The sequence below is a fragment of the Pseudophryne corroboree genome, chromosome 3 (assembly GCF_028390025.1).
Source record: "Pseudophryne corroboree isolate aPseCor3 chromosome 3, aPseCor3.hap2, whole genome shotgun sequence".
Classification (NCBI taxonomy): Eukaryota; Metazoa; Chordata; class Amphibia; order Anura; family Myobatrachidae; genus Pseudophryne; species Pseudophryne corroboree.
In genome coordinates this window covers 771,788,597-771,932,775 of record NC_086446.1, presented here as the reverse complement: position 1 = coordinate 771,932,775, position 144,179 = coordinate 771,788,597, and the positions used below count along the sequence as shown (strand labels likewise).

General features: G+C 47.7%; 1 protein-coding gene across 1 annotated transcript; it reads right to left on the bottom strand.

The window, feature by feature from the left end:
- Nucleotides 1–62,331: 62,331 nt before the first annotated feature.
- LOC135056854 (solute carrier family 2, facilitated glucose transporter member 3-like) lies at nt 62,332–109,855 on the bottom strand. Its single transcript, XM_063962525.1, has 10 exons — nt 109,732–109,855; nt 101,352–101,450; nt 77,393–77,553; nt 75,648–75,888; nt 72,575–72,737; nt 71,852–72,039; nt 71,482–71,586; nt 66,761–66,862; nt 64,086–64,289; nt 62,332–63,745 (listed from the first exon to the last, which is right to left on the bottom strand). The coding sequence occupies exons 1-10, from the start codon at nt 109,744–109,746 to the stop codon at nt 63,536–63,538; spliced, it is 1,488 nt and encodes a 495-aa protein (XP_063818595.1). The 5' UTR covers nt 109,747–109,855; the 3' UTR covers nt 62,332–63,535.
- Between the last annotated feature and the right edge of the window lie 34,324 nt (nt 109,856–144,179).

The following is a 144,179-nucleotide window of genomic DNA, read 5'->3' as shown; positions in this document are numbered from 1 at the left end:
AATATGTGACTTCTATATGTAAATAGCTGTAAATAAATAACGTTTACAGCGGAACCCTCACTGTTTGTCCTCCGGTATATTTATTTTGTTTTATCCTACATTAAAACACCAGCCATGATCATTAGCTTGCACCTGACAATTGGCTCGTGTGGTGGGGACACCTAAGTCGCTTCCTATTGGGGTGTATGGTGGCATTCTCTGGTGGTTTAACTTGCAGTCACCTGGCTGAATGATGGAAAGATGTGTAGTGGGGGGGGGGGGGGGGTCACAGAGAGTGGTACCACCCATTCTTCTACCTTTACTTACCACTTCACCATTCATTATCACCATCTTTCGCACTCTGCTTTCCCATTTACTCTCACACTACCTGTCGTATGTTTCTATGACAACCTGTGCACAATAATTCTCTTGTTTATTTCTTGTTAACAGACTAACATCCATCCGCGTACTGGAAGTCTTTCACGCCTGATCCTGTGCCTAAGGGTAAGTAACAGGAGTGTAATGGTTAGCATTACTGCCTCACAGCACTGAGGTCATGGGTTCAATTCCCACCATAGCCCTATCTGTGTGGAGTTTGTATGTTCTCCCCAAGCTTGCGTGGGTTTCCTCCGGGTATTCCGGTTTCCTTCCACAATCCAAAAATATACTGGTAGGTTAATTGGGTCCCAACAAAATTTACCCTAGTGTATATGTTGTAGGGAATATAGATTGTAAGCTCACCTGGGGCAGGGACTGATGTGAATGGTCAAACTTTCTCTGTAAAGCGCTGTGGAATATGTGTGCGCTATATAAATAACTGGTATTAAATAATAAATAAATGATAATAAAATGTTTCCTCCACTGTTCATTTTATCACAAATAAGTTTCCAGCTTGGGGCTTCCAGACAATTTACTGTACCAATATTTCTCGTTGCTCTGCTGAAACTATTTAATGAGAACTGCAGGTCAAATCCTGGCTCCTCCATTACCCTTCATTTATTCATGGCAGCAAAAAAACTATTTGTTGTTGAGAGAGTCCTGGACTTCATATACCACACATATAGATTACAATGGGGATCATTCCGAGTTGTTCGCTCGTTATTTTTTTCCGCTACGGAGCGATTAGTCGCAAACTGCGCATGCGCAATGTACGCAGCGCGCCTGCGACAAGTAAATTAGCGCAAAAGTTTGGTATTGGTATTTTACTCACGGCCTAACAAAGTTTCTCTAACGTCCTAGTGGATGCTGGGGACTCCGTAAGGACCATGGGGATAGACGGGCTCCGCAGGAGACATGGGCACTTTAAGAAAGAATTTAGGTTGTGGTGTGCTCTGGCTCCTCCCTCTATGCCCCTCCTCCAGACCCCAGTTTGATACTGTGCCCAGACGAGCGGGGTGCTTTTCAGTGAGCTCTCCTGAGTTTGCTGAGAGAAGGTATTTTGTTAGGTTTTTTATTTTCAGGGAGCTCTGCTGGCAACAGACTCCCTGCATCGTGGAACAGAGGGGAGAGAAGCAGCCCTACTCTCTGAAGCTAGGTCCTGCTTCTTAGGCTACTGGACACCATTAGCTCCAGAGGGATCGTACGCAGGATCTCACCCTCGCCGTCCGATCCCAGAGCCGCGCCGCCGTCCCCCTCGCAGAGCCAGAAGACAGAAGCCGGGTGAGTATGAGAAGCAAGAAGACTTCAAATCGGCGGCAGAAGACTCCGTTCTTCACTGAGGTAACGCACAGCACTGCAGCTGTGCGCCATTGCTCCCACACACCTCACATACTCCGGTCACTGTAAGGGTGCAGGGCGCAGGGGGGGGTGGCGCCCTGGGCAGCAATTGGGACCTCTTTTGGCAAAAGTTTAACATATAAACAGTTGGGCACTGTATATATGCATGAGCCCCCGCCAAAAATTGTACATTTAAGCGGGACTGAAGCCCGCCGCTGAGGGGGCGGGGCTTCTTCCTCAGCACTCACCAGCGCCATTTTTTCTCCACAGCTCCGCTGAGAGTAAGCTCCCCAGGCTCTCCCCTGCAGATACATGGTAGAAGAGGGTAAAAAGAGAGGGGGGGGCACATAATTAGGCTCAAAAATCAATATAAACAGCAGCTACTGGGTTAACATTAAGTTACTGTGTTATTCCTGGGTTTATAGCGCTGGGGTGTGTGCTGGCATACTCTCTCTCTGTCTCTCCAAAGGGCCTTGTGGGGGAACTGTCTTCAAAAAGGGCATTCCCTTTGTGTGTGGTGTGTCGGTACGCTTGTGTCGACATGTTTGACGAGGAAGGCTATGTAGAAGCAGAGCGGGAGCAAATGAATGTGGTGTCTCCGCCGACGGCGCCGACACCTGATTGGATGGATATGTGGAAGGTTTTAAATGATAATGTTAATTCCTTACATAAAAGGTTAGAAAAAGCTGAAGCATTAGGACAGTCCGGGGTCTCAACCCGTGCCTGATCCTATGTCGCAGAGGCCGTCAGGGTCTCAGAAGCGGCCACTATCCCAAATTGTTGACACAGATACCGACATGGATTCTGACTCGTGTCGATTACGATGATGCAAAGTTACAGCCTAAATTGGCTAAATCCATCCGTTATATGATTATAGCAATTAAGGATGTGTTGCACATCACAGAGGAAACCCCAGTCCCTGACAAGAGGGTACATATGTAAACACAGGAATAGTAATTGAAGATCAATTGTACTCCAAATCAGTATCTTTCCCGCAGACGGAGTACAATAGCCTTTAATTACACTGAGCTTTTGAGACTCAATAAGGAGGGCCAACACCTGTGTTTACAAATGGGGCTGGATTTGTATACAGGAGAATGAGGGCTGAGATGTCATTGTCTCAACTGAAAGTGGACATCATGAATATAGAACAAAACCCAGACAGGATTCTGTTTTGTATTCGCCAAACAATAGCTTCTCACTAGACAGGAATGTGTTGGTCATCACCCATTGTGTTACATAACCAAGGCCACTGATGCAGCTGGCTCACATGCTGGGAGGGACACACACTTCCTGTGGTTGACACACCCCCACAGCTGGAATGCAGGTATGATATACCCACTGGAGATCACAGGGCTGACTGACACTCAGAACTAAGCTAGCATCAAGCAGCATGGCGGCTACATCCCCAGGACAGAATTCCTTCCCAAAGGCTAAGTATAGAATCACATGGCTATAGAAGGAAATATAGACATATTGCTTTCTGGTTTAAATAGGATATTGTAACTTGGCTGTGATGATTGTTGGGTGTTAGTGTTGGTGCCCTGTGGAATCTGTGATGGTAGCTGGGATCTTGTTAATCATAAATACCACCATGCAGTACTTTTGAATATGTGCTGGTAGCAATGGCAGGCTGATACTTGTGAGTACCTGGTGGTCTGGTCTTGTGATAACTCATATGCTCTGGTTATAGAGATACTGTGTTTGCTTGAAATTGTGAAAGGTGATTTAGATTGTTTGGAATTGTAAAATCAGAACATATGCATTGTTTTGAGGCTTGGACATTTTGGAATAAAATGGAGTCTAGCTTCTGCCCCATGCGGCATTGTAGGGACGATTGTGTAGCTGGGTGTTGTGTATATAGGGACAGGCAGCATGGGTAAGCTCAAGTACTTTCTAAACAAAGATTCTCAGCATTGATTAACTGCGCAGCGATTGTTCCTCACATGTGTAAGCTTCGCTGCAACCATATTGTCTTTTAATGTTATTGTGAGCCAATCTCTCTCAAATCTCTCTCTCTCTCTTGTCTTCTCATCTTCTCTTATTTCTCCTTAAACTTAACTGTATTGTATTGTAGTGTGTTTCCTGTATAGTTATCTGGTTAGGTGGTTTATGTTATACTGTAGTGTATCATTTGTACTGTGATTCCTTTTTGCAAGTATATTAGTTATAATACATAGTTAATAGGCTTTGGAACCTAAACCAGTATCTGTGTATTTTCTATAGTGTTAAGTGTTCACTTGAGCGTCGGTGACGCTCAAGCAGCTTTGTAGTTAGTCAGGTTACACAAGGTTGCACTTACACCCTGTACTCACATTAAGGTATTCAGTGTATTTCATTGGTATAAGGTTTTAACATAAAGGTATAGTGTTGTGAGCGTCTGCATCGCTGGTGACCTCCTCGTGGTCTCGAGCGTAGGCTACGCTACAGCGAATCATTCCCCTAGACATAACCAATAACGTGTCCTGTGATCACTGGGCCGTGAGCGAACGTGACGCTTGAGCGTCTCGCCTACGGCTTAGCGATCGTTACGCAGATAGCGTACCCATACGGTATTTCTTAAGCAAACAGCGTACAGTGTTCTTAGCTTCATAAAGGGTTGTTTATACGACAAGGGAATTTGGCATTGTCAATTGGGAACTCGTCCTATACTTCTCACATCTGCACTAGGTAGATCAGCAGACATTATCCCCCAGCAAAGGGTGGGAGATTGTCTCATAGTGCTGGCGGGATAAGCGTCTGCTTCGCTTAGATAAAGAGTGCTGAAGGAACCCGGTAACCGGAAGTAAGAACAAAACGCTTGTGTCTTTTTAAAACTGTTTATTTTTCTTTTGTCTTGCGTACGCACGCATATATCTGCATTTCTGTTTCATTTTCGTATATCACTATTCCTGTTTGCCAATTTTATAGTTGATAGAAAGTGCTAAAAAGAGATTTGCTGTTATTTCATAGTAGAGGTAATAGTTAAAGTATAGAACAACACACGGTTTGTCTGAGATACAAGGCAGTCAGTGTGGATTGCGGTAGATGATCAGGGATCATTTACATTGATAAAAATATATTGTGTTACGGTGGATCCTTTGCATTGCGTACACGTGTCGCTAACAAAGACTAGCGTACGCAATCCAAAAGGCAGACGCACGCAGTGTACATTACGCAACGTAGCGTCCGGTTACGCCCACGTAGCTCAAGTTGTGATAAAGTGAAGTAACGCAAAGGCGATAATTAACGCACAGCGGTAGATAACGCGAAGCGGTAAATAACGCAAATCTATTTTTGGAAAATCTGAAATTTAGTTTAACAGATCCTGCTCCTAATTGGTAACACTTTTGGCCTAAAGACAATTTCTGCGCAGAAATAGATATAGAAACAAAAGTGTACATGTGTTGAGTGAGTGTGTTTTGTATACAAAAGTTTATATAACTGTAAGGTGGAACCAAAAGGAAAGCCGAGTACTCGTCAAGGGACATACGTGTAAGTGACATATACGGTGGCTAGGGAGGCATCCCTGGTTAAATAATATTTGAGCATTAGAGTATAGCGGACCATAAGGTAACAAGACCAGGAGGTCATAAGGTAACAGACCAGGAGGTCATAAGGTAACAGACCAGGAGGTCATAAGGTAACAGACCAGGAGGTCATAAGGTAACAGGTAAAATAGACAAAGAGGTCCGCTATAAAAGTCCAGTGGCACAACGCCTGGGGTGTTGGTGCAGAACCCATATAGGCCATACAAGCTCTTGCTGAAGGAATCGCGGCCGGAAACATCGATTCCATTGATCTTTCAGTACATGACAAGTAGTGCTCGTGTACTGAACGATTGGACCGCACGTAATTGTGTGCAGTAGTTAGTAATCTGACCTAATACCATTAGAGTAAAGTGGTCACAAACGCTATTTGTACATTCTGACGTGATTTGTGTAATTTTTTATTTTTGGAAGGGAAGTTCGCTGGTCACTCAGGAACTATCCAACAACCGATACTTGCTGGGGAACGCGCCCCAGTAAATAAAGGTTCACAGGGGCCCTGGGTTGGGTACAGCAGCTCTGGTTACAGTGATTGCAGCACAGGCCAACGTGGGCGAGAAGTAAGTGGGGTACTTGATAAACCACCACCGCCGGCCTGCCCAAGGACATCTTGGTTTGTTTGTAAGGGTTCGCTGAAAACCTTGAGATAAAGATCCAAGGAGGAATAAGCAACGCCTGCAGATTATGGGGGCCATTTGTTCAGGTAGGGGGCGATCAACCTCGGTTCGGGTTGATTCAGAGAACCGACCAGTTGGGTCGGCACGATATGTAATGTGTGAAAAATACGGTAGTCACACAGAGGTTTTATGTGATGAATGGGAGAGAATGACTGTACAAGACAGGGACAAATTCCCAAGAATAGGTAGCTTCAGTCCAGTAGTGTTACAAAATTTAAGGAGGAGGATAAGTCTCATTGAACCAACGAAGAGACAAAATAAACATTATGAATATTTACAGTTATGGCAACAGGAAAGTGAATTACAAAAAGAGTCTATTGACTTTTCTGACTCTTATCTTGAGAGGAGAGACAGTGGCATCAGGAGAGGGGTTGATTGCGGAGAGAAAGACACAAGGGTGAACAATAAAAACGCTCTTAGCAACTGTAATATAGATTATAAGAATAAGTGTAATAAATGTAACCATGATTATTGTAATACTGTTGAATGTACAACTATTAACCTGTGCAAGCTGCACCCCATGTCAAACCTCCCTCAGGAATACAAACAAGAAAGTGAGCCCAGAACGATGTCGGCACCTCTTCCAGAAGCCATCCTACAAGACATCCAGGTGGACACGACCAAATTGGTAAAGGCAATAATCAAACCCCCTAACGGAGGGTCAGGTGAGGTCGTGTCCACAGGTACGTACAATGTTTTATATCACGCACAAACAAATGTACCCCATATTATAAGACCAAAACAAGGTGATGTAATTGAGTTTAGTCCTGTCAGGGTGATCACAGTCCCCAATGGGAAGACTGACGATCAGGGAACCATTCCCGTCAAGGACAGTGCAATGCGCCATCCCTGGTCCCGGACAGAATTGAGATCAATCATGTCTGATTACCCAGATCCTAGGAAAGATCTAACTGTATGATCAAAGATTCACAGAAGGTATATCAACTCCCTAGACAACGACATAATCATGGTATCCAAGGAATCAGGTAGGTACAGGGAAAGCGGTTGATGGTGATGAGCATCCAAGCGTTTGAGGAGGCATCAAATCAACCAAAACCCCAGGCCATTGGCACATGGAGGAACTTAAGGATTTGTGATCTGTGCAAAAGAGAAGGGCATTGTGCTAGCAACTGTAATAACCCACATAAAGTTAGACCCCCTAGACCAAGAAATGAGCAAAATTACAATACACACCATTATAATCAAGGATCACATAGGCAGGAAAGGTGATTATTAGGAATGGAGGCAAGCCTGAAGTAACGGTTAATGAAGTGGGAGGTCATTCACTAAAGACACAGGAATGACCAGGTGAAAAGTTGTAAATGTATTTGTGAAAAATGTTTTTCTCTCCCTCTCTCTATCCCCATCTCTGACTAGTAGTGGTAAGAATTCACACATTGCATACCCACTTGGTCCTTGCAGAAGTCTACCAAACCCCAGCATGACCTCCGCCACAATGTATTTCTGGCCAGATACAGACAGTGGAGTAATGCAGGTGCTGGTGGGGAGGGACTGCTCAAGGAGACCAGTAGACACATAGATATGACAGCCTAATAAGTCTGACAATGTTTTTCTAATGCTAACAATGTTTTCTTACAATGTTTAAAAATGCTTTGTTTCTCTTTTCTTATTGATGGTTATTGTCGAGTTATGTAATGTATATATGCACATGAATTGTTCTCTATCTCTTTTGTTTTTTTTTATTTTCTCTCTCTTCTCACTCATGTTTCCATGGTTTAAAGATGCTATGTCACCCCTCAGTTGGACCAATGGTAATGCCAGATTTTTGCTCCTTACAGAAAGATCGTCGGTTAGGAAGGAATATTGCATCACCAGAATGATCGTTTTTGAAGACTGAGAGACAACACCTTTGAGAGGACAGCAGAACAAGAAGAACAACAAGACGAGAGAACTTATTATCGTAACGAGTTCTCTCCCCCTCAAACTGATTTTCTTATACCCCATTTACAAATTTCTTCTTTTCTCCTCCTGTAAGATGGACTTGCCCCAAGAGACTGTGATATGGATTTTTCCCGTTAACCATGATGTTGACCAGAGCAGTCTGTTTCGGTGAGAGTACCAGTGAGGTCGAGAAAGGATCCAGAAAGGTCCTGATGACTGAGACGGAGGTGTAAATTTCCAATAGCAACCCAATCACCAAGCAAAGGCGAGTACCGGGCACGATCTAACAACCATGTTATTTGTAAACAACTGTGAAGGAATGTTAGTTCAAAAAGAAAGTTGTATCTGTAGGCTCTGTAACAAAGAAATGCCAATCCAGTTTTAATATCCATATGGACCGGCATCCATTGAGTGACTATCACTCTCTAGTGGGTAACGTGTTAAACCAAACAGATTGTTGGGTATGCTCTCAAGTACCTCAGGGTCACAGTAAATCAGGGCTAGTACCATTTCCTTTAACGTTAGGGGAGGTACTTGAGCTAAATGGTGGGAGACCGGTGGACCGGAGGTTTAACATCTCCAGCCCTCCTAGTTTGAAGCTCCACCAATACCATGTGGATAGGTCCCTCATATGTTTTAACATCTCCAATCCCAGAAAACCGGGAAATTGGGAAGTGTCATGGAGCAACCTTACCATGACCTTTTCACACAGAGCAGATAGAATGCCTACAGATACAGAGCTGGTACGCCACATAGCCAGTAGAGGAAAATCTTTCCGGTATCGATATACCTTAGGAAATAGGATTACTAGAGTTGGAGAGGTATCACCAGGATACTGTGCACATATCGTACAAACTGATACGTGCATTAGGCAGATGGAAGAATTAGGGTCAGGAGATTTCACCTGGAAGGTTTGTAACATGGTCATGTCCTTCTCCGTCCCTTATGTTCTCCCCGATGATGCATATTTCATATGCGGGAGAAAGGCGTACAAGTGGCTTGCCCCAAACTCTGAAGGATTGTGTTATATTGGAAAAGTATTGCCTGAAGTGATGACTGTTACACATGACAAAATGAAGGACATACACCGTGGTGCCCAAGCTCCTTATACTCACACTCATTACGAGCACCGAGTTAAAAGACAACTGTCAGAAAGATTAGAGCATCCGGCCTCTGATCTTATCCATGAATCCACCGGGATTCAGGTTCTGGTAGCGTTAGATTTCACTCGTACCGCTCGGGGAGTGATGAATTATAGATACATTTCCGCACTCGCCAATTTGTTAGATAATATCACTGAAATGTATGATGACACGTTTAGATACACTGGAAGAGAACTTCAAGCTTATAAAACAGAACTAGTTCAGCATAGGATGGTTCTTAATTATCTTACAGCAGTAACAGGCGGATATTGTGTTACATTGGCAACACAGTACGGCATAAAGTGTTGCACGTATATCACAAATAGCACCGAGGATCCGGTAGAGGTCATAGACCAAAAGATGGACGATATTCTGCAATTAAAGTGGGAATTTCGTCGAAAACACAATCTCACCCTTGCTGCTGTAGGTAATGAGCTGACTGGTTGGGTGTCATGGTTGAACCCGCGAAATTGGTTCTCCGGTTTGGGAGAATGGGCTCAAGGAGTCATAATGGATGTTGGAAAGTTTCTACTTTGTATCTTGGGTGTCGTTATATCGTTTGGATTGATATTTAGATGCGGGCAGGCTTTAATGAGGTGCAAACAAAGTACAAAAGTGATGAGCTTGAGGAGCGAGGAAACTGTAATTAACCTGGATTTGATTTATGACCCAATGATAGAAACCAGAATGTGATGAAAAATGCGATTATACGGTCCGTTTCTTTCACCTGTTTTTCTGCTTTTCTCCAAGATGCAAAGACCCCCTTGGACGTGGAAGTTGACGAGACGCTATACAGACAACAGACAAGCACCAAAGATGAAGTTTTGACAACCTATGATATGGACACTTGATGAACTTTGCCATGGATCCCCAGTTTCCCTAGTACTTTTAAACTCACGCTAGCCCAACATTTTTTGTAAATCTGATGGCTCAGACAAAGCTATTTGCTCATGCCTAAGGAGCAATACAGCGCAAAGAAGACGACTCTCAACAGATACCGAACACAACCTCAACGACAGATGTACATTTCCCTGACATAGAATATCATTGCATTCTCCATAAGTGTTCTTTATCTTCATCTCTACAACCCTCAGGTAATAACACACATAGTCGACAGGGAATACAGGCACAGATATCAGCAACCACATACCTCCCCCATTCATGTATCATCAACTAAAATGTGCATCCCCATTTTGTTACAACCATAGCCGAAATGAGCTCGGTAGAGTTTGACAGCCCATCCACAGACCCTTAGTACGGGATAAGAAGGAATTCAAATGTATACTTCGCAATACCTCGAAGCTTGATTTACCACACGTACGGCACGATGATACATGACCCTCCAAACATGGACTCATACACACATGCTTCTACTCTCTCACTAGGTCATACCCTTTTCACACCTACTCCTCTCTTCTTCCTTACCCCACCATGGAAATCAATTAACCCCTGACTTACATTTTTCTCCTTAAACGTTTTGTGGCAGTTATTATTGACTGCCAAAGGGTGGACTGTCGAAGTCAGAAAAATGTCTCTATGCACGTTGCCATATTTGCACCGCACACTGGTCCGTGCTGCGCATGCGTGCGCTCTCCCGTGGAGGCGCATACCCGCAATAGCGTGCACTCGCAGGCGCGGTATGCGTAATTACGGTAGAGTTTACGTAGTCGTAGCGTGCGACCCATTCGTTACAACTGTTCACAATTAATGTAGTTTATAGATCATGGTCCCTTTGATAGATTCTGAAAGTTTGGTTAAAATAGAATGTCCCTGAGCTGAGGAGTCCCTCTTTGCATCGTACGAAGGGTCTAACAGGAATCATACAGCAGTGTTTGGTACCCATCGGAAGAGTATTTAATTAGCAATATTCCGGTGTTGGTTTGGAGCGTATTAATTGCTCGTGCGAATAGTTATGGACATAAGAAGTTATGTCCATTTATTTATTATTATTTGTTCTTACTTAGTCACGCATCTGAACAGTTGGAGACAGGCATCAGTAGGTCTCAAATGTCTCTTTGACCTCAGAGATCCCCCAAACAATAGTTTGCATGTTAAGAGGGCCTCATATCTACACATGCATAAGGTAAACACAGGAATAGTAATTGAAGATCAATTGTACTCCAAATCAGTATCTTTCCCGCAGACGGAGTACAATAGCCTTTAATTACACTGAGCTTTTGAGACTCAATAAGGAGGGCCAACACCTGTGTTTACAAATGGGGCTGGATTTGTATACAGGAGAATGAGGGCTGAGATGTCATTGTCTCAACTGAAAGTGGACATCATGAATATAGAACAAAACCCAGACAGGATTCTGTTTTGTATTCGCCAAACAATAGCTTCTCACTAGACAGGAATGTGTTGGTCATCACCCATTGTGTTACATAACCAAGGCCACTGATGCAGCTGGCTCACATGCTGGGAGGGACACACACTTCCTGTGGTTGACACACCCCCACAGCTGGAATGCAGGTATGATATACCCACTGGAGATCACAGGGCTGACTGACACTCAGAACTAAGCTAGCATCAAGCAGCATGGCGGCTACATCCCCAGGACAGAATTCCTTCCCAAAGGCTAAGTATAGAATCACATGGCTATAGAAGGAAATATAGACATATTGCTTTCTGGTTTAAATAGGATATTGTAACTTGGCTGTGATGATTGTTGGGTGTTAGTGTTGGTGCCCTGTGGCATCTGTGATGGTAGCTGGGATCTTGTTAATCATAAATACCACCATGCAGTACTTTTGAATATGTGCTGGTAGCAATGGCAGGCTGATACTTGTGAGTACCTGGTGGTCTGGTCTTGTGATAACTCATATGCTCTGGTTATAGAGATACTGTGTTTGCTTGAAATTGTGAAAGGTGATTTAGATTGTTTGGAATTGTAAAATCAGAACATATGCATTGTTTTGAGGCTTGGACATTTTGGAATAAAATGGAGTCTAGCTTCTGCCCCATGCGGCATTGTAGGGACGATTGTGTAGCTGGGTGTTGTGTATATAGGGACAGGCAGCATGGGTAAGCTCAAGTACTTTCTAAACAAAGATTCTCAGCATTGATTAACTGCGCAGCGATTGTTCCTCACATGTGTAAGCTTCGCTGCAACCATATTGTCTTTTAATGTTATTGTGAGCCAATCTCTCTCAAATCTCTCTCTCTCTCTTGTCTTCTCATCTTCTCTTATTTCTCCTTAAACTTAACTGTATTGTATTGTAGTGTGTTTCCTGTATAGTTATCTGGTTAGGTGGTTTATGTTATACTGTAGTGTATCATTTGTACTGTGATTCCTTTTTGCAAGTATATTAGTTATAATACATAGTTAATAGGCTTTGGAACCTAAACCAGTATCTGTGTATTTTCTATAGTGTTAAGTGTTCACTTGAGCGTCGGTGACGCTCAAGCAGCTTTGTAGTTAGTCAGGTTACACAAGGTTGCACTTACACCCTGTACTCACATTAAGGTATTCAGTGTATTTCATTGGTATAAGGTTTTAACATAAAGGTATAGTGTTGTGAGCGTCTGCATCGCTGGTGACCTCCTCGTGGTCTCGAGCGTAGGCTACGCTACAGCGAATCATTCCCCTAGACATAACCAATAACGTGTCCTGTGATCACTGGGCCGTGAGCGAACGTGACGCTTGAGCGTCTCGCCTACGGCTTAGCGATCGTTACGCAGATAGCGTACCCATACGGTATTTCTTAAGCAAACAGCGTACAGTGTTCTTAGCTTCATAAAGGGTTGTTTATACGACAAGGGAATTTGGCATTGTCACCAAGAAGGTAGCCTTGCCGTCACAGGATACGGCTACCCTCAAAGATGCTGCGGATCGCAAACAGGAGGTTACCCTGAAGTCCATTTATACATATTCGGGTAGCTTGCTGAGGCCGGCGATCGCGTCGGCCTGGGTGTGTAGTGCTGTAGCAGCATGGACGGATACCTTATCTGAGGAAATTGATACCTTAGACAAGGATACTATATTCCAGCGCTAGTTTTATCAAGTGTATTCTCTATAATTCAACAAGAAATGTTACATGACACCAAGGTTATTTCAAAGTAAGTGTAAACTTTATTTCCCTAGCATAAAGCAAGGCATAAGAAGTGAACCATATAGGTTCCTTGTTTCTATCAATAAGATCAAAAGAACAATAATAACTAATAAAATAGGGGTCGGTGGTTCCTAATACCGGTATACACAACAATCACATACAACAAAAAACATATATAATTTTTTTTTTATAGTTTAAAAAATTTTTTGTATAAAAAACCAGTGATACACTTGGTGAGCGTTTTACTCACTGGACAAGTATTAGTAATCCTCAAAAATAGCAGTGATCAGTCTTAGGATATGGTAGAAAAGTGCTATTGTAGAATCACCAAAAATTGTCCCATCAGGTTTCCCAGATGAAACCAGCCAAAAAATAACACAGTCCTTTTGGTAAGGAAGTAGATAGGTCACTCCCAATTGGATAACCAGGTGTTCAATCCTTAGTTTAAGTGAAGGTGAAGTTCAAACCACTTACTTCAATTTTATAAGAGGTATATGAACGGGTGTCTGCCGGCAGACTGTAGCTGGTTGCTCCGCGATCAACTAGTTTCGCCTGTCTCCGCAGGCTTCCTCAGGATGGCTGAGCATATCCATTACCCCGTTCTTTATACTTCCCTAGTGCGTCCGTCGTCATGGTAACAAGGTCTTCCTGCACGCTCTGTGTCTGTTCCGTCGCACCGGTCGTCATGGTGACCCGACTCCCCTCATGCGTCCATCGTCATGATCACAGGGTCTTCCTGCACGCTCAGCGTCTGCTCCGTCGCGCCGGTCGTCATGGTAACCCGACTTCCGTCTACGTCACCAACGTGTAGATTCCAGTAGTCATAGTAACCAGGACCGCTCGTATCTCGCGATACTGTCCTCTTCTCCAGCTGTTATGCCCATTTCTCTGACGTCCTAGTGGATGCTGGGACTCCGTAAGGACCATGGGGAATAGCGGCTCCGCAGGGGACAGGGCACAAAATAAAAGCTTACGGATCAGGTGGTGTGCACTGGCTCCTCCCCCTATGACCCTCCTCCAAGCCTCAGTTAGATTTTTGTGCCCGGCCGAGAAGGGTGCAATCTAGGTGGCTCTCCTGAGCTGCTTAGAATAAAAGTTTAGTTTAGGTTTTTTTATTTTCAGTGAGTCCTGCTGGCAACAGGCTCACTGCATCGTGGGACTAAGGGGAGAAGAAACGGACTCACCTGAGTGCAGAGTGGATCGGGTTTCTTAGGCTACTGGACATTAGCTCCAGAGGGACGATCACAGGTTCAGCCTGGATGGGTCACCGGAGCCGCGCCGCCGTCCCCCTTACAGAGCCAGAAAAGACGAAGAGGTCCGGTGAAATCGGCGGCAGAAGACATCCTGTCTTCAGTCTAAGGTAGCGCACAGCACCGCAGCTGTGCGCCATTGCTCTCAGCACACTTCACACTCCGGTCACTGAGGGTGCAGGGCGCTGGGGGGGAGCGCCCTGAGACGCAATATAACAGTATATACCTTAGGTGGCAAAAAGAATACATCACATATAGCTCCTGGGCTATATGGATGTATTTTAATCCCCTGCCATTTTTACACAAAAAAGCGGGAGATAAGGACGTCGTGAAGGGGCGGAGCCTATATCCTCAGCACACAAGCGCCATTTTCCCTCACAGCTCCGCTGGAAGGACGGCTCCCTGACTCTCCCCTGCAGTCCTGCTTCAGAATCAGGGTAAAAAAGAGTAGGGGGGGCATTTTTGGCAGCAAATAACGATAATAACAGCAGCTATAAGGGAATAACACTTATATAAGGTTATCCCTGTATATATATATAGCGCTGGGTGTGTGCTGGCAGACTCTCCCTCTGTCTCTCCAAAGGGCTAAGTGGGGTCCTGTCCTCTATCAGAGCATTCCCGGTGTGTGTGTTGTGTGTCGGTACGCGTGTGTCGACATGTATGAGGAGGAAAATGGTGTGGAGGCGGAGCAGTTGCCTGTGTTGGTGATGTCACCCCCTAGGGAGTCGACACCTGACTGGATGATTGTATTTAAACAATTAAGTGATAATGTCAGCAATTTGCAAAAAACTGTTGACGACATGAGACAGCCGGCAAATCAATTAGTGCCTGTCCAGGCGTCTCAGACACCGTCAGGGGCGCTAAAACGCCCGTTACCTCAGTGGGTCGACACAGACCCTGACACAGATACTGAGTCTAGTGTCGACGGTGACGAGACAAACGTAATGTCCAGTAGGGCCACACGTTACATGATCACGGCAATGAAAGAGGCATTGAACCTTTCTGACACTACAAGTACCACAAAGAAGGGTATTATGTGGGGTGAGAAAAAACTACCAATAGTTTTTCCTGAGTCAGAGGAAATAAATGAGGTGTGTGAAAAAGCGTGGGTTTCCCCCGATAAAAAACAGCTAATTTCTAAAAAATTATTAGCATTATATCCCTTCCCGCCAGAGGTTAGGGCGCATTGGGAAACACCCCCTAGGGTAGATAAGGCGCTCACACGTTTATCTAAACAAGTAGCGTTACCGTCTCCTGATACGGCCACCCTCAAAGAACCAGCTGATAGAAGGCTGGAAAATATCCTAAAAAGTATATACACACATACTGGTGTTATACTGCGACCAGCAATCGCCTCAGCCTGGATGTGCAGTGCTGGAGTCGCATGGTCGGATTCCCTGACTGAGAATATTGATACCCTGGATAGGGACAATATTTTGTTAACTATAGAACATTTAAAGGATGCATTACTATATATGCGTGATGCACAGAGGGATATTTGCACCCTGGCATCAAGAGTAAGTGCTATGTCCATCTCTGCCAGAAGAGCGTTATGGACGCGACAGTGGTCAGGGGATGCGGATTCCAAACGGCACATGGAAGTATTGCCGTATAATGGGGAGGAGTTATTTGGGGCTGGTCTATCGGACCTGGTGGCCACGGCAACGGCTGGAAAATCCACCTTTTTACCCCAGGTCACTCCACATCAGCAGAAAAAGACACCGTCTTTTCAAACTCAGTCCTTTCGTTCCCATAAGTACAAGCGAGCAAAAGGCCACTCTTTTCTGCCCCGGGGCAGAGGAAGAGGAAAAAGACTGCACCATGCAGCCGCTTCACAGGAGCAGAAGCCCTCCCCTGCTTCTGCCAAGTCTTCAGCATGACGCTGGGGCTTTACAAGCAGACTCAGATATGGTGGGGGCCCGTCTCAAGAATTTCAACGCACAGTGGGCTCACTCGCAAGTGGATCCCTGGATTCTACAGGTAGTATCGCAAGGGTACAAACTGGAATTCGAGGCGTTTCCCCCTCGTCGGTTCCTGAAGTCTGCTTTACCAAAGTCTCCCTCCGACAGGGAGGCAGTTTTGGAAGCCATTCACAAGCTGTATTCCCAGCAGGTGATAATCAAGGTACCCCTCCTGCAACAAGGAAAGGGGTATTATTCCACGCTGTTTGTGGTACCGAAGCCGGACGGCTCGGTGAGACCAATTTTAAATCTGAAATCCTTGAACACTTACATAAAAAGGTTCAAATTCAAGATGGAGTCACTCAGAGCAGTGATAGCGAACCTGGAAGAAGGGGACTATATGGTGTCTCTGGACATCAAAGATGCTTATCTCCACGTCCCAATATACCCTTCTCACCAAGGGTACCTCAGGTTTGTAGTACAAAACTGTCATTATCAGTTTCAGACGCTGCCGTTTGGATTGTCCACGGCACCTCGGGTCTTTACCAAGGTAATGGCCGAAATGATGATTCTTCTACGAAGAAAAGGCATTTTAATTATCCCTTACTTGGACGATCTCCTGATAAGGGCAAGATCCAGGGAACAGTTAGAAGTCGGAGTAGCACTATCTCAGGTAGTGTTACGTCAGCACGGGTGGATTCTAAATATTCCAAAATCGCAGCTGATTCCAACGACACGTCTACTGTTCCTAGGAATGATTCTGGACACAGTCCAGAAGAAGGTGTTTCTCCCGGAGGAGAAGGCCAGGGAGTTATCCGAGCTAGTCAGGAACCTCCTAAAACCAGGCCAGGTCTCAGTGCATCAGTGCACGAGGGTCCTGGGAAAAATGGTGGCTTCTTACGAAGCGATTCCATTTGGAAGATTCCATGCAAGAACATTTCAGTGGGATCTACTGGACAAATGGTCCGGATCGCATCTGCAGATGCATCAGCGGATAACCCTGTCGCCAAGGACAAGGGTGTCTCTCCTGTGGTGGCTGCAGAGTGCTCATCTACTAGAGGGCCGCAGATTTGGCATTCAGGATTGGATCCTGGTAACCACGGATGCCAGCCTGAGAGGCTGGGGAGCAGTCACACAGGGAAGGAATTTCCAGGGCTTGTGGTCAAGCATGGAAACATCTCTTCATATAAACATTCTGGAACTAAGGGCCATTTACAATGCCCTAAGTCAAGCAAAACCTCTGCTTCAGGGTCAGGCGGTGTTGATCCAATCGGACAACATCACGTCAGTCGCCCACGTAAACAGACAGGGCGGCACGAGAAGCAGGAGGGCAATGGCAGAAGCTGCAAGGATTCTTCGCTGGGCGGAAAATCATGTGATAGCACTGTCAGCAGTGTTCATTCCGGGAGTGGACAACTGGGAAGCAGACTTCCTCAGCAGACACGACCTTCACCCGGGAGAGTGGGGACTTCACCCAGAAGTCTTCCACCTGATTGTAAACCGTTGGGAAAAACCAAAGGTGGACATGATGGCGTCACGTCTAAACAAAAAACTGGACAGATATTGCGCCTGGTCAAGGGACCCTCAGGCAATAGCAGTGGACGCTCTGGTAACGCCGTGGGTGTACCAGTCAGTGTATGTGTTCCCTCCTCTGCCTCTCATACCAAAAGTACTGAGAATCATAAGAAGGAGAGGAGTAAGAACTATACTCGTGGTCCCGGATTGGCCAAGAAGGACTTGGTACCCGGAACTTCAAGAGATGCTCACGGACGAACCGTGGCCTCTACCTCTAAGACAGGACCTGCTACTGCAGGGGCCTTGTCTGTTTCAAGACTTACCGCGGCTGCGTTTGACGGCATGGCGGTTGAGGGAAAAAGGCATTCCAGAAGAAGTCATTCCTACTCTGGTCAAAGCCAGGAAGGACGTAACCGCAAAACATTATCACCGCATTTGGCGTAAATATGTTGCGTGGTGTGAGGCCAAGAGGGCCCCTACAGAGGAATTTCAACTGGGTCGTTTCCTTCATTTCCTGCAAACAGGACTGTCTATGGGCCTAAAATTAGGGTCCATTAAGGTTCAAATTTCGGCCCTGTCGATTTTCTTCCAAAAAGAACTGGCTTCAGTACCTGAAGTTCAGACATTTGTAAAAGGGGTGCTGCACATACAGCCTCCTTTTGTGCCTCCAGTGGCACCTTGGGATCTCAATGTGGTGTTGAGTTTTCTAAAGTCACATTGGTTTGAACCACTTTCCACTGTGGACTTAAAATATCTCACATGGAAGGTGTCGATGCTGTTAGCCTTGGCTTCAGCCAGGCGTGTGTCAGAATTGGCGGCTTTATCATATAAAAGCCCTTACTTAATTTTTCATTCTGACAGGGCGGAATTGAGGACTCGTCCTCAATTTCTACCTAAGGTGGTTTCTGCATTTCACATGAACCAACCTATTGTGGTACCTGCGGCTACCAGGGACTTAGAGGACTCTAAGTTGCTTGACGTTGTCAGGGCCTTGAAAATATATGTTTCCAGGACGGCTGGAGTCAGAAAATCTGACTCGCTGTTTATCCTGTATGCACCCAACAAACTGGGTGCTCCTGCTTCTAAGCAGACGATTGCTCGTTGGATTTGTAGTACAATTCAGCTTGCACATTCTGTGGCAGGATTGCCACAGCCAAAATCAGTAAAAGCCCATTCCACAAGGAAAGTGGGCTCATCTTGGGCGGCTGCCCGAGGGGTCTCGGCTTTACAACTTTGCCGAGCAGCTACTTGGTCAGGGGCAAACACGTTTGCTAAATTCTACAAATTTGATACCCTGGCTGAGGAGGACCTGGAGTTCTCTCATTCGGTGCTGCAGAGTCATCCGCACTCTCCCGCCCGTTTGGGAGCTTTGGTATAATCCCCATGGTCCTTACGGAGTCCCAGCATCCACTAGGACGTCAGAGAAAATAAGATTTTACTTACCGATAAATCTATTTCTCATAGTCCGTAGTGGATGCTGGGCGCCCATCCCTAGTGCGGATTGTCTGCAATACTTGTATATAGTTATTGTTACAAAAATTCGGGTTATTATTGTTGTGAGCCATCTTTTCAGAGGCTCCCTTGCGTTTATCATACTGTTAACTGGGTTCAGATCACAAGTTGTACGGTGTGATTGGTGTGGCTGGTATGAGTCTTACCCGGGATTCAATATCCTTCCTTATTATGTACGCTCGTCCGGGCACAGTATCCTAACTGAGGCTTGGAGGAGGGTCATAGGGGGAGGAGCCAGTGCACACCACCTGATCCTTAAGCTTTTATTTTGTGCCCTGTCTCCTGCGGAGCCGCTATTCCCCATGGTCCTTACGGAGTCCCAGCATCCACTACGGACTATGAGAAATAGATTTATCGGTAAGTAAAATCTTATTTTCTGGCTTTCACACTCCAAGTCAGACATTATAGTAGCAAAACACTTCCGCCTTTTCCGACCACGATTATTAATAGACGTTGCCTAGGTAACTATAGATAATTCCTCCTTGTTAGATATCGGTTTAGAGGTCAGGATATCCTGTTTATTAGTGGATTGTATGAAAAACCATATTTTTTTTTTATATATAAGTTTAAAAACACGGATCTTTATATAAAAAAAAAAAAAACTCACAAAGGGGACATAAACAAACAAAACAAACACAGAACAAGAACACAGTGCCCCGCCATGGAGGGAGCAAACCCAGATAGTCAGAGTTCTATTACCCCCCCAATTCACTCAGCGTGTATCCTAGCTTGACGGGCAAACAGATCCTTTTATTTACAATAAATAAACCTCATTCTTTTAAGAAGGGGGAAAGATCCCAATCTATATTAAGGCCCTTAGGTATCAAAGTTTCTAATTCAAAGATGGTTCTCGCTTCTTCTTTCAAGAGTGCATTGTTCCAATCCCCTCCTCTCCAAGATCTATGTACCAACTTTATTCCAATAAATTCTAGAGCCGTAGGATCACTGTTGTGTACCTTAGTAAAATGTACAGGGATATTGTGGTTATCTTTATTTGTTCGGATATTATTTAAATGCTCATTAATCCTTGTGTTAAGACAACGGTAGGTTTTCCCCACGTATTGTAACCCACAGGGGCATATTAACAGATAAACCACCCCTTTCGAGATGCACGTGATTTTATCTTTTATTGCATATTCTTTCCCTGTACTGTTCGACTTGTATTTATCAATACGTTTTGTAGAAATTTTCTTAGTTTTTCTACACAAAGGAAAGAAACCGTTCTGGAAGATAGAAATCGAATAGTTGAGGAGGAGGAGCTTGATGAAACAGAAGCTTTTCTAGATGCTTTTTTAGAACTGGCTCAACAACAACAAAACAACACTTCACAAGACCTCGGAGCAATTCCAAAGAGGACTCCAGACTTAAGTATGAAAAGAAGAAGACGACGGAAAAGAAGTTCATCATCCGAAAACGAGGAAAACGTGGGGGAACAAAAAACCGGACAAACGAAAAAACAAAGGAAAAACAACAAAAAAACCCTGCGCAGGGGTTATTCAACTTAAGTAACCACAAACTAACTCCCTTTGAGGTTAAAGTCCTCAAGAAAGGCTTGAAATTTGCCCCCACAAATACCCTTAATAAGTTTGATACGATTGTGGATCTCCAGAAATTTGTTAGGAGTATCACATTGAAGAAATTCTTTAAACGTAAAGAACGGGAAAAAATAGTTGAAATAACAACCGAACCTAACCCCTTCAAACACTCAGGTTTGAAAGGGAAATCTACATTCTATCCCTCGCACCTCAAAGGCCATCTGCTCAATACGTTCCAGAAATTGGTAGAAGAAGATATAAAAAGAATCCCAGGGAGGGTGGGAACATCAGAGAAATGGAATTTGAGTATAAAAGAAAAAGAAGCCCTGAAAAGTTTGAAACAAAATGACAAAATTGTGATTAAAGAAGCTGATAAAGGGGGGGGGGGATTGTCATTTTGGATAAAGAGAAATACGATGAAGAATGTATGAGGCTGTTGATGGATACTTCCACTTACCAACCACTACGACAGAATCCAATGGAAGACTACAAGAAGGAGCTAGAAAAAACTTTAAAAGAGGGATTAATAAAAGGAATCCTTACTAAGGACGAATTTAAGTATATATATCCTGAACATCCCAAGGTGGCAGTGTTTTACCATTTACCCAAAATCCACAAGGACAAAGATACCCCTCCGGGTAGGCCAATCGTTACAGGGGTTCAGTCACTAACCTCACATCTATCATGCTACATCAATGTCTTCTTGAAAAAGTTGGTTATCACACAGCAGAGCTTCATTAAGGACACAATACAAATTCTGGATATACTAAATAAGGTGGTATGGGAAGAAGGTTTCCTGTTAGCTACATGTGACGTTAAGTCGTTATATACCTCTATTCGACATGATCAAGGAATGGAGAATGTTAGGAAAATCATTACCAAGGAGTCCGGGATGGAGAATGACCAGATTAATTTTATTATGGAGGGTATCAAGTTTACATTAGAACACAATTTCTTTTGGTATGGGGGTAACTATTACAAACAAATTCAAGGGACTGCTATGGGCACTAACTTTGCACCTTCATATGCTAATCTCTTCCTCGCTCAATGGGAAAACGAGTTTATATGGGCTAATAACGAATATCTTCAGAATCTTACCCTATGGGCAAGATATATAGATGATGTGATCATCATCTGGAATGGGACGAAAGAAAACTTCGAACAATTCATCACTAAGATAAATGATAACCTATATAATCTAGAATTCACAAGCGAGGTGAGTGATGAAAGCATCAACTTTCTGGATCTAAATATCTTTATTGAGGGAAATAAGATTGAAACAAGAACTTACAGAAAGGAGGTAGATTGCAATAGCTTCCTAAACTTCAGGAGTAACCACCACCCAAAGTGGTTATCGAATGTCCCGAAAGGACAGATGAAAAGACTTCGAAGAAATTGCTCCAAAAGACGGGACTATGAGATACAGGTTAAAGACCTGATGGAACAATTTGAAGAGAAAAATTACAGAAGGAGTGACCTCGAGAAAAGCAAGGATGAAGTGGGAGAAGAGGCCAGAACGAACCTCCTTCAGTATAAAGAGAAAAGCAAAGGGAAACAACAAGACGTTATCTTCCTGACGGGCTTCTCAAGTCAACGGAGACTTCTCGAAGAAAGTATATATAAACATTGGCACATCCTTACCACTGATGATGACCTCAGAGAAATTCTGCCCGTGAAACCAAAAATAATATACAAAAGAGCACCCAACCTAAAGACAAACCTGGTTAGGAGCTACTGTAAGAATGACAGGAAAGGAGGGGACACTTGGCTAAAAGAAACAGAGTCTGGATTCTATAGGTGTAATAACTGTGTAGTGTGTAGAAAAACTAAGAACATTTCTACAAAACGTATTGATAAATACAAGTCGAACAGTACAGGGAAAGAATATGCAATAAAAGATAAAATCACGTGCATCTCGAAAGGGGTGGTTTATCTGTTAATATGCCCCTGTGGGTTACAATACGTGGGGAAAACCTACCGTTGTCTTAACACAAGGATTAATGAGCATTTAAATAATATCCGAACAAATAAAGATAACCACAATATCCCTGTACATTTTACTAAGGTACACAACAGTGATCCTACGGCTCTAGAATTTATTGGAATAAAGTTGGTACATAGATCTTGGAGAGGAGGGGATTGGAACAATGCACTCTTGAAAGAAGAAGCGAGAACCATCTTTGAATTAGAAACTTTGATACCTAAGGGCCTTAATATAGATTGGGATCTTTCCCCCTTCTTAAAAGAATGAGGTTTATTTATTGTAAATAAAAGGATCTGTTTGCCCGTCAAGCTAGGATACACGTTGAGTGAATTGGGGGGGGTAATAGAACTCTGACTATCTGGGTTTGCTCCCTCCATGGCGGGGCACTGTGTTCTTGTTCTGTGTTTGTTTTGTTTGTTTATGTCCCCTTTGTGAGTTTTTTTTTTTTATATAAAGATCCGTGTTTTTAAACTTATATATAAAAAAAAAAATATGGTTTTTCATACAATCCACTAATAAACAGGATATCCTGACCTCTAAACCGATATCTAACAAGGAGGAATTATCTATAGTTACCTAGGCAACGTCTATTAATAATCGTGGTCGGAAAAGGCGGAAGTGTTTTGCTACTATAATGTCTGACTTGGAGTGTGAAAGCCAGAAATGGGCATAACAGCTGGAGAAGAGGACAGTATCGCGAGATACGAGCGGTCCTGGTTACTATGACTACTGGAATCTACACGTTGGTGACGTAGACGGAAGTCGGGTTACCATGACGACCGGCGCGACGGAGCAGACGCTGAGCGTGCAGGAAGACCCTGTGATCATGACGATGGACGCATGAGGGGAGTCGGGTCACCATGACGACCGGTGCGACGGAACAGACACAGAGCGTGCAGGAAGACCTGGTTACCATGACGACGGACGCACTAGGGAAGTATAAAGAACGGGGTAATGGATATGCTCAGCCATCCTGAGGAAGCCTGCGGAGACAGGCGAAACTAGTCGATCGTGGAGCAACCAGCTACAGTCTGCCGGCAGACACCCGTTCATATACCTCTTATAAAATTGAAGTAAGTGGTTTGAACTTCACCTTCACTTAAACTAAGGATTGAACACCTGGTTATTCAATTGGGAGTGACCTATCTACTTCCTTACCAAAAGGACTGTGTTATTTTTTGGCTGGTTTCATCAGGGAAACCTGATGGGACAATTTTTGGTGATTCTACAATAGCACTTTTCTACCATATCCTAAGACTGATCACTGCTATTTTTGAGGATTACTAATACTTGTCCAGTGAGTAAAACGCTCACCAAGTGTATCACTGGTTTTTTATACAATTTTTTTTTTAAACTATAAAAAAAAATGTATATATGTTTTTTGTTGTATGTGATTGTTGTGTATACCGGTATTAGGAACCACCGACCCCTATTTTATTAGTTATTATTGTTCTTTTGATCTTATTGATAGAAACAAGGAACCTATATGGTTCACTTCTTATGCCTTGCTTTATGCTAGGGAAATAAAGTTTACACTTACTTTGAAATAACCTTGGTGTCATGTAACATTTCTTGTTGAATTATAGAGAATACACTTGATAAAACTAGTGCTGGGAGACATCTCTTTTTGTCCTTTGTATTAGCTGTGAGGGTAGTGGAAATCCTAATTTCTCCCATATAGCAGCTTTGTATATCGAGTGAGGCTTACAAGCGCAGTCCTCTATCCCCCTTTTTTTAAGGATACTATATTGTTGACCTTGGGGCATATTAAAGACGCTGTCCTATATATGAGAGATGCTCAAGGAGACATTAGTCTACTGGGTTCTAGAATAAATGCTATGTCAATTTCTGCCAGAAGGGTCCTGTGGACTCGGCAATGGACAGGTGATGCTGACTCAAAAAGGCATATGGAGGTTTTACCTTACAAGGGTGAGGAATTGTTTGGGGAGGGTCTCTCGGACCTGGTCTCCACAGCTACTGCTGGAAAGTCAAATTTTTTGCCATATGTTTCCTCACAGCCTAAGAGAGCACCGTATTATCAAATGCAGTCCTTTCGATCACAGAAAAACAAGAAAGTCCGAGGTGCGTCCTTTCTTGCCAGAGGCAGGGGCAGAGGAAAGAAGCTGCACAACACAGCTAGTTCCCAGGAACAGAAGTCCTCCCCGGCTTCCACAAAATCCACCGCATGACGCTGGGGCTCCACAGGCGGAGCTAGGCCCGGTGGGGGCACGTCTTCGAAATTTCAGCCACGAGTGGGTTCACTCCCAGTTGGATCCTTGGGCAATAGATATTGTGTCTCAGGGATACAAGCTGGAATTCGAAGAGATACCCCCTCACCGATACCTCAGATCGGCCCTGCCAGCTTCCCCCCACAAGAGGGAAATAGTGTTAACTGCAATTCACAAATTGTTTCTTCAACAGGTGGTGGTCGAGGTTCCCCTCCTTCAACAAGGAAGGGGTTATTATTCGACCATGTTTGTAGTCCCGAAACCGGACGGTTCGGTCAGACCCATATTGAATTTAAAATCCCTGAACATGTACCTGAAAAGGTTCAAGTTCAAGATGGAATCGCTGAGAGCGGTCATCGCAAGCCTGGAAGGGGGGGATTTTATGGTGTCTCTGGACATAAAGGATGCATACCTTCATGTCCCCATTTATCCACCTCATCAGGCGTACCTCAGATTTGTGGTACAGGATTGTCATTACCAATTTCAGACGTTGCCGTTTGGTCTCTCCACGGCTCCGAGAATATTTACCAAGGTAATGGCAGAAATTATGGTGCTCCTGCAGAAGCAAGGGGTCACAATTATCCCATACTTGGATGATCTCCTCATAAAAGCGAGATCAAGAGAGCAGTTGCTGATCAGCGTAGCACTTTCTCTGGAAGTGTTACGGCAACACGGCTGGATTCTAAATATTCCAAAGTCGCAGTTGGTTCCTACGACTCGTCTGCCTTTCCTAGGCATGATTCTAGACACAGACCAGAAAAGGGTTTATCTCCCGATAGAGAAAGCTCAGGAACTCATGACACTGGTCACGAACCTATTAAAACCAAAACAGGTGTCAGTGCATCACTGCACTCGAGTCCTGGGAAAGATGGTGGCATCATACGAGGCCTTTCCCTTCGGCAGGTTCCATGCGAGGACCTTTCAATGGGACTTACTGGACAAGTGGTCCGGATCACATCTTCAGATGCATCGGTTAATCACCATATCCCCCAGGGCCAGGGTGTCTCTCCTGTGGTGGCTGCAGAGTGCTCACCTTCTCGAGGACCGCAGATTCGGCATTCAGGACTGGGTCCTGGTGACCACGGATGCAAGCCTCCGAGGGTGGGGAGCAGTTACACAGGAAAGAAATTTCCAAGGTCTGTGGTCAAGTCAGGAGACTTGCCTTCACATTAACATCCTGGAACTAAGGGCCATATACAACGCCCTACGTCAAGCGGAGACCCTGCTTTGCGACCAACCGGTTCTGATTCAGTCAGACAACGTCACAGCAGTGGCTCATGTAAACCGACAAGGCGGCACAAGGAGCAGGGTGGCAATGACGGAAGCCACCAGAATTCTTCGCTGGGCGAAAAATCACGTAAGCGCACTGTCAGCAGTGTTCATCCCGGGAGTGGACAACTGGGAAGCAGACTTCCTCAGCAGACACGACCTCCACCCGGGAGAGTGGGGACTTCATCAGGAAGTCTTCGCACAGATTGCAAGTCGGTGGGAACTGCCACAGGTGGACATGATGGCATCCCGCCTCAACAAAAAACTACAGAGGTATTGCGCCAGGTCAAGAGACCCTCAGGCGATAGCTGTAGACGCCCTGGTGACACCGTGGGTGTCCCAGTCGGTCTATGTATTTCCTCCTCTTCCTCTTGTACCCGAGGTGCTGAGGATAATAAGAAAAAGAGGAGTGAGAACAATACTCATTGTTCCGGATTGGCCACGAAGGACTTGGTATCCAGATCTGCAAGAAATGCTCACAGAGGACCCGTGGCCTCTTCCTCTAAGACAGGACTTGTTGCAACAGGGGCCCTGTCTGTTCCAAGACTTACCGCGGCTGCGTTTGACGGCATGGCGGTTGAACGCCGGATCCTAGCAGAGAAAGGCATTCCGGATGAGGTCATTCCTATGCTGATAAAGGCTAGGAAGGATGTGACAGCTCAACATTATCACCGTATATGGTGAAAATATGTTGCTTGGTGTGAGGCCAGGAATGCCCCTACGTAGGAATTCCAGCTGGGCCGTTTCCTTCACTTCCTACAGTCAGGAGTGAATTTGGGCCTAAAATTGGGTTCCATTAAGGTCCAGATTTCGGCCCTATCCATTTTCTTTCAAAAGAAGTTGACTTCTCTACCTGAAGTTCAGACGTTTGTAAAGGGAGTGCTGCATATTCAGCCCCCTTTTGTGCCTCCAGTGGCACCTTGGGATCTTAACGTGGTGTTGAGTTTCCTGAAATCCCACTGGTTTGAACCACTCAAAACGGTGGAGTTGAAATATCTCACGTGGAAGGTGGTCATGCTATTAGCCTTGGCTTCGGCTAGGCGTGTGTCAGAGTTGGCGGCTTTGTCACATAAAAGCCCCTATCTGGTTTTCCATGCGGATAGAGCAGAATTGCGGACCCGTCCACAATTTCTGCCGAAAGTGGTTTCATCCTTTCATATAAACCAACCTATTGTGGCGCCTGTGGCTAATACTGACTTGGAGGATTCCGAGTTGCTTGATGTGGTCAGGGCTTTGAAGGTTTATGTAGCCAGAACGGCTAGGGTCAGGAAAACAGAGTCTTTGTTTGTCCTGTATGCTTCCAACAAGCTTGGTGCTCCTGCTTCAAAGCAAACTATTGCTCGCTGGATCTGTAACACGATTCAGCAGGCTCATTCTGCGGCTGGATTGCCGCTGCCAAAATCAGTTAAGGCCCATTCCACTAGGAAGGTGGGCTCTTCTTGGGCGGCTGCCCGAGGGGTCTCGGCATTACAGCTTTGCCGAGCAGCTACTTGGTCAGGTTCAAACACTTTTGCAAAGTTCTACAAGTTTGATACCCTGGCTGAGGAGGACCTTGTGTTTGCTCAATCAGTGCTGCAGAGTCATCCGCACTCTCCCGCCCGTTTGGGAGCTTTGGTATAATCCCCATGGTCCTTACAGAGTCCCCAGCATCCACTAGGACGTTAGAGAAAATAAGATTTTACTTACCGGTAAATCTATTTCTCGTAGTCCGTAGTGGATGCTGGGCGCCCGTCCCAAGTGCGGAATTCTTCTGCAATACTTGTATATAGTTATTGCTTCAATAAGGGTTAGGTTATGGTTGCATCAGGGTTGACCTGATGCTCTGTTGTTGTTCATACTGTTAACTGGGTAAGTTTATCACAAGTTATACGGTGTGATTGGTGTGGCTGGTATGAATCTTGCCCTGGATTACCAAAATCCTTTCCTTGTACTGTCAGCTCTTCTGGGCACAGTTTCTCTAACTGGGGTCTGGAGGAGGGGCATAGAGGGAGGAGCCAGAGCACACCAGAACCTAAATTCTTTCTTAAAGTGCCCATGTCTCCTGCGGAGCCCGTCTATCCCCATGGTCCTTACGGAGTCCCCAGCATCCACTACGGACTACGAGAAATAGATTTACCGGTAAGTAAAATCTTATTTTTTTCATCGTTCTGCTGATCGTAGTGTGATTGACAGGAAGTGGGTGTTTCTGGGCGGAAACTGGCCGTTTTCTGGGAGTGTGCGGAAAAACGCAGGCGTTTCAGGGAAAAACGCGGGAGTGTCTGGAGAAACGGGGGAGTGGCTGAGCGTGTGTGTGACGTCAAACCAGGAATGAAACTGACTGAACTGATCGTTATTTGTGAGTAGGTCTGGAGCTACTCAGTAAATGCTAAGAAATTTCTATTCGCAATTCTGCTAATCTTTCGTTCGCAATTCTGCTAAGCTAAGATTCACTCCCAGAGGGCGGCGACTTAGCGTGTGCAATGCTGCTAAAATCAGCTAGCGAGCGAACAACTCGGAATCACCCCCAATATCTGGTAATACAGAGGGTATACAGTCCAGAAGAAAAGTCTTGGCAACCCTCAGGAAACTTTCAAGCTTGTAGATTGACCATGAGTTTTAGCCATCTCCTGAATTACTCAGAGGACATTCTGGAAAGAGGTGACTACTATCACATACCTCCCAACATTTCTTCTTTCTAAAGGGGGACACATGCTCCCGAAAAAGGGGTGTGGCCTAAGGAAACGGGGCTATCGGTAGGACCCACAATCGTGAGCCACGCCCCATTTTTGTCACTGAGGGGGCATGCCCAGCGCTCTGTGAGCCGCTGGCATGCCCCCTCTCCCTCTGACTTCAGTGAATAGACGCTGCTCTGCTAAGTAGGGCAGCGACAGACAGAGCCTCCCAACTGCCCCCCCCCCCACCGCGGGGCACTGCGGCCGGCGGGTGGGACAGCGGGACAGTCCCCAAAAAACGGGACTGTCCCGCGAAAATCGGGACAGTTGGGAGGTATGCTATCAGGGCTCCTGCTTCTGGATACTGCTGCTCTGCTGATTGAGCTATTTGGACTGTTGACCAGCTCCTCACCTTGTCCTGTGATTAACTCAGACTGTTGGGGTTTTTTTTTTTAGAATGTTCTAGTTCCATATCTGTGACTTCTTATTTAAACCAGGTTCTGGCCCTTCCTCCTTGCCTGATTACTCTGCTTCAGCCAGTCATTGTATTTGCTGCTGCATTCTTCTTTCCAGAATCCTCAACCTTTATACTGTCACTGACTCATCCTCAAGGTTGCCTCTGCTTCATCCCTTTGCATTGATCTTTTTGACTGTATCCCAAACCTGGCTGTCTCAACCAGTCTAGAGTCCAGCAAGCCTGTACAATATGTGTCTGTCTTCCTGCTGCGGGGTACACTGGGCTCCACAAGGAATAGACATAGGGGTGTAGAGTAGGTTCTTGAGCCGAGGCACCAACAGGCTCAAAGCTTTGACTGTTCCCAGAATGCACAGCGCCGCCTCCTCTATAACCCCGCCTCCCTGCACAGGAGCTCAGTTTTGTAGTTGGTGCTGCAGTAAGCAGGCACATAACAGAGGGGCTGCTCCAGGCAGACCTAAGAAGAGCTTTTTATGAAGAAAAAAGTGAAGTCTTCAAGGGCAGCAGCGGTGGTAAATGTCAGAAGACATTCACTGCTGCAGCTCCAGCTCTCCCCAGCAGAGCTGTACACTCCCAAGCCCTGGTTGCCGGGTAACTACATCAGGAGGCTCCGGTTTTCTTCACGTCAGGCACACACGACTTTGGCTCTCCGGGATCGCGTGGCCGTGCTTCGGGAGGTGGTGAGTGGGTCCCGCTCGCGGGACCCGGTCTTTATTGCGATCCGGCGTGGTCAGTGGGAGGTGGGCCGTGCGCGCTGGCGGTGGACACTGTTGCAGTACAGGCGATCCCACTAGATCACCAGGGCATGGGTGCAGGTCAGGTTTTCTCTCTAAACCATTTTCAGTAGCCCATGGTACCCGGTGGTTTTGCCAGCAGGGGGATAAGGCTTAGACCTGAAGCTCCTCCCCCAGCCCCAGGGCGCCATTTCCAGCAAATGTTCCCGCCCTGGAGCTGCATATCTGTCTCTCCCTCACTCCCTGTCAGTGTCTGGGCGCCATTATCCCTCAGCTTCACTGTTCCTGGGACTGCTTGGGCAAATCCTCCTGTGTAAAGCTGCCTGGTTGTCAGTGCTGTGACTTTACAAGACACTTAAGTATTCTACCTGCCTTTTTAGACAGTGCTAGTTAAGAAAGAGTGCATTTAGTCAGGGTTTTCTAGTACAATTACCCTGTGATATACATCCAGTTCTTACTGTGTAGTGTTAGATCTATTGACTATATAGCTATATATATATATATATATATATATATAAAAGCTAGTCCAGTGCAGTATTATTGTTAGTAATAACCTCTGCATTGTACAAACTGTGACTATCTGTGTGTGCATTTGATAGCTGAGTGGTGTCCATTTCGTGTCTTTCACTCAACTTGCTATCCCTATATTCTATAACCTGAGGGGGCTTGGTGCGTCAGGTTTTATCTGATATAGGATTTTCACAAAGATATACTTTAATACGTATTTTTCTCTGTATTTAGTCACCATATCTCTCCTTTATCTCTGCTAGTGCTGACTACACTGCGCAGGGGTTTGGGTAAGAGGTATTGTGCTGCTGCCAATTGTACTGTGTTACCTGATACTGCAAGTTATATCATGTCTGCTTCTGAGGGTAACGGTTCTGGGGCTGAACACACTGCCGCTGTTGCTGAAGCCACAGATCACTATGAGGGGAATATAGCAGCTGTGGGCTCTGGTTCTGGGGGCTCCTTGCCCCCCAGTGGGACTGTGGCAACGGAGGTACATAATGACCCACCGTGGGCTGCTTTTTCCACGCTTCTCCATACGCTAGTTCATAAACTAACACCCCCTATGGGTCCCCCAATGCCGGTATAACCTTATGTGGTCCCTGCAGCTAACCCGCCGTGGGCGGACGATTTATCTGCTCAATTGAAGAAGTTGAACCAGTCCCTGACTACAAGAAATTCTGACCATCGCTCACCTAAGTCCAAGAGGTCCTCTAAGCGAGCGCTTGTCTCCTCACAATCCACTGCTGTCACTGACACCTCGTCTGATGAAGACGGCACTTACACTGACCCCACAGGTTCTGACTCAGATACTGCTGATGGGGAGGGTAGTTCACATGTGGATGTTCCTGATCTTTTGGAGGCTATTAAGGTAATTCTACAGATTACGGATGATCCAGAGTCATCAGGCCCTCCTAAGAAACCAGATAGGTTCAAGCGTCAGAAGGTGGTTAAACAAGTTTTACCTCACTCTGGTCACCTAGTGGATATACGTCAGGAACCCTGGGAAAACCCGGGTACGAAGTTTGTGCCTCAAAAGAAGATGCTGGCTCGCTATCCCCTCGCGCCAGAGCTGTCTAAGAATTGGGAAACGCCTCCTCCAGTAGACTCACATGTGGCTAAGATGGTGGTTTCCTCAGCTCTACCTGTCACTACTGTCACGTCTCTAAAAGAGCCTACGGATAAACGTGTGGAGGGTTGTCTTAAAGCGATCTACACCCTCACGGGTGCTGCACAAACGCCCACTATTGCAGCAACATGGGCTGCAGAGGCTATTGAAGCATGGGCCTTGGAGTTAGAAGCTGAAATCTCTTCTGACCATGCTAGACAATGCTTGTCATATATTGTCACAGCTTCTCGCTATATTAAAGAGGCGGCTTCTAATGCCGGTATCCTAGCAGCCAAGGCCTCTACTACGTCAGTCCTGGCTCGCCGGATATTGTCGCTGAGATCCTGGTCTGTGGATCTGGACTCTAGAAAAACCCTGGAGGTACTCCCTTTCAGGGGAGATATTCTGTTTGGGGAGGACTTAAATAAGATAGTGGCTGACTTGGCTACTGCCAAAACTGCCTGTCTGCCAAGTACCCCTCCTTCTGTGTCGAAGGCTAAAGGTACTTCCTTTCGCCCCTTTCGTCCTTCAGGTAAAGCAAAAGGTCAGGGGTACAACAAGCAGGCCCGCACTTCCAAACCTGGTAAGCCAAAGCCAAAAAGAGCCTGGGCGGCCCGTCAGCCAGCTTCCAAGGCCGATAAGCCTGCCGCATGACGGGGCGGGCCTCCCCCTGGGGGATCCCAGGGTGGGGGGCCGGCTTCTAGGGTATACCCAGGAATGGTTGAAGACCACTTCAGATGCCTGGGTACGGGAAGTCGTCACAAGAGGTTATGCCATAGCCTTCAAAAACCGACCCCCTCATCGATTTTGCCAGACAGACGTCCCGTTGGACCAGACAAAGGCAAACACTCTGCAATCGGTGATACAGACCCTCCTGGATACAGGAGTCGTAGTACAGGTGCCTCTTGCGCAGAGGGGCCGGGGGTACTATTCTCCGCTGTTTCTAGTCCCGAAACCGAATGGGTCCTCCCGGCCCATTCTCAACCTCAAGGCATTGAACAGGTTTGTGAAGGTTTCCAAGTTCCGTATGGAAACCCTTCGCTCTATAGTTCTGGCCTTGGAACCTGGGGACTACATGGTCTCCCTGGACATACAGGATGCTTACCTGCATATTCCTATAGCAGCGTCACATCAGCAATACGTGAGGTTTGCTATTGGCAACCTCCATTACCAGTTTCGGGCGTTACCTTTTGGTTTAACAACGGCTTCGTGAGTCTTCACAAAAGTTATGGCGGTGATGATGGTGGTACTCCGCCGTCAAGGGGTCAGGATACTGCCGTATCTGGACGACTTGTTAATCCTGGCAAATTCCCCAGAACTTCTCCTGCGTCATCTGGATATGACGGTCCGGTTTCTACAAGGCCATAGGTGGCTATTGGACACTCACAACCAGAGGTTGTTCTTGTGTCAGGAGAAAGTCCTGAAGCTTCAGGACAGGAAGGTATCAGCATTCAACATGGTGGAGTATGCTCAATTCCATTCTCGTCCCTTCCAGAGGCTGATTCTAGCCAAGTGGGACGGCCTGCCTCACCGGATCAGGTCTCAAATTATCTCATTGACTCCGGAGGTCCGTCTGTCGCTGCTCTGGTGGCTCCGGGACCAACAATTGTGCAGGGGCCGTCCCTTTTGGATATCCAACTGGGTCCTGTTGACGACAGATGCCAGTCTAAGAGGTTGGGGTACGGTGCTGGAGCAACACTCCCTTCAGGGTCGGTGGACCAAGAAGGAGTCCCTCCTCTCAATCAACATTCTGGAATTGCGGGCGGTCTTCAATGCATTGAACCTAGCCCAGCATTTAATTCAGAACCGTCCTGTTCAAGTGCAGTCGGACAACGCCACCACAGTGGCTTACATAAATCATCAAGGCGGCACTCGAAGCCGTTTGGCAATGAAGGAAGTCTCACGGATTCTACATTGGGCAGAACGCCATCTACTGGCCATATCGGCAATATTCATTCCGGGAGTCCTGAATTGGGAAGCGGACTTTCTCAGTCGTCAGGACGTACATGCCGGCGAGTGGGGCCTCCATCCAGAAGTGTTTCAACTCCTAGTGGAAAAGTGGGGCCTTCCAGACGTGGATCTGATGGCGTCTCGACACAATCACAAGGTTCCGGTCTTCGGAGCAAGGACAAGGGATCCTCAAGCAGCATTCGTGGATGCGCTGGCGGTACCGTGGAGGTTTCGTCTGCCGTACGTGCTCCCTCCGGTGTCACTCCTGCCCAGGGTAATTCGGAAGTTCAAGCAAGAAAAAGGAATTCTGCTTCTCATAGCTCCAGCGTGGCCCAGACGGCACTGGTTCTCAGACCTGCAAGGCCTATTGTCAGAGCGTCCAATGCTACTTCCACAACGCCCAGACCTCCTCGTTCAGGGCCCCTGTGTCTACCAGGACCTAGCCCGGCTGTCTTTGACGGCATGGCTCTTGAAGCTGCCGTCTTAAGGGCTAAAGGGTTTTCTCAGGCGGTCATTCAAACTGTGTTGTGGGCCCGGAAACCAGCTTCGGCTCAGATTAACTATAGGGTCTGGCATTCTTACTTTGTTTGGTGCGCATCTAACGATTATGACGCTTCCAAGTTTAGTATAGCCAAGTTGTTGGCTTTTCTTCAGCAGGGCCTGGACTTAGGCCTGCGTCTGGCCTCCCTCAAGGTTCAAATATCTGCCTTGTCGGTGTGGTTTCAGAGAAAAATTGCGACTTTACCTGATGTGCATACCTTTACTCAGGGCGTGTTGCGTATCTAGCCTCCCTATGTTCTGCTTGTGGCTCCTTGGGACTTGTCGGTGGTTTTGGAGGCGTTACAAGAGTCTCCGTTTGAACCTCTTGGTTCAGCTGAGCTTAAGTGGCTTTCCCTTAAGGTGGTGTTTCTGCTGGATTTTGCTTCAGCTAGAAGAGTGTCGGAGTTGGGTGCTTTGTCCTGTAGTTCCCCATATCTGATTTTTCACTGTGACCGGGCGGTTCTTTGAACTCGTCCCGGATATTTACCTAAGGTGGTATCTTCGTTCCACCTTAATCAGGAGATTGTGGTTCCGGCCCTGGTCTCTCCTGACTTGTCTCCCAAAGAGCGGTCTTTGGATGTGGTATGGGCTCTCCGTATCTATGTGAAGGGAACTGCTTCTATTAGGAAATCTGATTCTCTCTTTGTGCTGTTTGGATTTCACAAACGTGGCTGGCCTGCTCACAAGCAAACTTTGGCCAGATGGATTAGAATGGTGATTGCACATGCTTATGTGAGGGCTGGTCTGTCAGCTCCTGCTCACATTACGGCCCATTCTACTCGGTCTGTTGGACCTTCTTGGGCGGCCCGCCGTGGTGCGACCCTTGAACAATTGTGCAAGGCGGCTACGTGGTCCTCTGTGAACACGTTTATAAGGTTCTATGCCTTTTGATACTGCCGCTTCCCAGGATGCTTCCTTTGGACGCCGGGTTCTTGTGCCCGCTACAGTGCGTCCCCTCCCATAAGGAACTGCTTTAGGACATCCCCTATGTTTATTCCTTGTGGAGCCCAGTGTACCCCGCAGCAGAAAACGAGTTTTATGGTAAGAACTTACCTTTGTTAAAACTCTTTCTGCGAGGTACACTGGGCTCCACAAGGCGCCCACCCTGACGCACTTAGCTTCTTTGGGTTGGTATGGCATTAGCCGCTGACACTTCTCCTGTCGTGAGAGTGTGGTGTTTGTGGCTACTAACCGTTGTCGTCTCTTTTCCTGCTACTGCATTGGGCTGGTTAACTAAAAACTGAGCTCCTGTGCAGAGAAGTGGGGTTATAGAGCAGGCGGCGCTGTGCATTCTGGGAACAGTCAAAGCTTTGAGCCTGTTGGTGCCTCGGATCAAGATCCTACTCTACACCCCTATGTCTATTCCTTGTGGAGCCCAGTGTACCTCGCAGAAAGAGTTTTAACAAAGGTAAGTTCTTACCATAAAACTCGTTTTCTTTTCCCTTAGTGGACTCTGACTCTAGTCCCTAGTCTGTTACAGTAGGTATAATTACAATAAAATCTTTAAAGCACAAATACCTACATATATTTATATACTGTATGTTCTGCTTTTAATAAACACTACATGAATTAAGTCATTGTATTTTAACTTTATATGGGAATCCTTGTACTGTTAAAACTTCAACATTGGTGAGATAAGATAAATAAATGCTTTTATTTTCCAGTCCATCATTTAGACTAGCTTGGACAATTCAGAAATAGTCTGAAACAGACTATGATTTGTCCTTTATTTTGTTGGAATGTATATGCAATATCTATCATAATGTAAGCTATGTGTAATGTTAATGGCATGTATAGGTAATGTTTTGTGCTTAGAGTACTACTGCCATCTACTGTTTAAAGTGATTATTGTATACTAATAATATCTACTATAATCAAACTCAGTGCTGGCATGCCATCATTGTATGTAATTTGTATGTGTCATGATACACTTTACCCCTTGGACAAATCAAAACTGTATCAACACATATTGCATGCACATATTTTTAAATCTAGAACCACTTATTTATGGTATACTATTAGCATTATTTTTATTAAAAGGGCTATATGATTTTTAATAGTAATGTTCCTCTTATCAGGATAGAGTCAGTATGCCAAACCTTTGACTCAGACACCTCAGTTTTATTACTGTCCAACTCTGACCCTGGCTTCTTCATGAATGACAAATGTATATCATGTGTATTAATTAGTAACATAATGTTTGTATTGTATTAAAATGGTAGCACAAGGCATTTTCATCATCACCATGTAAGTCATCAGGCTTACTCATTTTAATTGAACCTAAAATATATTTTAATAACATTTCTGAACTAGAAAACCTTGTCAGCATTCCAATGAGAGTAAATATGCAACAAACTAGGTATTTAATACAAATAAATAAAAAGGGTTTTAACAGAAAAATGGTGTAAGGGAACTCCCACACTATTGTGTGAGACCACTACAGCCGGTGAGAGGATCTTCTGCCAATAACAGCTCCCCCCTGTTCTCTTAGTGCACCACGTGCACGCCGGTACTTAGGTTGCTGCCTGGACTTAAACCTCTGGGGCTTACACAGTATGCTAGAGATAAAAGGATATTATGCTGGAAAAAGACTGAGGAAGAGTATGGACACCACAGGCACACAGAGGGTAAAGTTAGAACTGGACCGGGGTCTCAACGAGGGCAGATGAGGCACAGTGAGATGATACACAAGCACAGTGCAGGTGGTATATCTTGCAAGCTGAGACAAGGAAACACTGAGGAGTCAGACAAGGGGTTACACACACTGGAAAAGGATGTAGGTGCAGTATGTACTATAGGCAGGTACTTGACTAAAGTCAGGCAGGGAATCCAGCAGAGTATCCACAGGATGAGTACTGGGTCTAGGCACCTGAACATGGACCAGCAGTTTATACCTAAGCACAAACTATAACCAGCAAGGTAAAGCTGGACTGACTGTCTTATAAGCAGGGTGCACCAATGAAGAGAGCCAGACTGGGAGTGTCAAAGTAATTACAAATTCAATGCAGCTGCAGCGCTTCAAATACATCAAAAGGCACTCATTTGCTAGGCAACAGTGTACCCAGCATTCCTCCCAGCCGACCGGCGCCCTGGTTGCTTAGCAACCAGCGGGGATCGCCAGGCGGAAGTACTAGGACGTCCCGGTCACCAAGCAACGACTGGGACTCAGGGAGACGAGCAGCTGCGGCTCGTAACACATGGGATATACCAACAGTAAAGAATATATACATTAAGACAAACAGAATATTTGATCATTTTAACAGGCTGGCCTCTACTTACAAACCTTTGATTACTACATTGTTTATTGTATTTTCCTTCTGCCATTTTTAGCCTTTATTTTCTGTAAGATATGATCACGCATAAGACCGTTCTGGAGGAGTACCTGGCAAATGGGGAATGATGCGTCATAGACATTGTACATTCATGTGGTCACAGATATTTATGTAATAATACGTTTTAATTTTCAAGCTGGAGTCGCAGTTGGTGCATTTCCACCGCCTCCGACTCCACCCAAAATTGTCTCCGATTCTGACTCCAAAAGAAGAATGTTGAATGGGTTGTCCAATGTTTTCTAAATATAAATTAATGGCCCAATTATATTTCGTAATAAACCTTTATTACATTTTTATTGGTTTGTAATTTATGGTTTAGACTTGCACCAGTTCTGTGACGTAAAACATCCAGATCTAAGGCATCAATTTAATATTTTGTTTAATTAACAAATTTCAAGTTAGATTATCTTTCCAAAAAATACTTAAAAAAATACCTCAGCCAGAACATCAAAGTCACTATTCCAGGGGTGATTTCTGTGTATGTTCATAAATTGGTTATTCTGGATATTTTTGTAAAAAAAAGCAAAAAATAAAATAAAAACTATATTGGCTAATAACATGTAAATGATCTTCGTGTTTCAGTCCCCCCCCCCCCAAAAAAAAAGTTTTCGTTAATAGTTTACAGACCTTAACTATATCGTGAGCATGCAAATGAAATATATTATACTCTTCCAAAGATTTCTCATCATCTGCCTATATCAGCCAAATACAGATGTGTCCTCTTTCATCTTCACACATAACGCTTGAGTGTCATGTGACTCGGTAGCTCAGATTGTCTTTCTCCCCCCCCCCCCCCCCCCCCCCCCCCGCGGAAATGCATCTTAGTCGCAAAGTAATGTAATAGGATGCACAATCCGCTTCTGCTGATTAAAATGATATGCAGCATACCTATATTCTGTGTGTGACTGTATCTGCATACAAAATGCTTTGCTGCAGTGTTTCCTGGAAAACGCTGTAACGTGGCATTTTGGATGCAGATACAGATGCAATTACACACAGAATATAGGCATGCCACAAATAATTTTAATCAGCAGGATCTGCTTGTGCGTCCTAATGCATTACTTTGCAACTAAGACGCATCTTTGCGGAAAAAAAGACACTCAGCGTTACCCACGGCATGACGTGACTTAAAGGGCTGTTTAGTGTGACTGTAGCAAGGATGTAAGAGGTGTCGAAGTAGAAAATATTTCAGAATACACATCACGTACAAACTACACACAGTTGGCCTCCATGCGTGTACTTGTTCTGTCGTGCGTGCGCATACTCGCAGGTTGCGTATAATTGCTCCCGCGGTCCTGCGTATTAGCGCGTGGTATGAGTAATTACGGTAGTATTTGTAATTGCATGGAAAAGCCATAAAAACACATCACATATTTAATCCACATAGGGCACAATGTACACATAGCCCACATACACCGCACCAGCGATTTACAGTTGCTTAAAGGGTATGATAACAAAGGGATTCACCTTTACAGGATAGGAGGGGACAGAATTAGGTTAGGAGGTGGTGTTTGGTATCCAGCTGTAGGGTATTTTAAGAGCAATATTCCGGTGTTAGTTTGCAGAAGATCGCACGCTCCTGTGTATAGTTATGCGCAGGAGCAGAATATTAATATCAACTGTATTTACTGTACTCCTGATATTCGGCGGGAACCCAGTGGAGAACATCTGCAAGTGCACCTGGACCAGACATCGCCCACCTAAACCGACCTATAACCTCTCCTGTACTGTAAATGACCATCCCAGTGTCCAATAGACAAAGAGATTACAGCTTCCATTGTGTTAGGTTTTGGACAAATGTATAAAAAGACAGCTGCAGGCCTGGTCATACACAATCTCTGAAGATCATCTACCTTGGTGATTGAGGACCGGACCGGAAAGCGCAGGCGAACAAACGTATGTACCATTGACTGTAGCCTTTTTCTCTTATTGTATTATTCTTGTAACCCCCTGTTAGTAAAATAACCGTTGGTGAGTTGGACCCCAACATAGTTTTGAAATACAGTTGGTGTCGTGTCCCATTTCCTTGCTAAGGTTTAAAGCGTATTTACAGCCACTCGGGCTGCTGCATTGTGCTAACAGCGTGTAGGCCTGTGTGTGCAAACTGTGTAGATACTAGTGATGAGCGGGTTCGGTTCGTCGGAATCCGAACCCCCCCTGAACTTCACCCATTTTACACGGTTCCGAGGCAGATTCGAATCTTCTCACCTTGCTCGGTTAACCCGAGCGCGCCCGAACGTCATCATCCCGCTGTCGGATTCTCGCGAGATTCGGATTCTATATAAGGAGCCGCGCGTCGCCGCCATTTTTCACTCGTGCATTGGAAATGATAGTGAGAGGACGTGGCTGGCGTCCTCTCAGTTTTATTCAGGTGGCTGCAAATATCTGTGCTCACTGCTTTATTGTGGGGACTGGGGACCAGCTGTATTATATAGGAGGAGTACAGTGCAGAGTTTTGCTGACCAGTGACCACCAGTATTATACATTGTCTGCCTGAAAAACGCTCCATATCTGTGCTCAGTGTGCTGCATATATCTGTGCTCACACTGCTTTATTGTGGGGACTCGGGACCAGCAGTATTATATAGGAGGAGTACAGTGCAGAGTTTTGCTGACCAGTGACCACCAGTATTATACGTTCTCTGCCTGAAAAACGCTCCATATCTGTGCTCAGTGTGCTGCATATATCTGTGCTCACACTGCTTTATTGTGGGGACTGGGGACCAGCAGTATTATATAGGAGGAGTACAGTGCAGAGTTTTGCTGACCAGTGACTACCAGTATTATACGTTCTCTGCCTGAAAAACGCTCCATATCTGTGCTCAGTGTGCTGCATATATCTGTGCTCACACTGCTTTATTGTGGGGACTGGGGACAAGCAGTATTATATAGGAGGAGTTTAGTGCAGAGTTTTGCTGACCAGTGACCACCAGTATTATACGTTCTCTGCCTGAAAAACGCTCCATATCTGTGCTCAGTGTGCTGCATATATTTGTGCTCACACTGCTTTTTTGTGGGGAATGGGGACCAGCAGTATTATATAGGAGGAGTACAGTGCAGAGTTTTGCTGACCAGTGACCACCAGTATTATACGTTCTCTGCCTGAAAAATGCTCCATATCTGTGCTCAGTGTGCTGCATATATCTGTGCTCACACTGCTTTATTGTGGGGACTGGGAAACAGCAGTATTATATAGGAGGAGTACAGTGCAGAGTTTTGCTGACCAGTGACCACCAGTATTATACGTTCTCTGCCTGAAAAACGCTCCATATCTGTGCTGCATTGTAGTATATAGTAGGAGTACAGTGCATAATTTTGCTGACCACCAGTATATAATATATTGCAGTACGGTACAGAAGGCCACTGCTCTACCTACCTCTGTGTCGTCAAGTATACTATCCATCCATACATGTGGTGCATTTCAGTTTTGCACAGTTTGCTGACCACCAGTATATAATATATAGCAGTACGGTACAGAAGGCCACTGCTCTACCTACCTCTGTGTCGTCAAGTATACTATCCATCCATACCTGTGGTGCATTTCAGTTCTGCACAGTTTGCTGACCACCAGTATATAGTATATAGCAGTACGGTACAGTAGGCCACTGCTCTACATACCTCTGTGTCGTCAAGTATACTATCCATCCATACCTGTGGTGCATTTCAGTTGTGCGCAGTATATATAGTAGTAGGCCATTGCTATTGATACTGGCATATAATTCCACACATTAAAAAATGGAGAACAAAAATGTGGAGGGTAAAATAGGGAAAGATCAAGATCCACTTCCACCTCGTGCTGAAGCTGCTGCCACTAGTCATGGCCGAGACGATGAAATGCCATCAATGTCGTCTGCCAAGGCCGATGCCCAATGTCATAGTAGAGAGCATGTAAAATCCAAAAAACTAAAGTTCAGTAAAATGACCCAAAAATCAAAATTAAAGCGTCTGAGGAGAAGTGTAAACTTGCCAATATGCCATTTACGACACGGAGTGGCAAGGAACGGCTGAGGCCGTGGCCAATGTTTATGGCTAGTGGTTCAGATTCACATGAGGATGGAAGCACTCATCCTCTCGCTAGAAAACTGCAGTGCCACTCCTAGATGGGCCAGGTGTTTGTGTCGGCCACTTGGGTTGCTTAGCTTAGTCACACAGCTACCTCATTGCGCCTCTTTTTTTCTTTGCATAATGTGCAGTTTGGGGACTATTTTTTTGAAGTGCCATCCTGCCTGACACTGCAGTGCCACTCCTAGATGGGCCAGGTGTTTGTGTCGGCCACTTGTGTCGCTTAGATTAGCCATCCAGCGACCTTGGTGCACCTCTTTTTTTCTTTGCATCATGTGCTGTTTGGGGACTATTTTTTTGAAGTGCTATCCTGCCTGACACTGCAGTGCCACTCCTAGATGGGCCAGGTGTTTGTGTCGGCCACTTGTGTCGCTTAGCTTAGCCACCCAGCGACCTTGGTGCACCTCTTTTTTTCTTTGCATCATGTGCTGTTTGGGGACTATTTTTTAAATCTGCCATCCTGTCTGACACTGCAGTGCCACTCCTAGATGGGCCAGGTGTTTGTGTCGGCCACTTGGGTTGCTTAGCTTAGTCACACATCTACCTCATTGCGCCTCTTTTTTTCTTTGCATCATATGCTGTTTGGGGACTATTTTTTTTAAGTGCCATCCTGCCTGACACTGCAGTGCCACTCCTAGATGGGCCAGGTGTTTGTGTCGGCCACGTGTGTCGCTTAGCTTAGCCATCCAGCAACCTTGGTGCACCTCTTTTTTTCTTTGCATCATGTGCTATTTGGGGACTATTTTTTTGAAGTGCCATCCTGCCTCACACTGCAGTGCCACTCCTAGATGGGCCAGGTGTTTGTGTCGGCCACTTGGGTCGCTTAGCTTAGTCATCCAGCGACCTCAGTGCAAATTTTAGGACTAAAAATAATATTGTGAGGTGTGAGGTGTTCAGAATAGACTGAAAATGAGTGTAAATTATGGTTATTGAGGTTAATAATACTATGGGATCAAAATGACCCCCAAATTCTATGATTTAAGCCGTTTTTGAGTTTTTTTTGTAAAAAAAACACCCGAATCCAAAACACACCCGAATCCGAAAAAACATTTTCAGGGAGGTTTTGCCAAAACGCGTCCGAATCCAAAACACGGCCGCGGAACCGAATCCAAAACCAAAACCCGAAATATTTCCGGTGCATATCACTGGTAGTTACTACGCCCATTCGGCGTAGGTACACAGAGTGTGCACACGGTACGATCTTGTGTACGTAAGGAGCGTAAACAGTACGAAGGTGAAAGGTTAAATACAGTGGCCGCAGCGGCTTGAATTTTGGTGAAATAAGGTATAGCTTTCTGTCCTGTAAAATAATCAGCATTCACAGAGGACACATCTATATTGTTGATCAACGATAATGAAGCCTGAAGTCACCATATTGGTTATTACCACAAATACTACCATAGATCCAAAAACCAAGAAGGACATTTGCATATCTTGGTGCCATGGTGCTCCCATTGCTACACCTGTATGCTAGATATAAAAGTATCCTTATATTTGAAAATAATTAGAATATGTTCCAGCCCTCGGCTGATCAGTGCAGTGTTAGTGCCTCCTTGGGTGCAGGCCACAATAAGGCCCCCCTCTCTCCCAGAGACCACCAGCTCCGTGCTGCAAAGCACTGGTTCTCTTTCTGACCCCTATGGGTTGTAGCGAGCAGGACATTTACTAAGATTCAGACCCCGAGAATGGTAACATTGCTACCCTAGCATCTCTGGAAATTGTACTAAAAAGTGAAAGCTTTGTACCATGAAGACATAGGGCCTGCTTCGGATTTGGAAGGAAGGCAGAAAAACCACTTTGTGTCTAGAACAAACCATGGGACAATGCAAGGGGAGGAAATACATTTATATTGTTTCTGTGCAGGGTAAATACTGGCTGCTTTTGCATGTAGCCCACAAATGTTAAACAGCTTTATTTTTACACTGCAGTTTAGATCTCAGTTTGAACACAAACCACCCAAATCTAACTCTCTCTCTGCACATGTTACATCTGTCCCACCTGCACTGCAGCATGATTTTACCCTTCGTGTGTGTGTGTGTGTGTGTGTGTGTGTGTGTGTGTGTGTGTGTGTGTGTCTATATGTGTATACGGATGTGTCCTCTTACACGGAGCATCTTTACATTATATTGTGCAGGTGCCTGGCATAACTGGGACACTCCAAGAGGAATTGAGTACCTTGTTGTCGTATCGTAGATACAGCAAAAAAAGCCACTCACAGTGTACCAGAGTAGTTGCACTGTGACTTTACCCACATAAGAACTGGTTTTACACACGTGCAAAGTCTCAGATGAGGCGCGGCAGTACTTGGCATTAGTAAAAAGCCGCGTCTGCTAGCATCAGAGCCATATTTAGACTCAGGGGTCTATGTACTAAGCAAATTAATGGAGAGAGACAGATAAAAAACACTCTTCCAGGAGCACTCTTATGCTGGGCAATCACTATACAATTATCTGGCAGATCATCTGTGGTTGGAATGAATATCTAGTAATGGATAAGAGCTAATGACACTCGTTCATTTGCTCCCAAACACTGGAAAATGGACAAAACCTGTCGCTCAGACAAATTGGTTAAATAACGGATTGGCCGTCGTTCTGGAAACAGGGTCGCATCGCCCCCTTTTTCCGGGAGTTGCAAGGCCAAGGACTGCGTGGCAAGACGCAGTTTCTTTGGCCTCGGAAGCCACACTGCGACTGCAAGGCTTGGAAAGCTTAGACTTGGGGGCGTGGCCTGGCTGTTGAAGAGAGAGGGCACGGATCCTGTGAGCTCTCCCCTATCTGGCGTTACCCCCTGCCTTCTAAATACACGGGACGCCTGATTACCTCTTGTCACACCCCTGTTGCCTCCTGGTCCGGCGTGCGCCACGGAATCAGAGAGCAGCCACCGGAGCTCCCGTGGATTGCGGCCTGCTGTCGACCCCGGACCAGGACCTCGATTTCCGCTCCTGCCCGGCCAGATCCCCCCGCTGCGGCGGACTGAAGCCGTGAATCCCTGCCTCGCCCGCTGCTGACCCAGCTACCGCTGGACTGCCTAGGGAGAGGCTGACCTGAGACTGCCGCGACCTGCAGCGCAGACGGCACTAGGACGCCCGGTGGCCATTTTACACCCTGCAACTATACTCCTAGCCTGCCCTGGGGACTTGCCCATTAATCTCTTAAAAGCGGAGAATATATTGTGTTATATTGTGTGGCACAGGGGTTAAAGTGAGCCGGAACTGCGTTCCGTCAGTTCCACCAGGAGACGGAACGCAGTTCCGCCTCCCCCAGCTCACCTAACCCGATGTCCCGGGCGGCGCTGCAGGGAGATGCCAGGCGCCCGCTGAGATCGCGTTACCAGCGGGCGCCCGTCTCCCTCTCCGCAGCGGCAGCCGGAGGCAGGAGCTCAGTACTGAGCTCCGGCTTCCGGCTCTGTCAGTGCGCGCTATGGGAGAGACGTCATGACGTCTCTCTCATAGTGCAGAGGAGCGGGCGGCGAGAGAGGACTGCGGCGGGAGCGGGGCTAGGTAAGTATAGTTCTTTCCCTCCCTCCCTCCTTCCTATATGTGTACCACAGGCGTTTCTACTGGGGGCCTTTACTACTGGGGCAAACTACAGAGGGGCAAACTACTGGGGGGCTCTAGTACTGGGGGAAAACTACTGGGGGGCTCTAGTACTGGGGGAAAACTACTGGGGGGCTTTACTGCTGGGGCAAACTACTGGGGGGCTCTAGTACTCGGGGCAAACTACTGGGGCAAACTACAGAGGGGCAAACTACTGGGGGGCTCTAGTACTGGGGGCAAACTACTGGGGGCCTTTACTACTGGGGCAAACTACAGAGGGGCAAACTACTGGGGGGCTCTAGTACTGGGGGCAAACTACTGGGGGGCTTTACTGCTGGGGCAAACTACTGGGGGCAAACTACTGGGGGCATTACTACAAGGGGGCAAACTACTGGCAGCATTACTACTGGGGGCTAAACTACAAGGGGGCATAATTACAGGAGCTAAACTACTGGGGGTATAACTACAAGGGGGCAAACTACTGGGGACATTACTAACTTTGGCAAACTACATGGGGGCTAAACTACAGGGGCTAAACAACTGGGGGCACAACTGCAGGGGGCATTACCACTGGGGGCTAAACTACATGGGGCAAACTACATGAGGGCAAAACTACTGGGGGCATTACCACTCAGAGGCTAAACTAGAGGGGGGGGGGAGTAAATTGCTGGGGTCATAACTGCAGGGGCATTACCAGTATGGGCATGACTACTGGGGCTAAACTACAGGGGCTAAACGACTAGGGGCAATACTACACAGGGGCATTACCATTAAGGGCATTACTGATGGGGTGCACAGCTAATGAGGGCATTGTAATGGGGGCACTTCATAAGGGGCAATACTGTTGGGGGCATTGCATAAGGGGCACTACTACTGTGGGCATTGTATAAGGGATGCTACTGCTGGGGGCATTACTGTATGGGCCGACAAAGAAGCTGCGTTCCCGGTCCTCCCTCCGTCGCTCCGCCCCTACCATCGCCGCCGCACTGGAAGCCCAGGTTCCAGACTCCCAGCTGCAGCGGATCTGGGACCAGGCCGGCTTTATTATCCCTGCCGCTGCATCGAGCTTCTGTGACCGCGGCACTACTAGTTCAAATCTGTCGCTGATTGGCTGCCGGTCCGCAGCAGTTTTGAAATATTAGCGCCGTGGTCACAGGAGCTCGATGCGGCGGCAGGGATAATAAAGCCAGCCTGGTTCCAGATCCATTGCAGCCGCCCTCAGCCTCTTCTGCCGCCCCGCCCTCGGACCTCTGCGCACCCACAGCCTCCTCCTCCGCACTATCTCCGAGGCCCACAGCCTCCTCCACGTCACGCCTACCACAGCCTACTCATCCACAGCACCGCAGACCACCGCCGCTGCTAAACAGGTAATCTAACCTGCTGCCTTTCTCTCTCCCTAGTCCCTACTGTATTCCTCTGCTGTCACTTTCCATGTCCCTGCTGTCACTTTCCATGTCCCTGCTGTCACTCTCCCTGTCACTCTATAATGTGAATTTCGGCTCATTCTCTGTGCTATAATGTGAATTTTGGCTCATTCTGTGTGCTATAATGTGAATTTCGGCTCATACCGTGTGCTATAATGTGAATTTCGGCTCATACTGTGTGGTGTAATGTGAATTTCGGCTCATACTGTGTGGTGTAATGTGAATTTCGGCTCATACCGTGTGGTGTAATGTGAATTTGGCTCATACTGTGTGGTGTAATGTGAATTTGGCTCATACTGTGTGGTGTAATATGAATGTGGCTCATACTGTGTGGTATAAATGTGAATTTCGGCTCATACTGTGAGCTATAATGTGAAAGGGGTCCTACTATTGTGGTGCATAATGTGTATAAGGGGTATATGGTGTGGTAAACTACACTGAAGGGCACGCCCCCTTTTGCGTGGCCACGCCCCCTCTCAGGAGTGCGCGCGCCTTTGGCGCGCACATAATTGCACCCTTCACTTTTCCATACCCCCACTTCAAAATTTCCACTTGGGTACTACTACTGGGGGCATTATTACTATTGTGTGACCACGCCCCTTTCTTTTTGAGACCACACCCCCTTTTTGCTGCGCGCGCCTACGGCGCGCGCAATACCTTTATTTCATGGGCGCCGTGGGGTGGGGGGTGAGTTCCACCACCTCTCTAGGACCACTTTAAGCACTGGTGTGGCACCTGCCCTCCACTAACAGTTGTTTTTTTTTTAATCTTTATCTCTGCCCTCCATTACTAATGCTGGTGACTCTCCCTCTACCACACACTGATAGGAGAAGTGCTCCATCTTGTGGCGGCCTGAGTTGTGACACTGCACTGGGACGATTTCTCTAATCAACTTTTGAGGGGAAAAATGGGGGGAAAAAAGACGCTTTACTTTGTGTCCTTTTATATACCTTGCAGTCCTTATCCATGAGGATTAGTGTATTTTGTATTATGTGGAGGCCCGGGCCTGGGTTTTGATTGTCCTCATGCCGCAATTGCAATGATGACGTTGGCTTGAGCCACGTGGGGGCCAGTTCGCAACGACGACTATCTGCATCATATGACACATTCACTGCGCACCATATCATCCTGATCTAGACCAATAATACGGTATTATCTTGGCCGGCTCTATGGTGAGAAACAAAAAATCTAAAACTAAGCTGGAAGGGACCCCGAAAAATCCCAGGAGATCAACTTCTGACCTTCGCCAGTTTCTTCATTCCCCAACTTACTCCTGACCCCGCTCTTCGAGGCTCTACACCTAACGCCATATCTCCCTACATCTCTTCAGGAAACATGTCTAACTCTGGAGGCACTCCCTCTACACCGGACTCTTTTCCCAATAAGGAGATTAGTGAGATACTTTTACATATCAAGTCGCCGCCTACAAAGCAAGATTTCCAATCTCTGGAGAATCGTCTTCTCACAACCATTAGGCAAGAGGTTGCCACTATCCAATCTGATATGGTGTTATGAGCCACGGCTGTGGCTCATTCCTGTTTTGCAGTTTTGTTCTGTATTTCATGTTATACAGATGTGTCCACTATTACCTTTCTGAAAAGAGTGCCATGGTAGTAAATTTGGCAAGACATATATTCCTTGTGTTTTTGTGCCGTCATATTGTGCCGTGACAATTCGTGACAATTCATAGTTTCACCACTGGGTGGCCAGTGCATCACGTAACATAGCTTTGCACTAATATTGCTGTTAAATAGACACTGTAATCAATATGGCCAGCTTTAAAGTCTAATTGCTAATTGTGTAGGTGTGAAAATCTCAGTGTGAGAGGCCTTTGAAGTAGACTCCTTGGGGGGTACAGATTTTATCCTGGCTGGGGGATGTTACTATCAGTGAAGTGCGGTGGGCACATCCCTGCTTACTATACAGTATGTTGCTCAAAGCACAGAGGTGAATGAAGTCTAAAGTGAAATTAAATAATAAGTTAATAAAAACCTTAGTGCTATAGAGTAAAAGAACATATTATAAGATTTTGCAATGATAAAATATTTCCAAATAAAGGGCCTCATTACGAGTTGATCAGACGAAGCTGCATTTTGCAGTCCGTGCGACCAACTAACCTCCGCCTATGGGGGTTGTTTTTTTTCCCATACCAAGGTTTTGATCACTTGTGCAGGCCTGTTATGGTAAAAAATGTTGTGCAGTTTCTAAGTAGTTCTGGACTTAGGGGGTCTTTACGACCCAATCGCAGCGTGTCGTCGTTCGCACAGCTGCAATCGGGTCCCTACTGCACATGCGCGACGGCCGCTATGCGCACGCACGGCTGTCGCCGGGAAACGACGCTGGAACCGAAAAAAGCGATTGCTGCAACGATCGCACGAAGATTGACAGGCGGAGGGGGTTCCTTGGCATCAACTCACCGTTTGCAGCCGTTTTCGGGGAGTGGTAAGAAAAACGCAGGCGTGGTGAGAGAAATGCAGGCATGTCCAGAACGGGTGTTTGACGTCAGAGCCAGGACCAAACAGGCTGAAAACGATGCAGCAGGTAAGTAAGTCACTGGCACCCCTGCGATGAGGATACCGCCGGCACTGCCCACACTGCCGTCAACCCTGCACTGGGGATGCCTGCAGCACTCCTGCGCTGAGGACACCTCCTGCACTGCCAACACTGCCGGCACTTTTGCACCTAGGACACTTGCGGCACTCCCACACTGCCGACACCCCTGACTGCTGACACTGCTGGCACCCCTGCGCTGGGATACTGCCAGCACTCGTGCACTGAAGACACCTCTCGCACCGAGGACACTTCTGGCACTTCCACACTGCCGACACCCTGAATTCCTGTACTAAGGACACCTCCAGTACTCCCGCACTGCCGGCACCCCTGCACTGAGGACACCGCTGGCACTTCCCGCACTGCTGACACTCCTGCACTGGGTATACTGCCATCATTCCTGCACTGAGGACACCTGCACTGCCGACACTGCCGGCACCCCTGCACAGAGAACACTACCGGCACTCACACACTGCCGGAACCCATGAACTCCTGCAATGAGGACACCGCCCGCACTGCCGGCACTCCTGCAATGAGGACACCTTTTGCACTGCTGACACGCCTGCCCTGCCGGCACACCTATTGCTAGCACTCATGGACTGAGGACACCTCCCGCACTGCCGGCACTTCTGCACCGAGGACACTTCCGGCACCCCCATACTGCCGGCACCCCTGAACTCCTGCAAAGAGGATACCTCCCGCACTGCCGACACTGCTGGCACACCTGCACTGGGGATACTGCCAGCACTCCTAGACTGAGGACACCTCCCGCACTGCTGGCACCCCTGCACCGAGGACACTTCCTGACTCCCACACTGCCGACACTGCCAGCACCCCTGAACTCATGCACTGAGGACACCTCCCACACTGCTGGAACCCCTGCACTGAAGACACTTCTGGCACTCCCAAACTGCCGACACCCCTGAACTCTTGCACTAAGGACACCTCCAGTACTCCCGCACTGCCAACACTGCCGGCACCCCTGCACTGAGGACACCACCGGCACTGCCTGCACTGCTGACACTCCTGCACTGAGGATACTGCCAGAATTCCTGCACTAAGGACACCTCCTGCACTGCCGACACTGCCGGCACCCCTGCACTGAGGACACCGCTGGCACTTCCCGCACTGCTGACACTACTGCACTGGGTATACTGCCATCATTCCTGCACTGAGGACACCTCCTGCACTGCCGACACTGCCGACACCCCTGCACAGAGAACACTACCGGCACTCCCACACTGCCGGAACCCATGAACTCCTGCAATGAGGACACCGCCCGCACTGCCGGCACTCCTGCAATGAGGACACCTTTTGCACTGCCAACACCCCTGCCCTGCCGGCACACCTATTGCTAGCACTCATGGACTGAGGACACCTCCCGCACTGCCGGCACTTCTGCACCGAGGACACTTCCGGCACCCCCACACTGCCGGCACCCCTGAACTCCTGCAAAGAGGATACCTCCCGCACTGCCGACACTGCTGGCACACCTGCACTGGGGATACTGCCAGCACTCCTAGACTGAGGACACCTCCCGCACTGCTGGCAACCCTGCACCGAGGACACTTCTGGCACTCCCACACTGCCGACACTGCCAGCACCACTGAACTCATGCACTGAGGACACCTCCCACACTGCTGGAACCCCTGCACTGAAGACACTTCTGGCACTCCCAAACTGCCAACACCCCTGAACTCTTGCACTAAGGACACCTCCAGTACTCCCGCACTGCCGACACTGCCGGCACCCCTGCACTGAGGACACCACCGGCACTGCCTGCACTGCTGACACTCCTGCACTGGGGATACTGCCAGAATTCCTGCACTAAGGACACCTCCTGCACTGCCGACACTGCCGGCACCCCTGCACCGAGGACACTTCCGGCACTCCCACACTGCCGGCACCCCTGAACTCCTGCAATGAGGACACCGCCCGCACTGCCAGCACTCCTGCAATGAGGACACCTCCCGCACTGCCGACACCCCCGGCCTGCCGGCACACCTATTGCTAGCACTCATGGACTGAGGACACCTCCCGCACTGCTGGCACTTCTGCACCGAGGACACTTCCGGCACCCCCACACTGCCGGCACCCCTGAACTCCTGCAATGAGGACACCTCCCGCACTGCCGACGCTGCCAGCACACCTGCACAGAGAACACTTCCGGCACTACCACACTGCCAGCACCCCTGAACTACTGCAATGAGGACACCGCCCGCACTGCCGGTACTCCTGCATTAAGGCACCTTTTGCATTGCCGACACCCCTGCCCTGCCGGCACACCTATTGCTAGCACTCATGGACTGAGGACACCTCCCGCACTGCCGGCACTTCTGCACCGAGGAAACTTCCGGCACCCCCACACTGCCGGCACCCCTGAACTCCTGCAATGAGGACACCTCCCGCACTGCCGTCACTGCCAGCACACCTGCACAGAGAACACTTCCGGCACTACCACACTGCCAGCACCCCTGAACTACTGCAATGAGGACACCGCCCGCACTGCTGGCACTCCTGCAATGAGGACACCTTTCACACTGCTGACACCCCCGCCCTGCCGGCACATCTATTGCTAGCACTCCTGCACTGAAGACACCTCCCACACTGTCAACACTGCTGGCACCCCTGCACCAAGGACACTTCTGGCACTCCCACACAGCCGACCCCCTGACCTGTAATAATTATGTAGACCATTTATTTTCTGTGCTGCCAGTGATTATAGAAAGAAATGGACAAGCCAGCTGCATGTAATTGGAATTGGTCATATTGTCGACAATAAGGTCAACAGTCGTTAGGTCGACCAATATTGGTCGACAGGCCATATGTCGACACATAAAAAAAGACAGTACGCAAACGAATAATGCATAGAATTTGCATAAAGGGCCCTTTACCTATCGTACTCATCATTTCTGCAAATGCTAAAAATATCAAAATTAGACTACCTACTTAAATTAATTTGTTATATTTTATCTGCAACATGTACTTCACCCTAGTATTACATTTGTTATGCAATCTTTAAAATTGTTTTTTAAAAAAGTAGTCACCTCTGCAACACTGTATACTGTAATTGTGTATGGATTGTACAAAGCATCCAAGTGTTTGCATTCATTTTCATCATTACAGTATATTTATACTCTTTATTTGGAATTATTTTATCATTGCAAAGTGTTATAATATGTTCCATTACTTTGTAGCACTATTAGGTTTTAATTAACTTATTCTTTAATGTCACTTTAGACTTCATTCACCTCTGTGTTCTGAGTAACAAATAACTTCAATTTTTGCATTAATAAACTGAGGCTCTGAATTGCTAAAAGTTCACTGTTCATTTCAAATTCCAGGACAGCAGCCCTTCCCCCACCCAGAATACATGTTACTGTGCTGTATCTCTATCCCCCAAGGAATGTACTTCAAAGGCCTCTCACACTGAGATTTTCACACCTACACAATTAGGAATTGGACTCTAAAGCTGGCCATACTGTACATCAGAACGACCTACATACGATCACACACACATAGCAATTTGGGCTGCTTTTCTAAGTGATTTGACGAGTCACTTAGAAATTCAGCACAAATCGCTATGTGTGTATGGATTATAGCGATAGTGATGCGCGTACCCACTTGCTTGAAAGATCTAGTCATCACCCATGTTTTCTCTATTGCGAACACGGGCAGTGACAGATCGCTCAGCACACATCGCTGGTGCAGCTCTGTGTGCTGAGTGATCTTGCTGAGCCTGTATGATCACCGATATCACTGGGCAGAAAATCACTCAGCGCATACACACTGAGACATTTTCCCCCTGCCCAGCGATGTCAGTGGGAGTGAATGGTTTTCCATAGCAGGACTCCTCCTGCTGAGGTGTCCTCAGTGCAGGAGTGCTGGCAGTATCCCCAGTGCAGGGGTGCTGGCAGTGTCGGCAGTGCAGGAGGTGTCCTTCTTGCAGGAGTTCAGGGGTGCTGGCAGTGTGGGCAGTGCCGGCGGTGTCCTCAGTGCAGGGGTGCCGGCAGTGTTGGAGGTGCGGGAGTACTGTAGGTGTCTTTAGTGCAGGAGTTCAGGGGTGTCGGCAGTGTGGGAGTGCCAGAAGTGTCCTCGGTGCATGGGTGCCATCAGTGTTGACAGTGAGGGAGGTGTCCTCAGTGCAGGAGTTCAGGGGTGCTGGCAGTGTCTGCAGTGCAGGAGGTGTCCTCCTTGCAGTAGTTATGGGGTGTTGGCAGTGCCGGCGGTGTCCTCAGTGCAAGGGTGCCGGCAGTGTCGACAGTGCAGGAGTACTGGAGGTGTCCTTAGTGCAGGAGTTCAGGGGTGTCGGCAGTGTGGGAGTGCCAGACGTGTCCTTGGTGCAGTGGGGCCAGCATTGTTGACAGTGTGGGAGGTGTCCTCAGTGCAGGAGTTCAGGGGTGCCAGCAGTGTCTGCAGTGCAGGAGGTGTCCTCATTGCAGGAGTTCAGGCGTGCTGGCAGTGCAGGCGGTGTCCTCAGTGCATGGGGTTCCGGCAGTGTTGGCGGTGTCCTCATTGCAGGGGTGCCGGCAGTGTTGACAGTGCGGGAGTACGGGAGGTGTCCTTATTGCAGGAGTTCAGGGGTCCCGGCAGTGTCGGCAGTGCGGGAGTACTGGAGGTGTCCTTGGTGCAGGAGTTCAGAGGTGTCGGCAGTGTTGGAGTGCCAGACATGTCCTCGGGGCAGGAATGCCAGCAGTGGGAGGTGTCCTCAGTGCAGGAGTTTAGGGGTGCTGGCAGTGCGGGCAGTGTCCTCAGTGCAGGGGTGCCAGCAATGTCGGCAGTGCGGGAGTACTGGAGGTGTCCTTAGTGCAGGAGTTCAGGGGTATCGGCAGTGTGGGAGTTCCAGAAGTGTCCTCGGTGCAGGAGTTCAGGGGTGCCGGCAGTGTCGGCAGTGTGGGAGGTGTCCTCCTTGCAGTAGTTATGGGGTGCTGGCAGTGCGGGAGTGCCAGAAGTGTCCTCAGTACCATCAACCAAGTGCAAGGAGGCCATCTCCCGCACTACCGACACTCCTGCACTGGGGATAGTGCCAGCCCTCCTGCACTGATTACACCACCTGCACCTCTGCACCGAGGACACAACTGGCACTCCCACATGTATTGGAGATATTTTAATACTTCACAATTAGCTGCCGCTGCTGATATTCCCGTGTGCCTGATGGATAAATTGCCCTGCACATATGGATGTCCATGTTGCTGCCCACGGTGCTGTTGGAGGCTAGAGGTGGGAGGAGAAGCCACCGGCATCCGTGATTCTGCTGACCGGAAGTCGGACCCGGTCACATGCTCGTTGTCAGGGGTTACATGCTCGTTGCCAGGGGTTACATATGCTTGTTGCCATAGGGGTTACAGGGATCCGGACTGAAAGTCGACAGTAACTAGGTCAGCAATGTCTAGGTCGACCACTATTGGTCGACAGTAACTAGGTCGACAGGTTGTCTAGGTCGACAGGGTCTTTATGTCGACATGTTCTTGGTCGACAGGTCAAAAGGTCGACATGAGTTTTTCACAATGTTTTTCTTTTTTTGAACCTTTTCATACTTAATGATCCACGTGGACTACGATTGGAACGGTAATCTGTGCCGAGCGAAGCGAAGGCACCATGCCCGAAGCATGGCCAGCGAAGCGAGCCATGCGAGGGGCCGCGGTGCACTAATTGGGGTTCCCGGTCACTCTACGAAGAAAACGACACCAAAATAACATTAAAAACTCATATCGACCTTTTGACCTGTCGACCTAGAACATGTCGACCTAAAGACCCTGTCGACCTAGACACCCTGTCAACCTAGTTACTGTCGACCAATAGTGGTCGACCTAGTTACTGTCGACTTTCAATACCACACCCGCTTAGTACCAGGGGGCTACATGCTCATTCTGGGTAGCGCTGGGTAATGGTCTAGTAATACCCCTGGCATCTGTCTCCTAGAAGGGCTGTCTTCATGCTGTCTGCATGGAATCTGCAGCTTCCAGTAGTAGGTAGAGCCTAAGCATCTATTGTGCAGGCGCTGCCCCCCCCCCCCCCCCCCAGGACTCGTCCATCCAGGCTGCAGCCTTATGGCTGATCAGGCCCTGGGTCTCATTTTTCTTCACCCACTTGTATGGCAGACAGAGCACCCAGTGACTTATTATGGAGCACAGCCCAAGCACTGGACTGATTTGTGGCAGATAGGTGCAGCACCCACTTGTATGGCAGACAGAGCACCCGGTTACTTATTATGGCAGCATAGCCCAAGCACTGGACTGATTTGTAGCAGACAGGCACAGCACCCACTTGTATGGCAGCCAGAGCACCCAGTGACTTATTATGGCAACACAGCCTCAGCACTGGACCGATTTGTGTTAGACAGATGCAGCACCCACTTGTATGGCAGACAGTGTCGATCTTCAGACCGGATCCCAGTGAAATATATGCGGTATTGAAATACCAAAAATTCTCTCTACTCGCACCTTAACCACCAAACAATTGCAAAAAATGACAAGTATCAATAGTGCCTTTTAGTTAGTATCATAATTTCCATATCGAATCTCTGTGTGGAGTTTGTATGAACTCTCCATCAGCACATTATCAATCATAAGAGAAAAGATTTTTTCAAACATATAGGCAACATTGAGCCAGGTACATGTTGGAAGTTAGTATGAGAGATGTATTGGAAAAATATTAATACTTCACAATTAGCTGCTGCAGCTGATATTCCCGTGTGCATGATGGATAAATTGCCCTGCACATATGGCTCATGGGGGTCATTCTGACCTGATCGCTGCTGCTGACCAGCCGCTGCGGGCCGTGTAGCGATGGGTAGCTCCCGGCCAGCACGCTAAAGCTGCTCTGGCCGGGAGCTACTCCTGAAGTACAAAAACATCGCCGCTGTGCAATGCTTTTGCACTTCTGTGGGGAGGGGGGGGGGGGGGGCGGAACTGACCTGCGGGGTGGACTAGCCCTGTGCTGGGCATCCCCCCGCATGTCTCTGTTCCTGATCGTAGCCCTGCAAAATTTTGCAGGACTACGATCAACTCGGAATGACCCCCCATAGCTGCAATTTTGTTAGCAGATGGCCAAAACCATGGGGTCATGCAGACCTGATCGCAAGCTAGGTTTTTTCGCTGCGCTGCGATCAGGACATAACTGCGCATGCGTGTGCACCGCAATACGCATGTGCGTCGCACGGGTACAAAGTGGATCGTTGCTGAGCAATGGATTTAATGAAGAATCCATTCGCACAGACAATCGCAAGGAGATTGACTGGAAGAAAACATTTGTGGATGTCAACTGACCGTTTTCTGGGAGTGTTTGGAAAAACGCAGGTGTGTCCATGCATTTGCAGGGTGGGTGTCTGACGTAAATTCGGGGCAATCACTTTGGCCTGTTCGTGTCCGGAATTGACGTCAGACACCTGCCCTGCAAATGCTTGGACACGCCTGCGTTTTTCCAAACACTCCCAGAAAACGTTCAGTTGCCACCCACAAATGCCCTCTTCCTGTCAATCTCCTTGCGATCTGCTGTGCGAATCAATTCTTCGTTAAATCCATCGCTCAGCAACAATCCGCTTTGTACCCGTACGACGCGCATGCGCATTGCGGTGCATACGCATGTGCAGTTTCGACCTGATCGCACCGCTGCGAAAAAACCTAGCATGCGATCATTTTGGATTGAATTGGTTTTGCCCATTTGCAAATAAAATGCTGCTAGGATCAGGTCAGAACTACTCCCCCTAGAATCTCTCTATCAGACTTTCTGCTTACTCAGTTTCTGAAAATGCCACCTGCTGTCTGAAAAGTGGTACTGCACTATATTTCAGACGAGATACACATGGCTCGCTGTGTATATCTTGAGAGGAAAGCTAATCTCGTGCCATGAACGGCAGGCCATGATACTTTTTTCAGAAAGGTAATAGTGGACACATCTGTACTTCTGTTTATGTTCCCCGTGGGTGTCATGGGGTGCTCGGAGCTCACCCTTAAGGAGGGGATACTGTTATGAACCACAGGTAGTGGTTCATTCCTATTTTATGTTTATAAAGTTGTCTTGCATGCCAGGATTTCCCGTTGCTCTGTTTTAGAATACTCTTGTCTGCTGCCGCTGGTGAGTCTGTGTAATTGCAGCTTGTTCCCATGTGTTCAGCCTCACCTGGCTGCTAATTGCATCTTGTTAGTTTAGAGTCATGCACAGGGCAGCTGCATGGGATTATTAATTAGGCCTCTCTGTTATATGCTGGCTGTTTGCAATTCACAGATGCTGGTGATATTCCTTGGTTTGCAGTCTGCTTGAAGTTTGAGCTGGTTCCTGTGTCAGTCCCTGTGTCGATTCCTGTGTCTGATCCCGTGTCCTGCTGTGAGGCGTTCCTGCCCTGAGTTCCAGTGGCTTTGCCTGTCCCTGGTCAAGTCTTCTGGCTTCCTGGTGTCCACCAGTCTGTCGTTTGGGATTCTGCCTGTCCTCCAGTTCTGAGAGTCAGTGTCGGCAGCATTAGAAGTTCCTGTCCGTTTGCCAGTATTCGTACCGGTTCCGTGAGTAGCGGCTCTCCCGCGTCCGTTGGCCTAGGCCGCTGTATTCCATTATTGTTTCTGTCCCTGGTGTTTTGCAGAGGGTTCTGCTTGTGCTGTCACCGCCGGTACACAAAGGTATTGTGTCGGCGTGTGATCAGCATTTCCTTTGTTGTTCTTTTTCCTTTGGCGGTTTCTCCGCACATACTTTAGGTTTTTAGTTAGCTTGTAGCCCCTGGCCTGTTTGCTTAGTTAGAGGTCCTCTTGTTATCATTCTGCCTCGGATTTCCCTTTGTCTCTCATTAAGACCGGGGGGCACCGGAGTTGGGCAGACATAATCCGCCCTTCAAACGTGGCTGCCAAGGGCTCAAGAAACCATAGTCTCGCAAGGGATTTCCGATAGCACGGGTGAGACAACAGAGTTAGGGCGCCAGGGGCAATTCCCTTTCCATTCCCCTTTCCCAGCGTTACGTCCTGGTGCTCTGGACTCACTTCATGAACATCTCCCTTGTTCTGAGCACCAGGAACCTAACATATGGCCCAATTGGCCGACCGCACGGATTCCCTGGAGGAACATGAGTCTATGACGATCGATGCTCTCTCTCGCTTCAAAGAAGTCATCTCCCACCAAATGCTAGAAATACACTCTCTCAAGTCCCGCCTCGAGGATTTGGATAATCGCGGGAGACGGAACAATGGGCCTAATTCTGAGTTGATCGCAGCATCAAATTTGTTAGCAGTTGGGCAAAACCATGTGCACTGCAGGGGGGCAGATATAACATGTGCAGAGAGAGTTAGATTTGGGTGGGGTGTGTTCAAACTTAAATCTAAATTGCAGTGTAAAAATAAAGCAGCCAGTATTTACCCTGCACAGAAATAAAATAACCAACCCAAATCTAACTCTCTCTGCACATGTTACATCTGCCCCCCCTGCAGTGCACATGGTTTTGTCCAGTTGCTAACAAACTTGCTGCTGCGATCAACTCAGAATTACCCCCAATATTAGGGTCAGAGGCCTCCCTGAAGATATTCAACCGACCAGCCTAGTCGACGTCCTCACAAAGATCTTCGGCGAGCTACTAGGCCTAAACACCGATTCTGATATTCTCTTTGATAGAGCTCACCGAGCACTGCACCCCAAAGGCCTTCCTACGGAAAAACCCCGAGACGTGATCTATAGACTCCACTACTACACGCAAAAGGAAGACATTGTGCGGAAGACACGCCAGCTCGATGGCGTTGTCTTCAATGGGGTCAAGATTAAAATATTTCCTGATTTGGCTTGGTCTACCCTCCAACAACACGGGGCATTGAAACCACTCACTGATATCTTGCGCAAATCAGACTTAAAGTACCGCTGGGGATACCCTTTTTCATTACCACTTACGCACAACGGCAAAACTTTCACTCTCCAAAAACCGGCCGATTTGCCCACCTTCCTCTCCTCGATCGGTCTCCAACCAATTGAGCTCCCTGACTGGGAATCGTTCCATAGCCAATTAGAGCTCCCACAACTTCCCTCCAAAGATGACCTTTGGCAACAACCCTCCACCTCGAGGAGAAGGCACAAATCCCCATTACAGTCCCAACCTGCGGAAGTGCCTTGAATTTCCTTCATAAGACTGATCGTTGCTGGAATATTACCCGCTCTCGTTCTATGGCATAGCTTATTATATGCTTTTTTGATTGTTACACTTTAGTTCATGGTTTGCTAGAGATGTATATAGCCGTCTTATAGAGGCTCAACTTCTCCTGCTGTTTATATACGTTATTGGTTTAACACAATTACCGCTGTTTGTGTCGGGAGTTTCCCCTACACTAGGAACCCTGTTTAGTATCTGTTCATTCTCAATGTTTTCTAAGTTAACTTAATTTGTTGTCGGGGTTTCTGGCCCCCTTTTACCCCCTATACGCTGCATTTCCGATTTTATTGGACCAGGGGTTGGTTGGAAACCACTCTTGGCTCAATTGCAGTCTATCTTCCATTACCACTTGTTTTAGGTTTTTGTCTTTTTGATTTATATTTCCAATGCACTACGTCTGAGTTGCTATTTCTTACTCTTCCCCTTCCTCTTCTCTTTCTCATCCTGGGAACCGGTGGACCGAACCTTTCTCTTGTACGTCCTCGTATATGTTCACACCCATGACAGGCAACATCAATTTGAAGATCGCTACTTTTAATGTTGAAGGACTAAATATTCCTGAGAAGAGGTCGAAATTACTCAAATGTCTCAGAGACGATAAGGTAGACATTGCCCTTTTACAGGAGACACACTTTAGATCTGGGCACGTCCCCTCACTCAAGTGCCATTACTATCCACACATTTTTATGTCAAATAACTCTTCTGGGAAAACCTTGGGAGTGGCTATCCTAATAGCCAGACATCTCCCTATTACAAATGTCTCTTCACATAAACTAGTGGAAGGGAGGGGATTGTTAGTCAATTGTAAAATTTATAACCAACCCTACTCTTTCTTAAATGTATATGTCCCTAATACAAAACAGCCGTCCTTCATTTCCTCTATACTTGAGTCCGCTGAGCCCCTTTTAGAAGGAGTAGTAGTGGTGGGGGGCGACCTAAATTGGCATTTAGACCCGACAAAAGACACCTCCAACAGCTCCTCATGTAGAGCTGGGAAGGACTATGGAAGGTTGAGGCATACCCTTCTAGATTTTCATCTTATGGATGTATGGAGACTTTCCCACCCAACAGACCTAGACTACACTTACTTCTCCTATGCACACCAATCCTACTCTAGGATAGACTATCTTTTCTTGAATCACCACTACTTACATCTCCTATCGGATGTTTCTATAGGACCTACAACTTGGTCCGACAATGCTCCCGTTTATCTGCAGCTTTCCCTCCATCAATCTCCGAAGACACAGTGGACGGGACGTTTTAATGACACACTCCTACAAGTCTCCTATTGCAAAACTCAACTAGAATCGGCTATAGATAACTATATCGAAATTAATGATGTAGGAGACACTTCTAAATTATCAGTGTGGGAAGCCCACAAATGTATACTACGGGGTACATGTATACAACTGGGCTCATTTTTGAAAAAAACAAAAAACACACAAAAAAGCAGACCTTGCCAAAATTAAATCATTAGAAACGTCCCACAAACTATCTAGATCTCCCACTTATTGTGTTGAACTAGAGGAAGCTTGTGCTTCTCTTAATAGCCTTCTCCGTGATCAGCTTAAATTTTCATATAGCAAATGCCGGAGTCGTCATTATCAATGGGGCAATAAGCATGGGAGGCATTTGGCTAGGGCCCTCCGCGAACAGAGAGCCACCACCTTCAATCACACTATCAAAGACGAGCTTGGTCAAACGCATAATAACACACCCGCAATAGCCGAATCATTTAAGTCATACTATTCTAAACTATACAATCACTCCAGTAATGCTGGCTCACTGACTTTAGAACCTCCCAGTGCGGCGGTCACAAATTACCTAAAGTTGTTTGGAAAGCTTAAACTTACTCAGCCTGCCGTCGCAGGCGGGATAGGCACAAAGCGGGGAGGCTTAGGGTTAGGTTGCAGCATTTCAAGTGCCGGGAATCCGATACCATCCGTTGCATTGATGGGAGAGGGATTTTTTTGAACTTGCAGATAACAGTTAAAACTGTTTATTCCAACTTTTTACAAACTTACTAAACAATTTCTATACAGACATTTCCTGTACCCCAAATGCTGGAGAGTCTTTGATGAAAAACACTTGCTGGCTATCATTTTCCACCATTAATAAAAAAGTAAAAAAATGAATCTATTTGACAACGTTTGAAAACCTCCAGTGCTTTCCGTATGCCCACTGACAACCTTCTATATAGTCCTGCAATCTCAGTGTCTGCTTTGTTGCGGTCCAGGATGGTTCTCCCACTTTTTCACACACTTCTCCCAGGTCACATTTTAAAGAAAATTTGAGTACCCTAACCCCCGTACCGCGAATTGGCATCTCTAATTGAATGTCACATTTCCTGGGGGTGCACATTTGTGCGATATGTGTGAGTTTCATAAAACAAACTTGCCAAGTTGGATTGACCCCCAAGTGTTCAGTTTACGCTTGCTGTGCAGATTTAATGCTTTTTGCAAGGTCCGCGATGTGCCAAACTGGGCTATTTGGCGCAGCTACAGCAAAAGTGTATGAGGACTCATCCGTATCTAAAAATGGAATGCTCCACTTATAAATGTGCTTCATTCCCCAATATTATATAACGCTGGTAATTACAGTGTACAACATTCCACTTGTCAAAACCAGTATGCAAAGAAACATGTCTCGTTCCAACAGACCCATGAGCTATAAACTGGCTTTTCTCTGTGTACCAGCGGTTGTGTGTGGATGATTACGTCGACAGTCACTGAGTTGACGCATGTCTCATAGTTGCCAGAGTCAATTGGTCGACCTGTTAAAGATAAACACCTGAAAAGGTCAACACCGTGAAAATGTCGGCATGGAAATGATCTCCACAAAAATAGTCAACACTTTTTTTTTTTTTTTTTTTGGTTGTCATTTTGTATGTTAAACCGTGTAAAAGCCAAATTAGTGGAAACGTGTACCCTCGTGGTCTCACTTCACTCGCAACGCTTCGGGCAAGGTGCCTCGTCCGCCACCGCTGCGCTCGGCACAGGTTAATATTCCCAATCGTAATCCACGTGGATGGTAAAGTATGAAAACAAAACAAAACATGGAACAAAAAAAATAAAAAACCTTGTGTCAATCATTGTCATGTCGACCATTTGGAACGTCCATTTGTACCTGTTGGAGAACACAATTAGGAGAACACAAAATTGTCTTAGAGGCAAGTTGATTTTTAATCATAAAACAGATGTCATTAATCAAAAAATATTTTTGGTGTCCTTTGAACATAACCGATACACTGAACGCGCCATTGGCGCTGTACGCTGTAGCTCTGTCACTGCTGTACCTTCCTTGATACTGTACAAAGTAACAGATAAGTATTTTCGAGTAAGTCGAGAAACGCTTTTCATGAGAAAATTTGAGTTCTTATTTATTGCGTCTGCTTGTAAATTATATTTATGTTGCAATTTATTTGGCTAAAACAACGGCAATGATTCACGTTCTCAAATCACGATGCTTCCGACAAGGGGCGCAAGTGCTTATTGTAACATTTCTCCAAAAAAGAGGGAGATCTTTAAAGCCAGCAAAATAGAAAATAAAATGTAGAAAAATATATTTTTACAATACACCTAGAATAAATATTTTAATAATACAGTTGGCTGTTGAATTCCATACGCTCTCTTCACTCATTCGTTGGTGCGTGCTGACGAGGAACAAGGCGGGAGTTCTCCGTTATTGGGCAATGCCACACGTTTTATACAGTGATTTTATGGTAACCGCGGGGATCACGTCCTGGCGATGGTTCGTGCTGTAGTATTGTTCACAGGGTTTGTCTGAGACTATGGGGCCAATTTGGAGCCTAACGGATCTTTTCCAGATCTCACTTTGCGTGAAAGGGGCATTTCGGAGTGGGAACTGGGCGGTTAAAGCAAGGAACAGTTCTGTCTTGGGTCTGCTGCAATGATGACTGATACTGCTCTGGATGGTTAAACAGTGGGGAAGCCACACCGATCCTCGCATTATCCCTAAGGAACCTTACCTTAGCCCAAGGTAGTAAATCAGGCTTCAGCGGCATCATACAGCAACGTTGCAACTGCCCTAATGTGGGTTTGCAAGAGGAAAGTGCATTCTGGAGATCTGAAAAGTCATAAGAATACTGAATATTCCCAGCTGTCTTGCCCAGAGTCAGCTTGTAATAACCCAATAGACTCTCCAGAGAGTAATCCCATCGCTTGAGTCGTGCAGAGCTACCATATTTTCTTTTTATCTTCTGCACAAATGCTTCAGTAGGCCATCTGCTCTTCCAACCTGCTCCAAAATTCACCAACAACACTGAGACTCTGCTCGTCTAAGGAAAACGTGTTAGAATGTGTTCAGTAGAGGTAAGACAGGTGTCAGTCACCCCTGTTCTCCTCATTCCATTGGTCCCTCAGGCACTTTGACCCCAGTTAATTCCACACTATTACGCTTGCTACTGTGTTCCATCCCCTTCGTTCTCTGGAAGTCCTGAGCAATTTCTTCAAATGTCCGGCCCTTTGTCTCGGGGACTTTTAAGAAAGTGAAGATGAAGAACAATATCAGCAAACCCATGAAGATGAGGAAAACATACGGACCACAGCCAGCCTATAACAGAGAAACAAAGCATTATGGAGATGGAAATAAAAATAGAGAAAAAGTTACAATATGTGGATTCTGTAATACAGTATATCTACAGATTATGTTGCTGTCTTTAATGGAGGTCCCCTAAACTTGTAATTATTCACCATGAAGGCACCGACAGTCTGGACCAAAGATAAGAACTTGGCTTGCCACCATTTGACCTATATGATAATGTACTTACTTACACATCTTTTGGCGTTTATACTTTGCCATAAATTTGTATACTTTTTGCCCCATCCAGCCAAGTGCCTTCTTTACCACCCCCTCTCTACCAACACCAAGCCATACTGCATGTCCTACTCACCGCTGCGTAGGGAAATAACATCCCCACAAGGAAGTTTGCTGTCCAGTTTGAGCACCCAGACACTGCCATGGCTGCTGGCCGGGGACCTTGACTGAAGAGCTCCGCCACGATGAACCAGGGAATAGGCCCGGGGCCAATCTCAAACAGAGCCACAAATCCAAAAGTGGCAACAATGCTGACATAACTCCATCCAATTGCATGATCCTGTCGGGCACAACACAAAGTAACAACAGTGAAACACACAACTGACGTGTTTGAACTGATAACAAAACAATATGGTGACAATAAAAGAGCTACAGGACGTGGCATAAGTCTGCAATGGAACAAGCAGCAGGGGCAGAAATTAGGTGGCATTACAATGTGCAGTATAGAGGAGAGTGGATGTAGAAGTACTGAATCTAGATAAATAAAAGTTGGCAAGTGGAAGAAACAGGACATCAGCGCCCATGGAACAAATACAATAAGAGTTGTATGCGAAACATGAAAAAAAGAGAAAGTAGCAGGGATTAAAGTGATCCTGGAGAGGTGGAGGAACTCATTTACCCCCCCCCCCCCCCCTCCCCCTCGCATTAAGCGGAACCAGGACCAGTGCTAGTGTTTTCGGCACCACCCTTCAAACAATAAACTAGTGCACTACTTCCAATACTTTATAAAGGGACATTTACCCCCAATTCAAATTGCACCACGCAGGAGTACAATCTTATTCACATTACACCGCATGCAGTGCCCCTGATTCATATTACACCACATACTGTAGTGATGCCCCTTACTCAGGTTACATCACTAAGTAGTGCCCTTTATTCACATTGTACTACACAATGGTAACCTCTATACATGTTATGCCACACAGTAGTGCCCCTTATATGCAGTACCCACAGAAGTGCCCCTTACACATAATGACCACAGTAGTGCCAGTTATACACATAATGCCCACATAAGTGCTGCTTATACACAATTCCAACAGTAGTAGTGCCCCTTACACACAATGCCCACAATAGTAGTGTCACTTACACATAATGACCACAGTAGTGCCGCTTATACCCATAATGCCCACATACATAATTGTCCCTTATACACATCTCTGCCTCTGTCACTCTAGCAGCTCACTGCCTGTGTCCCTCGGGAAGCTCCATGCCCTGTGTCCCTCCAGCAGCTTCCCCACCTCTCTTGTCCCTCCAGCCCCCCCTCATCTTGTCTTCAAGATGCACAGAGCCTGCTCCTCTTCATGGCACCTCTTCACTTCAGTAGCGGTGACAGCATGACATCACATACGCCATGCCAGAAATGGAAGCCACTGGGCCCTGAGGAGGGGATGAATGCTGTTCAACAGACACAGCGTGTGTGAATACCAGGAGGGGTGGGCTGTAAATGGAGGAGGACCATAAAGCCACCAGGACCTGAGGAAGGGGGTAGTGACTGCAGCTCATCAGTAACACTGGCGCCGCCTGCATCATCTATTGGGGTTCACTACGATATGCCGGCGGTCGGTCTCCCGGCGACCAGCATACCGGCGCCGGGAGCCCGACCGCCGGCTTATCGACAGTGTGGTGAGCGCAAATGAGCCCCTTGCGGGCTCGCTGCGCTCGCCACGCTACGGGCACGGTGGCGCGCTACGCGCGCCACACTATTTTATTCTCCCTCCAGGGGGGTCGTGGACTCCCACGAGGGAGAATAAGTGTCGGTATGCCGGCTGTCGGGATCCCGGCGCCGGTATACTGTGCGCCGGGATCCCGTCAGTTGGCATACTGAAGACCACCCATCTACAGTATTGACGTAGGTGATAGGGCAGGTTTTTCTGTTGGAATTACTGTGCAGGGAAATGGAGGTGGTGGAACTAGTTCTCCCTACCATTACAGGTGGTGGAACTCAGTTCCACCTCGTCCCCCCCCTCCCACTTTAACCCCTGGAAAGTAGACTCTGAATTCAAAGTAGAGGGGCGTTATGAGGGGTAGTGATGAAGTTCAGCATTAGGAGTTGCATATGGGAAGGAGAAAGGCTTCTTTGTGTAGGAAGGAACCAGGGTGAGTTGCATATAGAAAGATGGTGGCATGCGTTGTGTATCTGGAGAAGACTGTGTAAGTTGAGCCTAGCCGGAAGATGGAACCAGTTGAATATGGAAAAAAGATGGACCAAGCTGTATATGAGAAGAGGATGGAACCAGTTGTATATGGAAAGTAGATGGAGCAAGTTGTATATAGGAAGGAGAAAGGGTGGCCTGCATATAGGGAGATGATGCAATGAGTTGTGACTAAGATGATGAAGTGGGTTGTGCATGGGAAGAAGATGGAGCAAGTTGTGTATAGGGAGGAGACTGGGTGAACTGTATATGGAAATGTGATGGAAGTACTGGTCCGTGGCCAGCAAAATTAATGATTTACATAAATATTCAGTTAGGAGATGATGGCTGAAGGGAAGAATTACAAAATGTACAATTCAGGAGCTAGTCCGTTAAGGAGACCGGCCTCATGGCATAAAGTAATAAGGGACCCTTCAGTCATAGGCCGCAGAACAACAATGGTTTCACAGTGTCAAGATGGCTTCTATGTGGATACAGCCAGGAGTTTGGTGAATAGCAGCTTCAGGAAACAGCAGAGCGATGCAGAGTAATATACGAGGCATAGGTAATGCTTGCAGAAGAGTGCAGGAAGATGGATACATTCTAACCATGTTCTCACCTTGAGTCTAAGGGCAATTGTCATTATGAGAGCAAACACCGCCATTCCACCGAGACCAGTGAGATGCAGCGTCCGGCGCCCAGCGCGTTCTACAATGAGAAGCTGTAATACACAAGATACTTATCAGAATGGCCGCTGTGGACAGATCACATTCTGTATGGCTCCTATACATGCCAACCTTATATGATTTCATATACATTACACACAGTTCATACTTCCATTATCATCATAAACCAAGACGCAGATCCTCTATGAACATTATGTAATCTGCATTAAACCTATGTACATTATATAACACTGATTAGCATTCAACATGTAACTGCTATGGGATCATTTACAGATGCTGAGCCCAGTGCGTGCAATATTGGTATTTTACCACATTACCTTTGTTTAACTCTTACAACATTCAGTTATCATACAATTCACATAAGTATACTTATTGAATATTTGCATTATATTGATTTCCATTGTGCACAATTGGGCACAGTACTTGGAACTTTGTATAATGCACCATTTCCAAATGGTATTGTACATTGGGGGACATTCTGAGTTGTTCGCTCGTTATTTTTTTCCGCTACGGAGCGATTAGTCGCAAACTGAGCATGCGCAATGTACGCAGTGCGCCTGCGCCAAGTAAATTTGCACAAAAGTTTGGTATTTTACTCACGGTCTAACTAAGTTTTTTCATCGTTCTGCTGATCGTAGTGTGATTGACAGGAAGTGGGTGTTTCTGGGCGGAAACTGGCCGTTTTATGGGAGTGTGCGGAAAAACGCAGGCGTGTCTGGAGAAACGGGGGAGTGGCTGGGCGAATGCTGGGCGTGTGTGTGACGTCAAACCAGGAACGAAACTAACTGAACTGATCGCAGTGTAGGAGTAAGTCTCGAGCTACTCAGAAACTGCTAAGAATTATTTATTCGCAATTCTGCTAATCTTTCGTTCGCTATTCTGCTATGCTAAGATACACTCCCAGAGGGCGGCGGCTTAGCGTGTGCAATGCTGCTAAAAGCAGCTAGCGAGCGAACAACTCGGAATCACCCCCATTGACTTAAGTAAGGGTTCAGAAAAAAGGGAGACATATGGGGAGATGGGAGGAATAGATGGAGATGGGAAGGGTTGGTGGAGATGGGAGAGGTACAGCAGAGGAATAGCCGGGGGGAGCGAGACGGGAGAAATAAAAGGAGATGGGAGGAATAGGGGGAAATGATAGAAGGAAATAGGGGAAGGTGGCAGAGAATGAAGCAAGAACTGGAAATGATGGGCGGAATAGGGGGATATGGAAGGAATAGAGGAGGCTGGAGATGGCAGGAATAGAGAGAAGGTTGAAAGACGGAATAGGGGGAGTTGGAAAATGCAGTTGGGAGGAGTTGGGGAAGATGAGAGAAGGATACGGCAGGACTGGTGAAGAAGTAGATGGGATCAGTAGGTGGGAGAGGGAGAAATCAGGAATGGGGGGGGGGGGCGGAGAGGGAGACGGCATGAATAAGGGAAGACGGGAGAGGGAGATGATCGGCGTAGGCGGGTGATGGGAGACAGAAATGGGAAGTTGGGAAAGAGAGAGGGAAAAAAACTGGAACAGCATCCTCAATAGCTAGAGGCCAGATGAATGAATGGTCCAAAAACACCGGTAAATAATATATATGTAGTTTCCAAACAACTTGTAGACTCTGTTTTCTGAGTGATTTGCTGAACTAATCATCTTAAGGGGGTATTCATTTAGTACAGTACCTTTTTATTCAGCTAGCTGAAAAAACAGAACTAATTCAACAGAGTGTATTTAATTGCGGGCATTCTCGCCCGTTTTTAAGTCACTTTTCACCCATACTTTATTTTTTATTTTTATGATGAATAGTCATTGGTGAAAATGGACCCAAATACGGGCGAAAGTGCCCATGAATAAGCCAAAGCACGTGGATCGGTGGCCAATTCGCCAATCCATGTGGTTTTCTCCCGTGACGTTTTTTTTGACCAGTTGAAAAAACAGCCCGGGCATTGAAAAGGTCGAGTGTAAATTCAACCTAAAAACAGGCGAAAAGTGCGGTTTTATTGACTGGTTTTCCTATAGAAGTGCATTACGGGTTACGGGTCTGTGTACTAAGCCTTGAAGAGAGATAAAGTAGATGGAAATAAAGTACCATCAACCAGTTCCTAAATGTCATTTTTCAAACCCAGCCTGTAACATGACCGTTAGGAGCTGATTGGCTGGTACTTTATCTCCGTCCACTTTAGCTCTCGAAGGCTTAGTACATAGGCCCCATAAATCTAAAAGCACTCATTTATAGATTATATAATTAATGACATGCCGTCCAGGCTGCAGTCATAGCCTACATGTAAGGCTGCACAGGAGAATAAATAGCTACATGAGCCCATCTATATACGTGTGCAGGCCTGTAGCCCCTTATACCTGTAGCTAAACAGCTATCTCTTACATGCACATTCCTGGAATATTCAGGCTCGGCCGCTACGTGTCTTCTCTGACTTTCCCCACATTACTGTTATTTACATGACTAGTGCCACTTTTTCTGAAAAGATGGAAAAGAACTGTTCAGCCAGAAGAAGATAATAGATGACTGTAGCAGGGAGGCGGAGGTAAGTTACTGGGGAGAATGCCTCTTATGCTGTAGAATTTCCATCCCTGTATTTGACATCTGCGGACGAGTGGGAAGTTGGAAATAAATGAGGTCTTCCTCGAAGAGAAGGGTGTGGATTAAAAGATCGACTGGGTCTAGAAAGGCAGTCGGTAGGTCAAAATGTCAACAGTTAAATTAAATGGTCGACAGGCTGAAAAGGTTGACGCATGTTTTTTTTGTGATATTTTAACTCTAAGCCCAGCACTAGTGCCTAAGCCTAACTCTCCCACTGGGGCTTAACCCTAACCCTCCCCTACCACAGCCTAGCCCTAACCCTCCACAAGTGCCTGACCTTAACCCTAACCATCCCTTTCCACAGCCTAGCCCTAACCCTCCACCAAGTGCCTGACCTTAACCCTAACCGTCCCTTTCCACAGCCTAGCCCTAACCCTCCCACTCCTGCCTAACCCTCCCACTCCTGCCTAACCCTAACCGTCCCCTTCCACAGCTTAGCCCTAACCATCCCACTCCTGCCTAACCCTCCCACTCCTGCCTAACCCTAACCGTCCCCTTCCACAGCCTAGCCCTAACCCTCCCACTCCTGCCTAACCCTAATTGTCCCTTTCCACAGCCTAGCCCTAACCCTCCCACTCCTGCCTAACCCTCCCACTCCTGCCTAACCGTCCCTTTCCACAGCCTAGCCCTAACCCTCCCACTCCTGCCTAACCCTCCCACTCCTGCCTAACCCTAACCGTCCCCTTCCACAGCCTAGCCCTAACCCTCCCACTCCTGCCTAATCCTTACCGTCCCCTTCCACAGCCTAGCCCTAACCCTCCCACTCCTGCCTAACCCTCCCACTCCCCCCTAACCGTCCCCTTCCACAGCCTAGCCCTAACCCTCCCACTCCTGCCTAACCCTCTCACTCCTGCCTAACCCTAACCATCCCTTTCCACAGCCTAGCCCTAACCCTCCCACTCCTGCCTAACCCTCCCACTCCTGCCTAACCCTCCCACTCCTGCCTAACCCTAACCGTCCCCTTCCACAGCCTAGCCCTATCCCTCCCACTCCTGCCTAACCCTAACCGTCCCTTTCCACAGCCTAGCCCTAACCCCCCCACTCCTGCCTAACCTTCCCACTCCTGCCTAACCCTAACCGTCCCCTTCCACAGCCTAGCCCTAACCCTCCCACTCCTGCCTAACCCTCCCACTCCTGCCTAACCCTAACCGTTCCTTTCCACGGCCTAGCCCTAACCCTCCCACTCCTGCCTAACCCTCCCACTCCTGCCTAACCCTAACCGTCCCCTTCCACAGCCTAGCCCTAACCCTCCCACTCCTGCCTAACCCTCCCACTCCTGCCTAACCCTAACCGTCCCCTTCCACAGCCTAGCCCTATCCCTCCCACTGGTGCCTAACCCTTACCGTCCCCTTCCACAGCCTAGCCCTATCCCTCCCACTGGTGCCTAACCCTAACCGCCCCCTTCCACAGCCTAGCCCTAACCCTCCACCAAGTGCCTGACCTTAACCCTAACCCTAAAAATCATGAAAAACAATGTGTTGACCTTTGATTGTGTCAAACATTTGACTGTCGACCATCTGATCCTGTCGACCTATTGGCTGTCTATGTGTTTACTGTCTATCTTCCATCCGGATACCATAGAGAATGCGGCCAATCACATACTGCCATTTCCCGAGCTGCATTATTAGTGACTTACGATGTAGAAATATGGCAAAGAACAGTGAGCAACAATTTAAGATTAGGAAATAAGTTTCCTTTTGGACATTGGGTTGTGAGTTTAAATGGATCACAAAATTAACCAATGCTTCACATTACTGCGATATACAGTAAACTTATTTATGCTGGCAGAATCAAGACAACTATTCTGTTTGGTATCTATATATATATCTATATCTATATATATATATATATATATATATATGTATATATATATATATATATATATATATAAAATTATTATTGGTGCAGCTGGTACCCTTAAAAATACACTGGTATACTTTATATTTAAAAAAAATATATATATTTTTAATTCTAGTCAGCTTTAATGTATATAAAGAAATATGTTTAATACAATGTAGCATAAGTTTAGTCCTTGGGTGAGATTATACACCACAACCTGTCACACAAAGTGTACTCACCGATACCACAGTAAACACGGTGTTCACTACTCCAGCACCAATGGTGGCGTAAACCGGCTGAGCGACTCCTGCACCCTCGAAGATGCTGGTGGAATAATAGAAGACCTGCAAGGAGATAAGATGTCAGTAAGAGACAGGGAAAACAAGGCGGAGATCAGGATGAGGAAACGGGAAAGAAGGGAGGCGGGGGAAGGATGAAGGGAATGGATGCAGGTGAGTAAGGGCAAGACAAGTGTAGCAGGGGGTAGATGTCTATATTGGAGAAGTATCCTATGTCTGTAGCTCCATATAGATAGATATGAGACTGATAGATAGATAGATATGAGTCAGTAAGTTTGATAGAGATAGAAGGCAAGGCAGAAGTTCTCACCGCGTTGATGCCAGACAACTGCTGTGACAGCTGCAGAACTATCGCAATGATTATCGGCTGCCGATACTGCCTGGACCGGAATAATTCTATAAAGGACACAGGTTTCTCCTGGGCCATCCGGTGACCTTCTTCTTTCATCTCTTCAATGTCACTGGCTACATCGTGGGTGCCGCGTAATCTCTGTAGGACTAGTATCATATAGAGTCAGCATGCGGCTTCTCTTTCCATAGGGGCTGGAGCACTTAGCTTCTGTGCAGTTGCTGCGCTCCTCCCTGACCTTTGCTCCTCTCCCTGACCTTTGCTCCTCCTTCACCATGTTCTTAATAAATGGTCCCCATTCTCATATCTGTCTTACATCAAAGACCCTTAAATTGCCCCCTCTACAGCCCTTACATGTATTGATGATAAGATAAACAGATAGTTATTAAGATAATTATTCATGTTGAAAGTATCAATTGCTCCTATAATTTGAACAAACAAGCAGGTCGTTACCCTTTAATATCAACTATTTAACAAAACTCTGAAGGGGAGGTGTACCAAGTCTTGGAGAGAGATAAAGTGGAAAAGTTACCCATTTATCTACAACAGTCTTTGAAATGACAGTTAGAAGTGGTTAGTTGCTATTGGCAACGTCTCCACTTTATCACTCTTCATGGCTTGATACACCTCCCCAATACAAAGCATATCCATTATAATGGCCAGCAATACGCCATCCGTACTCACTGGTCTCGGCTTTCTCGTACTCTTTCTTGACAATCAGCAGATAACGCGGGCTCTCCGGACAAAACGGCAGCAGGGCACACTGGATGACCGACAAGATAACTGTGATTCCAAGTAAGAGAGGCCAGAGTACCGCGGAACCCAGAATAAATTCCAGGCCGAAAATCTAGTGGACAAAAATGAGCAAAGAATCAAAGGTCGTGTAATTTGGAAAAAGTATGTTCAGGCTGGCAAAGTAGCATCTATCCATGAACCTCAGTAAAACCACATTGACCATGCATAAATGTGGACAAGTTTGCCTGATGGAAATTGATGGTCTAGGATGGTATTTCCTATCCAGTGTCTCCTTGAATTATATGTTCCAGCAAAGTTGTCTAAGCCAGAGGTTCTCAGACACAGTCCTCAAGGTACCCTTAACGGTCCAGGTTTTAAGTTTATCCATGCTTGGCTACAAGTGTTTTAATTAGCACCTCAGTCAATTTGATTTAACTATCTGTGCTGAGCCATTGATATACCTAAAACCTGGACCGTTGGGGTGCCTTGAAGACCACGTTTGAGAACCTCTCGTCTAAGCACTGGGCGCTAGTGTTTGAGTTGCCCTTTATTTAGGTATAATTTCTAAGTGAATTAAAGTTTCTTCTTTGAAGATCGTTCGCAATCAAGCTGTTATTGTATCACCACCGTCTTCTTTTCCAACTGAACTCCCTCGTTGTTGCCTCTACAACGTTTGGAGCATGGACTGCAGTGGATAATTGCCGTAGTTCCAGCTCATGGTGTCAAGAGAATAGTTCATACTTGTTCTGCGCAGATAGGTCTGCATTGCCTCACAATCTAACCATAAAATGCTTGCCCCTCAGAAAACTGGCATCCCGAAGTCTCAGGAGCACTCCATGGGGTATATTTACTAATATTCGTGTTTTAGGCGTTTTTAAGGGTGTTTGAACTCGAATGGTATCGGGTGCATTTTACTGCAACTTTTTGAATCCTGATACGGTCATTTACTAAGCTGCCGAGTTGCAACATTCGTCTTTTCCGATGTCGATGTGATTCGTAATGTCAGGCAGTGTTTTACGGGAGTGATGAGTAAAACACTGCCTGACAAAACACAAGGAATCCCGGCCGGATCTGTGAGATCCGTGCAGGGCTTCATTGTGCACCTTTAAAAAGAAAATGAAAGTATTAAAAATCAAGAAAAAAATTGCGTGGGGTCCCCCCTCCTAAGCACAGCCAGCCTCGGGCTCTTTGCTCCTGAGACTTCTAATCCACGTACACATGGGACCCCATTTCCCGACTGCTGAGACCCCCCGTGACTCCTGTCACAGAGGGTCCCTTCAGCCAATCAGGGAGCGCCACGTGGGAACTTTGCGGTCAGCGGTGAGGTTACTTGCGGTCAACCGCTGACCGCAAAGTTCCCACCATTGGATACAATGTAGCGCCTATGTGCTACATTGTATCTCTGCCGTGCGCAGCCTGAGTGACAGCTCAGGAGCGCACAGCCAATCAGGAGAGTGCCACGACGTGGCGCTCCCTGATTGGCTGAAGGGACCCTCTGTGACAGGAGTCACGGGGGGTCTCGGCAGTCGGGAAAAGGGGTCCCATGTGTAAACATGGGACCCCTTTCAGTTCGTGGTTCGGGTTTTTCGGTTTGTTTTTTTGCCAAGTACGTGGATTAGAAGCTCAGAAGAGGACAGATCTACACTGGATTTTTGTGAGTATAATTTTATTTTCAGGTACCCCATGGATTCTACTTGGAGAAGTGGACCGACCCTCGTGTGAACATAGGTAAGTATGTGTGAATGTAGGTGTGCATGTATGTAATAAAGTTTTACTTTCAAGGTGTGTGAGTTCTGTTTTTATTTGGGTATTTATTTTGTAGTAGTACTACAGGTACCAGCGGGCCCGTTTTTCCACCGCATGCTGGTACTTGTGGTACTCCAAGTACCAGCTTGCGGGGGAGGCTTGCTGGGACTTGTAGTACTGCTACAAAAAACAATATTCTTCTTTTTACACATGGCTATCAGCCCCTCATCCGCAGCCCTTGGATGGGGGGGACAGCCTCAGGCTTCACCCCTGGCCCTTGGGTGGCTGGAGGGGGGACACCTTGATTTAAGGGGTCCCCACTCCTCCAGGGTACCCCGCCAGGGGTGACTAGTTAGTGATTTAATGCCAGGGCCGCAGGGACCTATATAAAAGTGTCCCCCGGCTGTGGCATTATCTCTCTGACTAGTGGAGCCCGGTGCTGGTGTTAAAAATACGGGGGACCCCTACGCTTTTTCCCCCCGTATTTTTGGCACCAGGACCAGGCGCAGAGCCCGGTGCTGGTTGTTAAAATATGGGGGAACCCCTGTCAATTTTCCCCCCATATTTTTGCAACCAGGACCGGCTCAAAGAGCCCGAGGCTGGTTATGCTTAGGAGGGGGGACCCCACGCAATTTTTTTTAAAAGTTTTTACACTAAACAGACCCTTTCCCATAGATAACCATGCACAGATCTCACTGATCCGTGCACGATCATCCAAACTCGCCAGGAAAAAGCAGGTCAATTTTTTGCTGCTTTTTTTAACGAATCGCAAAAAAAAACACCCGCACTTGAGCACTCAGAGACTAACACCCAAATACGAATTAATAGTGAATACCCGTGTTGTATGAAATAACAGCCGCATTTGACCGATGCTCTATTCATCGTATTTCTGAACTTAGCCTTGAAAACCATTACGAATAGCCCAAACACTGCCGAGATTTGAGTTTAGTGAATTCCCGTGTTGGGACTTAGAAAAAAACCCACAAATCGGTCAAACTCGGATTATTAGTTAATATAGGCCCATGAAATGGCACCTTTACCAACAGGTGTAAGATCCAACCAGTTGTTGTGCAAGCGTACACCTAACACACTGCCAACGTGCCCATTGCATAACCTGCTGTGTGCAGGCGCAATTGTTTTCTTTTGCTATCGTGCTGGCAGGCAATTATTGGTAGGTGCAATTATATATTATCAATATCACAAACGGCATTATAGATTCAAGTGCAATTGTCATGTAATAAAATGTCAGCCCATTACCACACTAGACAGTACCCACCTGCGCTATCAATATTCCAACCACAATGGCGAGCTGGTGCAGTGTTCCCAGGGCTCCACGGTACACAGTGGGCGACAGCTCCCCGATATACATAGGCACTAGACCGGTACAGAATCCGGAGAATATCCCAATGATGAATCTTCCAATAATGATCATCTCCATGGACCGAGCTAATTTAGAGAGAGCCATGAGCGCTCCCCCCACTAAGGCAAACACATTGACCAGCAACATTGCGTTCCTCCTAGTATAGGGCACATGAGAACAGTCGTCACAATGTTTGTCAGTACTTACATACTGTAAATGAAAATAATACATCCAGACTGTATCTTTACTTGGATGAAGTGAGATATAGAACTTACAGTGTATGAGGTACTGAAAGGGGTCATTTTATAATAAGAAATGATAGTAAGAAATTACCATTGAGAATGTCACTCACTCCATCTGTAAGTACCAGTCCCATTACGACCTTAGTACTTTATTAAAGTCACTAGTTCCTACAGTACATACAGTAAGTATCATAGACTTATTAAATCAGTGCAGAATATAGCGCTATGTAAGCAGGGGAGGGCCTTGGAATGCAGTGGCCACTCCCACCCTGTGACCTCTTCCGTGGTCACACCCCCCAGGACCAGGGTGTGGCTGATGTCTCAATGTTCTAAAGAGATTTGCATCTAATAAACATATGATAAGGGTGCCACAACCTAAGAGGAGCACACTGAGCCGAACTGGCCATCTAAACTTTCATACGAGATCTGCAAAGTATTCACATTTTACAGAGACATAAAATTAAAGTGCACTGCAAAACTGAAATATATAAAGTGCAAAATGAAACAAATAGAGGTTCATTTACTAAGTTAATCACAAGCGTGCCTGCGTCATTGTAGGGAACGTGATTCGGTGTTCCCATGTCTTTTAGAGCACAACATTTGGAGGTGATTTGCATATGACTGGGATTGTTGTTTGACAGTGGCCCAGCCTGGAATATTATATGTTCAGTATAATGGAGGATTGTAAGAATGGATAACGTGAACTGCATAAATGTCAGGTTCCACCTCAGTGAAGAGAGACTGAGTAGCAGACGTGACTCTATTGTAATCACATCATTTCGGCTACGTCCCCTATTCATTTATGCACGATTCATGGCATTTTGCTGATAAGTGACGGGGCGTAATGAATGATGCAAATAGCCCATCCCCATCACCGCCCACCTGAGTATATACTATGGGCTTCTCCCTAAGAGAAAAGCACAAGAGTAGGTAAGTCATACATGCCGACATTCTGGCTGTTCTCTCCGGGAGAGAGCAGCCAGGTCGGCTTAGCAGGGGTGCAGGGGAGGGCTGTGAAGAGGGGGGGGTATGTGGAGGGGAGGTGGGGGCGGGGTTACAGTGGCACCTACTTTAAGCCACACACCCCACCCCCAGCTCTGTAATGCCACGTTCACTGGCATTATCTTGCAGTGGGCGCGGCTATAATGACTCGATTCAGCAAGAATCGCGTAATCGACTGCCCGGACCGCCCACTTTACACACTAAGTGGGCGGACAGGCAGGAGCAACCTCAAGAATCGGGAGACTTGCCTGCTCTTCTGGGGGGCCGGGAGGGTCACCCGATTTTCGGGAGCCTCCCGGTCATTCTGGAAGAGTAGGCAAGTATGAGGTAAGTATGGTCTAGAGATAACCACTCATCATCAGCCAATCGCACACTGTCCTTCAGGTCATTACCCAGCGAGTTTGGACACCACCTCACCTGCCAAAGCGGTTTGCAAAGTATCCCACGGAGAGGGAGCCGAACATTCCGCCCACAGAGAATATGGCCACAGAGAGGGACCATAGTGAGGTTTGTAGGCTCTCAGGGATTGGTTTGTCGTAGCGATGGATATATGTTTCATTATAGAAATTTTTGATGATCTGTGGAAACCAAAGTACACGTCTAGTTATAAATGAAGTTAACATGTCAGAGCATTAATAGGCTAATTCTGAGACCCCTGCATTGATATTGGACCCGTATTCTGCTGCAGCCATTTGCCATCACCATCAGCTTGACCAAAACTGGGAGGAGAGAGATCGCGCATTAGTGCCTGCATGCGGCACGGAGAGGTGTGGACTCACAGAGCCTAGAAGTCGGGCAACATCGTTTACAGCAGGCGCCAGCTCAGGTGCCGCTTCCCGCAGCCAGAGACCACCTCGTCTTCGATTGGAACTCCCCCGTGCTGACACCGTTGGCGGAAACCACACGTAAGGCTCCAGTGTGGAGCAGTCTACACTCACCTTAGCATTCATTACTAGGTGCCAACATAATAAGGAATTGTGATACAACGTGACTTTATATGGATACTTATTTTGCTACACGGGTTCCATCAGCAGCTGCTATTGATTTTATCAATTGATTTGAACTTATGGACTGAGCTATATCTACATATACTATTATATATTTCTGTGCACAGAATTCGCTTAGATCCACCTCCTTATATTATACATTTTTAGCATTGCATAATATTTTTTATATTAAGACCGGTCTTGTTTTTCATTTGAGAAGTAATTCTTTCTTCTATATAAATAAATTTTATAAATATAAAAATATAAAGTTGGATTTATTGCATTTCTCAGCCATATCATATCTATATCACAGCGCAAGAGGGTATTTGTTAAAGTTCTTTTGATTCTGAGATCGGAGCAAAGCTAAAACAAAAAAGCAAGTCACTGGACCAAACCATACTACACTGCAAGGGGGGAACTTACATTTATTTTAATTTGCATGCTTTTTGCATATAGCCCACAAATGCTGGGCACAGTGGTGTATCTAGAATGGGTGCAGTGTGTGTGCAGTGCACATGGGCCCATGGGGTCCAGAGGGGGCCAGCACTTATTTTTTCAATACCTCTCTGGAGTCCCCCGCCAGCGGCAGCATCTCTCCACAAATCTCTAAGTAAATGGCTTGGCGGCCATTGTTCTCACTGGGAAAAAAGGTTGTTGCACCATTTCCCTGGAGATTTGCTCATGCGCAATAGAGCCTGCGCCCCTCTACTGGGTAGACTCTATTGCGCTGCCGGGCACCGGCTACAGAGGAGCGGGCTCAGACGGAGGAGGATGGACACGGGCCTCCTCTGTTAATACGCCCCTGGCTGGGCAGCTTTACTTTTACATTGCAATTTAGATTTCAGTTTGATTCAGACCTGATCGTAGATGCGCTAAAAATAGCACATCTACGATCAGTTTCCCTGACATGCGGAGGGACGCCCAGCACAGGGCTAGTCCGCCCCGCATGTCAGGCCCTATCCCTCCACACACGTGCGAAAGCATAACACTGCGGCGATGCTTTTGCACCCGCCAAGTAGCTCTCTAGACACGTTCTGGGTCGCAGGCGGCTACGGCTGCCCTTCCTGCAACGGTCCGAACACGCCGGCATTTTCCCAACCACCCTACCAAAGGTGTTCTAACGCCGTTGGCATGCCCCCTCCCACCCCGCCACCGCCTCTGCTTGTCTATCAGGCAAAGGCGACCGCGCCTCACTGGGTGCGCACGCGCAGTGCGGCCACTGCGCATGCTCACACCACTATGGGCTTCAGGCAGCGATCAGGTCTGAATTAGGCCGGTTATGGTCCATTGGTGTGGAGTTTGTATGTGCTCTATGTGCTTGCACGTTTCCTTTGGGTGCTCCGTTTTTGTCCCACACTCCAAAAACATACTGGTAGGTTAACTGGCTTCTGAGACTGGGGCAGGGATAAATAAATACTGACGCTTCGGTGTCTGCAGATTTTAGAGCCTCTGCATATTGAAACAGGGCAGATAAAATGAGTTTAGATACGTAATATGAAGCTACAATCCACGGCCACATATTGCCAGGTTAAAAACAATGGAATTATACACAATTATAACCACTGCCAGTGGCTTCTCCTGGTTCTCACTGCAACCTTTATACATGCTGGTGGTGGACCAACTATGGGCCTAATTCAGACCTGATCGCTGCCTGAAGCCCATAGTGGTGTGAGCATGCGCAGTGGCCGCACTGCGCGTGCGCACCCAGTGAGGCGCGGTCGCCTTTGCCTGTGCTGTGATGCATTCAGACTCTGCGCTACCTGCTTATCAAGTTCTGCAAAGTAGGGAAGCTCCGAGTTGGAAAGGCGCTCTCCCGGCTCTGTGACCTTGCCGATGCTCACTGTCACACTCAGAAAGCTGCAGAGAGGACCCGCGGCCATTAGTACCCCCCCTCCACCACAGTTTAGCATCCCCCTGCCCAGGTCCGGCGCTACACAGCGCCTGTCGCACACAAGCAGCAACAACGCCAGCAGCGTGGACCCGCGGGCATTAGTACCTCTCCGCGCCCCTCCAGAGCTTACACCCGTGGCCGAGGGCAAGCAGCGTGTCCAGCCCTGGTTCTGCCACTGAAGAGTTACGGGTCACCACCAACTCCAGCACCAAGCGGCACTACTACACCTTCATATCCCGGCTCTCGAAAGCCTTGACACCCACCAGGACCTGCTGGAGCATGTCTGCCCCTTCACCCAGCCCATGGCATCAACCCGATGCATGTCAACTGTCTGCCCCACTGAACACCCAAAAGAGGAAGTTTTCCAAAATCGACAGCCTATTCGGCTCCCTAGAGGGGTGGTATTCACGAGACCGGCGGTCGGGAGGCCGACGGTCACATGACCTCCACCAACAACCCACCCCTCATTATCCCGACGGTCGGCATGCCGACCAAAAGGGGCTTTTTCCACTCGTGGATGTCAACGACACCCATAGAGTGGGAATAGAACCCATGGTGCTACAGGTCGCCACCGAACCCACATCGCGGCGAGCGCAGTGAGCCCGCAAGGGGCTTGCTGAAATCGCCCCTCCCTGCCGGGACCCCGGCATCGGTATGCTGCCAGGATCCCGGTGTCGGTATGCTGACCGCCGGTCTCCTGACCACTGGTCATCCATGGGTTCTTCAAAAAGACTTTTTGTCTTGAAGACAATGCACAAGTTAGAAAATTATATGATATAATTTAAATTAACCAACCAATTAGACTAATAAAAATCAAATAGCAGTTAATTATCATGGGTTGGAGGTGCGCCACTAAGCATTGATAGCAATGCGTTTATTTAGCGGTAAACAGTTTGAGCCTCTAGTGGGCCCAATACTGAAGAGTGCTTAGTGTGTGGCGCACTCTTTTGTAGATATGATTGAAAATCATATCTACAAAAGAGTGCGCCACACGCTAAGCACTCTTCAGTATTGGGCCCACTAGAGGCTCAAACTGTTTACCTCTAAAGAAACGCACCGGTCAGCCATACCACACTCCCTAAAGTATATTAAACAGCATAGCCAGTGAGCAGTAGCGGATCTTGCTATGGGCACGCAGGATTTTTGCCCAGGGTGCCGCCTTCCGGAGGCAAGGTCCACTACTGTTGGTGCCCCCGGTGCTGTGCGGTGCGCAATGACTTTGTGGGAGCGGCACATAGACACTAGAGGTCATGATTGACCTCTAGTGTCTATGCGGTGCTATGGGAGAGACGTCATGACGTCTCTCCCATAGATCAGAGGAGTGGCGCCGGCGGCCAGACACGGAGGGCAGCAGCGGTCAGAAATCAGGAGCAGTACTGGTGAGTATTTTTATTTCTCTGACGTCCTAGTGGATGCTGGGACTCCGTCAGGACCATGGGGAATAGCGGCTCCGCAGGAGACAGGGCACAAAATTTAAAAGTTTGACCACTAGGTGGTGTGTACTGGCTCCTCCCCCTATGACCCTCCTCCAAGCCTCAGTTAGGTTTTTGTGCCCGTCCGAGCAGGGTGCAATCTAGGTGGCTCTCATAAAGAGCTGCTTAGAGTAAAAGTTTTGATAGGTTTCTTATTTTCAGTGAGTCCTGCTGGCAACAGGCTCACTGCAACGAGGGACCTAGGGGAGAAGAAGTGAACTCACCTGCGTGCAGGATGGATTTGCTTCTTAGGCTACTGGACACTAGCTCCAGAGGGACGATCACAGGTACAGCCTGGATGGGTCACCGGAGCCGCGCCGCCGACCCCCTTGCAGATGCCGAAGTAAGAAGAGGTCCAGAAACCGGCGGCTGAAGGCTTTTTAGTCTTCATGAGGTAGCGCACAGCACTGCAGCTGTGCGCCATTGCGCTCAGGCACACTTCACACCAGCGGTCACGGAGGGTGCAGGGCGCTGGGGGGGGCGCCCTGGGCAGCAATGAGATTACCTTTCTGGCTAAAAAGAATACATCACATATAGTCCCTGAGGCTATATGGATGTATTTCACCCCTGCCAGGTCTCAGAAAAAATGGGAGAAGAGCCCGCCGGAATAGGGGGCGGGGCCTATCTCCTCAGCACACAGCGCCATTTTCCTACACAGCTCCGCTGCTAGGAAGGCTCCCAGGCTCTCCCCTGCACTGCACTACAGAAACAGGGTAAAAAACAGAGAGGGGGGGCATTTTTTGGCGATATTATATATATTTAAGCAGCTATAAGGAAACAACACTTATATAAGGTTGTTCCTATATAATTATAGCGCTTTGGTGTGTGCTGGCAAACTCTCCCTCTGTCTCCCCAAAGGGCTAGTGGGGTCCTGTCTTCTATCAGAGCATTCCCTGTGTGTCTGCTGTGTGTCGGTACGTGTGTGTCGACATGTATGAGGACGATGTTGGTGTGGAGGCGGAGCAATTGCCGGTAATGGTGATGTCACCCCCTAGGGAGTCGACACCAGAATGGATGGCTTTGTTTATGGAATTACGTGATAATGTCAGCACGCTGCAAAAGTCGGTTGACGACATGAGACGGCCGACAAACCAATTAGCACCTGTACAGGCTTCTCAAACACCGTCAGGGGCTGTAAAACGCCCTTTGCCTCAGTCGGTCGACACAGACCCAGACACGGACACCGAATCTAGTGTCGACGGTGAAGAAACGAACGTATTTTCCAGTAGGGCCACACTTTATATGATCACGGCAATGAAGGAGGCTTTGCATATCTCTGATACTGCAAGTACCACAAAAAGGGGTATTATGTGGGGTCTGAAAAAACTACCTGTAGTTTTTCCTGAATCAGAGGAATTGAATGACGTGTGTGATGAAGCGTGGGTTACCCCTGATAAAAAACTGCTAATTTCAAAGAAGTTATTGGCATTATACCCTTTCCCGCCAGAGGTTAGGGCGCGCTGGGAAACACCCCCTAGGGTGGACAAGGCGCTCACACGTTTATCCAAACAAGTGGCGTTACCGTCTCCTGATACGGCCGCCCTCAAGGATCCAGCTGATAGGAGGCTGGAAAATACTCTAAAAAGTATATACACACATACTGGTGTTATACTGCGACCAGCAATCGCCTCAGCCTGGATGTGCAGTGCTGGGGTGGCTTGGTCGGAGTCCCTGACTGAAAATATTGATACCCTGGATAGGGACAGTATTTTATTGACTATAGAGCAATTAAAGGATGCATTCCTTTATATGCGAGATGCACAGAGAGATATCTGCACTCTGGCATCAAGAGTAAGTGCGATGTCCATATCTGCCAGAAGAAGTCTATGGACACGACAGTGGTCAGGCGATGCGGATTCCAAACGGCATATGGAAGTATTACCGTATAAAGGGGAGGAATTATTTGGGGTCGGTCTATCGGATTTGGTAGCCACGGCAACAGCCGGAAAATCCACCTTTCTCTAACGTCCTAGTGGATGCTGGGGACTCCGTCAGGACCATGGGGAATAGCGGGCTCCGCAGGAGACAGGGCACATCTAAAAAAGCTTTTAGGTCACATGGTGTGTACTGGCTCCTCCCCCTATGACCCTCCTCCAAGCCTCAGTTAGGTTTTTGTGCCCGTCACGAGAGGGTGCAATCTAGGTGGCTCTCTTAAAGAGCTGTTTAGAAAAGTTTTTTTTAGGTTTCTAATCAGTGATTCCTGCTGGCGACAGGATCACTGCAACGAGGGACTTAGGGGAGAGACTTGCAACTCACCTGCGTGCAGGAGGATTGAAGTCTTAGGCTACTGGACACTGAGCTCCAGAGGGAGTCGGAACACAGGTCAGCCTGGGGTTCGTCCCGGAGCCGCGCCGCCGATCCCCCTTACAGACGCTGAAGAACGGCAGAACGGAGGTCCGGAAACAGGCGGCAGAAGACTCCTCAGTCTTCATGAAGGTAGCGCACAGCACTGCAGCTGTGCGCCATTGTTGCTACACGGCTCACTGATCTCGGTCACGGAGGGTGCAGGGCGCTGCTGGGGGCGCCCTGGGCAGCAATATAGATTACCTTAGAGGCAAATAAATACATCACATATAGCCATTAAGGCTATATGTATGTATTTAACCCAGGCCAGTTTTCCTAATAACCGGGAGAAAAGCCCGCCGTGAAAGGGGCGGAGCTTATTCTCCTCAGCACTCAGCGCCATTTTCCTGACCAGCTCCGCTGGTGAGGAAGGCTCCCACTCTCCCCTGCACTACAGAAACAGGGTTAAAGAGAAGGGGGGCATAAATTGGCGATATAATTATATATTAAGAGCCCATATATAGAAACAACACCTTCTAGGGTTGTTATATACATTATGGCGCTTTTGGTGTGTGCTGGCAAACTCTCCCTCTGTCTCCCCAAAGGGCTAGTGGGTCCTGTCCTCTATCAGAGCATTCCCTGTGTGTGTGTGCTGTAGGTCGGTACGTGTGTGTCGACATGTATGAGGAAAATGTTGGTGAGGAGACGGAGAAAATTGCCTGTAATGGTGATGTCACTCTCTAGGGAGTCGACACCAGAATGGATGGCTTACTTATGGAATTACGTGATAATGTCAACACGCTGCAAGCCGGTTGACGACATGAGACAGCCGGCGGACAAATTAGTATCGGTCCAGGCGTCTCAGACACCGTCAGGGGCTTGGAAAAACGCCCATTTACCTCAGTTGGTCGACAGACACTGACACGGACACTGACCTCAGTGTCGACGGTGAAGAAACAAACGTATTTTTCCTTTAGGGCCACAAGTTACATGTTAAGGGCAATGAAGGAGGTGTTACGTATTTCTGATACCACAAGTACCACAAATAAGGGTATTTTGTAGGGTGGGAATAAACTACTTGTAGTTTTGCCTGAATCAGATAAATTAAATGAAGTGTGTGATGATACGTGGGGTTCCTCCGACAGAAAGTTATGGGCGGTATACCCTTTTCCCGCCAGAAGTAAGGGCGAGTTGGAAAACACACCTTAGGGTGGATAAGGCGCTCACACGCTTATAAAAAACATGGCGTTACCGTTTCCAGATACGGCCGCCCTCAAGGAGCCAGCTGATAGGAAGCTGGAAAATATCATAACAGTATATACACACATACTGGTGTTATACTACGACCAGCAATCGCCTCAGCCTGGATGTGCAGCGCTGAGGGGGCTTGGTCGGATTTCCTGACTGAAAATTTTGATACCCTTGACAGGGACAGGATTTTATTGTCTATAGAGCATTTTAAGGATGCATTTCTATATATGTGTGATGCGCAGAGGCATATTTGCATTCTGGCATCAAGAGTAAATGTGATGTACATATCTGCCAGACGAAGACACGACAGTGGTCAGGTGAGGCAGATTCCAGACGGCATATGGAAGTATTGCCGTATAAAGGGGCGGTCCATTGGACCTGGTGGCCATGGCATCAGCTGAAAAATCCACCTTTTGTTACCCCGAGTCACAGATTGGCAGAAAAGGACACAGTCTTTTCAGTCTCAGTCCTTTCGTCCCCATACGGGCAGGCGGGCGAAGGCCAGTCATATCTGCCCAGGGGGAGAGGAAAGGGAAGAAGACTGCAGCAAGCAGCTCATTCCCAGGAGCAGAAGCTCCTCACGGCTTCTGCCAAGTCCGCAGCATAACGCTGGGGCCGTACAAGCGGACTCAGGTGCGGTAGGGGGTCATCTCAAGAGTTTCAGCAACACTCGCAAGGGAACTCCGGGATCCTACATGTAATATCCCAGGTGTACATTGGAAATTCGAGACGTCTCCCCCTCACACAATTCACAGGCTGTATTCCCAGCAGGTGATAATCAAAGTACCCTTCTTACAACAAGGAAGGGGGTAGTATTCCACACTATATTGTGGTACTGAAGCCAACCGGCTCGGTGAGATCTGAAATATTTGAACACTTACATACAAGCGTTCAAATCAAGATGGAGTCACTCGGAGCAGTGATAGCGAACCAGGAAGAAGGGGACGATATAATGTCACTGGATATCAGGGACGTTTACCTACAGGTCCAAATTTGCCCTTCTCACCAAGGGTACTTCAGGTTCCTGGTACAGAACTGTCACTATCAGTTCAGACGCTGCCGTTTGGATTGTCCACGGCGCCCCGGGTCTTTACCAAGGTAATGGCCGGAATGATGATTTTTCTTAAAAGAAACATGGACGCTTTCCTGATAAGGGCAAGGTCCAGAGAACAGTTGGAGGTCGGAGTAGCACTATCTTAAGTAGTTCTACGACAGCACGAGTGGATTCTAAATATTCCAAAATCGCAGCTTTTTCCGACGACACGTCTACTGTTCCTAGGGAAGATTCTGGACACAGTCCAGAAAAACGTGTTTCTCCCAGTGGAGAAAACCAGGGAGTTATCCGAGCTAATCAGGGATCCTCCTAAAACCAGGAAAAGTGTCAGTGCATCATTGCACAAGAGTCCTGGTAAAAATGGTGGCTTATTACAAAGCAATTCCATTCGGCAGATTTCCCGCAAGAACTCTTCAGTGGGATCTGCTGGACAAATGGTCCGGATCGCATCCTCAGATGCATCAGCGGATAACCCTATATCCAAGGAAAAGGGTGTCTCTCCTGTGGTGATTACAGAGTGCTCATCTTCTAGAGGGCCGCAGATTCGGCATTCAGGATTGGATGCCGGTGACCACGGAGGCCAGCCTGAGAGGCTGGGGAACAGTCACACAGGGAAAAAATTTCCAGGGAAGTGTGATTAAGTCTGGAGAATTCTCTCCGCATAAATAAGCTTAGAGCAAATTTATAATGCTCTAAACTTAGCTAGACCTCTGCTTCAAGGTCAGCCGGTATTGATCCAGTGGGATAACATCACGGCAGTCGCCCACGTAAACAGAAGGGCGGCACAAGAAGCAGGAGGGCAGTGAAAACTGCAAGGATTTTTCGCTAGGCGGAAAATCATGTGATAGCACTGTCAGCAGTGTTCTTTCCGGGAGTGGACGACTGGGAAGCAGACTTCCTCAGCAGGCATGACCTCCACCCGGGAGAGTGGAAACTTCATAGGGAAGTTTTTTCAACATGATTGTGGACCGTTGGCAAAGACCAAAGGTGGACATGATGGCGTCCCGCCCGAACAAAAAACGGGACAGGTATTCCGCCAGGTCATGAGACTTTCAGGCGATAGCTGTGGATGTTCTGGTAACACCGTGGGTGTACCAGTCAGTGTAGGTGTTCCCTCCTCTGTTTCTCATAACCAGGGTATTGAGAATTATAAGACATAGAGGAGTATGAGCTATACTAGTGGCTCCGGATTGGCCAAGAGGGACTTGGTACCCGGAACTTCAAGAAATGCTCACAGAGGACTAAGGGCCCGGGGAGCTAAGAAGGGACTTGATTCAGCAAGTACCATGTCTATTCCAAGACTTACCGCGGCTGCGTTTGACGGCATGGCGGTTGAATGCCGGTTCCTGAAGGGAAAAGGCATTCCATAAGAGGTCATACCTACCCTGGTCAAAGCCAGGAAGGAGGTGACCGCACAACGTCATCACCACATGTGGTGAAAATAGGTTGCGTGGGTGAGGCCAGGAAGGCTCCACGACGGAAATTCAACTAGGTCGATTTCTACACTTCCTGAAAACAGGAGTGTTTTGGGCCTCAAATTGGGGTTCATTAACATTTAAATTTCGGCCCTGTAGATTTTCTTCCAGAAAGAATTGACTTCAGTTCCTGAAGTCCAGATTGTAAAGGATGTATTGCATATACAGCTTTTTGTGCCCCTAGGGGCACCGTGAGATCTCAACATAGTGTTGGGATTTCTTAAAATCATATTGGTTTGAACCGCTCAAATCTGTGGATTTGAAATATCTCACATGGCAAGTGACCATGCTGTTGACAAATATCTCACATGGGAAGTGACCATGTTGTTAGCCCTGGCCTCGGCCAGGCGATTGTCAGAATGGGCGGCTTTGTCTTATAAAAGCCCATATTAAAAATTTTCCATTTGAACAGGACAGAACTGGGACTCGTCTCCAGTTTCTTCATAAAGGGGTGTCAGCGTTTTCACCTGAAACAACCTGTTGTGGTGCCTGCGGCTACTAGGGACTTGGAGGACTCCAAGTTACTAGACGTGGTCAGGGCCCTAAAAATATATATATATATATATATATATATATATAGTTAGGACGGCTGGAGTCAGAAAGTCTGACTTGCTGTTTATATTGTATACACCCAACAAGCTGGGTGCTCATGCTTCTAAGCAGTCTATTGCACGCTGGATTTGTAGTACAATTCAGCTTGCACATTCTGTGGCAGGCCTGCCACAGCCGAAATATGTAGATGCCCATTCCACAAGGAAGGTGGGCTCATCCTGGGCGGCTGCCCGAGGAGTCTCGGCATTACAACTTTACCGAGCAGCTACGTGGTCAGGGGAGAACACGTTTGTAAAATTTTACAAATTTTGATACTCTGGCTAAGGAGGACCTGGAGTTCTCTCATTCGGTGCTGCAGAGTCATCCGCACTCTCCCGCCCGTTTGGGAGCTTTGGTATAATCCCCATGGTCCTGACGGAGTCCCCAGCATCCACTAGGACGTTAGAGAAAATAAGAATTTACTTACCGATAATTCTATTTCTCGTAGTCCGTAGTGGATGCTGGGCGCCCATCCCAAGTGCGGATTGTCTGCAATGCTTGTACATAGTTATTGTTACAAAAATCGGGTTATTACTATTGTTGTGAGCCATCTTTTCGGAGGCTACTTCGTTTTGTTATCATACTGTTAACTGGGTTCAGATCACAAGTTGTACGGTGTGATTGGTGTGGCTGGTATGAGTCTTACCCGGGATTCAAGATCCTTCCTTATTGTGTACGCTCGTCCGGGCACAGTACCTAACTGAGGCTTGGAGGAGGGTCATAGGGGGAGGAGCCAGTACACACCATGTGACCTAAAAGCTTTTTTAGATGTGCCCTGTCTCCTGCGGAGCCCGCTATTCCCCATGGTCCTGACGGAGTCCCCAGCATCCACTACGGACTACGAGAAATAGAATTATCGGTAAGTAAATTCTTATTTTTTACCTCAGACCCCCTCCCAACAGAAAAAGACACCTTCTTTTCAGCCGCAGTCCTTTCGGTCCTATAAGAACAAGCGGACAAAAGGACAGTCATATCTGCCTCGGGGCAGAGGAAGGGGTAAGAGAGGGCAGCAAGCAGCCCCTGCCCAGGAACAGAAGCCCTCCCAGGGTTCTGCAAAGCCCTCAGCATGACGCTGGGGCCTTACAAGCGGACTCAGGAGCGGTGGGGGGTCGACTCAAGAATTTCAGCGCACAGTGGGCTTGCTCACAGGTGGACCCCTGGATCCTGCAGGTAGTATCTCAGGGTTACAGGTTGGAATTCGAGAAGTCTCCCCCTCGCAGGTTCCTAAAGTCTGCTTTGCCAACGTCTCCCTCAGACAGGGCGACGGTATTGGAAGCCATTCACAAGCTGTTTTCTCAGCAGGTGATAGTCAAGGTACCCCTCCTACAACAGGGAAAGGGGTATTACTCCACGCTATTTGTGGTACCGAAGCCGGACGGCTCGGTAAGACCTATTCTAAATCTGAAATCTTTGAACCTGTACATACAAAAATTCAAGTTCAAGATGGAGTCACTCAGAGCAGTGATAGCGAATCTGGAAGAAGGGGACTTTATGGTGTCCCTGGACATAAAGGATGCTTACCTGCATGTCCCAATTTGCCCTTCACATCAAGGGTACCTCAGGTTCGTGGTGCAAAACTGTCATTATCAGTTTCAGACGCTGCCGTTTGGATTGTCCACGGCACCTCGGGTCTTTACCAAGGTAATGGCCGAAATGATGATTCTTCTGCGAAGAAGAGGCGTATTAATTATCCCTTACTTGGACGATCTCCTGATAAGGGCAAGGTCCAGAGAACAGCTGGAGGACGGAGTAGCACTAACCCAACTAGTGCTGCAACAACACGGGTGGATTCTGAATTTTCCAAAATCTCAGTTGACCCCGACGACACGTCTGCTGTTCCTGGGAATGATTCTGGACACGGTTCAGAAAAAGGTGTTTCTTCCGGAGGAGAAAGCCAGGGAGTTATCCGAACTTGTCAGGAACCTCCTAAAACCAGGGAAAGTGTCTGTGCATCAATGCACAAGAGTCCTGGGAAAGATGGTGGCTTCTTACGAAGCGATTCCATTCGGCAGATTCCACGCACGAACTTTTCAGTGGGATCTGCTGGACAAATGGTCCGGATCACATCTGCAGATGCATCAGCGGATAACCTTATCGCCACGGACAAGGGTGTCTCTTCTGTGGTGGTTGCAGAGTGCTCATCTGTTAGAGGGCCGCAGATTCGGCATACAGGACTGGGTCCTGGTGACCACGGATGCCAGTCTGAGAGGCTGGGGAGCGGTCACACAGGGAAGAAACTTCCAGGGAGTATGGTCAAGCCTGGAGATGTCTCTTCACATAAATATACTGGAGCTAAGAGCGATTTACAATGCTCTAAGTCTGGCAAAACCCCTGCTTCAGGGTCAGCCGGTGTTGATCCAGTCGGACAATATCACGGCAGTCGCCCACGTAAACAGACAGGGCGGCACAAGAAGCAGGACAGCAATGGCAGAAGCTGCAAGGATTCTTCGCTGGGCGGAAGATCATGTGATAGCACTGTCAGCAGTATTCATTCCGGCAGTGGACAACTGGGAAGCAGACTTCCTCAGCAGACACGATCTACACCCGGGAGAGTGGGGACTTCATCCAGAAGTCTTCCACATGATTGTGAACCGTTGGGAAAAACCAATGGTGGATATGATGGCGTCCCGCCTCAACAAAAAACTGGACAGGTATTGCGCCAGGTCAAGAGACCCTCAGGCAATAGCTGTGGACGCTCTGGTAACACCGTGGGTGTTCCAGTCAGTGTATGTGTTCCCTCCTCTGCCTCTCATACCAAAAGTACTGAGAATTATACGGCAAAAGGGAGTAAGAACGATACTAGTGGCTCCGGATTGGCCAAGAAGAACTTGGTACCCGGAACTTCAAGAGATGCTCACGGAGGATCCGTGGCCTCTACCTCTAAGACGGGACCTGCTTCAGCAGGGACCGTGTCTATTCCAAGACTTACCGCGGCTGCGTTTGACGGCATGGCGGTTGAACGCCGAATTCTAAGGGAAAAAGGCATTCCGGAAGAGGTCATTCCTACACTGGTAAAAGCCAGGAAGGAGGTGACTGCACAACATTATCACCGCATTTGGAGAAAATATGTTGCGTGGTGTGAGGCCAGGAAGGCCCCCACGGAGGAATTTCAACTGGGTCGATTCCTACATTTCCTGCAAACAGGATTGTCTATGGGCCTCAAATTGGGGTCCATTAAGGTTCAAATTTCGGCCCTGTCGATTTTCTTCCAGAAAGAATTGGCTTCAGTTCCTGAAGTCCAGACTTTTGTAAAAGGAGTACTACATATACAGCCCCCGGTTGTGCCCCCAGTGGCACCGTGGGATCTTAATGTAGTCTTGGATTTTCTCAAATCCCATTGGTTTGAGCCGCTCAAATCGGTGGAGTTGAAGTATCTTACATGGAAAGTAACCATGCTACTGGCCCTGGCTTCAGCCAGGAGAGTATCAGAATTGGCGGCTTTATCATATAAGAGCCCATATCTGATTTTCCATACGGACAGGGCAGAACTGCGGACGCGTCCTCATTTTCTGCCTAAGGTGGTGTCAGCGTTTCACCTGAACCAGCCTATTGTGGTGCCTGCGGCTACTAACGATTTGGAGGATTCCAAGTTGTTGGACGTGGTCCGGGCATTGAAAATATATATTTCAAGAACGGCGGGAGTCAGAAAGTCTGACTCACTGTTTATATTGTATGCACCCAACAAGATGGGTGCTCCTGCTTCTAAGCAGACGATTGCTCGTTGGATTTGTAGCACAATTCAACTTGCACATTCTGTGGCAGGCTTGCCACAACCTAAATCTGTCAAGGCCCATTCCACAAGGAAAGTGGGCTCATCCTGGGCAGCTGCCCGGGGGGTCTCGGCATTACAACTCTGCCGAGCTGCTACTTGGTCAGGGGCAAACACGTTTGCAAAATTCTACAAATTTGATACCCTGGCTGAGGAGGACCTTGAGTTCTCTCATTCGGTGCTGCAGAGTCATCCGCACTCTCCCGCCCGTTTGGGAGCTTTGGTATAATCCCCATGGTCCTGACGGAGTCCCCAGCATCCACTTAGGACGTTAGAGAAAATAAGAATTTACTTACCGATAATTCTATTTCTCGTAGTCCGTAGTGGATGCTGGGCGCCCATCCCAAGTGCGGATTGTCTGCAATACTTGTACATAGTTATTGTTACAAACAAATTCGGGTTGTTATTGTTGTGAGCCGTCTGTTCAGAGGCTCCTACGTTTGTCATACTGTTAACTGGGTTCAGATCACAAGTTATACGGTGTGATTGGTGTGGCTGGTATGAGTCTTACCCGGGATTCAATATCCTTCCTTATTGTGTACGCTCGTCCGGGCACAGTATCCTAACTGAGGCTTGGAGGAGGGTCATAGGGGGAGGAGCCAGTACACACCACCTGATCCTAAAGCTTTATTTTTGTGCCCTGTCTCCTGCGGAGCCGCTATCCCCCATGGTCCTGACGGAGTCCCCAGCATCCACTACGGACTACGAGAAATAGAATTATCGGTAAGTAAATTCTTATTTTTCCAGTAGGGCCACACGTTACATGATCACGGCAATGAAGGAGGCTTTGCATATTTCTGATACTACAAGTACCACAAAAAAGGGTATTATGTGGGGTGTGAAAAAACTACCCGTAGTTTTTCCTGAATCAGAAGAATTAAATGAAGTGTGTGATGATGCGTGGGTCTCCCCCGATAAAAAATTGCTGATATCTAAGAAATTATTGGCATTATACCCTTTCCCGCCAGAAGTTAGGGCGCGTTGGGAAACACCCCCTAGGGTGGATAAGGCACTCACACGCTTATCAAAACAAGTGGCGTTACCGTCTCCTGATACGGCCGCCCTCAAGGAGCCAGTTGATAGGAAGCTGGAAAATGTCCTAAAAAGTATATACACACATACTGGTGTTATACTGCGACCAGCGATTGCCTCAGCCTGGATGTGCAGCGCTGGGGTGGCGTGGTCGGAGTCCCTGACTAAAAATATTGATACCCTGGACAGGGACAGTATTTTATTGACTATAGAGCGTTTAAAAGATGCGTTTCTATATATGCGTGATGCACAGAGGGATATTTGCACCCTGGCATCAAGAGTAAGTGCGATGTCCATTTCTGCCAGAAGATGTTTATGGACACGACAGTGGTCAGGTGATGCGGATTCCAAACGGCATATGGAAGTATTGCCGTATAAAGGGGAGGAGTTATTTGGGGTCGGTCTTTCGGACCTGGTGGCCACGGCAACAGCTGGAAAATCCACCTTTTTACCCCAACTCACCTCTCAGCAGAAAAAGACACCGTCTTTTCAGCCTCAGTCCTTTCGTCCCCATAAGGGCAAGCGGGCAAAAGGCCAGTCATATCTGCCCCGGGGTAGAGGAAAGGGAAAAAGACTGCAGCAGACAGCCTCTTCCCAGGAACAGAAGCCCTCCACCGCTTCTGCCAAGTCCTCAGCATGACGCTGGGGCCTTACAAGCGGACTCAGGTGCGGTGGGGGGTCGTCTCAAGAGTTTCAGCGCGCAGTGGGCTCACTCGCAAGTGGACCCCTGGATCCTACAGGTAGTATCCCAGGGGTACAGATTGGAATTCGAGATGTCTCCCCCTCGCAGGTTCCTGAAGTCTGCTTTACCAACGTCTCCCTCCGACAGGGAGGCAGTATTGGAAGCAATTCACAAGCTGTATTCCCAGCAGGTGATAATCAAAGTACCCCTCCTACAACAGGGAAAGGGGTATTATTCCACACTATTTGTGGTACCGAAGCCAGACGGCTCGGTGAGACCTATTCTAAATCTGAAATCTTTGAACACTTACATACAAAGGTTCAAATTCAAGATGGAGTCACTCAGAGCAGTGATAGCGAACCTGGAAGAAGGGGACTATATGGTGTCCCTGGACATCAAGGATGCTTACCTTCATGTCCCAATTTGCCCTTCTCACCAAGGGTACCTCAGGTTCGTAGTACAGAACTGTCATTATCAGTTTCAGACGCTGCCGTTTGGATTCTCCACGGCACCCCGGGTCTTTACCAAGGTAATGGCCGAAATGATGATTCTTCTTCGAAGAAAAGGCGTCTTAATTATCCCTTACTTGGACGATCTCCTGATAAGGGCAAAGTCCAGGGAACAGTTGGAGGTCGGAGTAGCACTATCTCGGGTACTGCTACAACAGCACGGGTGGATTCTAAATATTCCAAAATCGCAGCTGATCCCGACGACACGTCTGCTGTTCCTAGGGATGATTCTGGACACAGTCCAGAAAAAGGTGTTTCTCCCGGAGGAGAAAGCCAGGGAGTTATCCGAGCTAGTCAGGAACCTCCTAAAACCAGGAAAAGTGTCAGTGCATCATTGCACAAGGGTCCTGGGAAAAATGGTGGCTTCTTACGAAGCGATTCCATTCGGCAGATTTCACGCAAGAACTTTTCAGTGGGATCTGCTGGACAAATGGTCCGGATCGCATCTTCAGATGCATCAGCGGATAACCCTGTCTCCGAGGACAAGGGTGTCTCTTCTGTGGTGGCTGCAGAGTGCTCATCTACTAGAGGGCCGCAGATTCGGCATTCAGGATTGGATCCTGGTGACCACGGATGCCAGCCTGAGAGGCTGGGGAGCAGTCACACAGGGAAGAAATTTCCAGGGAACGTGGTCAAGTCTAGAGACTTCTCTCCACATAAATATACTGGAGCTAAGGGCAATTTACAATGCTCTATGCCTAGCAAGACCTCTGCTTCAAGGTCAGCCGGTGCTGATCCAGTCGGACAACATCACGGCAGTCGCCCACGTAAACAGACAGGGCGGCACAAGAAGCAGGAGGGCAATGGCAGAAGCTGCAAGGATTCTTCGCTGGGCGGAAAATCATGTGATAGCACTGTCAGCAGTGTTCATTCCGGGAGTGGACAACTGGAAAGCAGACTTCCTCAGCAGGCACGACCTCCACCCGGGAGAGTGGGGACTTCACACAGAAGTCTTCCACATGATTGTGAACCATTGGGAAAAACCAAAGGTGGACATGATGGCGTCCCGCCTCAACAAAAAACTGGACAGGTATTGCGCCAGGTCAAGGGACCCTCAGGCAATAGCTGTGGACGCTCTGGTAACACCGTGGGTGTACCAGTCAGTGTATGTGTTCCCTCCTCTTCCTCTCATACCCAAGGTTCTGAGAATTATAAGACGGAGAGGAGTAAGAACTATACTCGTGGCTCCGGATTGGCCAAGGAGGACTTGGTACCCGGAACTTCAAGAGATGCTCACAGAGGACCCATGGCCTCTGCCGTTAAGAAGGGACTTGCTTCAGCAAGGATCCTGTCTGTTCCAAGACTTACCGCGGCTGCGTTTGACGGCATGGCGGTTGAACGCCGGATCCTAAGGGAAAAAGGCATTCCGGAAGAGGTCATACCTACCCTGATCAAAGCCAGGAAGGAGGTGACCGCACAACATTATCACCGCATTTGGCGAAAATATGTTGCGTGGTGTGAGGCCAGGAAGGCCCCCACGGAGGAATTTCAACTCGGTCGATTCCTGCATTTCCTGCAAACAGGAGTGTCTATGGGCCTCAAATTGGGGTCCATTAAGGTTCAAATTTCGGCCCTGTCGATTTTCTTCCAGAAAGAATTGGCTTCAGTTCCTGAAGTCCAGACATTCGTCAAGGGAGTACTGCATATACAACCCCCTTTTGTGCCTCCAGTGGCACCGTGGGATCTCAACGTAGTTCTGGGATTCCTCAAATCACATTGGTTTGAACCGCTCAAATCTGTGGATTTGAAATATCTCACATGGAAAGTGACCATGCTGTTGGCCCTGGCCTCGGCCAGGCGAGTGTCAGAATTGGCGGCTTTGTCTCACAAAAGCCCATATCTGATTTTCCATTCGGACAGGGCAGAACTGCGGACTCGTCCACAGTTTCTCCCTAAGGTGGTGTCAGCGTTTCACCTGAACCAACCTATTGTGGTGCCTGCGGCTACTAGGGACTTGGAGGACTCCAAGTTGCTAGACGTTGTCAGGGCCCTGAAAATATATATTTCCAGGACGGCTGGAGTCAGGAAAACTGACTCGCTGTTTATCCTGTATGCACCTAACAAGCTGGGTGCTCCTGCTTCTAAGCAGACGATTGCTCGTTGGATTTGTAGTACAATTCAGCTTGCACATTCTGTGGCAGGCCTGCCACAGCCAAAATCTGTAAATGCCCATTCCACAAGGAAGGTGGGCTCATCTTGGGCGGCTGCCCGAGGGGTCTCGGCTTTACAACTTTGCCGAGCTGCTACTTGGTCAGGGGCAAACACGATTGCAAAATTCTACAAATTTGATACCCTGGCTGAGGAGGACCTGGAGTTCTCTCATTCGGTGCTGCAGAGTCATCCGCACTCTCCCGCCCGTTTGGAAGCTTTGGTATAATCCCCATGGTCCTGACCGAGTCCCCAGCATCCACTTAGGACGTCAGAGAAAATAAGAATTTACTTACCGATAATTCTATTTCTCGTAGTCCGTAGTGGATGCTGGGCGCCCATCCCAAGTGCGGATTGTCTGCAATACTTGTACATAGTTATTGTTACAAAAATCGGGTTATTATTGTTGTGAGCCATCTTTTCAGAGGCTCCACTGTTATCATGCTGTTAACTGGGTTCAGATCCCAAGTTGTACAGTGTGATTGGTGTGGCTGGTATGAGTCTTACCCGGGATTCAAAATCTTTCCTTATTGTGTACGCTCGTCCGGGCACAGTATCCTAACTGAGGCTTGGAGGAGGGTCATAGGGGGAGGAGCCAGTGCACACCACCTAGTCCTAAAGCTTTTACTTTTGTGCCCTGTCTCCTGCGGAGCCGCTAATCCCCATGGTCCTGACGGAGTCCCCAGCATCCACTACGGACTACGAGAAATAGAATTATCGGTAAGTAAATTCTTATTTTTTTTTGTAAGCGTCACAAACTAGGGGGCACAACTCTAGTGGGGTCAATACTACTGGGGGCAGAAACTAGGGGGCACAACAACTCTGCTGGGGGCAATACTACTGGGGACATAACTGACCATGCCCCTTCATGAAGCCACGCTCCTATTTTTTCACCCGGGGCGCCACAAGGGCTAGATCTAGCCCTGCCAGTGAGGCCCGGGTCAACATCGGGTTCTTCATCGGGATGACAGATATACAGTACCAGAATGAACTGCAGGTAATTTCCTAGTGGGTGCTTGGGGAGGGAAGTAGTGGTCGGTCCCGTGCCCCTTAGCCATATACACTGTAATACTTGTGTGTGGGGGGGGTCTGTCCTGTGCCCCTGACTCCTTGCACACTCTGATAATTGGGGTGAGTGGTGGTGTGTTTGTAGTTGACCTGTCCTGTGTCACTGAGTACAATCTAATACTGTACTTAAGGATGAGGGGTCTGTCCTGTGACCCTGACCCCAGCACACTCTGATAATTGGGGATGGGGCAGTGGTGATTTAAAGTGCGGGATGGTGAGTGACAGGGACACAAGTAGTGGCACATAAACACGCACACATATAAATACATACACTCTCTATAGAGGGGCTCTACCTGGTGCAGTGTGTATAAGGAGCTACCTGGCGTAACGTGTATAAGAGTCTCTACCTGGCGTAATGTGCAAAACGGGCTCTACCTGACGTAACGTGTGTAAGGGGCTCTGCCTGGTGTAATGTGTATAAATGGGGCTCTACCTGGTGTAACTTGTATAAAAGAGGCTCTACCTGGCGTAGCATGTATAAAAGGGGCTCTACCTGGCGTAGCATGTATAAAAGAGTCTCTACCTGGCATAACGTGTGTAAGGGTCTCTACCTGGCATAATGTGTATTAAAGGGGCTCTACCTGGTGTAACATGTATAAAAGGGGCTCTACAGTACCTGGCATAGGATGTATAAAAGGGGCTCTACCTGGCATAACGTGTATAAAAGGGGCTCTACCTGGTGTAACATGTGTAAAAGGGGCTCTACAGTACCTGGCTTAGGATGTATAAAAGGGGCTTTTCCTGGCATAATGTGTATAAAATGGGCTCTACCTGGCGTAGCATGTATAAAGGGGGCTCTACCTGGAGTTACTTGCATAAAAGGGGCTCTACCTGGTGTAATGTGTATAAGGGGCTCTACCTGGAGTTACGTGTATAAAAGGGGCTCTACCTGGTGTAGCATGTATAAAAGGAGCTCTACCTTGCGTAAAGTGTGTAGAGGTCTCTATCTGGCGTAACATGTATAAAAGGGGCTCTATCTGGCATAACATGTATAAAAGGGGCTCTACCTGGAGTTACGTGTATAAAAGGGGCTCTATCTGGCATAACGTGTATAAAAGGGGCTCTACCTGGCGTAGCATGTATAAAAGGGGCTCTACCTGGCATAACCTGTATAAAAGGGACTCTACCTGGCGTAACGTGTATAAAAGGTGCTCTATCTGGCGTAACGTGTACAAAAGGGGCTCTACCCCGCGTAGCATGTATAAAAGGGGCTCTACCTGGCGTAGCATGTATAAAAGGGGCTCTACCTGGTGTAATGTGTATAAGGGGCTCTACCTGGAGTTACGTGTATAAATGGGGCTCTACCTGGTGAAGTATGTTTAAAAGGAGCTCTAACTGGTGTAACGTGTGTAAGGGTTTCTAACTGGTGTAACGTGTATAAAAGGGGCTCTATCTGGTGTGCCATGTATAAAAGGGGCTCTACCTGGCATAGCATGTATAAAAGGGGCTCTACCTGGCATAGCATGTATAAAAGGGGCTCTACCTGGCATAACGTGTATAAAAGGGGCTCTACCTGGCATAGGATGTATAAAAGGGTCTCTTCCTAGTGTAATGTGTATAAAAGGGGCTCTACCTGGCGTAGCATATATAAAGGGGGCTCTACCTGGAGTTACTTGCATAAAAGGGGCTCTACCTGGTGTAATGTGTATAAGGGGCTCTACCTGGAGTTACGTGTATAAAAGGGGCTCTACCTGGTGTAGCATGTATAAAAGGAGCTCTACCTGGCGTAAAGTGTGTAAAGGTCTCTACCTGGTGTAACATGTATAAAAGGGGCTCTATCTGGCGTAACGTGTATAAAAGGGGCTCTACCTGGCATAGCATGTATAAAAGGGGTTCTACCTGGCATAACGTGTATAAAAGGTGCTCTATCTGGCGTAATGTGTATAAAAGGGGCTCTACCTGGCGTAGCATGTATAAAAGGGGCTCTACCTGGCGTAGCATGTATAAAAGGGGCTCTACCTGGTGTAATGTGTATAAGGGGCCCTACCTGGAGTTACGTGTATAAATGGGACTCTACCTGGTGAAGTATGTATAAAAGGAGCTCTAACTGGTGTAACATGTGTAAGGGTTTCTAACTGGTGTAACATGTATAAAAGGGGCTCTATCTGGTGTAACGTGTATAAAAGGGGCTCTATCTGGCGTACCATGTATAAAAGGGGCTCTACCTGGCATAGCATGTATAAGAGGGGCTCTACCTGGCATAGCATGTATAAAAGGGGCTCTACCTGGCATAACGTGTATAAAAGGGGCTCTACCTGGTGTAACATGTATAAAAGGGGCTCTACAGTACCTGGCATAGGATGTATAAAAGGGGCTCTTCCTGGCGTAACGTGTATAAAAGGGGATCTACCTGGCGAACCATGTATAAAAGGGGCTCTACCTGGCATAGCATGTATAAGAAGGGCTCTACCTGGCATAGCATGTATAAAAGGGGCTCTACCTGGCATAACGTGTATAAAAGGGTCTCTACCTGGTGTAACATGTATAAAAGGGGCTCTACAGTACCTGGCGTAGGATGTATAAAAGGAGCTCTTCCTGGCATAACGTGTATAAAAGGGGCTCTACCTGGCGTAGCATGTATAAAGGGGGCTCTACCTGGACTTACTTGAATAAAAGGGGCTCTACCTGGTGTAATGTGTGTAAAGGGCTCTACCTGGAGTTATGTGTATAAAAGGGGCCCTACCCGGTGTAGCATGTATAAAAGGAGCTCTACCTGGCGTAAAGTGTGTAGAGGTCTCTACCTGGTGTAACGTCTATAAAAGAGGCTCTGTCTGGCATAATGTGTGTAAAAGGGTCTCTACCTGGCGTGTATAAGGGGTACTAGTTTGTGGTGTAAAATGACTGACAGACACTACTGTGCAGTTTAATGTAAATTGGTACTATTCTGTGTCCATGCCCCTTCCCCATGAAGTCATGCCCCTATATATTTGGCGCGCACATACGGTGCGCATTGTTCCTGTTTTCAATAGTGGGGCGCCAAAGGAAACGTTCACCCTGGACGCCACAAGGTCTCGAACCGGCCCTGATTGAGGAGGGGGGGGGGGGGGGGGGGGGTCTGTCCTGTGTCCCTGACCCCAGCACACTCTGATAATTGTGGCTCAAAATGATAGTTTGCAAGGGGGGTGCCGAACACCCTAGCACCGATCCCTGGATGCATTAGTACTAGCCACTACGACATCCTGCTAACATTAATATGATACTACAGTACATCCATACTGAATGAAATAGAATATTCATTAGGAGTACTGGTGCGTGATATCTTGGTTGCCTATTATAAAAGTGTTACATGTAAGTAGCTAAAAGAGGCAAATAGGACAGTTGATGTGTGTGCGATGTGAGATGCGTCTCACAGAAATATGGCAGCAAGCAGTAAGCAATTTTTGGCATGCAATGACTAATGCAGTTTAATTCCAAAATCCCAAGTACTGTATGCTGGAGGGGTGGTCTTCTGTATGCCGGCGGTCGGGCTCCCGGCGCACAGTATACCGGCGCCGGGAGCCCGACAGCCGGCATACCGACACTTATTTTCCCTCGTGGGGGTCCACGACCCCCATAGAGGGAGAATAAAATAGTGTGGCGCGCGTAGCGCGCCACCGTGCCCGTAGCGTGGCGAGCGCAGCGAGCCCGCAAGGGGCTCATTTGCGCTCGCCACGCTGTCGGTAAGCCGGCGGTCGGGCTCCCGGCGCCGGGATGCTGGTCGCCGGGAGCCCGACCGCCGGCCAGCCGTAGTGAACCCGCTGGAAGTACATGTGTATAGGTTAGTCCACATATTTAAAGTCATGTATGTATTTCCTTAATGATACGTGCTTACATTGACCCATGTTCATTTTTTTAAAGGGGCAATCATCTACAAACCATAGTTTAGCCATGTACATAATTGCCCCTTTAAAAAAAAGCACGCGTTCCGCCGGCATCCCCCACGGCCGCCAAACTCGGACTTCATTACATCCCGACCTAAATCTTTTTTTCAGGTTAGTTTTAAAAGTGGTAATACGCTTGTAAGCCATGACATTTCATAATAACTGCAAGTTAGGACAGTACGTTCTAAACAGAGGAAAACATGTCTTGACAATGAATATTAAATGTGCCATTCCCGCTCCTCGCTGATGACTCGGTATCGTTCAGTATATTCTAGTCCCAGAGATACGGAATACATTTATATTACCTTTTCCGGGGCGTTGATCACTCCTGTATTGTACCCAAACTGCAGGGAGCCGATGGCTGCTATCAGTACAGTAAAGACCAGGGGACATGTAATCTTGTCCTGTAAAGAGAATAGAGACACGTGTTACATGCTATAGCCTACATGTACTGTGCCACGCTGACCAGCGCTATATAGTTAATAAATCCCTTCACTAGAATTGCGCAGGGGAATAATAGGTCACACGTGTTACTGGACCACAACCCTTGCCATGACCTACTTGGCTAGCATCTCCTATATAATAGCCCAGATCTGTGACTTTGTGACTCATTTGCTAACGCTGGGCGGAGTCACAACACTGGCGGAGTTAGTCAAATGAGTCACAGATCTGGCCAAATCTATAGGAGACTAGGAGCAGAAGCAGATAGTATGGGCATGGCACAGGCAGGGGTGCATACCTCCCAGCTTTCTTCAGGAGCTTTCTTCAGGCAGAAGGAGGGACACACACGCGGCAAAAAGGGGTGTGGCCAACGAAAAGGGGGCGTGGCTTCACGGGAGGTCCCCCGTTTTCGTCAGTGAGGGGTCATGCCCAGCGCTCTGTGAGCTGCTGGCATGCCCCCAGGGGCTGATTATGAGTCCGGGGGGCCCATGGCTCTTGAGACAGGGGAGCCCTATCTCATTGCTGTGCCTGCTGTGGGGATGGGGGCGTGGCCTAATCGCGGGACGCGAGGCCACGGCCCCTTATGCAAATTCCGGGATTTTTTTATTTTTATGGAATTTTGGCCCCTCAGCTAGGGCTAAATCCAGAGGAGGTGGTCACTCCCCCCTACACACCCGCACAGGCAGAAGAAAGCTGCCTCCCTGCAACACCACAGACCTGCCAATACGCAGCAGCGTGTGCTGACTGTAGCACAATGCTGCCGCTGTTGCTAGCAGGACGGGGGAGCTTCTGAGCTGGGACAGAGCTACTCGAGCCGGGGGCCCCCTAAAACTGTGGGGCCAAAGGGTACGTACCCCCTGGCCCTTAATCCGGCTCTGCTGCTGGAACCCCACCGTAATCCGTACCCCCTGCTGCCCCCTCTCCCTCTGTCTCCACTATTCACCGCTGCTCCAGGAGCTTTCCAACTGCCCCCCCCCCCCCCCGGGACACTGCGACCCGCGGGTGGGACAGACCCCAAAAAATGGGACTGTCCCGCGAAAATTGGGAGAGTTGGGAGGTATGGGGGTGTGTGAGGGGGTATGCCGTACAGACAGACGGGCACCGGCTCACTGTATGCTTGACCCCCCACTTCAGCATACTGAGCAGGGTCTCTCTGGCGCGGAGGAGCGTCACTTTCTGGCACACTCCACGCTTCATAGCTGCAGTTTTGTGGGGCACCTGCCGCTGTGCAGGTTCCGTACTGCCTCTGTTATCTCCAGCCTCGGCAACCCCACCGCTAGCTGCAGCACTGCCACCCGCAGTGAGGTGCGCCCATCTCCTTCACACACTTTAGCCGGCGGGTAGCGCTGCAGAAGTCCGAGCTGCTTGCAGGCTCCGACTCCCTCCTCCCTCCAGCTGCAGCGTCTCCTGGGACTCCCAGTCTCCCCTTACCACAGTGCCCAGCAGCCGTGAGGTCCGCGCCGCGTGCATGCTATGACCCCCTCCTCCCTCCAGCCGCAGCGTCTCCTGTGGGCTAACCAGTCACTCCCAGTCTCCCCTTACCACAGTGCCCGGCAGCTGCGCGAGGTCTGCGGTGTGTGACTGAGGAGGAGGGGAGGGATGCGGACGGGTAGAGGAAGCAGGACTCCAACCTAAGAGAGTCAGCCATGCCAAGTCTCCACCAGCAGCAGATCCCAACAGGTTGGCGTAGAACAGCAGCAGCCAACAGCAGTGACTCCGGTAAGACACATCTGTCTGTCACCACTGTTTTGTCCCTAATACCAATCTCTCCTGTGCCCTGTGTTCTGTCATGTCCCTGTCACCCCTGGCCTTGCCTTGTCACCCTTATCCTGGCCCTTTCACCCATATCCTGGCCCTGTTACCCCTATCCTGGCCCTGTCACCCCTGTGCTTGCCCTGTCAACCCTATACTGGCCCTGTCACCCCTGTCCTGGTCCTGCCGCCCCTACCCTGGCCCTGTCACCCTATCCTGTCCCTGTCATTTCTGTCCTGGCCCCATCGCCCCTGTCCTGGCCCCGTCACCCCTGTCCTGGCCCCGTCACCCCTGTTCTGACCCTGTCACCCCTGTCCTGGCCCTGTTACTGCATACCCTCCAACTACCTTTTTGGCAGGTACAGTACCCGCAGCGCCTCCAGACCCCTCCCCAATGCACCACACCTCCGCACCTTCCCCTCCACCACATGCGGAACTCCACCCCTCCCCCACACGCTGTGCCTCCAGATCCCCTACACCACCCGCGGCTCCCACTCCTCCGCCCCTTGACCACCCCCAGCACCTCCAGACCCCCTCCACCATCCACCCCCCATATATGTCTCCCCCCACACCTGCCCCCCTTCACCCGCAGCATCTGCAGACACCCTCCTCCATCCGCGGTCCCCCTCTCACCCACCCCTTCCCCACCCATGGCACCCCCGCACCTGCCCCTCCACCACCTGCAGCACCTCCGGACCTCCTTCCCCATCCGCCGCACCACCCGTACCTGCCCCTCCCCTACCCACGGCGCCTCCGGACCCCCTACCCCACCGCCAACACCCCCGCCCCTTCCTATCCCAGAGCACCTCCGGAACCCTTCACCCATCCGCAACATCCCTGCACCTGCCCCTCTCCCACCCGTGGCACCCCTGCCCCTCCCCAACCTGCAGTGCCTCTGTACCCCTCCCCCATCTGCAGCCCCCACTCCTCTGCCCCTCCCCCATCCGCAGCACCTCCCGACCCTTCCCCATCCGGGCCCCCCCACCGCTTCCGGCCCCCCTCCACCCGCAGCATCTACAGACACCCTCCCCCATCCGTAGTCCCCCCCCGCACCCGCTACATTCTGTACATCGTGCCCTGCAGGTGCTGTTCACGCCGTCGCAAGGGGCTGCGCCTCCTTCACCATCGCACGCCCTTTCATTGTGCAATATTTAACCACTAACAAAGGAATGCAGGTAATACTCCATATAATACAAATATTGAACCCCAGAAAGGCATGCAAGGGTTAAGGGGGCGTAGCCCCTTGCGACGGTGTGAAGAGCGCCCGTAGGGCGCGATGAAGCACCTAGTTTTAAATATTTACTTATAAAGCAAGACTTGACGACAGTGCTTCCCAGACTCAGTCCTCAAGGCACCGTAGCAGGCCAGGTTTTAAGAATATCTATGCTTAAGCAGAGATCACTTAATCAGTACCGCAGTGATTATACATCTGTGCACCAGCATGGACACAGAGAGCTGAAAGGGTTGCAAAACGCGATCCAACTGCAAAAATGACAAAGAGAATGCATGCGCAGTGAGGGGGGCAGCAAATCTCCGTTTCCTAGGTGGCGATGGAGCGTTGCAGGGTTGGCATCTGGGAAATGGAGGCGGCAGCAGACGCACAGGTGGAGTGGGCGTGATCGGGGCGGCTGCATGTCGGCTGGAGGCATCAACAAATTCTGCTATCATGCTGAAATTGCGGTGCAATTTCAGTCTGGTCGCAGGGGGCAGGCGCTGGTCAGCATGCTGGGCGGACTTGTCCTGCGATGGGTCCTGCGGCCCCCAGCATGCGATCAAAAGGATTGCAAATTATTTTCCAATCCTTACTGAATGAGATCTGATCAGAATTGAATTTAACATACAGAATCAGAGGGGTTGAACTACGCAGTTGGGCTGCTCTGAAAAATAGGGACTTTCCCAAATGCAAGTCTTTTCATTTTCAAAAACTGGGACTGTCCCTTAAAGATAATGTACGCTGTAGGTTGGTGAGTACAGAAATCCCGTGGCCCCTGTGGAGTAAAATAGCTGCAGCATCCTCCCACGTTAGATTGCAAGCTCTCATGAGCAAGGTCTTCTCTCTTCCCGTATTCCACCTCATCCTCCGTGCGTTCTAGTATTACACATTTCGTGCTGTGCTTTCTGATTGCTCGGCACCATGCCTGCTGTGTCTTCTGTAAGATGCTTCATTTCCTGTCACCGTTGCATCAGCTTCTTATCTCCGCTCTATGGGGGTCATTCCGAGTTGTTCGCTCGTTGCCGATTTGAAGTGATCGGAGTGTGATTGACAGGAAGTGGGTGTTTCTGGGCGGAAACTGACCGTTTTCTGGGAGTGTGCGGAAAAACGCAGGCGTGTCAGGGAAAAATGCGGGAGTGTCTGGAGAAACGGGGGAGTGTCTGGGCGAACGCTGGGTGGAGGCGCTCAATGCTGACATAGGAGACCGTACTTGGGGGTCATTCCGAGTTGATCGCTTGCTAGCATCTTTTTGCAGCACTCGCCTATGGGGGAGTGTATTTTCGCTTTGCAAGTGTGCGAACGCTTTTGCAGCCGACGGCACAAAAAAGTTTTGTGCAGTTTCTGAGTAGCTCTGGACTTACTCAGCCGCTGCGATCACTTCAGTCTTTTTGGTCCCGGAATTAACGTCAGACACCCGCCCTGCAAACGCTTGGACACGCCTGCGTCTATCCAAACACTCCCAGAAAACGGTCAGTTGACACCCATAAACGCCTTCTTCCTGTCAATCACCTTGCGTTTGGCTGGGCGAATGGATTCTTCGTTAAATCCATCGACCAGCACCGATCCTCTTTGTACCCGTACGACGCGCCTGCGCATTGCGGTGCATACGCATGCCCAGCTTTGCCGAGATTTAACCTGATCACAGCGCTGCAAAAAGTTGCTAGCGAACGATCAACTCGAAATGACCCCCCTTGGACATAGAGTCTGCACCTGGGATAGGGCAAGTATCGATGGTGAGTATATTTACACCTGCCACCATAACGATTCTCACAAGCGTCACTGTCAACCACTACTAACACAGCACGATGCACACCCAGTCCCTGTATTGTTATGGTGAACTACCAAGTTGAACTGTGCAGTCTCTGTGAGACAATCAGAAACAAACATCGATGGGAGAGAACATCGAGGACAGGGATACATTGACCAGGGGTCATAAAACATTAATGCAGATGTTCCATTCCTAGCTTGTTGTCAGTGGTGGATCCGCCACTATTGCATAGGGAGGCCGCAGAGAGGCGATAACCCATTTTTTTCGCACAAAAACTTGCTTTTTATCGCAATTGGCAAAAAATCATATTCAGTTGCCCTCCCCGGTTGTTACGAGATAATTCTCCAGAAGTTTTAGGGCAGATTTTTTTTCTCACCTATCAAAATCCCTATTTAATGGGAAAATGTTATGAACCCAGAACCCCTTAGGCACCACCAGGGTCGGACTGGCCCACAGGGTTACCGGGGAAACCACCAGCAGGCCCCACTGCCTGAGGGCCCACTCCTTCCTCTAGGGATCAGGTTCCAGACTGTGCACTTGGTAGGGACAGGTATATTGGGGTGCATTATGAGTGGGACAAGTGTTTTTAGGCTGGCAGGTGGGAGTAATCTTTTTTTTGGTGGGGGGGGGGAGTTTTCTTAAAGTGACTTAAAGTGACCCAAATATATACTAATACCCATTTTTATGTTCCACAAATGTAAGTAGAGCACTTATTTTGCAGAAATTTTCACTGTTTTAGACAAATGCATCTAACAGCCATTTGATGCATTTTAAGAACATGAAATACTTTAATAATGGCCACTCTTAGACTTTCCGTAATGTTATCCTATATTAGTTTGTCTTTTTTTGGGTACAGGCAGATTTCCCCATTTTCACCTAGACTTCTCACTGGTTTAGCCGATCAAACTGATTGCACAAATGCCATTTTCGCACATTTCTAACTGGGTAGTGCGAAACGCAGGAGCAACATATTCGCGTGATATGTGCGAAAACTTAATCTGCAATAAATTACCAGGTTATTGCGGGCAATTGACTATCCCGCTTTGTCATCACTATTTCAGGCGACAAAAAGGCCAACAACCTGCGCATCTCCAGCTGCAGTGGAACTGCAAGTCCCAGCCTCAATGTACAGGCACTTGTAGGTCCAGTAGAAATGAGGAGTTACTGGTCTCAGAATCATACCCCAGCAGTCTGTGACTGGTCCGGTGATCTCCTACACGCTTCAATGCCAGCCGGTATCTGGTACAGTACAACTAAAATAAACAACTAGTGTCCTACATTTATTTATTGTTTGTTTTCATCTCAGAATGTTGTACCTAGCCTAGTCTCTAGGTGGCACTATACGTGTCTATATAATTAGGAACATGATTTTCACGCAAAGGAAAAAAGGAACAAAAATGTGCAATTTGCTGCTGGGGAACAACCATGCTGCAATAGAAGAGTGAACGCAGGCAGCTTTGTTTTTACACTGAAATGTAGAAATAATCTGGGGCACACTCACGCCCCTTACCGATCTCTCTGCGGGTTTTATTACTGTCCCACATGCGGTTTTATCAAGGTGCAAATTGCTCCTGTTTTCTGCTCCTTACTTTGACATGCCCCCACAGCATAGAATCCAAGTTGCATTTTTTTATGTTGTGTGCAGGTGCGGTATTTTATTTATTGGGACACTGCATGCCAGCCTGCGAGCTCAGATGGCATTGTACATATGCGCCCATTTTGATGTGAAGCGTACACCTTAGCAGGACAATATTTAGCATCTTCCAATATCAGGCGAAATTTACTTTTTTTGCAGGACAAGACATTAGAATAACGGTTCACATTTAGGGCTGTAGTATTGAAGTAATATTTATAATTTGCATACTATAAAGTTATACAGAGCAGCCGATTGGTTGCCATGGGCAACTTCTCCACTGGCTCGCTTCTCCACTCTTATCACTGCTTCATATATTTACCCATAATACTTTTGCACAATCACCCCATAGTGTAGTGGTTCTCAAACTGTGCGCTGTGGCACCCCTGAGATGTCTCGGGGGTACTTGCAGGGGTGACTTGTATTGGTGGTCCAGGACCAATTCAAATTATTTACGGTCAATGGCAAAACCAGTGCTGGAGGCTGCCAATCTAAAATATGTGGACAAACTGAAGCAAATCTTGTCCCTCACCACACAACTGAACCTACGGATGATCTATAAACACAATTTACTTCATGTAATATTAATTTCCGAATTTCTCAATAAGAAACTTCTGGCCTAGGGGTGCCCTGAACAAAATTCTGATACTCTAGGGTTCAGTGATTCCAAAAAGTTTGGGAACCACTAGTATAGTGCATTGTTCTTCCACCATCTCTCTGGTCGCACCCTCAGCCTATACTTGCCATGTGACGCATTTTGTATTTTCTAGTCGAAGTTCTCCGCAAACGCACCTTCCTTGGCGCACTTCAGGGTAGGGCAATGGCAATATTTCAAAGACGCAACAATACCGCAAGTCCCTTCACATTAATGATTCATTTCACTCATAGGGCGAGATTCAAATCTTCTGTCCCCCCTCCCGCCCCCATCGCGCCCGCCGGCAGTATTCAAATGTTGCTGCCGATGGGTGCGATATCAGCATTTCAGCTCACCACCCCAGGGGTGGTGAGCTGAAATGCGCAAAAAAGTGGCCCGTTTGGACGCCCAAACGGGACTTTTCATGATTGCGTCCATGTCTTTAGTCGGGTTTAGCTGCTTTACGCGGCTAAACCCGTCTCTTATGGGTGCAATCAGCGTGATAACGGGGTCATTAGAATATCGCCCCGCGATCTCCCGTCACTATAGATGGGAGATCGGGGGCAATGAAACATTTAAATCCCGCTGATAAAGTTGAATAAATGGACCAATATTTTAGGAGAAAAATGCGACCACTGCACCCAGTTTGAGATCCACTGGATTAGACTGTAATATATAGACGACATTCGTAGATGTTCTATATAAACTGCTATATCAAACAGCTGTGTATTACAGTGAGTTAAAGACATTGCCTCCTCTATAACATATTCATAGTTACTTTATAGCTATATGCTCTGTGCCGTCCAGTGTTTACAACAATTACTATTATACACGATTAACCTGCTCTATGTTATGGGATTCTGGGTGAGGACATAATAGCACCCTGTGCAGCCTCTGTACCCATTTCTCCTATTGTCTGTTACTACTATACTTTACTTGCATAAACTGAATACTGTAACAATCTATAGGATAAAGTATATTCTAGCTATGCAATTAATATCTGCAGCATAAACATCAATCCAGTGCGTCACTACCTTAAAGAAGACACATCAACACTCTTATAGTGAACAATCCTCTCTCTCTCTCTCTCTCTCTCTCTCTATATATATATATATAGACAGTGACACACATATATTTATATATTATATATATATATATATATATATATATATATAGCCACTGTACTCAAGCATGCATACAGTGCTGTTGCAATAATTTGCGGTAAGTGAGAGGTAAGTACCGTACCTTCCTAGGTTCCATAATGCAATCTCCCTGCCCAGCGTAGGGTTAAATCCAGGGGAATAAGACGGCAGGTTTTGTCCTGTCAGTAGCAGCACACTTTGTGGTGTGATGTGCTCCGCTTCCTCTTTACACACCAAACTGAGAGAGAAGTGAGTGCAGTAACCTATAAGAGGGCTGAGTCTCTGGGCTAATCTTGCTTGCATCATCAGCCATTCTCTAAGTCTGTGTTTGATTCAATATTGAATATGTATGGGGATCATCCTCTCATGACCTTGATAGGGCTGGCTCCTAAATGAAGGTTTCCAGACATGCAAAGATCAGCATCTAACAATATATATGATCAAGTGTATGGGCAAGAGCGCCTAAAAGTGCTTAATACGTGCATCAACAGTTCATAAACTTTAACTTAATATAGTAAAGTATGTTTAAAGAGCATGTAGTATATGAAGTGTCAGCTTAAAACAATGATACAATTATTTATTACACAAAGTACCATAAAACACATAAAACGACACAAATAAGATCTTAGTTTAAAACCAATAACAGCACTTCTGAAAGTGTTTATAAACAAATGCTTATTTAAAAAAAAAAACCCTGACGAAGTCCTCAGATGGACGAAACGCGTTGGTTGCTTGTTCTTGCCTAATATGGACCTCTTTTGTTGCGACAAGGATGAAGTCTGAAAATCAGCCTGAGTATCATTGGTGCATCCTTAGGACGTGCCCAAGTCTCAGTTTCACTGTCCCGGACACCTCTTTTGTGATGTTGGTACATCACACACGCGGGATCCGGTCTGAAGATCGACAGTGTCTAGGTCAACAATGTTTAGGTCGACCACTAAAGGTCGACAATCACTAGGTCGACAGGGTCAGAAGGTCGACATGTTCTAGGTCGACAGGTCAAAAGTTTTTCACTTTTTTTTTTACTTTTTCATATTTAACGATTCACGTGGACTACGATTGGAATGGTAATCTGTGCCGAGCGAAGCAGCAGCGGAGCGAGGCACCTTGCCCGAAGCCATGCGAGGGGACACGGTGCACAAATTGGGGTTCACGGTCACTCTACGAAGAAAACAACACCAAAAAAACATTAAAAAACTCATGTCGACCTTCTGACCCTGTCGACCTTCTGACCCTGTTGACCTAGTGACTGTCGACACAGTGGTCGACCAAAATATTGTCGACCTAGGCACTGTCGAACTAATGATCCACACCCCACACACGCAGGGGCCGGGTTGGTACAGAGGGAAGTATTGCACTGCGGCACAGCTGGCTGATGAAGCTATGTTCAGCTGAACCATCTCTCCTACTCCTATAGAACTGACTGCATATCCATCAGCCGTCCACTGACAGGACTACTGTGTATGTTCCTAGTGAATACAGATGAATACCATTGTTTGAAACTTTACTACAGAATTGTTTTTGCGCATTAAGGGATCTTTTTATTAAAAAACATGCACTAATGAAAGATCTGTATCGCAGCTTACATTGGCAGTACAAAGCTTAGATGCACCGCAGTTCACCAGTCATAGGACTTTCTCTACTTCAGCCGCACTGCCGGCAAATACCCTTTAATCAATAATTAATCGTATTTTGACAAAAGAAAGGTACTTCATTTGTAGATAATAATAAATCAGCTAACACTAAGAAGACGATGACTACAATGTAAACCATTATACTATCTTCCATTTATAAAACAATATATTCTGCACAGCAGACTTACATTCATTGTACAAGTCAAGCAATTTCAGACGAAGGGCCCTGCTCATTACAGTATAAAGAATGTGGTTATTTAAAGCTGATTTATCAACATATTACCGGATCTGGTTGAGAAATGTAAAATAGGAACCTGTCCTACAACACTAAATTACTCTGGCAGGCTAATTTATCCCACTGTATATCCCATTGCACATGCTGTAAAACAGAGTGACTCTACATAGCCTGTCAACATTTGTCATTTTGTCATCTTAATTGTGGTTTTCCTCTTGGTAAATGTCTCTCTTCCTGGCATGTCCCCATGACAGCATTTACTGACCTATACATGCCGTTCACCGCTTCTCTCATTTCATCATCATGTTTAGTGGTCAGGTCATTTTGGCGTAACGGGCCAGGTTGGTGCTTGTACCAGCTGGTGCCCACTATAGCATGTGCCTACACTGTGTATCCTTTGTGGATTTCCACTGTACTATTTATTTTTGTGTGTGTGCCTATAGCTGGGCATTCCAAATAACAATAGGCGCAATCCTAAAGGATTACATACCATTTACCAGCGGGCAGGATGCCAGCTGTCAAGACCTCAACAGCAGCATCCCTCTCGCTAAAATGCCGGCAGCGGGGTGAGCGCAAAGAGTCCCATTGCGGGCTCGGCGGCTCGCTGCACTCACCACAGGTTCTATTCTCACTCTGTGGTTGTCGTGGACACCCACAAGAGCGAATGGCCCCTGTGCGCCGGGATTCATTCCGGCAATTGACACTGTTGGCTGTCGGCATTCCGCCGTCGGCATCCTGACTGGCGGGACCCTGACAGCCGGCAAATTGATTGCATCCCATCCTAAAGACCAGTATACAAGCAGCTGGGGGGTAGTGATGTCACTCACCGGCTAGCACTGAGGGTTATAAGACAGTGAAGCAAATATGCTAATGACCATTTAATAACTATTTACAATTATTAACTCGCTAACAAACCACTCACACAGTAAAACTAATTTGTCTACTTTATCTACTTAAAAGTACCAAAAATTACATTTATAACTGAAAGACTGCATGCAAGATGTAGATACTTTTAAGAAATGATGTACTCTAAAAATTGTACTTCAGTAATAATCATTACATATAATATAAAAAAGTGTATTAAATAATATATACTGTACCCCGCGATAGTGCAGCAACAGTCGCACTTTACGTCAGTAGGGAAACTGATGGAAACACTCTTAAAAGAAAGAGTTGTAGATTATCTCAAATCCAGCAATTTACAGGATCCCAAACAGCATGGATTCACTGGGGGGAGATCATGTCAAACAAATATTATTGACTTTTTTGATTGTGTGACTAAAGTGATGGATAAAGGTGGAGCCATGGATATAGCTTATCTAGACTTTAGTAAGGCTTTTGACACTGTTCCACATCGCAGACTGCTAAATAAACTTGAAAGTTTGGGATTGGATATTAGGATTATTGAATGGATAAGATCTTGGTTGAAGGATAGAAAACAGAGAGTTGTGGTAAATGGAGTGCATTCACAGGAGGGAAATGTTACCAGTGGAGTACCCCAGGGATCTGTACTTGGACCAGTGCTTTTTAATGTCTTTATTGGTGACATTGCAAATGGCATTAAAGGGAAAGTATGCCTTATTGCAGATGACACAAAGGTATGCAACAGGGTAGACAAACCAGGTGGGGTAAAACAAATGACTGAGGATCTAGGTAGACTAGAGGAATGGTCAAGAGTGTGGCAATTAGTTTAATGCCCAAAAATGCAAAATCATGCACTTGGGTCTCACAAATCCAAAGGCTAAATATAGTATTAATGGCACTATACTGGAAACTACTGAGAAGGAAAGAGATCTAGGAGTCACTATTTCAGGTGACTTAAAGGCAGGTAAGCAATGTAACAAGGCAATGAGGAAGGCTAGTCAGATGCTTGGCTGCATTGGGAGAGGAATCAGCAACAGAAAGAAAGAAGTAATAATGCCACTGTATAGGTCATTGGTACGGCCTCATCTAGAATACTGTATTCAGTTCTGGAGGCCATATCTTCAGAAGGATATCAATACATTAGAGACTGTACAAATAAGGGCAACTAAAATGGTGCATGGCCTACATCACACAACATACCCAGAAAGACAAAAAAATCTCAATATATATAGTTTGGAGCAGAGAAGGGAAAGGGGGGACATGATAGAACTTTCAAATATATCAAGGGTTTTAACTAAATCCAGGGGAGGGAAACATTCTCCAAATGAGGAGAAGCAATAGGACACGAGGACATGCACTGAGACTGGAGGGGGGGAGGTTCAGGAGAAATATGAGGAAAAATTACTTCACGGAAAGGGTAGTGGACAAGTGGAATAGCCTCCCATCAGAGGTGGTAGAGGCTAAGACAGTAGAGCAATTTCAACATGCATGGGATAGACATAAGGATATCCTTACACAGAAATAAGGATCAAATAAGGTTAGAGATAAAAATATGGTTAAAAAAAAGGGGCAGACTAGATGGGCCAAGTGGTTCTTATCTGCCGTCACATTCTATGTTTCTATGTTAATTCATACAGTGATCGGGCCGCGAGGGGTGTTGACCGAAAGTGACCTCACCGCTGACCACAAAGTTCCCACCATTGGTTACAATGGAGCGCATAGGCGCTACATTGTAACACTGCCGTGTGCCGCCTGTCAGACAGTACAGGAGCACACAGCCGATCAGGAGGGTGCTACAACGTGGCGCTCCCTGATTGGCTGAAGAAACCCACTTAGACATCAGTCAGAGTGGGTTTCTGGCATTCGGGGAAAGGGGACCCATGTGAAAACATGGGTCCCCTTTCAGTGCGTGGCTCGGGTATCCGTTTTATTTTTTTAATCAAGTACGTGGATTACAAAAGGATTATCCGAGGAGCCTGGTACCCTGGATCTGGTGAGTATAATTTATTCAACAGGTACCCCATGGATTCTACTGGAGAAGAGGACCGACCCTCGTGTGAACATAAGGTAAGTATGTATGTATGTTTGTGTGGATGGATGTAATAAAACTTTACTTTCAAGGTGTGTGTGTATTGTCTTTTTTGGGGTATTTTTTTAGTAGTAGTACTACAGGTACCAGCGAGCCCGTTTTTCCGCCGCATGTTGGTACTTGTGGTTCTCCAAGTACCAGCTTGCGGGGGAGGCTTGCTGGGACTTGTAGTACTGCTACTAAAAACAATATTCATAACTATCAACAAAGGCTATCAGCCCCCCATCCGCAGCCCATTGGATGGGGGGGACAGCCTCGGGCTTCACCCCTGGCCCTTGGGTGGCTGGGGGGGGGACCCCTTGATTGAAGGGGTCCCCACTCCCCCAGGGTACCCCGGCCAGGGGTGACTAGTTGGATATTTGATGCCACGGCCGCAGGGCACGGTATAAAAGTGACCCCCGGCTGTGGCATTATCTGTCCAGCTAGTGGAGCCCGGTGCTGGTTTTAAAAATACGGGGGACCCCTACGCTTTTTGTCCCCCGTATTTTTGGAACCAGGACCAGGCGCAGAGCCCGATGCTGGTTGCTTAAATATGGGGGAACCCCTGTCCATTTTTTTCCCATATTTCTGCAACCAGGATCGGCTCAAAGAGCCCGAGGCTGGTTTGCCTTAGGAGGGGGGACCCCACGCAAATTTTTTTTAACATTTAAACTTTTTTTTTTTTTTTTAAACAAAGTGCACAATGAAGCCCAGCACGGATCTCTCAGATCCGGCCGAGATTCATTGTATTAAAGTCGGCAGTGTTTTACAAGTCACTCACGTAAAACACTGCCTAAAAAAACGAATGACATCGACATCGGAAAACCCGAAAATGCAGAATACGGCAGCTTAGTAAATTAGTCGTAACAAATTCAAAAAGTTGCAGTTTTACACTTTCGATGTCATTCGTGATTATTCTCCCACCAAATCGGGAGAATTACGAATGTTAGTAAATATACCCCATAGAGAGAGAGAGACAACTCACCTGGAGTCATCCCTAGAATTCTCCAAATGGCACTACAAGAATCAGCATGCTCTCCAAATGCTGGTCTCATCTGAGCCTCTCAGAACAGCAATATAGAATGGCAGCTACTCAATATATCTGCATGCTACCTACACTGTCTAATTCCCCCCAAAGTGCTTATATTCAAGTTTGTTTTGATTTTTTAGATGTATAACGTACCTTCCAACCTCTGCATGGGGCTGCCCCTGGGGCTCTGGCTGTATTAGAGAAGATGTGCGGCGGGCACTTTTTGTGTTTTGGTTTTGGATCTGGTTCCATGCTCGTGTTTTGGATCTGGATTGGTTTTGCCAAAACCACCCTTTCGGGTTTTGGTTTTTGGATCTGGATGATTTTTGGAAAAAAACACAAAAACAGCTAAAATCACAGAATTTGGGGGAAATTTTGATCCTACGGTATTATTAACCTCAATAACATTCATTTCCACTAATGTCCAGTCTATTCTGAACACCTCACACCTCACAATATTGTTTTCAGGCCAAAAGGTTGCACCGAGGTCGCTGGGTGACTAAGCTAAGCGACACAAATGTGCGGCACAAACACCTGGCCCATCTAGGAGTGGCACTGCAGTGTCAGGCAGGATGGCACTTCAAAAAAATAGTCCCCAAACAGCACATGATGCAAAGAAAAAAAGAGGCGCACCAAGGTCACTGTGTGATTAAGCTAAGCGACACAAGTGGCCGACACAAACACCTGGCCCATCTAGGAGTGGCACGCAATGGCTGAATATCGAAAGTGGGCCAAAATTTTTCGGTCCACCGACAACATCTCTTGCATGCCCCTGTTATTTTTAAAAAAATTCTGCACCACCAAATTAATTGTATGTACAAAACATGGGACGTGTTGCAATTTGCCCAGATGTAAGGCACGCACAATATTGGTTGACTTATACGGCAGTCCCACTGGACTTATACGGTAGTACCCCTGGACTTATACGGCTGCACCACTGGACTGGACTTATATGGCAGTACCACTGGACTTATACGGCTGCACCACTGGACTGGACTTATATGGCAGTACCACTGGACTTATATGGCAGTACCCCTGGACTTATACGGCAGTACTCCTAGACTTATACGGCATTACCCCTGGACTTGTACGACAGTACCACTGGACTTACACGGCTGCACCACTGGACTGGACTTATGCGGCAGTACCACTGGACTTATAAGGCATTCCCACTGGACTTATACGGCAGTACCATTGGACTTATACGGCTGCACCACTGGACTGGACTTATACGGCAGTACCACTGGACTTATAAGGCATTCACACTGGACTTATACGGCAGTACCATTGGACTTATACGGCTGCACCACTGGACTGGACTTATACGGAAGTACCCCATGACTTATAAGGCAGTACCACTGGACTTACATGGCTGCACCATTGGACTGGACTTATACTGCCGTACCCCTGGACTTATACGGCATTCCCACTGAACTTATACGGCAGTACCCCTGGACTTATACGGCAGACCCACTGGACTTATACGGCAGTACCACTAGACTTATATGGTTGCACCACTGGACTGGATTATACGGCAGTACCACTAAACTTACAAGGCAGTACCGCTATACTTATAAGGCAGTACCCCTGGACTTATACGGCAGTACCCCTGGACTTATACGGCAGTGCCACTGGATTTATACGGCAGTATCCCTGGAGTTATATGGCTGCACCACTGGACTGGACTTATACGGCAGTACCCCTGGACTTATACAGCAGCACCATTGGACTTATGGCAGCACAGGACACCACCACAGGACTTTTGACAGCATAGGATACCACCACTGGACTGATGCAGCACAACACAGCACCACTGCACTGGACATATACAGCAGCACCACTGGACTTATGGCAGCACAGAACACCACCACTGGACTTATGACAGCACAGGACACCACCACTAGACTGATGCAGCACAAGACAGCACCACTGCACTAGACTGGACTTCTACACCACCACTGGACTTATGGCAGCACAGGACACCACCACTAGACTGATGCAGCACAAGACAGCACCACTGCACTAGACTGGACTTCTACAGCAGCACTGGACTTATGGCAGCAGAGGACACCACCACTATGACTGGACTGATGCAGCACAAGACAGCACTGGAATGACACAAAAGATCAGGTCACCACCCCATGCGCCACACCACTTTCCCGCACAACCACTGAGGAGACACGTCCTCTCACTACACTCTCCAGGACTAGAGTGAAAATGGCGGCGACGCGCGGCTCCTTATATGGAATCCAAAACCCGAGAGAATCTGACAGCGGGATGATGACGTTTTGCCTCGCTCTGGTTTCCGAGTCTGGCGGGAAAACCCGATCCTGACTCGGATCCGGGCTCGGGACGTGATGTTCGGTAGGGTTCGGTTCTCAGGAAACCGAACCCGCTCATCCCTACTTATAGATGTCAGTGTAAATTTAAAGCGGTTTTCTACCTATAGATTGCTGCAAAGTATTAGATTACATGTGCCCCCCACAGCTTTCACTAATTTCATTGCTTTTTCCATTCTAGTTGTCTTCGGCGCATTTTGTCTATGACCTACATGGAGAAAACGGGTCTGGGGGAACTACCCTGCTATCCTGCAGAAAAAAGGATATTTTGAATACATACCAAATTAAGTGATTCACATGGAATTGAAAAGGTATTAAGAGAGGAGAAAGAGGACTGGGTCGCCCATGGCTTATTAAGCACTGGGCACAATTTCCCGGTATCCGGACTCCAGGTAGACAGCACAAAGGTCGACACACCTTAGGTCGACGCCAATTGGTCGACACACCTTAGGTCGACATGGACAAAAGGTCGACAGGAACAAGGTCTACATGGAAAAAGGTCGACTTGAGTTTTTCACGATTTTTTTCTTTTTTTGAACCTTTTCATACTTAACGATCCACGTGGACTACGATTGGAACGGTAAAGTGTGCAGAGCGAAGCGGTAGCGGAGCGAAGGCACCATGCCCGAAGCATGGCGAGCGAACGCGGTGCACTAATTGGGGTTCCCGGTCACTCTACGAAGAAAACGACACCAAAAAAGCATAAAAAACTCATGTCGACCTTTTTCCATGTCGACCTTGTTCCTGTCGACCTTTTGTCCATGTTGACCTTTTGTCCGTGTCGACCTAAGGTGTGTCGACCAATTGGCGTCGACCTAAGGTGTGTCGACATTTGTGCTGTCGACCCTCAGTCCCAGACCCCAATTTCCCATAGAAGATAACATGGCTCTAATGTGCCCTACATAGAGGGCCCACAATCCTTTGGCATAGATGCTGTTGATTTAATGATGGAGCTGGTTGGAGGCAAAGAGGGCCGGAGTGTTCAGCCATTGCTCAGCTTTCCAAATGGCATGGCACTTACCTCGTTTCCAAGCAGAGACCCAACGTCGCGGGATACAGGCTGGCACCAACTGAGCTCACAACACCTGCAGCAGGAGTTAGTGAGAGCTTCACGAGTAAGAGAACCGCATTGTTCAATGACCAACCGGATTCTGGTCGCGATCTCAGGAGATGGTTTCTGTGGATTTCCAAATTTTTGCATGTCCGACTTTATCCTGGGTGCTCGTGACACACACCCAGCAGTTGTTATTCAGCAGAGTAAGTAGTATAATCCTATAAAGTATTACAGTATTGCCTCCTCCCTTCAACACACAGCACGTATCATGAGACTGGTTGTAGACCTGGGGCGAGATATGTCAAATAGACAACACGGTCGCATTATCATCACCTACTGACAGTTACTTGTAGGGATATTAACGATGTCTGAAAACTCAACACTGCGTGTAAATAACGCTTTGTAATGTCACCTGCTGTCATGTGCTCCTGGTCTTATGTCACCAGCAAACAAGCAGATTCTGGGCCTAATTCAGACCTGAACGCTGTTGTGCGAAATCGCACAGCGGCCGATTATTGAATGACTGCGCATGCGTACGGATCGTAATGCGCAGGCGCGGGGCCAAACTGTGAAAAATTCCTGCCTTTTTGTTATCGCTAGGCGAACGCAAGTTGATTGACCGGAAGCGGACGTTTGTGGCTGGTAACTGGCCGTTTTCTGGGAGTGTCAGGAAAAACGCAGGCATTCCGAAGTGTTTTCAGGGAGGGTGTGTGACATCATCTCCGGCCCCGATTAGCCTGTGTGTATCGCAGTGTAGGAGTAAGTCCTGGGCTACGCACACACTGCACAGACTGGAAAAATCATTAGATGATGACTGAGTTGCAAACGGATTTGCAGCTGGCCGGCGTTTGCAAAGCTTTTTGCATGGAGTAAGCAGACGTGCACGGGGCGGATTTTCACTCTGTCTGGGCGGCGACTATCCGATAGAAGACCTCTGTAAATTCGCAGAGGAGCGATCAGGTCTGAATTAGACCCTTTGTTTTGCAGGAAGAGACAATGAAATGATTTTTAATTAGTGGAGAAGGTGCATTTATTGGGGTGATGACTGGTTTGCAGGCAGACGCAGAGCATATATTCAGGTGCGAGAATGGCCTGCACCATCGAACCTCACTCCAGCCCTATGGCAGCTGCAGTGTCTCCGTCTATGGTGCATTGTGCGCAGATTGCGAGCGGCTCTAAATTGCGCACTTAAAGTTGCCAGTTAGACCATAGGCAGCCCTGTCTGGCAAAAAGATTTTTTTTACTAATTATTTTACTAATTCAAATAAAAAAGGGGCTTATGTAACAGCCTGTGAGATGCTAGTACGGTTAATGGGCTGGCGAGGTGCAAGAGCGATCGCGATTCTGGCACGTTCTCCCATATTTTTAAAATGCCAATAATTGAAAAGGTTAAACCAACCAGTTTTTTTTGGTCTTTTAGATGATTGGTGCATAAAGTAGACACTGACTAATTCATGGGATTAGCGCCCGTGTCTGCAACTTGCAGGCTTTTACATACAGTAAGCCCCTATAGCTCTAGTATATCAATTTACATTTTTTTCTCTCTTCATTGCAGTTCCTTATCGCAGCTGCATTAAAAGTAGTGATGAGCAGGTTCGGTTCCTCGGAAACCGAACCCCCCCGAACTTCACCCATTTTACATGGGTCCGAGGCATACTCGGATTCTCCCGTATGGCTCGGTTAACCCGAGTGCGCCCGAACGTCATCATCCCGTTGTCGGATTCTCGCGAGATTCGGATTCTATATAAGGAGCCGCGCGTCGCTGCCATTTTCACTCGTGCATTGGAAATGTTAGGGAGAGGACGTGGCTGGCGTCCTCTCCGTTTATTAATGTTGCTGCAAATATTTGTGCTTATTGCTTAATTGTGGGGACTGGGGAGCAGCTGTATTATATAGGAGGAGTACAGTGCAGAGTTTTGCTGACAGTGACCACCAGTTTAATCCGTTCTCTGCCTGAAAAACGCTCCATATCTGTGCTCAGTGTGCTGCATAATATATCTGTGTTCACACTGCTTTATTGTGGGGACTGGGGACCAGCAGTATTATATAGGAGGAGTACAGTGCAGAATTTTGCTGACCAGTGACCACCAGTATTATACGTTGTCTGCCTGAAAAACGCTCCATATCTGTGCTCAGTGTGCTGCATATATCTGTGCTCACACTGCTTTATTGTGGGGACTGGGGACCAGCAGTATTATATAGGAGGAGTACAGTGCAGAGTTTTGCTGACCAGTGACCAGTGGCGTAAGTTTGTCCCAGTCGCCCGGAGGCATGATAAATGTTGGTGCCCCCATACATATACACAAACATACCATATGTAACTATCCGGCACTCAGGGTGAACAGTAGTAGCGTGCTCAGGTACCTTTCCCAATAGTAATATACATACACATACAAAGTGGACGGCACTCCAAGTCAGTCATTACAATAAAACAGACACCAGCATACCTTTATAGTACACCTACAGTGCTCCCTCACCCGCCAGCGGGTCTCGATGGAGATGCTTTGGCGCAGCGGTGTGCCGATATATCTAAAAAAAAACACACAAACACCTCATTCACTTAAAAACACACAAACGACTCTTTCACTTAAACACACACACGCCGCTTTCACTTAAACACACACATGTCTTTCACTTAAACACACACATGCCTTTCACTTAAAAACACACACATGTCTCTCACTTACACATGGCTCTTTCACTCACACATACACACCTCCTTCACTTAAAAACACACACACACACACACACACACACACACACACACACACACATACACACACCGCTTTCACTTAAACACACACATGCCTCTCACTTACACATGGCTCTTTCACTCACACATACACACCTCCTAGACTTAAAAACACACACACATACATACACACACACCGCTTTCACTTAAACACACACATGCCTCTCACTTACAGACACATGCCTCTCACTTACACACACACATGCCTCTCACTTACACACACACGCCTCTCACACACACATTCAGAAACTGACACCCCTCCATATATTTGTACGGGAGCGTGTACCCAGACCAGGTGTGTGCTCTGTACATAGTCCTATAGAAATGCTCAAAGGCCCCTTTAATCCTTGCCTCTCACACACATGCCTCTCACTTACACACACACACACACACACACACACACACACATGCCTCTCACTTACACACACACACACACACACACACACACACACACACACACACACACGCGCCTCTCACAAACACACACATGCATCTTACTTGAACACACAACTTTATTTAAAAAGACACACACACACACACACACACACACACACCTCACTTAAAAACATGCACACACAAAACACAGTGCTTCCAACATTTATTAAAGCTTGAGGCAAGTGCTGCCAGTGCCTACCTTTGGCTATCATCAGCCTGAGCTTCACTCGGCTGGCTTGCTTAACTGGAAGGGCCGGGGAGGAGCTGCGCTCTGGTGCTACTCCTAGCTGCAGCCAGTGCCAGCTCTCTGTATATACAGGAGGCAGCTTCCGTGTCACTGACACAGCTCCTCCGTCTGTAAGAATCATAAAACAAAAAAAATTAGCAATGGCAGTGGCGGAACTAGAGAATGGTGGGCCCAGGTGCAACAATATGCATTGGGCCCCCCTCCCATATTATAAATAGGTGAAGCGCATCACCCTGAAAATTGAGTTTTGTCTCACAGAGAATGGTGTCACCATACAATAGTACTCTAATGTCACATTGCGCCACACAGTAGAGATCCTTATACATGGTACATCACACAGTAGTGATCCTTGTACACGGTACATCACATAGTAGAAGCCTTATACATGTTATGTCACACAGTAGAGAGCATTATACACGTTACGTCACACAGTAGAGAGGCTTATACACGTTACGTCACACAGTAGAGAGGCTTATACACGTTACGTCACACAGTAGAGAGCATTATACACGTTACGCCAGTGTCTACCTGATGTGCACACCAAGATTAACTAAGAGGAATGTGAGCTAGATAGAAACAGATGTAGCCAGCCTCATTTTTGCCGTGATGCGTTGGTATGGGCGTACGCATTGCGACAAGCTCCAATGAACGCTGTGCTGCGCTAAGTCACAGCCGACGTTCTCTCTATAGTGCACGCACATTTCATAGACATGGGAACACTAGTCGTGAGTGTGGCTACATCTGTAGATATGGATATACAGATTACTCTATATACACACATAGTAAACACACACGCACGGCAAAATACATATACACACACACATCCATAGCAAAAACGTACAAACACACACACACTACTAAACACACATAGCAAAACACATATATACCATACCCTCCAACTGTACCTTTTTAATAGGTACAGTACCTTTTTTCATGGTCTGTACCGATTTTTGGCTCTCCAAACTTCCATTGAAAGTATAGGAAAAGGGACATGGCCACGCCCCCTTTACCCGCGACCAGCCCCTTTTTCGGATTTGTAACGATTTTTCAGTGTAAAATGTTGGAGGGTATGATATACATACACAAACACACACCTATAGCAAAAAAATACAGTATATATTATATACACCAATAGCAAAATACATACACACCCCCATAGCAAAACCACACACATACATCCCTAGCAAAACACATACACCCATAGCAAAACACACACACAGCTAAATACACACAGCCAGCATTTGCATGTGTGTACAACATACTTTGCACCTCCTGGCTCCTGTAAGGCTCCTCACTGCAGCTGAGCCGATGTCTCCCAGTCCTCACTCTCCACACACATTGCTGCCGTGACTGTCCCTCCTCCCTCCCCCTTCTCCCAGCATGCAGCGGTGGCAGAGACCAGGATTCTGGAGGAAGATGCAGCCGAGAAGAAGGGTGATGAGCTCACCCTTCTCACTTGCTGGCGCTGTACGCTCACGTCCGGCGGCTTCCTCCTGTGCAGCGCAGCGGCGGCAGCGTGTAATGAGTCAGTGTGACTCATTACACTGCTCCGGCTGTGGGCCCCTTCTTAGCGCTGAGCCTCGGTGCATTGCACCGATTGCACAGGCGCAAGTTCCGCCGCTGAGCAGCGGCGATCAGGCAGCGGGAGACAGTGGAAGAGATGTGCCCCCTGCAGGTCAGGAGCCCGGCGGCAGCCGACTCCACTGCCTCCCACAGTTCCGCCCCTGCCAGTGACCACCAGTATTATACGTTCTCTGCCTGAAAAACGCTCCATATCTGTGCTCAGTGTGCTGCATATATCTGTGTTCACACTGCTTTATTGTGGGGACTGGGGACCAGCAGTATTATATAGGAGGAGTACAGTGCAGAATTTTGCTGACCAGTGACCACCAGTATTATACGTTGTCTGCCTGAAAAACGCTCCATATCTGTGCTCAGTGTGCTGCATATATCTGTGCTCACACTGCTTTATTGTGGGGACTGGGGACCAGCAGTATTATATAGGAGGAGTACAGTGTAGAGTTTTGCTGACCAGTGACCACCAGTATTATACGTTGTCTGCCTGGAAAACGCTCCATATCTGTGCTCAGTATGCTGCATATATCTGTGCTCACACTGCTTTATTGTGGGGACTGGGGACCAGCAGTATTATATAGGAGGAGTACAGTGCAGAGGTTTGCTGACAGTGACCACCAGTATATATAGCAGTACGGTACGGAAGGCCACTGCTCTACCTACCTCTGTGTCGTCAAGTATACTATCCATCTAGATTCTATACCTGTGGTGCATTTTAGTTTTGCAGTTTGCTGACAGTGACCACCAGTATATATAGCAGTACGGTACGGAAGGCCACTGCTCCACCTACCTCTGTGTCGTCAAGTATACTATCCATCTAGATTCTATACCTGTGGTGCATTTTAGTTTTGCAGTTTGCTGACAGTGACCACCAGTATATATAGCAGTACGGTACGGAAGGCCACTGCTCTACCTACCTCTGTGTCGTCAAGTATACTATCTATCTAGATTCTATACCTGTGGTGCATTTTAGTTTTGCAGTTTGCAGACAGTGACCACCAGTATATATAGCAGTATGGTACGGAAGGCCACTGCTCTACCTACCTCTGTGTCGTCAAGTATACTATCCATCTAGATTCTATACCGGTGGTGCATTTTAGTTTTGCAGTTTGCTGACAGTGACCACCAGTATATATAGCAGTACGGTACGGAAGGCCACTGCTCTACCTACCTCTGTGTCGTCAAGTATACTATCCATCTAGATTCTATACCTGTGGTGCATTTTAGTTTTGCAGTTTGCTGACAGTGACCACCAGTATATATAGCAGTACGGTACGGAAGGCCACTGCTCTACCTACCTCTGTGTCGTCAAGTATACTATCCATCTAGATTCTATACCTGTGGTGCATTTTAGTTTTGCAGTTTGCTGACAGTGACCACCAGTATATATAGCAGTACGGTACGGAAGGCCACTGCTCTACCTACCTCTGTGTCGTCAAGTATACTATCCATCCATACCTGTGGTGCATTTCAGTTGTGCGCAGTATATATAGTAATAGGCCATTGCTATTGATACTGGCATATAATTCCACACATTAAAAAATGGAGAACAAAAATGTGGCGGTTAAAATAGGGAAAGATCAAGATCCACTTCCACCTCGTGCTGAAGCTGCTGCCATTAGTCATGGCCGAGACGATGAAATGCCATCAACGTCGTCTGTCAAGGCCGATGTCCAATGTCATAGTAGAGAGCATGTAAAATCCAAAAAACAAAAGTTCAGTTAAATGACCCAAAAATCAAAATTAAAAGCGTCTGATGAGAAGCGTAAACTTGCCAATATGCCATTTACGACACGGAGTGGCAAGGAACGGCTGAGGCCTTGGCCTATGTTCATGGCTAGTGGTTCAGATTCACATGAGGATGGAAGCACTCATCCTCTCGCTAGAAAACTGCAGTGCCACTCCTAGATGGGCCAGGTGTTTGTGTCGGCCACTTGGGTCGCTTAGCTTAGTCACACAGCTACCTCATTGCACCTCTTTTTTTCTTTGCATCATGTGCTGTTTGGGGACTATTTTTTAAATCTGCCATCCTGTCTGACACTGCAGTGCCACTCCTAGATGGGCCAGGTGTTTGTGTCGGCCACTTGTGTCGCTTAGCTTAGTCACACAGCGACCTTGGTGCGTCTCTTTTTTTCTTTGCATCATGTGCTGTTCGGGGACTATTTTTTTGAAGTGCCATCCTGTCTGACACTGCAGTGCCACTCCTAGATGGGCCAGGTGTTTGTGTCGGCCACTTGTGTCGCTTAGCTTAGTCACACAGCGACCTTGGTGCGTCTCTTTTTTTCTTTGCATCATGTGCTGTTTGGGGACTATTTTTTTGAAGTGCCATCCTGTCTGACACTGCAGTGCCACTCCTAGATGGGCCAGGTGTTTGTGTCGGCCATTTGTGTCGCTTAGCTTAATCACACAGCGACCTTGGTGCGCCTCTTTTTTTCTTTGCATCATGTGCTGTTTGGGGACTATTTTTTTGAAGTGCCATCCTGTCTGACACTGCAGTGCCACTCCTAGATGGGCCAGGTGTTTCTGCCGGCCACTTGTGTCGCTTAGCTTAGTCACACAGCGACCTTGGTGCGCCTCTTTTTTTCTTTGCATCATGTGCTGTTTGGGGACAATTTCTTTGAAGTGCCATCCTGTCTGACACTGCAGTGCCACTCCTAGATAGGCCAGGTGTTTGTGTCGGCCACTTGTGTCGCTTAGCTTAGTCACACAGCGACCTTGGTGCGCCTCTATTTTTCTTTGCATCATGTGCTGTTTGGGGACTATTTTTTTGAAGTGCCATCCTGCCTGACACTGCAGTGCCACTCCTAGATGGGCCAGGTGTTTGTGTCGGCCACTTGTGTCGCTTAGCTTAGCCATCCAGCGACCTCGGTGCAAATTTTAGGACTAAATATAATATTGTGAGGTGTTAGGTGTTCAGAATAGACTGAAAATGAGTGTAAATTATGGTTATTGAGGTTAATAATACAATGGGATCAAAATGACCCCCAAATTCTATGATTTAAGCTGTTTTTGAGGGTTTTTTGTAAAAAAACACCCGAATCCAAAACACACCCGAATCCGACAAAAAATTTTCAGGAGGTTTTGGCAAAACGCGTCCGAATCCAAAATACGGCCGCGGAACCGAATCCAAAACCAAAACACAAAACCCAAAAAATTTCCGGTGCACATCTCTGATGAATTGCAGTTTTGTGGGCCAAACATTCAACACTCCGGGTGTCTGTGTTATCTGTATGCCTTGCCTTGCGGAAATAAGGATGCACCAAGGCCAGCACGTTCCCCTGCATTTAGCCGGCTTCATCATCAGCTTCTGCTTCATGTTGGCCGCTCCTGGCTTTGCGCTGGGGAGCTTCCTGGATAGGTCACCTGACACTGCATCAAACCACACCCCCACTCAGTGAGGTGAATCTGATAGCTCCACCCCTTGTGTTGTTTTCGAGTATTGGCCACAGTGTGGCCCCGCCTCCAACTCAAGGCAGACTATCACAGAGTTGAGGCTGAGCTCACAACTGCCTCACCTCTGCTCTCTCCCTGACACTCCCTGTATTCCCAGCTCACAGCTGCCTCACCTCTGCTCTCTCCCTGACACTCCCTGTATTCCCAGCCAGGCGCGTATCTACCCATTGGCCAGGATGGCACTCGCCAGGGGCGCCAGCCGAACAGGGGGGCGCCGCCCGACGGTGCCACCCTCAGCCTATGGGTGGAATCCCTTAAACTGTAGTGTCTGGCAATATCTGCTGTGTCGAGCTGCCTGTGCATTGCCTGGGATGGAGGGCGGAGTATCACTCAGCAGGCAGGTGCTTGCGCTGGTGTACGGCACAGCAATGCACTACAGGGAAGAAACTGAAAATAAACTTCAACTCCCAGCAGCCCTTGCTGTCAGGAGCTCCCAGCGGCAAGGGCTGCTGGGTCCTGTAGTTTATTTTCAGTTTCTTCACGTAGTTTGGTGCGGTGCCGGACACTGGCGCCAGCTCCTGCCTGCTGAGCGATCCTCCGCCCTCCATCTCAGCTCGGCACAGCAGGTATTGCCAGACACTACGGCTATCTGCTGGGATGTTGTGGGGGTGGGGACTAGGGCTATGTGCTGTGTGGGGAGGCTATGTATGTGCTGGGAGTGGGGGAGAATACTACTATGTGCTAAGGGCGGTCTACAGCTATGTGCTGGGAGGGGGATGAGGACTATGGCTATGTGCTTGGGGAGGTGAGGGGCTATGTGCAGGGAGGGGGACTATGGCTATCTATGCTGGCACGGAACTATTGTTATGTGATGGGAGGGTGGTGGGGACTACTGTATGACTGTGTTGGGAGAGGTGGAGACTATGGCTATGTGCTGGGGGGACTACAGCTATTGCTTGGAGAGGTGGGGGCTATGGCTATTTACTGGAATGGGACTATGGCTATGTGCTGGGAGGGGGATGGGGACTATAACTATATGACTTTTCTGGCACTGTGGGGGCATATGTGTATCTGACACCGTGGGGGCATATTTAGTACCGTGGGGGCATTTGTATCTGGCAATGTGGGGGCATATCTAACACCGTGGGGGCACATCTGGCACTGTGGGGGCATATGTGTATCTGGCACTGTGGGGGCATGTGTGTATCTGGCACTATTGGGGGCATATTTGTATCTGGCACTGCACTATTGGGGTCATATGTGTTTCACACCCCAATTTTCATTGGCCATGCCCCATGTGGCATATGGCCACACCCACAGTGCCACTAAGGATTTTTTTCTACTTGCACCACTGGGTAGTGCGCTGCACTGCACTTCTTTGCACTACTATTTGATTATACTACCTGGCCTTGGGTGGTGTGGTAACTCTTTCCCAAAAGATCATGTCCCTTTTTTGCACATGCACCTTCCCTATTTCAAATATGGGGGACGCCAGTCCCTTACTTTGCCAGGGGCTCCCGGACCCCTAGATACACCCCTGTTCCCAGCTCACAGCTGCCTCACCTCTGCTCTCTCCCCGACACTCCCTGTTTTCCCAGCTCACAGCTGCCTCACCTCTGCTCTCTCCCCGACACTCCCTGTATTCCCAGTACACAGCTGCCTCACCTCTGCTCTCTCCCTGACACTCCCTGTATTCCCAGCTCACAGCTGCCTCACCTCTGCTCTCTCCCTGACACTCCCTGTATTCCCAGCTCACAGCTGCCTCACCTCTGCTCTCTCCCAGACACTCCCTGTATTCCCAGTACACAGCTGCCTCACCTCTGCTCTCTCCCTGACACTCCCTGTATTCCCATCTCACAGCTGCCTCACCTCTGCTCTCTCCCCGACACTCCCTGTATTCCCAGTACACAGCTGCCTCACCTCTGCTCTCTCCCTGATACTCCCTGTATTCCCAGCTCACAGCTGCCTCACCTCTGCTCTCTCCTAGACACTCCCTGTATTCCCAGCTCACAGCTGCCTCACCTCTGCTCTCTCCCTGACACTCCCTGTATTCCCAGCTCACAGCTGCCTCACCTCTGCTCTCTCCCTGACACTCCCTGTATTCCCAGCTCACAGCTGCCTCACCTCTGCTCTCTCCCTGACACTCCCTGTAACCCAGCTCACAGCTGCCTCACCTCTGCTCTCTCCCTGACACTCCCTGTATTCCCAGCTCACAGCTGCCTCACCTCTGCTCTCTCCCTGATACTCCCTGTATTCCCAGCTCACAGCTGCCTCACCTCTGCTCTCTCCCTGACACTCCCTGTAACCCAGCTCACAGCTGCCTCACCTCTGCTCTCTCCCCGACAACCCTGGTCTTTTCCTGACAGTCCCTGTATTTCTAGAGTTTTGACTATAAAAATGATTGCAATGATAGAAAGCGGATATTTATAAGTTACAAATATCTTCTTTGTATTATTCTAATAATTTTTATAGTCACACAATTCTGGAGTATGACAGGTGATGTGCTTCATACCCTGACTTCATGTCACTAGCACATAGTTAATTATATCCTGTTAGACACTGGTTACTAAGTAGAGAACCTAGTGATACTGTAGACCAGGTGTGAGTATGTCGGCTTGCTACAAAGCAGTAGCATCAGGTTCATGTTAAAGTTCAGCATTATCCTGTTGCTGCGTATTTGGGATTCATAGGGCGTCTGAGCTATGTAAGTGCAGAAGATAAGACTGTATTTGTTGTTCTTGCCACCTTCTCCACTCGTGGCCTGAAATGGGCACAGACCCAAATGACAACGCTCCAGAATACAGGCTACTGTAGCAGCAACTGAGCTAATGGCATAGGCAGCAGCTGGTAGCCAAAGCTGCGTGAATAAGTTGTGGAGACCAGCGCTGATAACCAGCCGGATCCTTGTGGGACTATGATGTGGAAGGATTTATCTATATTTTTACTAACATCTACTTTTAAGGTGCCATCTTTCTCTTCTCTTCAGAAAAAAATAGTTGAGTCTTGCCATATGCGTCCGCTATTGGCTCTCTGCCAGTGCCAATCAGCAAGAAATACTCTCAGCATTAACCAAGAGTGATGCCAACACATATTAACACTGATGGCTTTATCCGTCTGTCTTAACACTTCACCAGTACTGTTAATTTGGGGTATATTCAATCACCTAGGCAACCACACAGTTTATTACTAAATGGATGCAACACTTTAAAATAAACTGTAGCATTCTGTTACACTGCAAAATTGTACTTAATATAAGAAGGTAAACACAAAGCGTCTACCTAGAATGCCAACTCTGGGTGACCATTCCTGGCACAGTCTGGTGATGGTATCCACACCAACTTAATGATTAATAATAGTGATTGCTATTGATGTCATCCTGCTTTTCACACCACCCCAAGACAAAATAGTGTTACAGTAAGTGATATCTGAAAGATACCATGACTCCCAAATTCAACACAAGGGCCAAAGGTGATGGTGATACTGTGGGGTGTGACCCTAGTATGTGCTATAACAGGTGTCGGCACTTGATTGAAAAGTCAGTGGATAATCATATGAGCATTGGGTGGCCATAACTATTATCTATAACATTTACCCAGTTGATATGAATAAAATAAAAGTTATCACCGCATATTGTAGCTACAGGGAAGTGCTACAGATGTTCTTCCCAAGGAGAGGGAACCCCGGACAGGCCTTTTCTTAAATCTGCCCAAAGTCTGGGTTCCTCTCTCCCAGGCAAGCGGTCAGGGCCAGTTCTACACCTTGTGGCGCCCAGTGCGAAAGTTTCCACTGGCGCCCCCCCGCCCCCACCGGGATATCAGTTAGTGCGCGCCGGAGGTGCGCCATAAAAAATAGGGGCATGGCTTCATAGGGGAGAGGGGTGGCCACAGTTATGCCCCAAGTAGTTGTGCCCCCCAGTTGATTTGCCCCCAGTAGATTTGCCCACTGTAGCTGTGCCCCCTGTAGCTGTGCCCCGTGTAGCTATGCCCCCAGTAGATTTGCCCCCTGTCGCTTTGCCCCCAGTAGTTGTGCCCTCTGTTGCTGTGCCCCTGTTGCTTTGCCCCCAGTAGATTTGCCCCAGTAGTTGTGCCCCCTTTTGCTTTGCCCCCTGTAGTTGTGTCCCCTGTTGCTGTGCCCCCAGTAGTTGTGCCCTCTGCTGCTGTGCCCCCTGTTGCTGTGCCCCCAGTAGTTGTCCCCCTGTCGCTGTCAAACACACACAAAAATAAAAAAAAAATACTTACCACTGCCCCGCTCCTGCTGCTCCATCTGGCCTCCCGCGGCTCCTCTCTATGGGAGAGACGTCATGACATCTCTCCCATAGCAGCGCCTGTCACTGGAGCCGGCTGCAGCGGACGCCCACACAGCCCACGGCATCTACTGCAGCCGGGAAACGGGGTGCAGGTAGGCGGCGGTGACTGCGGCCATTCCCCCGGGCGCAGGCACTGCTTGCCCGCACCAAGAACCGCTTCTGCAAGCTGTTGACGGCAGGCCATGCGGGGTTCATCATGGAGAGGAAATCTCTTATTGTTCCTTCCTGGATATGCCGTTTGTGTTGTTGGGTTTCTTTTTCTTTTTTGTGATAAACTGTGAAATTACAATACTACAAGGCCAAGCTGCCCGTGAGCCATTGCCGTTATCGCCTGTAGTCCGGGGGATCAACAAAATAGACTGAAACTTTTCTAGAGCCCACATGACAGCCAAGCACTAATTCTCAACCCCATTCTGCTAGAGAGGGGTTATAGGAGGCATCTCCCAGTCACCAGATGCTTGGCTCAGCACCGCCAACCACAAGCATCCATCTGGCCGCATAATTACAGGACCCATGTGTTGCATTTGCTTTAACACCCAAACTCTATACAACCACTTCCCAGACTATGATAGTCTTTGTTTATCCCAAATAAATTACCGTAAACATTAGTAGGATAATTGCTGAAAATAGTACTTTTTAGAAGCTCCGGGGCTCAGCAGTACATAGTGCGGCGCTGTGAGGGGCGCCCTGAGCCAGCGCCTATACCCTACACTGGTCAGCAAGCCTGTCAGGGTCTCCGGATCGCTGCCAGAAGAAATCCTCAGGCCAGTATAATATAATGAAGAGCGGGAAGCAGCGCCATGTTCGGGGGCGGAGCTTCTCCTAAGAGCAGACCCAGCAGCGTTCAGCGCCATTTTCCTGCCTGCAGTTCCTGTACAACAGACGATGACAGGGAGAGCTGTCCCTCCAAGCTGCTCCAGCTATCCTGTGCGGTACCAGGGGGTTGTAGAAGGGGGGGGGGGGGGAGGGGGCTGTGTAAAGTCTGTGTAGTCTATTAAGGTACATAGACAGCACTGGTAGTTTCATTAGTTCTACCTCAAAAAGCGCTGTGTGTGGGTTGGCTCCAATCTCTGTATCTCTGTGTGGCATACTTGGGGGAAAAGTGTGTCTGACGTGTGTGTGTGTGTGTGTGTGTGTGTGTGTGTGTGTGTGTGTGTGTGTGTGTAGGTGTTTACTATCTCACATAGCCATGCCTAGGGACTCTGTGTCATATGCTGCAGAAGATGTTTCCTCTCAGGAGGGATCCATTCCATGTACACAAGATTGAAATGCTTTGTCTCAGATCCCTATTGTTGAACCTGAGTGGTTAACTTCTATCAAAGGAATGATCTCTCAGATCTCTACTAGGGTAGCTAATACTGAGACTGAAACTCAGGTGTTGAAGAAGTCTATGGCAGTGTGGTCATGCTCTGTCCCTATTCCTGCAAAATCTCCTAGCATGTTCCCACAGAAACGTGCACTTGACCAAATTATGACACGGATACCGATTCTGATACTGCAGACGGTGATGGGGATGTGCTGAGAGGGGCGGCATCCCTTGCTAAGGTGGATGTCAGTCTCAGCACGCAGGGGACTCTGGCTACGCCAATGGCCTGCAGACCCGGAATCCAGGAGAAGTGTGGAGAACCTACCCTACACAGGTCAGGCTCTATTTGGGGAAGCGTTGGATGCGTGGATTTCCACGGCAACTGCGGGTAAGTCACCTTTCCTTCCCTCTGCTACACATTCTACGAAGAAACCATTTTCTTCAGATGTGCCGCAGTCCTTTCGGACCACTAAGGCAAAAAAGTCCAAGCCTCCTATCACTTTCTTTAGAGGTGGTCGGGCAAAATCCAAAAAGCCTGCACCCGCAGGCTCCCAGGACTAGAGACCTGCTTCTGGTTCCTCAAAATCCTCAGCATGACGGTGGACCTCAAAGCCTGGAGGACGGGCTGGTTGGTGTGAGACTCAGACGTCTCAGACACGTCTGGGTGTCGTCCGGCCTGGATCCCTGGGTGCAGGATATTGTGTCCCAGGGGTACAGACTGGAGTTTCAAGAACTCCCGCCTCACCGATTCTTCAAATCAGGCTTGCCAGCTTTGCTGACAGACAGGGCTATCCTACAGGAAGCCATACTAAAATTGGAAAAGTCAAAGGTCATTGTCCCAGTTCCACCTCATATGGAAAACAAGGGTTATTATTCAAAACTTTTCGTGGTACCGAAACCAGTTGGTTCGGTCAGACCAGTTTTGAACTTGACATCGTTGAACCCTTACCTGAGGGTGTTCAAATTCAAAATGGAGTCTCTCAGAGCAGTGATTTCAGGTCTGGAGGAGGGAGAATTTCTGGTATCCCTGGATATCAAGGATGCGTACCTCCACATTCCGATTTTGGCTGCCTCACCAGGCTTATCTCAGATTTGCACTGTTAGACAGTCACTATCAATTCCAGGCATTGCCATTCTGTCACTCGACATCACCGAGGGTGTTCACCAAGGTGATGGCAGAGATGATGGTTCTCCTCCGCAGACAGGGGGAGAACATAATCCGATATCTGGACGATCTGCTGATAAAGGCATCGTCCAGGGAGAAGTTGTTGCAGTCCATTGTTCTCACGACTCATCTGCTCAGGGAACACGGTTGGATCCTGTATCTTCCATTTGGAGCCGACCAGGAGGTTGTCTTTTCTGGGAATGATCCTCGACACTGAAGTGCAGAGGGTGTTTCTCCCGCAGGAGAAAGCGTTGGTGATTCAAACAATGATCCGGGATATCCTGAAGCCACCCGGGTTTCGGTTCATCAGTGCATTCGCATTCTGGGGAAGATGGTGGCCTCTTACGAGGTTCTACAGTACGGAAGGTTTCATGCTCGGCCCTTCCAACTGGATCTCATGAACAAGTGGTCGGGATCTCATCTACACATGCACCAGAGAATACGTCTGTCGCCGAAAGCCAGGATTTCACTCCTCTGGTGGCTGCAACTACCAGAAGGCCCCAGGTTCGGGATTCAGGACTGGGTCCTTCTAACCACGGATGCCAGTCTACGGGGCTGGGGCGCAGTCACTCAGGGGGACACCTTCCAAGGACGGTGGTCAAGCCTGAAATCCAGCCTTCCAATACACATTCTGGAACTAAGAGCCGTCTTCAATGGTCTTTTCCAAGCGGACCATCTTCTGCGAGATTGAGCCATTCAAGTGCATTCAGACAATGTAACGACGGTGGCTTACATAAACCGACAGGGCGGAATGAAGAGCAGAGCTGCAATGTCAGAGGTAACAAGAATCATCCTCTGGACAGAAAAAAACGCGTTGGCGCTGTCAGCAATCTTCATTCCGGGAGTAGACAACTGGGAAGCGGACTTCCTCAGCAGACACGATCTCCATCCAGGAGAGTGGGGACTCCATCAGGTGTTTCCGGAGGTAACAGATCTTTGGGGTGTACCTCAAATAGACATGATGGCCTCTCATCTCGACAAGAAGCTTCGGCGGTATTGTTCCAGGTCAAGGGACCCACAAGCCGTGGCGGTGGACGCCTTAGTGACTTTGTGGGTGTTCCAGTCGCTGTACGTGTTTCCTCCACTTCCACTTATTCCAAGAGTTCTAAAACTCATAAGGAGAACAAGAGTTCAGGCAATCCTCATTGCTCCGGACTGGCCAAGAAGGGCTTGGTACGCGGATCTTCTGGAGCTACTGCTAGAAGAGCCGAGGCCTCTTCCTCTTCGGGAGGACCTGCTACAGCAGGGGCCGTTCACTTATCAAAACTTACCATGGCTACGTTTGACGGCATGGAGGTTGAACGCCTGATATTAGCTTGGAAGGACATTCCGAACAAGGTTATTCCTACCTTGATACAGGCTAGGAAAGGAGTAACGTCTAAACATTACCATCGTATTTGGAAAAAATATGTATCTTGTTGTGAGTCCAAGAAGTTTCCTATGGTGGAGTTTCAACTGGGACGGTTTCTCCTCTTCCTGAAGCAGGTGTGGATATGGGCCTGCGTTTGGTATCCGTAAAGGTCCAGATTTCGGCCCTATCCATTTTCTTCCAGAAACAGTTGGCTTCCCTCCCTGAGGATCAGACTGTTCTGAAAGGGGTTCTGCACATCCAGCCTCCCTTTGTGCCGCCTACGGCACCCTGGAATCTTAACGTGGTGTTACAGTTCCTCCATTCGGATTGGTTCGAGCCTCTACCGGAGGTTGAGGTCAAATTTCTCACGTGGAAGGCTGTCACTTTGTTGACCTTAGCTTCTGCTAGACGTGTGTCGGAGTTGGGGGCTTTGTCTTGTAAGAGCCCCTACTTGATCTTCCATGAAGATAGAGCTGAGCTCCGGACACGTCAGCAGTTCCTTCCGAAGGTTGTGTCGGCATTTCATATCAACCAACCTATTATCGTGCCAGTTGCTGCTGACTCCTCAATTTCATCAAAGTCCTTGGATGTTGTAAGGACTCTGAAAATTTATGTGAAGAGGACTGCACGTCACAGAAAATCGGACTCTCTGTTTGTCCTGTATGATCCCAGGAAACTTGGGTGTCCTGCTTCTAAGCAGACGATCTCTCGCTGGATCAGGTTCACTATCCAGCATGCGTATTCTACGGCAGGATTGACATGTCCTACGTCTGTTAAGGCCCACTCTACTTGTAAGGTGGGTTCTTCCTGGGCGGCAGCCCGGGGTGTCTCGGCTTTACAGCTTTGCCGAGTGGCTACTTGGTCTGGGTCGAACATGTTTGCAAAGTTCTACAAGTTCGATACTTCGGCCGCTGAGGACCTGAAGTTTGGTCAATCAGTTCTGCAGGAGCCTCTGTGCTCTCCCTTCCATTCTGGGAGCTTTGGTACATCCCCATGGTACTAATGTGGACCCCAGCATCCTCTATGATGTAAGAGAAAATAGGATTTTAATTACCTACCAGTAAATCCTTTTCTCGTAGTCCGTAGAGGATGCTGGGCGCCCGCCCAGCGCTTCGTGATCCTGCAGTGGTTACTTAGTTCAGTACTGCTTAGTTCTTGGTTAAGTACTGTTTTGTTACTTGGTTAAGTAATCTTGTTCAGCCGTTGCCGAGTTTTCAAGCTGGTTAGCTTGGTTTGCCTTGTATGTGTGAGCTGGTGTGAATCTCGCCACTATCTGTGTAAAATCCTTCACTCGAAGTTGTCTGTTTCCTCGGGCACAGTTTCAAGACTGAGTCTGGTAGGAGGGGCATACAGGGAGGAGCCAGCCCACACTCTCAAACTCTTAAAGTGCCAGTGGCTCCTAGTGGACCCGTCTATACTCCATGGTACTAATGTGGACCCCAGCATCCTCTATGGACTACAAATAAATGATTTACCGATAGGTTATTAAAATCCTATTTTCCAAACTCATACTGTACTTTACTATTTGTATGAAGATTGAAAAAAAAAGCAAGAACAGAAAAATACTGCTTGCATGTATTCAACCTCGGTTCTGTGGAACCTCCAAGTTTACACAGGTGAAGGATATTGCCCTAACAATTGACTTTCAGTTTTGCCCACCGGCGCCATCGCAAAGGCACAGCAACTGCGTACACATTCGCTACGCCCACACAGATTCTTTTATAATTATCAGCTTCGGTAAATCAACAGCCATGCATCATGGCAGCCTAAACAGAGACGTTGAAGCCATGCTGTTTGATTACGGATTTACAGGCGCAATAATGGCCACAATACATCTGCGTTTTTGCCACCACTCCCCTGTCAACGCTCACTGGCAGTGCCTGACTGTTAATCACTCTGTGTAAAGGTAAGGGCTGCAAGTGGCATCGCTATTAGGCTTTGACACATGCATAGTATACTGATAATTACTCAGTTGCAAAAACATCCACATAGCATGCGTCATCTCTCCTTTTATAGGAATCATAATGAAGGTTTGGGCAATAGAATGTGTTTTAGAACTGAAAAAAGCCTGTTATTATTACTCTATAGTTTGTTCAATATTATGTTCAAATTGCAGTTGATTTTTATTAGTGATGAGCGGGTTCGGTTCCTCGGAATCCGAACCCCCCCGAACTTCACCCATTTTACACGGGTCCGAGGCAGCCTCGGATCCTCACGCGTTGCTCGGTTAACCCGAGCGCGCCCGAACGTCATCATCCCGCTGTCGGATTCTTGCGAGATTCGTATTCTATATGGAGCCGTGCGTCGCCGCCATTTTCACTCGTGCATTGGAGATGATAGGGAGAGGACGTGCAGCGTTCTCTCAGTTGTGTTCAGTGTGCTGCAAATATCTGTGCTCAGTGTGCTGCAAATATCTGTGCTCAGTGTGCTGCAAATATCTGTGCTCAGTGTGCTGCAAATATCTACGTTCTCTGCCTGAAAAACGCTCCATATCTGTGCTCAGTGTGCTGCAAATATCTGTGCTCAGTGTGCTGCAAATATCTGTGCTCAGTGTGCTTGCAAATATCTGTGCTCAGTGTGCTGAAAATATCTACGTTCTCTGACTGAAAAACGCTCCATATCTGTGCTCAGTGTGCTGCAAATATCTGTGCTCAGTGTGCTTTATTGTGGGGACTGGGGACCACCAGTATTATATAGTAGGAGGACAGTGCAGAGTTTTGCTTACCAGTGACCACCAGTATTATATGTTCTCTGCCTGAAAAACGCTCCATATCTGTGCTGCATTGTAGTATATAGTAGGAGGACAGTGCAGAATTTTGCTGTGACCACCAGTATATATATAGCATTACGGTACAGTAGTCCACTGCTCTACCTCTGTGTCGTCAAGTATACTATGCATCCATACCTGTGGTGCATTTTAGTTGTGCGCAGTATATATAGTGTAGTAGGAGGACAGTGCATAATTTTGCTGACCACCAGTATATAATATATAGCAGTACGGTACAGTAGTCCACTGCTCTACCTACCTCTGTGTCGTCAAGTATACTATCCATCCATACCTGTGGTGCATTTAAGTTGTGCGCAGTATATATAGTAGGAGGACAGTGCATAATTTTGCTGACCACCAGTATATAATATATAGCAGTACCGTACAGTAGTCCACTGGTCTACCTACCTCTGTGTCGTAAAGTATACTATCCATCCATACCTGTGGTGCATTTAAGTTGCGCGCAGAATATATAGTAGGAGGACAGTGCATAATTTTGCTGACCACCAGTATATAATATATAGCAGTACGGTACAGTAGTCCACTGCTCTACCTACCTCTGTGTCGTCAAGTATACTACCCATCCATACCTGTGGTGCATTTAAGTTGTGCGCAGTATATGTAGTAGGAGGACAGTGCATAATTTTGCTGACCACCAGTATATAATATATAGCACTACAGTACAGTAGTCCACTGCTCTACCTACCTCTGTGTCGTCAAGTATACTATCCATCCATACCTGTGGTGCATTTTAGTTGTGCGCAGTATATATAGTAGGAGGACAGTGCATAATTTTGCCGACCACCAGTATATAATATATAGCAGTACGGTACAGTAGGCCATTGCTATTGATATATTACTGGCATATAATTCCACACATTAAAAAATGGAGAACAAAAATGTGGAGGGTAAAATAGGGAAAGATCAAGATCCACTTCCACCTCTTGCTGAAGCTGCTGCCACTAGTCATGGCCGAGACGATGAAATACCATCAACGTCGTCTGCCAAGGCCGATGCCCAATGTCATAGTAGAGAGCATGTAAAATCCAAAAAACAAAAGTTCAGTAAAATGACCCAAAAATCAAAATTAAAAGCGTCTGATGAGAAGCGTAAACTTGCCAATATGCCATTTACGACACGGAGTGGCAAGGAGCGGCTGAGGCCCTGGCCTATGTTCATGGCTAGTGGTTCAGATTCACATGAGGATGGAAGCACTCTTCCTCTCGCTAGAAAAATGAAAAGACTTAAGCTGGCAAAAGCACAGCAAAGAACTGTGCGTTCTTCTAAATTACAAATCCCCAAGGAGAGTCCAATTGTGTCGGTTGCGATGCCTGACCTTCCCAACACTGGACAGGAAGAGGTGGCGCCTTCCACCATTTGCACGCCCCCTGCAAGTGCTGGAAGTAGCACCCGCAGTCCAGTTCCTGATAGTCAAATTGAAGATGTCACTGTTGAAGTACACCAGGATGAGGATGTGGGTGTTGCTGGCGCTGAGGAGGAAATTGACAAGGAGGATTTTGATGGTGAGGTGGTTTGTTTAAGTCAGGCACCCGGGGAGACACCTGTTGTCCGTGGGATGAATATGGCCATTGACATGCCTGGTCAAATTACAAAAAAAATCACCTCTTCGGTGTGGAATTATTTTAACAGAAATGCGGACAACAGGTGTCAAGCCGTGTGTTGCCTTTGTCAAGCTGTAATAAGTAGGGGTAAGGACGTTAACCACCTAGGAACATCCTCCCTTATACGTCACCTGGAGCGCATTCATCAGAAGTCATTGACAACTTCAAAAACTTTGGGTGGCAGCGGAAGCAGTCCACTGACAACTACCTGACAACCCTTCCTCTTGTAACCAAGCTCCTGCAAACCACACCACCAACTCCCTCAGTGTCAATTTCCTCCTTAGACAGGAAAGCCAATAGTCCTGCAGGCCATGTCACTGGCAAGTCTGACGAGTCCTCTCCTGCCTGGGATTCCTCCATTGCATCCTTGAGTGTAATGCCTACTGCTGCTGGCGCTGCTGTTGTTGCAGCTGGGAGTCGATCGTCATCCCAGAGGGGAAGTCGGAAGACCACTTGTACTACTTCCAGTAAGCAATTGACTGTCCAACAGTCCTTTGCGAGGAAGATGAAATATCACAGCAGTCATCCTGCTGCAAAGCGGATAACTCAGGCCTTGGCAGCCTGGGTGGTGAGAAACGTGTTTCCGGTATCCACCGTTAATTCACAGGGAACTAGAGAATTGATTGAGGTACTGTGTCCCCGGTACCAAATACCATCTAGGTTCCATTTCTCTAGGCAGGCGATACCGAAAATGTACACAGACGTCAGAAACAGAGTCACCAGTGTCCTAAAAAATGCAGTTGTACCCAATGTCCACTTAACCACGGACATGTGGACAAGTGGACCAGGGCAGACTCAGGACTATATGACTGTGACAGCCCACTGGGTAGATGTATTGCCTCCCGCAGCAAGAACAGCAGCGGCGGCACCAGTAGCAGCATCTCGCAAACGCCAACTCATTCCTTGGCAGGCTACGCTTTGTATCACCGCTTTTCAGAAGAGGCACACAGCTGACAACCTCTTACGGAAACTGAGGAACATCATCGCAGAATGGCTCAATTGGACTCTCCTGGGGATTTGTGACATCGGACAACGCCACCAATATTGCATGTGGCCAAGTTCCAGCACGTCCCATGTTTTGCACATACATTGAATTTGGTGGTGCAGAATTATTTAAAAAACGACAGGGGCGTGCAAGAGATGCTGTCGGTGGCCTGAAGAATTGCGGGCCACTTTCAGCATTCAGCCACCGCGTGCCGAAGACTGGAGCACCAGCAAACACTCCTGAACCTGCCCCGCCATCATCTGAATCAAGAGGTGGTAACGAGGTGGAATTCAACCCTCTATATGCTTCAGAGGATGGAGGAGCAGCAAAAGGCCATTCAAGCCTATACAGCTACCTACGATATAGGCAAAGGAGGGGGAATGCACCTGACTCAAGCGCAGTGGAGAATGATTTCAACGTTGTGCAAGGTTCTGCAACCCTTTGAACTTGCCACACGTGAAGTCAGTTCAGACACTGCCAGCCTGAGTCAGGTCATTCCCCTCATCAGGCTTTTGCAGAAGAAGCTGGAGGGATTGAAGGAGGAGCTAAAACAGAGCGATTCCGCTAGGCATGTGGGACTTGTGGATGGAGCCCTTAATTCGCTTAACCAGGATTCATGGGGGGTCAATCTGTTGAAATCAGAGCACTACATTTTGGCCCCCATGCTCGATCCTAGGTTTAAAGCCTACGTTGGATCTCTATTTCCGGCAGACACAAGTCTGCAGAGGTTCAAATACCTGCTGGTGAGACACTTGTCAAGTCAAGCGGAACGTGACCCGTCAACAGCTCCTCCTTCACATTCTCCCGCAACTGGGGCTGCGAGTAAAAGGCTAAGAATTCCGATCCCATCCGCTGGTGGTGATACAGGGCAGTCTGGAGCGAGTGCTGACATCTGGTCCGGACTGAAGGACCTGCGAACGATTACTGACATGTCGTCTACTGTCACTGCATATGATTCTGTGACCATTGAAAGAATGGTGGAGGATTATATGAGTGACCGCATCCAAGTAGGCACGTCAGACAGTCCGTACGTATACTGGCAGGAAAAAGAGGCAATTTGGAGGCCCTTGCACAAACTGGCTTTATTTTACCTAAGTTGCCCCCCCTCCAGTGTGTACTCCGAAAGAGTGTTTAGTGCAGCCGCTCACCTTGTCAGCAATCGGCGTACGAGGTTACTTCCAGAAAATGTGGAGAAGATGATGTTCATCAAAATGAATTATAATCAATTCCTCCGTGGAGACATTCACCAGCAATTGCCTCCAGAAAGTACACAGGGACCTGAGATGGTGGATTCCAGTGCACTGGGGACGAATTAATATTCTGTGAGGAGGGGGATGTACACAGTGAAAGGGGTGAGGAATCGGACGATGAGGAGGAGGTGGACATCTTGCTTCTGTAGAGCCAGTTTGTGCAAGGAGAGATTGATTGCTTCTTTTTTGGTGGGGGCCCAAACCAACCAGTCATTTCAGTCACAGTCGTGTGGCAGACTCTGTTGCTGAAATGATGGGTTTGTTAAAGTGTGCATGTCCTGTTTATACAACATAAGGGTGGGTGGGAGGGCCCAAGGACAATTCCATCTTGCACCTCTTTTTTCTTTCATTTTTCTCTGACGTCCTAGTGGATGCTGGGGACTCCGTAAGGACCATGGGGAATAGACGGGCTCCGCAGGAGACTGGGCACTCTAAAGAAAGATTTAGGACTATCTGGTGTGCACTGGCTCCTCCCCCTATGACCCTCCTCCAAGCCTCAGTTAGATTTCTGTGCCCGGCTGAGCTGGATGCACACTAGGGGCTCTCCTGAGCTCCTAGGAAGAAAGTGTTTGTTAGGTTTTTTATTTTCAGTGAGACCTGCTGGCAACAGGCTCACTGCATCGAGGGACTAAGGGGAGAAGAAGCGAACCTACCTAAGTGGTGGTAGCTTGGGCTTCTTAGGCTACTGGACACCATTAGCTCCAGAGGGATCGAACACAGGACCCAACCTCGTCGTCCGTTCCCGGAGCCGCGCCGCCGTCCCCCTTACAGAGCCAGAAGCAAGAAGGTGGTCCGGAAAATCGGCGGCTGAAGACTTCTGTCTTCTCCAAGGTAGCGCACAGCACTGCAGCTGTGCGCCATTGCTCCTCATGCACACCACACACTTCGGTCACTGATGGGTGCAGGGCGCTGGGGGGGGGCGCCCTGAGCAGCAATACTGACACCTTGGCTGGCAAACTGGCACCATATATAGCCCCAGAGGCTATATAGGTGCTTTTTAACCCCTGCCAGAATCCATAAAAATGCGGGAGAAAGTCCGCGAAAAAGGGGCGGAGCTATCTCCTTCAGCACACTGGCGCCATTTTTCCCTCACAGCTCCGTTGGAGGGAAGCTCCCTGGCTCTCCCCTGCAGTCAATACTACAGAAAGGGTTAAAAAGAGAGGGGGGGCACAATTTAGGCGCAGTATACAATATATAGGCAGCTATAAGGGAAAACACTCTTATATGTGATATCCCTGTGATATATAGCGCCCTGGTGTGTGCTGGCATACTCTCCCTCTGTCTCCCCAAAGGGCTTTGTGGGGTCCTGTCCTCTGTCAGAGCATTCCCTGTGTGTGTGCTGTGTGTCGGTACGGCTGTGTCGACATGTATGAGGAGGATAATGATGTGGAGGCGGAGCGAATGCCTGTAAATGTGATGTCACCCCCTGTGGGATCGACACCGGTGTGGTTGGACTTATGGAAGGATTACGTGAAAGTGTCAACTCCTTACACAAAAGGTCGACGACACAGAACAGCCGGCTACTCAGCTTGTGCCTGTTCCAGCGTCTCAAATGTCATGGGGGGCTCTAAAAACGCCCGCTACCTCAGATGGCAGAAACAGATGTCGACACGGATACCGACTCCAGTGTCGACGACGATGAGACTAGTGTACCCTCCAAATAGGTCCACCCGTTACATGATTGAGGCAATGAAAAATTTATTACACATTTATGATAATACCCCAGGTACCACATAAAAGGGTATTATGTTTGGTGAGAGAAAACTACCAGTAGTTTTTCCTGCATCTGAGAAATTAAATGAGGTGTGTGAGGAAGCGTGGTCTTCCCCCGGTAAGAAATTGATAATTTCTAAACGGTAATTGGCAGCGTACCCTTTCCCGCCAGAGGATAGGTCACGTTGGGAAACACCCCATAGGGTAGATACAGCGCTTACACGCTTATCAGAAAAGGTGGCACTACCGTCTCCGGATACGGCCGCCCTGAAGGAACCTGCTGATAAAAAGCAGGGGGTTACCCTGAAAGATAGAGTCACACACTCGGGCATTATATTGCGACCAGCCATTGCTTCGGCATGGATGTGCAGTGCTCCCGCTGCGTGGTCAGATTCCCTGTCGGAAAATTACTATGGATAGGGACAATATTTTGCTGACAATAGAGCATATAAAAGACGTG

What these genes read in the sequence shown, in the direction of transcription:
- LOC135056854 (XM_063962525.1), bottom strand. An exon ending in TGATCAACGCCCCGGAAAAG is followed by an intron (nt 77,554 to 101,351) that starts GTAATATAAATG and finishes TGGTTTCCACAG; the next exon opens with ATCATCAAAAATTTCTATAA. An exon ending in GTACGAGAAAGCCGAGACCA is followed by an intron (nt 72,040 to 72,574) that starts GTGAGTACGGAT and finishes ATATGATACTAG; the next exon opens with TCCTACAGAGATTACGCGGC.